This window comes from Stegostoma tigrinum, chromosome 13 (genome assembly GCF_030684315.1).
Source record: "Stegostoma tigrinum isolate sSteTig4 chromosome 13, sSteTig4.hap1, whole genome shotgun sequence".
NCBI lineage: Eukaryota > Metazoa > Chordata > Chondrichthyes > Orectolobiformes > Stegostomatidae > Stegostoma > Stegostoma tigrinum.
Genome location: NC_081366.1, coordinates 47713598 through 47857776, shown reverse-complemented (window position 1 = coordinate 47857776; position 144179 = coordinate 47713598). Strand labels below are relative to the sequence as shown.

The following is a 144179-nucleotide window of genomic DNA, read 5'->3' as shown; positions in this document are numbered from 1 at the left end:
TGAATACAATGCACAGGTGAAATGCTGCCCTTGTCCTTCTAGATGGTGCTGCTTGTTAGTTTGGAATGTGCTGTCTAAGGATCCTGTGTGAATTTCTACACTGTATCTTTTAGATGATACACACTGCTGCCATTGTGTGTCACTGATGGAGGGAGCGAATGTTTGTGGATGTGGTGCCAATCAAGTGGGCTGTTTTGTCTTAGATCATGTCAACTGTTGTTGGAACTTCATTCATCCAGGAAAGTGGGGAGCATTCCATTGTGCTTTTGACTTGTGCCTTGTAGATGATGGAAGGCTTTAGGGCATCAGGAGGTGAGTTACTTTTTGCTGGATTCCCAGCCTACTCTTTAAGCCACAGTGTCAAAAGGTTAGTCCAATTCAGTATCTTTTGGTCCAAATATCAGATATCCCAGATAAATCTAGTCCCTTTGCCAGCATTTGGCCCATATCCCTCTAAAGCCTACCTCTTCATATATTTTTAAATGTTGTAATTGTACCAGCCACTGCCACATCTTCTGGCAGCTCATTCCATAAACGCACCACCCTCTGTGTGACAGTTTGCCCCTTAGGTCCCCCTTAAATTTTTCCCCTCTCACCTTAAACCTATGCTCTCTAGTTCTAGACTTCACCACCCCAGGGAAAAAATCTTGCCTATTTAACCTATGCAAGCCCCTCGTTAATTTTATGAGCCTCTATAAGGTCACCCCTCAGCTTCCGACACTCCAAGGAAAATAGCCCCAGCCTATTCTGGCTCTTCTTATTGCTCAAACCCTCTAACTCTGGCAACATCCTTGTAAATCTTTTCTGAACTCTTTCAAGTTTCACAACACATTGCATATAGCAAGGAAACCAGAATTAAATGAATATTCTGAAAGTGGCCTAACCAATGTCCTGTATATGCAACACAACCTCCCAACTCCTATACTAAATACACCGACTAATAAAGACAAACACACCAAACTCTATCTTCTCTATCCTATCTACCTGTGGTTCCACTATCAAAGAAATATGAAGCTGCACTCTGAGGTGTGTTCGTTCAACAACACTCTCCAGAACATTACCATTAAGTGTATATGTCCTGCCCTGATTTGCCTTTCCAAACTGCAGCACATCATATTTATCTAAATTAAACTCCATCTTCTGCCCACTGGCCCATCTGATCAAGATACCATTGTACTTTAATGTAACCTTCTTCATTGTCCACTACACCTCTAATTTTGATGTCATCTGCAAACTAACTAACCATATCTCCTTTATCCACATCCAAATCATTTATATAAATGACAAAAAGCAGTGGATCCAGCACTGATCCTTGTGGCACACAGCTGGTCACAGGCCTCCAGTCTGAAAAGCAATATTCTACCACCACCCTCTGTCTTCTGCCTTCGAGCTAGTTTGTATCCAAATGGCTAGTTCTCCCTGTATTCCATCTGCTCTAACCTACTTTTGTTGCAATTTCTAAAATGATCAAAGTGATTTGTTTCCTTTTAATTAGCCACATAAGAGTACTGTCTGCTGCATCATTCCTCGGGCTACACAAGAAGTCCATAAACAACAATTAATATTCACATATAGCTATGTCTGATCTCTAAAATCTAAAACCCTTGTAACCAACATTATTCTGAAATTCGAATCTTCCTGGATTTTTGATTACTCCCCAGTAAAACAGGCAGATTTCTTTGAGGAGTAGTTAAGACATGGTCAGCGGCAGATTTTATAACTTCGTGTTTAACTTAGACCTAAGGTTGTGAATTAGAACACCACATGGACCAGCAGAAAAAAGAATATTGTACTTAAGAGTTTATGAGATTGCAAGTACATTTCTGAATTTATTACACAAATGATATAAAATAATAGGGTCCATGTGATTTCCTGTACTTTTTCTCCAATAGAACAAAATTATAATGGCCATGGGAGTCAATTGAAGCTGTTCTTATCGAGGAAGGTTACGCATGATAGTAACTCTGCGATGGATATGAATGCATGAATCAATGAATAAACAAGCAAACAGCTGCTTCTCTGTTCTGTGAGTTGTTTCCAGATCTCTTGGGAGCAAAATGTTCATTCTTAGGATACTTTTGGTTTAGAGAGAGCTGGATTTCAAATAATTTCAAAGTAATTTCAAGTAATTTCTGTGTTACTTTTAGTTTTAATGTAGGATGGCACAAAGGCATCAGTCAAATTAGTTTGCAACATCTCAAAGGAGGCCTCTCTAAAAATGAAACGCATTAAACATATGCTATTAAGCTTACTGTTGTTTTTTAAATGTTTAATTCCATTTTCATTGTCATGTTTAGTAATTCTGAGCATTCATGGAAAATCCGTTAGATATTAAAAATTATACACATAACATCACTACATAATATGCGAGGAACTATACAAAAACAGACAGGGATGTGTTGATTTGCAAGGCAAACCAGTACAATGGAAACATATTCTCTGGATTATATGCTGTATAATTGGAAGTTCCACAAGAACAACAAAAACATCAGGATTATACATGTCAAAATTAAATGTGCTTGGCAATTCTATTTAACCTCAGAGACAACGGTATATCTGCAGTCACAGGGACTATTTCCTAGGATATTGGCATACAGTCATAGAAGCAAGCAGCACAGAAAAGGTCCTTTGGTCCATTGAGTATACACTGACCTAAATACACTTATCCTACCTTCCAGGACTTATCCAATAGCCTTGAATGCTATGGCATTTCAAGTGCTCATCCGCGTCCGTTTTAAAGTTTGTGAGATCCCGTCCCTCTTTAACCCTCCCAGGTTCTCTATTCCTGATTCCCAGTGACCTCTGGATGATTTTTTAGTCCCCCCTGAAATCCCCTCTAAACCTCCTGGACTGTGAAATAACTCCAGAGAGGCTTGTAACCCATCACCAAGTAACCCTTTATTTACATGTGTAGTGTCCTTGACACTAGTCCAACTTCTGTCAGAGCGAGCTCTCAGAGTCTCAGAATGTCTGACACTCCTCTTTTTATCTGTCAGCCAGGGGTCCCTGATTGGACCAGATTAACAGCCCCAGTCAGGGAACTCATGTTCTATGAAGTCCCCCAGCAGACCGCACTACAATTAATACCAACGTCATGTACCTATCCTAAAGCCTAACTCTACCTGCATCTATCACTTCCTCCGGCAGCTTACTCCACAAAAGAACCCTACTTTGAATGAAAAAGTTGCCACTCAGATCCCTTCAAATTTTTTCTCATTTCATCTTAAAAATATGCCCCTTAGTTTTGAATTCGTTCACCCTAGGGAAAAGACCTTTGCTCGTCACCTTATCTCTGCCCCTCATGATTTAGTAAACCTCTATAAGATCAGTCCTCAACTTGTTATGCTCCAGTGAAAAAGGTCTCAGCTTATCCAGCCTCTTCTTTTAAGAGGTAAATATTTGTAATGGGATGATTCCTAAAATGATTAAGAGTGGGATGAATTGTAATATAATGGATAAAAGGTCATAGTAAATAAATTAGGTAAAGGTGGTGGGTCAGCAGGAAGAGGTCTTGTGAGATTTTGGTCTCAAAATTTGAAATCTGTTGTTTGTCGTAAATTCTATAAAATCTAAACGTTTAATTTAGGGTATTAAGCTGTAGAGATTTTATTCCAGCCTATTATGAGACATTTTACAGCAAGTAATGTGCTATTTGTGTTTTCTGTCCAAGATGGCACTTTCAATAGTCTGATTTTGACCTATAGAAAGTCACAGAAATGATGCTGCGTCAAGAGGACTTAATAGAGATACTATCACTAGGCACCAGGGTGAGGTCAGGAAACAGTAAAAATTCTAGCCAAAGACTGCAAATATACGCTATGAAAATTAATGCATCCAGATTTCTTAACACAACAAGGAATGCCAGGATGTGTTGAATAAGGTTGGAAGTAGAGTGAAGACTGAAGTTACCAAGTAATAGGAAAAAGGAATCCTTGCACAATAAAACAAGTGGCTACAATAAACATTCAAAAGATTTTGTTCTGAATAATTTCTTGCCTTTACTGTTACTATTCTCAAACTTGCTGACATCTGGTTGGTTGTTTAAAATGAGGTGTTATGAGGAAACCAGTTTGTGCATGAAATTACTACATGATCAATTCGCCATATACACTGCACACATCCAAAATGAAACATTCTCTAGCCTTATTAGTAAAGCATTGGTGAGCTATGAGGACTATGAGTTATGAGTTTATTGCTCCAGAGGCTGTTTGTCAGTCACCAGAGTGGGTGGGTCAGGCTGAGTAGCAGGAATGACCAGTGTCCAACCTTCAGTAGGGTCTACTAGGAGGAAGAAGTTAGGAGGCTTGTAAATGGCAGCAAGTAGGTACACTGTGATTTTAAAATTCCTCCTCAGTCCAAAATACAGCAAGCAAACTTGTTTTGAACAGTATCCTTTTGGGGCTGCAGCTTCAGTTGCTGGAAGTCTAAACATGCTGGCTGCACATTCTGCAGTTATTTACAGTTCAAATAGACAAAGTGGCCTGAAAAATGCAGTAAGTGCCAATTTACATGTGCTATGGATTCAACTCTACTTGCCAGCACATGACTTGTCCTAGTATTGAGCATCCCCAAAATAGCTCCACGGAGACCAGTATCGCATCACCAAGACACCATTTATTTACACATGAGGACTCCTTGGCTTCAGTACATGTCAGCTAGGTCTCCCAAATTGGACCAGATTAACAGCCTCAATCAGAGAAGTCATATTCTATGAGGCTGGCTGACCTCATTTCAATCACTACAGCCCCAATGACGATAACATGCATTTTGCTTGAAGTATTAAACACATAAGTGCCCCAAACTGCTTTTGGAGCATTGACATATACCAGTATATCTACAGAGCACTTTTTCTAGGTTTTTGGAAGAATTTTGGGTATTAATGATAGAGAGGTAACCATTTTGCAGATTTATGAGCACCCGCTCATTGTTCTCCCACAGTTAGCACAGACATGCACATCTGAGAGATATCTGGGTTAAAAGTAACACAAGGAAATTCACACAGCATAAGTGAACAGGTACAAGATGCAAGCAGGATGAAAAGTCAATTCAAAGATAGACAATTATGCAAATTTGGATTGTAGTCCTGCTGAAAGTGACAGAGCTGCAGGCTTTCAGGGCAATACTATGAAAAGGAAAGGTTTTCTATTGGACGTTGATCTAGAAGCAATATCAATTAGCAGATCAAGCTTCAGGAACCAAAGGCCCACACTTGCTATTAATTCACATTTTTGTATTTTCCTTTGCAGTCAGTTAGGAAGTTAAGGAAGAAACTATGTGGCCAGAAATAAATATGCTGCAACAGGAGAAGGCACATTTACATCTGCTGCATATGCAAAACAGTTAAAAGAAGCAGGAAGTTGAAGAAGAAGTTGGGCCAGATATTATGAATTGAAAAAGTTTATTGCTGCTATTTCAGTTCAGCCTGAACCAACCAGGCCATTTAATGGGATTTATTGAAGTGGTAAGATAAAGGAGCCTCTGAGGAATCGATGACATCAAATTTATTAGAAACTTAATTAAGGAGTATAGGCACCTATGTGCTGTGTAGAGATGGTAACTTTAGGGTTGGGAGCACTTAGATGGTGCATGGTTGTCAGTGAACGTAACTCGAGGGCCCATTTACTTGTGTTGGGAAATGAGAAAGGCTAAGTTACAGAATTTTGGAATTGCATGTGATGGCACATGCCTATGGAAGTGATGCTGGTGTTCTTGTTTGTGTAAGATATCTTTGATCTGTTAGCTTTTAAAACGTAATTCACTTTGTTACTGCCTATTAATTTGGCATGGTTTCTAATTCATGCTAAAATAGAAGTTACAAAAAGCGAAATCTTGTTGGTAACTTTCTTTTCATTTGGTGGTTGTAAGATAAATTTGGTTAATTTTGTTTACAGTTCACTAGCTGTGACAAATATTGTATATAATCTAAGTGAATCCACATGAAGGTAAGACATTGATCAGTTGAATTGCTTTTAATGTGCTATTGTTAAAAGCTTTGGCTGCAGGCGGGCTTGGGCTCTTTAACAGCCTGAAATCTTTGTTAGTCATTGAGAGTCATTTGTTAATCATCTACTGGTATCTCCATGTGAACTTTCTACTGGACTGAGCATTTTCAGAACATGCAGCAGCACATGCAAATCACTGTGATATAGATCATTCTCACCGTGTCACAAATAACATATTCAATTGATGCTCTGAAATTCTGCTCAAAGTGGGCTGCAGTTGACAGATGTGTTTGCAGTGCAGTTTGGCCAGCAACTATGAACCTCTGAGATAAGCCACATTTCAGGAATAGTTTTCATGCTAAAGAATCCAGCTATCCCATCAACTGTGATCCTATCCCCCAATGTCCATGCCTATGCAGGGGCAAAGAATTAGCTAAATGGTTGGTTGATGCAAGATTGAAATGTTATTACAACTGTCAGGGAAGTACACACAGACCTGGTGTAAGCCTGGCCACCACATGGTCACAGTTAGTGGATTGGAAGTCCTTGCAATTCATCAAAGTGATCATCTCAAGGAGCTTGGACGTCACAGGTGGCACTCTTGGTTTAAGGAATATCTGCAATTTGTGTCAACCTTTACTTTTCCTGGCTCTGAGTGTTGTACTTAGTAGAAACTGTTTTCTTCTTCACACTTCATATCAATCATTTGCTTATTTCTAGCACAGACTGCAAACTGTCAATGATATATTCTATTGCAGACTTAAGGGAGCCAGAGATAACAAAGTAGATTAAAAGTAAAGAAAGGAAATGTTAATGGAATAAACTATCAGAATTAAAATAGCTAAGTCTCCAAGGGCTGATTGATTCCATCTGAGAGCGTGAGAGGAAGTTAAATAACAAAGTTTAGAATCAAAATCAATTTTGTGGGATAGATTCATAACCAGGAAACCTAAAATAGCCTTTAAATCCCAAACAGAGAATAGAAAAATGGCGCTAGCATGCCAGTTACACCTTCAAGTTCAGTGATCATAAAATCCACAATCCACTTGACAGTAATTGTTTCTTACTAAAGTCTGGAAAAATGTTTCAAATAATTACTGATACAAATCTAAGTTAAAATCAATATGGAATTCAACCATATTTTCTTTTATTATCATTTGTGGATTTACTAAGCATTCTTTTCATTGCTGACAAAACTGACATCTGTTATTAAGGTCCAATGAAATGTGGTTAAGTCTCCTTGGCCTTACTATATTCCACAAAATCATATAATTAAATTAATTTACTGCGAATTTCAGACTCCAAAATCCAATAAAATTATTTTGATTATTTAAAAACTTGATTTATTTTTCAAGACTCAGCAACGAAATGTTTGTAAATTGATGCAATTGTATTTTTGAAAAATATAATCAGGTATTATTGTGATCAATTGAATGGTTACTGAATAACTCAACGTTTTGTATGGCATCACCAAACAAAGAGCCCTTGAGATGCAGTGGTAGTGTCCTTATCTCTGAGTCAGGAGATCTGGGCTCAAGTCCACTTGCTCCAGAGGTATGTCATAACAAGCCTTAATGGGATAATTAGAAAATATTTTCTTCCACAAAACTGATAGTGGAGTAAATTTCAAAAAAAATCACTAATTGGTAGTCTGAACAAAAAGGTCAACCATAATTACTCATAAGATATTCAGGTGATTTTTGCAAAGGGGCTCCTCTGATTCAATGATTGTGTCCCTACATTTGGGCCAGAAAGAATTAGTTCAAGTTGTTCCTGAGGTGTGTCATAACATATTGATTAAAATTTATTTTTAATGTGATTTCTGGTAAAATGAAGAAAAAACAGAGGGCATTGGTGCCAAGAACAAATATCTTTGATTAATGAGCGGGGATTTGGTAGAAGGTCTTTCTTGTTAAGACAAGTAAGTACTATACGAAGCATCAATTGTGCAGAAGAACAGAAGGATTCTCTTCAGCAAATTATGAGGGAAAAATATTCTTCACAACAGCTTTGAAAACTAAGCAAAATGCCAAATTGTCATTACCAATGTTATTCTCTGAGTTTAAGCTCCAATCATTCTTCTATTCATGCTTTCAGTCCTGTCAAAAAGTTGGAAAAGATTTAAGTTTGATTATTATTGTTCTTCAAACATATCCAGTGTGTGAAAATAATATTAGTTATTCAAATCAAATACTCCTATAGCCATAGAGTCATGAAGATGCACAGCACAGAAAAGAGCTCTTTGGTCCAACTTGTACATGCCAGCCAGATATCCGAAATTAATCTAGTCCCATTAATCTAGTCCCTGCATTTGGCCCATATCCCTATAAACATGTCCGATTCATGTACCCATCCAGATGCCTTTAAATGTTGGAACTATACCAACCTCCGCCACTTCCTTTGGCAGCTCATTCCATACATGCACCACCCTCCGTGTGAAGAAGTTGTCCATTAGGTCCCATTTATATCTTTCTCCTCTCACCTTAAACCTATGTTGAGATTGTTGAGGTTGGTTGGTTCGCTGAGCTGGTTTCTTGTTTTGCAGGCGTTTTGTTACAGTGCTGGGTACATCCTCAGTGCGGCCTCTGATGAAGCATTGGTGTGCTTTCTCGCCTGGTTTTTAAACTCTGGGGCCCATTGAGATGGATTGCCTCACTTCCGGTTTTCCTTCCTAGTGGAATGAATATGGGGGCGGGTTCAATGCGTTTATTAATCGCATGCTTCGTGGAGTGTCATGTTTCTAGGAATTCTCGTGCCTGTCTCTGTCGAGCCTGTCCTAGGATCTTGGTGTTGTCCCAGTCGCAGTCGTGGTTCTCCTTGTCCATGTGGATTGAGATGAGTGAGTATTGGTCATGTCTTTTTGTAAAACTACTTTTTAAACCTATGTCCTCTACTTTTGGATTCCCCTACCCTGGGGAAAACAGGACATTTATGATTAATTCAATGGGACAATTCTTTAGTCATGTCTGACTTCAAGGAGTGAAACTTCCTGTGAGGCTAGATGAGTTTTCTTGTGCATTTTATCAAACTGGGGTGCCAATTTACCTTTAGAAATCAAATATGGTGGGCTTAGGGTTTATTTCACAAAAGAGTCAAAACACAGAATAATTGATTTGCTACTTCATTCACACACAAAAGCATATAATGCCAAAAGAAAGCAAAGCTAAAATTCATGAATATCAAAGATGTTTGTGTTAGTTTATGTCATAGCGGCCATATCATTTTCTTTTTCTGTATTTTTGATTGTAGAATAAAGTGGGGAAAGGACTATTTTATAGCAAAGGACCAAGGAAGGAATTGCTCTACTTTTAAATAGCTACTCACTGAAGCCCATTGTAAGTTGTGTTTATAGTGCTGTTTTGTTCAAGCAGAAAGTTTGACTTGCAGAAATTTCTGGATGGTACAATCTATTTCCAGGGATTGAAGCAGCTATCATTATGATGCTGGCAATGCAGATCGTTTGTTTTTAATAAATGATCTTTTTGATGGTTACTGAGTATTAAAAGAACATTTTACTTTGCTTTATACCTTATTTATGTGACAACTGTAAAATAATATTTTCACTATACTCTCATCAGTCTTTTTTAACTAAAACACTGCCAATTATTTCCAACTGTACGTGCATGCATATGTACATTAATATGAAGATGATTTTTGATAACTAAAATAAAAGTTCTCTTTTGTTTCATACTTTATTTATGTGACTTGATATACTGTTTCATTAAAATAATATTATGAATTGGTATTTGTAAATTTTGCAAATGTATTTAAAGCGAATGTCATTGATAACGCACATACTTTATGGTATTAGCAAGCAAATCCTTGAAAAAAAATTAAACAGAAGAATGATAGAATCGCAAGGGTGTTGCATCACAGAAGGAAATTAACCAGCTTATTGTAACATGAGAGGATATATTTTTAGAAAACAAGAAAATTACAATTTCTCTTCATATCATTTGGCCATTATAGAGGCATAAACACGAATAAACAGACAAATCAGGTTTAACAAATATGTCGATGCTGCAGTCTAAAATGTTTATGTGAAACTAGTTTGGCATTTTTAGATTTATTCCCATATGTTGCTGTCTAAATTTTGACTCTGGTACTTCTTGGCTCAACTATCAAGGTCATAATGTAAGTTGGCAATGGGACATACATCTGAAGTGTTTTCAAGAGATGCTCTTTCTCAGGCTCGTAGAATGATCAATCAGCCGTTGAAGCTGTCTACTAGCTGTGCTAAAACAAGACTGAGCTCATTTGTGCATAGTATTGCAGTTCCGAATGGTGTATTTATGTGAAAAAGGAAACAGAGATCATTTTAACTTTGAGCTATGAGGTAACATAGGGATGATAGCCATCCTCTGCATTGGTTCCAATCAGACAGGCAGCATAATGTGTTATACAATTGTTGTACAAAATCTAAGCTTTAACAAATCACATACAAGTGCATTTCTGAGCCAAAATTGAGACTATTCTAATTTATACTTCTAAAAATAATGTCACAGCCAGCGCAAGCATGAAGAATCCACAACTTGCAAAACTCTGTTTCAAGAAGTTGTTTAAATGACCGCAGCATTTAATGTGACTTTTGGCACCATCAGTTGCAGATAAACCTGAAGCTCAAGCGAATACATAACTAACCATGGACAATAATAGTCAATTATCAAATTCACACCTTCTTTATTTGTTAAGGATGGACACTCAACAAAAAGGACTAAAGCATGCCAACTGACTTGTCTTTCTGTTACAATAAATTAATCACAGCTCATTAGGTGTGAGACAAATATAAAATAGATCTCACCAATTTTTCATTAAGTTGTGAAGATTCCCAAACATAATGACCTTGACCACCTCAAAATCTCTGAGCATGAAAAGTGAAGGAGGCATATCAGCCTAAATTACTACATTATTGGAAACTTTGGACTTGTAAGACGTCCCAGGGTTAGGCAGCCATGACTGTTACCTGCTTTTAAAAAATTACAGCAGAAATTATTCTGAGCCAGAGCGACCATAAATATCCCTAGTCAGCTGCAAAACAATTACACTTCCAGGGCAATACACAGCTAAATATTGAAAGCAGGACAAGGAACTTCCCATCAGAGATAATGGGAACTGCAGATGCTGGCGAATCCGAGATAACAAAGTGTGGAGCTGGATGAACACAGCTGGCCAAGCAGCATCCCAGTAGCACAAAAGCTGATGTTTCGGGCCTAGACCCTTCATCAGAGAGGGGGATGGGGAGAGGGTTCTGAAATAAATAGGGAGAGAGGGGGAAGTAGACCGAAGAAGGATAGAGGAGAAGATAGGTGGAGAGGAGAGTATAGGTGGGGAAGTGGGGAGGGGATAGGTCAGTCTGGGGAATACAGACAGGTCAAGGAGGCGGGATGAGCTTGGTAGGTGGGAAATGGAGGTGCGGCTTGAGGGGGTGGAGAGGATAGGTGAGAGGAAGAACAGGTTAGGGAGGCGGGATCATGCTGGGCTGGTTTTGGGATGCTCTGATCACTAACTGAGAACCTCTGCTTAGAGGACTCAAACTTCAGCTAAAGCAGCAAGCCATCTAAGAAAACCCGTGGCTGCTATAAAAGGAAATGAAATTATATAAAAATCTAATCATATCTTTGCTTCATTGATATCTATTCTTAGCCTGTGCATGAGACAGCATGTTTTAAACCTCCAGAACAAGTGTATAATAAATAAACAATCCTTATTTTTTAAATTCACTGAAGCTGTTTCTTTTACTGAAATCTTGAGCAGGTCTAATGCTGACTATTGTTGATGGTCATAAATACCCATTTGGTTCCCTAATGTCCTTTACGAAAGGGAAACTATCATTCTTATCTGATGAGACCTACATGTGCTTCCAGACCCACAGCCTTGTGATTGATTCTAACCACCCTCTGGGAAATTAGTGATAATAAATAACTGAAAGCTAGCATGTAAAGCACACATCCCATGAACAAGTACATTTTCCAAACTTTGCTGGATTCTGGAAAGTTTCCATCGCACTGAAATGTGATAAATACATCCCTCTATTCAAGAAGGGAGGGAGGCAGAAAACAAGAAACTGTCGGCCACTTAGCTTCACCTGTGTGATGGGGAAAGTGATAGAAGTGATTATATGGTATTTATAGTTGGCTACTTCAAAACCCAATGAAACCAGAAAGAGACAGCCTGGTTTTGTGAAAATGAAACAATGTTTAACCAATTGAACCAAGTGCTTTGAAGGAATAATATGCACTCTGGATAAAGGGAAGCCTGTTAACAGACTGAACTTGGATTTCAAGAAAGCACTTGACAAGTTGCCACATAAAAATTATTGTAACCTTTAGAAGCATTAGGTGAAGGGGCAACTTACTACTATTAATAGTAGATTTTCTGGCTGGCTGGGAGAAAACAGAAAGTATGCATAAATGAGATCACAAGGTGTAGAGCTGGATGAACACAGCAGGCCAGGCAGCATCAGAAAAGCAGGAAAGCTGACGTTTTAGATCTGGACCATTCTTTTGAAAATCCTCCACTAAACTGCAAATACTATTCAAGATTTGGCCTCACCAAGACCCTGTATAACTGAAGTATAGTATCCTTTCTTATATGTTCAATTCCACTCAAAAGAAGGATAGCATTCCATTAATGCCCAATTCTGAAGATTTTCTGAAGAATGCTCCAGACCTGAAACGTCAGCCTTCTTGCTCCTCTGATGCTGTCTGGCCTGCTGTGTTCATCCAGCTCTACGTTTTGTTATCTCAGATTCTCCAGCATTGGCAGTTACTACTATCTCTGTATGCATAAATGTGTCTCTTTCTGATTGGCATGACATGATGAGCAGAGTCCTGCAATGGTCTGTGCTGGGTTTTAAACATTTTGCAATATGTATTGGTGACTTTGATGAATGGAGTCAAAGCATGGTTGCAGATGACACAAAGGTAGATAGGCAAGCGTATTATGAAAATGACCTAAGGGGGTCCAGACCAATATAGGTAAATTGAGTGAGTGGGCAAAAATGTGGCAGGTAGAGTATAATGTAGGGAAGTGTGAGACTGTTTACTTTGGCAGGAGAATGAAGAAGCAGGGTATTAACTAAATGGAGAATGACTGCAGAATTCTGAAATGCAAAGGGATTCTAATTCAAGCATCACAAAATGTTTGTATGCAGATCCAATAAGTAATTAAAAAGATTAATGGAATCCTATCCTCCTTTAGAGAGGAATTGAACATATGAGAAAGGATACTATACTTCAGTTATACAGGGTCTTGGTGAGGCCAAATCTTGAATAGCATTTGCAGTTTAGTGTAGGATGGAAATGCATTTGGAGGAGATTTATTAGATTACCTGTAATGAATGGATAATCTGATGAGAAAAAGTTGGCTGGATTGGACTTGTTTTCATTGCAGTTAGAAGAATGAGGGATGACTTGATTGAAGTGTATAAGATTTGAACAGTCTCATCAAGGTGTATGTGGAAATTATATTTCCTCCAATGTGTGTATCCAGAATGAGGGAGCACTGCTTAAAAAATAAGGGTCACTTTTTTACAGCAGAGGTGAGGAGAAATTTCTTCACCCAGGAAGTGATGAGCCTATGTAATTCTCTGCCACAGAAAGCAACAGAGACCAAAACACTGAAAGTTTTCAAGGAGAAGTTAGATATAGTTCTTTGGGCCAAGGGATCAAAAGAAGAAGGGAGAAAGTGGGAAAAGAGTGCTGAGTTGGATAATCAGCTATGATCATGAGAATGGAGAAGTAAGTTTAAAGTGGTATTTGGCCTACTCTTGCTCATATTCTTTATGTTTCTATCCAAGAAAAACGTTTTGTAAAGCAAAGATTGCAACTGAAATTTCAATAACAAACCAAGATTATTTCATATCGCATTACAGAATAATACTATCTCCTAAATATTTGTCATATAACTACACTGCCATATTTGCCTGAAGTCGAATGAATAACATTAAATTATGCTAGTGTGTGCTTCTGTATAAAATCTACAGCTGACATTTTACTTAAACAGAATACACACTGAATGGAAGCTTGTATCGACATTGTCATAACTCACCCCTGAGTAGGATGTGCAACATTTAAAGAATCTTTTTCTGAAACAATTGCTGCTCAATGTATGCCATTGTTGCAACAACATGCAATATGTTTGGTGTTGTGCATTTTTGGTATGTTTAATACCTACAACTGGATTATCTTAAGAGAAGTTAGTAGGTAATATGCCCTCTGTGTTTTTCTCCAACTTATCCACTGTAGCGTATAACACTGAGCATGAAGTCAATGCTGACTACTTCAAAAAAAATTCATTAAATCAGTGGCAGTATCAGAAATTCCTGAAAAAGTAAGGGCAAAATATTCTTTTTGAGGCAAATATTTATTGATATCAGCTTTAATGAAGCAATTTCAAGTTTTGGCTATTTATTTATTCTAAATATTTAATTGGGAATATGTGTAATTTATATTTGAAGGGAATTAAAATACTATTAATGTAATGTGACACTTCCTGCAGTTAAAATATGTGGCTGGAGATACATAAAAACAATAGATAATTGCAGCTTGACAGTTATTCCTTTACACTTAAATAAACATTGATTTCATGTGTTGGTTCAGACCTAATTTTACTCATACCTTGAACCTTAGTTAAAACGCATCAATATCTATGTTTTGACAATCTTCCTATCTGTCACTTTTCAGACCTAGTAAGTATATTTAGTTCATTCAGAAATGTTTCAAGATGAAAACTTCATTCTTCATACCAGCTGTAAACAATTCAGAATTTAATTTTAAGCATGCAGCATACTTTATTTATAACTTTTGAACAGTAAAAGGAATCTAAAGTTGACATTTTCTGAAAGGCTACAGAGGAATACGGTCAGCATTAATCTAATAACTCAATGAATGCTATGAAGAAATTTCTTTGCATCAAAGCTCAAACTTGTGTCAATAAGTCAAAGCATAGTTGAAAATATACAGTTTATGATGTCTTTCCGGTTTATTGTTCAATTTTATGTATCAGTAAAATAGAACTTTTATTAATAGGGTTATCCTAGTTTGAAAAAAGAAGTGCTTTTCTCCTTGGAAAACTCTGTCTACAACATTGAGACGCAAAGTGCAAAAAAAAACTTTGATTGTTTGCCACCATGTTTTCAACATGCAGTTTGGGTACAGCCTCAAAGGAGTGGTCATCTGGGAAAATTCCACATGGTGTCAGTTGAATGGGTCACACCAGATAAGGTAATGGACCCACAATAACACTACCAAGAATAAATTCCTGCATGCAGAATATCTGCAGGAACAAAGATTCTCCAGTGGTAAAGTGACCCACAAATCGGAACCAGGTCAATAGGCCTCAAGCAAGAGAGCTGAGTCCTAAGTAAGTAAATTCTAACAAAAGTGTAAAAGGTCCAGACCTCCTGCATTCCAGGAGTCAGAGGCTGGGAGAAGATGGATCGTTGTACGTGTAATTATATTTATGACTATATTTGGTCAACTATATGGAAAAAATGCTTGGGTGAGATGGTTTATAAGATGTAATGGAAAATCTGATGAGAAAAGGCTGGCTGGATTAGGCCACCACAGTTGAGAAGAGTGAGGGATGATGACTGAAGTGTATAAAATCCTGAACCGTCTCGATAAGGTGAATGTGGAAATGATGTTTCCTCCAATGTGTATATCCATAAAGAAGGAGCACTGTTTAAAAATTAAGGATTACTTTTTTAGGATAGAGATGAGGAGAAATGTCATCACCAGGAAAGTGGTGAGCCTATGAAATTCTCAGCCACAGAAGTCAATGGTTCTGAGGGAGTTAATGGTCATGTTACATTGGCTAAACTGATATCACCACATAGTCTGTGAGAGGAGATAAGTTCTATTTGAGCTTTCAGAGAGAGCTTAAGTATTTGTGTCAGTTCCTCAGCAGTTATGCCTAAGCAAACATTATCGTACTCATTCCTATCTTGCTATAAACCTTCTTATGATCTGAAAACTGTGTCTCTTCTTCAGATACTCCATGGTTGTAAATCCTCCACCACTAATCACCAGATAGGGCCAAGACAAAACAAAGAAGAATTGGTGATTAAAAAGCTTAAGGTGCCACAAGTGGTCCTCTGAGAAAATACCACAAGGAGCCTCACCATTTGTGGGCATCATCAACTACTACTGGTTGATATCCTCTTGCTGTTGTTTCAATTCTACAAACAGTGGTTTTGTTTAAAGTGATAAAATTCAACAGGGAGTGATGTGACTGATGCTGACAGCGTTATTGATGACTTCAAAGCTTCTGCCAAAGTCAGTGTTTCTTGGACATGGGTGCACCAGTAGGCATTCTATTTGTAATACAATAGAAGGAAGCCATAACTGCTTTGGGAGTTTAAGATGTAATTTTCTTCCAAACTTCAGCAAGTCATAACATTTAAGACATTGATGCTTCACTAGGGATGTCCTCACTGAAATCATAGCATGGACACAATCTTAGATGAGAGTGAGAATTGGATTGTCAGTGATTATGAAGATTAATTTGACATAAACCTTTATATCTGCATCTTTCCAGTAACAAACTGGAGGCATTTACAACACCTTCCAGTTTGTTGTCAACTGTTGCCACAGAAGGCTTGTTGCAGTCTGACATTTTAATTACATTTCACCTCTCACGCCAAAGAGAAACAGGATAACAAAGTGTGAAGCTGGATGAACACAGCAGGCCAAGCAGCATCTCAAAGAGAAACGTAGTGAGTTTGCACTTTCAGGAATTCAGGATTCCCATTGGCACAGGGTGTCATTGACTGTGTGAGTGTTATACATCAACTCTGACACATGCTGGAACCAAAACAACTATCAGTCCCTCAACATCCTATTGGTGTGAGCAAATGTAGATAATCTTGCAGGTAAATAACAAGTATCCCAACAATAGTTATGATAGCTTTTTTTTGTGTGCCAGTCCACCACACTACCTACATTTGAGCCTTCATGGCAAACTAAAGGTGGCTGCTGGGTGACAAGGGCTCATCAATGAACTCAGGTCTCCGCTACACGATGTTCCAGAATAAAATCTCATCAATCCTGGTATATATTTAAGAATGGATTGATGGGCTGCTGTGATACCCTCCAAAGCTCTCTGATGACTGTAATCCACAACCATGAGGGCAAGAGTCTGCATTTCTATTGGAATACCCAGGCATCAGTGGGCTATTGCTTGCCCTGCAATGGTAGAGAGACATCAACCATCAGATGCTGCACCATGATTGGTTGCTCAAGTGTACAAATTGAGATGTCCACAACTCCCATGCTGGAAAGAATGATCTCAAATGTCTGTACAAAGCTAAGTTGCTAAACATCTCCATGTCACATGACATTGTCACATGACATTATCACATGCTTTCTGGCAGAATTTACAATACTTCAAATATTTTGGTGTGTGTGATCAGCATTCTTCCATAAACTGCCTCATCAAGGGGCACATTTGAGACCTCTGCTGTAGAATTCCTGTATGACCTCACACCCAGCAAGCTGGCAGCTTTGCTATTTTAGCCTCCCACCTGCTCTGCAGGCCCTAGACAACCAGTATTTCAACAAATATAAATCCCTCATTTATGTTTTGTTCTAAGTTACATGCAATGTCACTATTTAAAATGTGAGTTTAATTCATTATCATTGTCTTCTTGCTGCTGCTGTACTATCTGAGAACCTCATGTGGTAACCAAGATGGATGACATATTCCATGCTTCATATTTAAGACATTTAATACTTAAAAACAACTTCAGCTTTGCATTTTACTTTCATTAATTGAATTTCATTGTTATTGAGATTGAGGATGCTTGTGGAGCCTACATCTTCCATTTGTTTGTCCATCACAATCATGTCTGCCTTTGGCAATACTGCAGAGATAAGATCTGAACTATTGGTTGTGGTGTTGGGATCACTTAGCTCTGTTCGTAGCACGCTACTTCCATTGATAAGAATGTCTACCCAGTTTTGAGCTACAGATCTGTTTATCTATCCCTTTTAGCATGTTGCATGCATCATACATTATGATGGAGGGTGCCCTCATTGTAAGGATGAAGCCTTGTCTCCACAAGAACTGCAGGGTGCTGCAGTAATGAATGTTTTTTTTGTCCAGTGTCAATTCAGTCATGGATGGATATATTGATTGGTTTATGTGAGGTTAAGTAGGCTTTAGCCTCTTGCCGATTCTCCAATCACCGACTAATAGATCATTTTGGCAGATATACACTTCAGAAATTAGTAAACTTGCTGAGTAAGGACACTACCAAGCCACGCTTGGTGTGGACATTAACGCACTTCACCCAGCATCTTTGTGACCTTGTTACCTTCAGACTTTCTTCCAACAGATTTCAAATATGGTGGAATATGTACTCTTTAGTTTAAACAGGGCAGTGACATGATAATCAGCAGAAGGTTGCTTTTTCTATGTTTGAACTGATGCAGCAAAACTTTATACTGTCTGGTGTCAATGTGAATGCTCAGGGCTAGACCCTACCACTGTACAACCACCCGCAGGAACAGCAACTCATATTCCGCTCGGGAACCCTGCAGCCCAATGGTATCAATGTGGACTTCACAAGCTTCAAAATCTCCCCTTCCCCCACCGCATCCCAAAACCAGCCCAGTTCGTCCCCTCCTCCCACTGCACCACACAACCAGCCCAGCTCTTCCCCTCCATCCACTGCATCCCAAAACCAGTCCAACCTGCCTCTGCCTCCCTAACCTGTTCTTCCTCTCACCCATCCCTTCCTCCCACCCCAAGCCTCACCTCCATCTCCTACCTACTAACCTCATTCCACCTCCTTGACCTGTCCGTCTTCCCTGGACTGACCTATCCCCTCCCTACCTCCCCACCTATACCCTCCTCTCCACCTATCTTCTTTTCTCTCCATCTTTGGTCCGCCTCCCCCTCTCTCCCTATTTATTCCAGAACCCTCACCCCATCCCCCTCTCTGATGAAGAGTCTAGGCCCGAAACGTCAGCTTTTGTGCTCCTGGGATGCTGCTGGGCCTGCCAGGCCTCATCCAGCCTCACATTTTATTATCTTGGATTCTCCAGCATCTGCAGTTCCCATTATCACCTCCTGTCATGGTCTGCCTGTGAGACAGGAAATAACTAGGGATGGTAATAAATGAGATAACACAGTGTGGAGCTGAAAGAACACAGTGGGCCAGGCAACATCAGAGGAGCAGGAAAGTTGACATTTCGAGTTGGGACACTTTTTCAGAAATGGGGAGGGGTTAGGGAGCTCAGAAATAAATAGAGAGGCGTGTGGGGATGGGGAAGGTAGGTGGGATGGTGATAGGTGAGTGCAGGTAGGCAGTGGTGGGGTTTGGTCAGTAGGATGGGAGGGGGCGGATAGGTGGGGGAGGAGACGGACAGATTGTGTCAGGTCAAGGAGGCAGGGATGAGAGGGAGGGTTGGACATGGGATTAGGCCGGGGATGGAGATAATTTAAAACTGGTGAATTCCACGTTTAGGCTATTCGGCTGTAGGGTACTGAGGCAGAATATGAGGTGCTACTCCTTCAGTTTGCGGGTGGTGTCATTGTGACACTGGAGGAGGCCTAAGATGGATATGTCACCCACAGAGTGGGATGGGGAGTTAAAATGGTTAGCAACTGGAGGGTGTTATTGTTTGTCGCGTGCAGAGTGCAGATGCTCTACAAAACAATCTCCGAATCAATGCTTAGTCTCATTGCTGTAGAGGCTACATTGGGAGCAGTAGACACAGTTGACTAAATTGACAGATGTTTAGGTGAAATCCTGTCTAATACAGAAGGTTTGTTTTATGCCTTGAATGGAGGTGAGGTGGGTGGTATGGGGCAGGTGTAGTACTTCCTGTGGTTGCAGAGAAAGGTGCTGGGGGTATTGGGGCTAGTGGGGAGTGTGGAGTGGATGAGGGAGTCACAGAGACAGCAGTCCCCATGAAAGGCAAATATGGGTGGGGAGGGAAGTTTATCTCATTGTGGGGTCAGAATGTAGGTGGTGGAAGTGGCAGAGAATGAAACTTTGGATGCGGAGGTTGGTGGGCTGATATATAAAGGAGCCTGGAACACTAGCTGAAAAGGATGATTGTTTGAACTTGTGAGCGTTAGGTTGTTGTTTGATTGGCCTGCATGTAGGTTTCCCAAATTTGGCAGAACTCCCCAGATGTCAGCTAGAAGGATTTTACAGACTTGTCAGGCCCTTGTTGTGTTCAAATTTAGTGACTTGTTTGGTCTGTCTTATTTTATTCTAACTGTTAATTTTCATAGTGGTATGGTACATCTTGGTGATTTGCTTGGCTAGTTCAAAGTGTAGTGGAGAGTCAACCACATTTCTATGGATTTGGCATCACAGATAAGCAGATTGAGTCAGGACTGTGGATTGGCTTCACTGAATGATGTTAATGAACTGGATGGATTTTAATTACAACATGTAGATTCATGGCTACCATTATTGACAACATCTACTTATTTCCTACTTTTTAAATTAAATGAATTAAAATTCTTACCTAATGTGTTTAATGTATCCAGATTGATAGTCCATACCCCTAAACTACTTGTCAGGTAAAGTAGTCATTATGCTAATACATCCCTCAATCCTGGTAGATATTGTACAGAGGTGATTGGTAGGAATATGCTGAATTGAGGAGTTTTGGAGACTAATGATGCAGTTGGGAGGACATGGCATTTGTAGATACATCCACTGACTTTCCAACTCACATGAGGTCATTCATCTCCATCTGCTGCTGCATGTACATCCTTGACACTTGACTCCTGGCATTTTTCTTTATCCTTAGCTGCTTCAACTGCCTTCTGAACATGGACCTGAATGGTTTTCCACTCACTGGTGGATACAGATATCTTTCCTTTTTCCAACTCCTCCAGCAAACATCCAGTGAAGCATTTATGTACCTTGGAGCCTATGCTCTCCCCTATTATGTCCATCTTCACTCATTCCCATGTTATGGCCACTTCCTGCATGACTGCCAATATATTTTATTTAAGACGCACAGGCTAGCTTTAAGCAGTGAAGGATAGCTTTAGATAACGTTAGCTATTCATGGGTCCACCAATCAATGACACATGACTGGATATTGAAGCCATTAAAATTTGCAAGCCTTATGAAGTTGGCACGCTGCCAGCATTGCTAATGGCAGTACAGATTAATTTAGCACCTCAATCCTCCTATCATTTTCAGAGGCTATTTCATGGCTCTTTCACAAGATTGCAGTTTCTACTGAAAGACAAAGTAGTCGATCATTTGAATTGACTGTTTATAAGCCTCATGTGAAATATGATCAAGCTTGTTATACCACATGGTGTCACTGCAAATTGTAAACCTGAGCAACTTGGCCAGTTTTACAAAAATGTGGTCAAAACTTACTTTCACTTAAATGTTACAGTCAAAATATTTATGATCAATACAAATTAATCTTATTATTATTGGCAGCTACCTCTATCGGTAACATTATAATCAATCAATCAAAACACGTTTATAGTTGAAGTTGCTTATTTTCAGTATCCAAGAGTGGCCAAAAAATTAGAACTTAGCAATATTTAAAGTAAAAGTAAATGAAGAATCTTCACAATATGTACTTCCTCACAAAATGTGGTCCATTGGCACCCGTTATCGTAGACACCTTGAAATTCTCATTTGTCTATCCTGTTCCATATACAGTTCTGCATACTCTTTCAAACCTACACAAACAGTAAGTTGAAGTATGTTTCAGAGATAGTAGGAACTGCAGATGCTAGAGAATCTGAGATAACAAGGTGTACAGCTGTATGAACACAGCAGGCCAAGCAGCATCAGAGGAGCAGGAAGACTGACATTTCGGAAGGGTCTAGGCCCAAAACATTAGCCTTCCTGCTCCTCTGATGTTGCTTGGCCTGCTGTGTTCATCCAGTTCTACACCTTGTTATCTAAGTAAGTTGAAACATATTTGGTATTCAGTAAAAAAAAGTCTGGTGGATGAATTTTTAGTTTAATTGCATTTTTGCTGTAGTTACTTGTGCACCTAATTCTCCATCCCTCAGCAAGAAAGTAAAAATAGTATATATATTTCAAATTCCCCTTTGTAAGCAGAATACTTTGAAGTAATTGCGCATACAGCGTTAAGGAAATCTATACTAGAAAATGGTGCAACTACAGTGAACTTTTTTTTTACACCATTGCTGGTACATATTGTTAATAGACCTTTATTTACACTTAACAATTATAATAGAAGACCTGGAAAATTAATCTAAATTAGACAGAATACTCATAAGGCAAAGAAAAAAATCTGCATTGGCAACTAAATGCTTTGAGACAAATAAATAATTCTCTTTCACCATGAGAGTGAATAAATATTTTAAGTTCTTTCAGGAATTGCATCGTATTATGTTTACAATATCTGGAAAGATTGATACTCAATTCCCATGTCCAGCAGTAGATTCATTTACAGCCAGGCGTTGAGAAATTGGAATGAGGAAGATCCTTTGTTTGAGCCTTATTCTGAGTTGAACTAATTCATGTCAACTGAGCAGGTCCTGCAGATAATCCAATTCTACTCAAACCTAGCAGGAGAAAATTTAATATAAAATATCAGCACCGAAAGATTGACCAGAAGTTAGCTTGAGTTGTTCCTTGGGTGTAAGGTTCTCATTCTGTGCCGTGCTCATGCCAGATCTAAGAGAATTAGGCAGCACATAATGTGGCACTGTCATATTATTTCTATGATTATATTGTAGGGTTTAAATTCTTTTGTACCTTGGCCAAAACAAAGGGAAAAGATATTGTTTTAAACCAATAACCTGTTGCAGAGACACTGAAAAGGTGAATCTTCAATCAGTGAATAAAAGGTTGAAAATCAGTGTTTGCACAACTTTGTGTGCGCTCATCAAAGAGCGGAAGGAATTGAAGACCAGTGAAGCAAAACAACACACTGACATCTGTCATCCTGACTAATCTCGGAACAGTCCTTATTTGATTTTTTTGTTCCTTCCCATCATAATATTGAAGTGCTGTGTCATCTTTTTGTGCCTGCCTTGTCTGTGCATGGGAATTTTTAAGAGGGGCAGAGTTATTGACTATAAGATAGCAAGGTGTAGAGCTGGATGAACACAACAGGCCAGGCAGCATCAGTAGAGCAGGAAAGCTGACGTTTCAGATCTGGACCTTTCTTCAGAAATGGGGGATGGGAAGGCAATTCTGAAATAGAGAGAGGGGGAAGAGATGATGGAAGGTGGATAGAGGAGCAGATTGGTGGAGAGAAGACAGACAAGTCAAAGAGGTGGAGATGAAGCCAGTAAAGGTGAATGTAGGTAGGGAGTTGGGATGGGGGTTGGTCAGTTGGGAGGGAGGGGCAGGTAGGTGGGAGGGAAGACGGACAGGTCAAAGAGGCAGGGATGAGGCTTGTAGGTAGGAAGTAGGGGTGGGGGTTGGTCATTGAAGTGGGAGGAATGGATAGGTGAGAGAAAAGGCAGACAAGTCAAGGAGGCGGGGACGAGCTGGGCTAGTCTTGGGATGAGGTCGGAGGTGGGGAGATTTTGAAGCTTGTGAAGTCCACATTGAAACCATTGGGATGCAGGGTTTCCAAGCAGAACTTAAGATGTTCCTACTATCTCTGATAGAGTTTTAGAGTTATCAGGTTACAAGGACATGCATAGGAGCTTTTCATCGTTCAATGAAAATAAGTGTTTATTGCAATGAAGCACTTTGAACCAGTAATTCATTTCAGTTTTAGTAATTCATGTTTATTTCTTGCCACTGGTTCAAAGTGTTTCATTGCAATAAATACTTATTTTCATTGAACGATGAAAAGCTCCTATGCATGTCCTTGTAACCTGGATAAGACAGGGAAAATTGGGCAACTCAGGGGTTAAAACAAACTTTCAGATCAGTGGCAGCTTCAGGAATGGAGGGTTTTTACTTCCAACACATTACCCCAGGAGGTCATAATAAGGGGTAAACATCTGCCTCAACATTGGCTGTTTTTTGATTTAGTAGGGACCTGTGCAGCATTCGCTAATGACACATCATATAGCCAATAGTGTGTTCTTAAAAGAACTCAGTCCTACTTAAAGGGAAGGTCTAAATGTTAGAAACCAGAGAACCGAAAGAACCCCTTCCTCGGGAAGGGTTATTCGACCTGAAAGGTTAACTCTGATTTCTTTCCACAGATGCTGCCAGATCTGCCGAGCTTTTCCAGCAATTTGTATTTTCAATAGAAACCAGGGTTTGAGTTGACGGAAAGATCTAAATAATTTAGGACTAAGCTAAGGACAAATCTCTTCACCCAGAGAGTTGTGAGTCTATAGAATTCACTACCACAGAAGCTAGTCAAGCCCTAAACATTATAAGATTTCAAGAAATGCTTAGATATAGCACCCAAGCACATTAAATTCCATCTGCCAGATTTTGGCCCAATCAATATCCACCTGTAAACATTTTATTTCCTCACCACAGCCAGCTTTCCCACCTATTTAGTATCATCTGCAAATTTTGCTACGTTACACTCTGACCCTGCATGCCAAGAACTGAACTTTGCAGCACCCCACCAGTTACAGTTCACTGTCCCAAGAGGGGCCCATTTTTCTCGACCGTCTACTTTCTTCAGTCAGCCAATCCTCTACCCAAGCCAATAACCTACCTTTAACCACCTGGGATCTAACCATTTCTGAAGATGGGTCGCGACCCGAAACATCAACTTTCCTGCTCCTCTGATGCTGCCTGGCCTGCTCTATTCTTCCAGCTCCACTCTGAGTTATCGCTGACTCCAGCATCTGTAGTTCCTACTATTTCTAACCTTCTGGATCAGTCTTTTGTGCAGTGCTGTGTCAAATGCTTTCCGCAAGTCTAGAAATATTACATCCACCAAATCCCCATTATCCACCTCATATTCCATCTTTGAGGATGCTAGTTACATCCTCAAAGAACTCCAGAAAGTTTGTCAAGCATGACTTTTCCTTTGAGAAACCATACTGACACTGGCGAGTTGAGTTTTCTTCTTCCAAGGCATACACTGCCAATTGCTCCTGCAGACTCTGGAGTCATACTCAGGCTCATAACTCGAGCAAGCCACACCCAAGATGACATACCTCCACCTCAGTTGCACCACCACACCTTTCAGTGCAGAATTCATAGAGTGCAACCATACTGTTGTCTCTCACCATTGCCTTTCAGTGCCCTTGTTATTAAATTTCGCCCCAAACACCTCCCCACAGCCCATGGCACCTTTCCCTGTAACCGGCGAAGATGCAACACCTGCCCATTTACATCCTTCCACCCTGGTATCGAAGGGCCCAAACATACCTTCCAGATGAAGCAACACTTCACCTGCACTTCTCATAATCTAGTCTACCGCATTCGCTGCTCACAACGTGGTCCCCTCTATATGGGTCTCCCCTACCTTGGCGACTGCGTCGCAGAATATCTACGTCCTTCACGCAAAAAAGACCCTGAACTACCCGTTGCCTGCCACTTCAATGTACCACCCTGTTCCCTGGCCAACATCTTTGTCTCTGGCTTGCTACAGTGTTCCAGTGAAGCCCAACGCAAGCTGGAGGAATAACACCTCATTTTCCACTTGGGGACGTTACGGCCCTCCGGACTCAATATTGAGTTCAATAATTTTAGGGCCTAAACTCTCCCATGTCCCAGCCCTCCAGCCGACACACCAGGCCTAGTTACCACATAGCCTGCCATTACACACTCCTGTTGTTATTCACTAACAGTCCCCATTAACAACTGCTAACCCTCCCAGCCTGATCGTTAGTAACTACTTTGTCTGTCCAACCGTCTGTCTCTCTCATTGGGCTCTATCCGATCATTTACTCCCTACCCCACCACCTCCCTACTTTCTGCATATAAACTGACGTTTTCCCAGCCATCATCAGTTCTGAGGAAGGGTCACCGGACCCGAAACGTTAACTCTGTTTTCTCCTTCATAGATACTGAGCTTTTCCAGCAACTTTGTTTTTGTTGTATTAAATTGAGGCACCTCCTCTGTCAAATACTAGACTACCTTTAGAGTGACTGAGACAGCACAATCATTGTTTCAGAAATCTGAGACTTCCTCACAGGAGCACGCTGTCATTGTATAAGTTGTAGTGGTTGCGTTATGCAGTGAATTCATCATCTCGAAAAACATGTGGAGTGGTAGATGTGGTTAAGCATCATCTGACAGACAAGTGCTTGAAAATACCTCCAGATCATAAGACAATCATGTTGATACAAGACGAATTGGAGTACTGAGGATTGTTGTATCTGAATTGACCTTCTATTAGTGAATCCGTTCAAGGTAGCTATAACAGTTGCATCCACCTGATAATGTGACAAATTTCCCATGTATTCTAATGCAAAAAAATGAATAAATAATGTGTACACCTGCGTAAAATTTCATCTCCAATACTCAGTAACACTTGATTTTAAAGTGTAAAAGAAAACATAAATTATTTCCCTGTTTATCATTTTTAAATGGTGTTTTCAGTGTTTTTTACTTCAATCCCTTGCTATTGATTTTCCAAGATAAGCAATTAATGTTTGAGTAGAAGTGAAAGAATGAAGGTAACAGTTAATTTCACACTCAGCTCTTACATTAATTATTATAAATGCATTGTTATCAGAATAGAGTTTAATTTTCCATAAACATTACATACAATTAGAAGTTAATCTAAGTCAGCTTGATAGACATAATGGAGTAGTATGAAATCAAATAATTTTCTGGAAAAGATAAATAATTCCTGATAATTAATATTTACTTTTCATGAAGTTTGAACATTCGTTGGATGATATCAAAAATTAATGAATTCAACTTACTCATTTACAATTGTAAATTAGACAATTAAGTTGATATCATGATTTCTTCCAATGGCCAAATATCATTATTGATTTATGCTTCTGCTTATTATGCATATTGCTGTTTAAAAGGGAATAAAGATACTGTGGCACCTTGCATTCAATTATTTGACTAGTAAACAAGCTAATGTTGGAAATGTAAGATTACTTAAGAGACAAGAGCTCTCCAGCCAGCTACTGAAGCTAATTTGATGTATGCTAATTTAGTAAGCCAATTTCAACAGCTCTTTCTGAATAATAGGTATTACATTCTTTTTATAGCTACAGCTATGAGCATTCTGGAATGCTTCAAATTCCCTTGTATCCTGCACAAATGGTTGTTGTGTAGTTAAAATAGCTGTGCAATGACTTTTTGTCCTTATCCTATCCACACTGATTCTCACAGGGCCCTTTTCAAGTGCCCATGACACTCCCCCTGATTCATTAATATGGCCAAACTGAAGCCCTAATCCTAACCTGGGGAATAGTCTCAATTCTCCTCACATGCCCCTCCTCCACTCTGTGGTTTACCTTGGTAACGTATATGGCATTTGGTGGCACAATTTTGACCTGTCTGAATCTGCCCGGCGGTCATTTTCTGCAGAGAGGACAGTTGGCTAGTCATGCGCAGAAGAAGTCCAGCAATCAAAGTTGTCCAAGAACCAAACCAATATCAGGAGGTGGATTTTATTTATTCATTTGTGAAATGTGGGCATTGTTGGCTGGACCAGCATTTTATTTCCCATCCCTAAATACCCTTGAGAAGGTTGTAGTGTAGGATTCTGATTCGCATTCAGTAATTTGCTGATTTTACATGGTTTGAATCACTCCCAGATCCCTGGTTCTAAACACTGGATTTATTTAGGGAGTGTGAAATGAAGAAGGCAGTAGACAAGGGGTTCAGGGCAAAGCAATCTCTGTTTATTTACAATACAAAATGCTAGTATAAAACAAGAAATAAAGGCAAATGCAAAAAACAGTGAAAATAACACCGTCAATTATATAGGAGACATTAAGTAAATATATGATTAAATTAAACAGATTAAACACTATTTGAACCGAAAATAACAGTTTTAATCACCGAAACTAATCATGCTTCCTCACCTTGGGGTCCTATGCACTGTCACCACCCACCTTCCCTTCCCTCTTAGCTAGCTCAGAACTTTGGGATCTCGGGAGTTTCAGCTCATCACTGAGGAAAGCATCGTTTTAAAGTGTATCCAGTTGCTGAGGTTCGGTTGGTTTGCAACAGGCCCACGTCTGGAAGCTTGTTGTGGAAGAAGCTGTCTGCTCAGGTCAGATCAGAGCTAACAGTTACACAGACTGTGTGACTCATTATCTCCCCTCAAATCTGTATGGTCTATTGTGTTTCTGATCTTTCCTTCTGAAGTCAGTTGGTTTTCTGATGGTTAAGAATATGTGTACATGGATTTTGATTGAATGTTCGGTACCTGTGGAGGCTTCATGCTGTCTGTGCTTGATAGCCTGAGGTGTAAAAGTTAGTTTTAGTCTAGAATATTCCGTTTCATTGATTGTTCTCTCAGATTGGAGGTGTAAATTGGAATTCAAGGCCAAACAGTGGCTCTAGGCAGCCCAACTGTCGCCTTTACGTTTAAAAGTTTTGAAAAATCCAGCGTCTTGACCAGTATTTTAGATGTTGGGGATTTTTGCTCAATCCTACCATATTGAGCTGCCTTCCTGAACCATTGCAGTCCATGTACTGTAGGTAGACCCATAATGCCATGAAGGAGGGAAGTCAAGAAATTTTGACACAGAGACACTGAAGAAATGGTGACATCTTTTCATGTCAGTTTCAGGATTGGTTCAGAGGAGAACTTGCAAGTGGTTGTGTTCCTATGCATCTCTTGCCCTTGTCCTTCTAAATGCAAATGGTCATGGGTTTAGAAGGTGCCAGGAGCTTTGGTGAAGTTCTGCAGTGAACCTTATAGATAGTATATACTACTGCTACTGAGCATTGGTGGCGGAGGGAGTGCATGCTTGTGGATGTCTTGCCGATCAAGTGGGCTGTTTTGTCCTGGATAGTTTCTAGATTCTTGAGTGTTGCGGGAGCTGCACCCATCCAGGCAAATGGGGAGCATTCTATCACACTGCTGCATTGTGCTTTGTAGATGTTGGACAGGCTTTGGGGATTCGGAAGTTGAGTTATTTGCACCAGTATTCCTCGCCTCTAAGCTGCTCTTGTAACCATTGTGTTTGTACGATGAATCCACTTGGGTTTCTGGTCAATGGCAAACTCCAGGATGTTGATAATTGGAGATGGTCATTGCCTTGCATTTGTGTGGTGCAAATGCCATTGTAACACTCAACAATTTCCACATCTACTCCCATTTAAAATTGTATACTTGGGTGGAATTTTTGCTTTAGATGCTAAGTACAGCTGAGTCCTAAAAACAGGAGGGTGACTTTGCTACCATAACTGCATTATGACATGATTTAAATTATAGATTATCATGTATGAAGCATTTTTGCATGATGAGAAAGAGCACTATAATTTGTTAGTGGTTACAGGATGTGTGGGAACACGGAACCTAAGATTGTTTGAATTTTCGTTGAGGTAGCTGATTTTATTTACTGATTTTTTTTATTATGTAGAACTTGTGGAAATAGGGTAATGTGCATTGCAGTCTCTTTTCTCTTCCACTTCCTCCTTCTTACATCCTTCCCTTACACTTCCTCCTCCACCATCTACACCTTCTCTAAAGTCTCCTTGTGCTCCTGCTCCTCAACTACTAGCCTGACTGGTGATAGCAAATAAAAACAAAAAATGCTGAAAATATTAAGCAGATCTTACAGCATCTTTCGAGAGGGAACCATCTTCAATATTTTATATCCATTATGAGATTTCTTCTAAACTGATAACTGGTGGCAAAGGCAGTTTGCTTATAACAACCAGTTTGTGAAATGTGCAGCATACTACCACATGTCTTGAGGCCCATCCGCCAGCTAAGCATTGCACAGTTTTTCCAAAGTGGTTCAGCAGGTCAATGTGTCTTTGAAAATGTTGATGATTTTCTCTTGTATATTCTTTGCGACAGCAAGGCCCTCATTGGGCACGGCCACATGTCTGTGAGTTCCAGACTGGAGTCATGAGCCATAGTACGAGTGAATAACCCCTGTTATGCAACAGGCACCCTGACTTGATATAGTAGTTCTAATGCAGTTTGAAAAGAAGACTGCCACAAAATGAGCAAATCGCCTTTGCTGCCATGATAACAGACCTTCATTACTTTTGGTCGGCCATTAGCTGAACATTAGTGGGCTGGAATCCCTTCTGGTATAGCAAGATAGCAAAGTTGACACGTGGAGAGTGCAAAATGACATGTGTGCTTAATGGTACGCTGTAGCTCTGGAAACCCTATAAAACATTCAAATCCTTGTGTTCACTCCTCCTAGGGAATAATGAATGTAACTTGAATGTCTCTCTTTGTAGACTCTGAATTACCTTCCTTATTTTCGAGGATACTTACAGGATATTGCCTGTATCTTCAACAGCAGCCTGGTAGGAGCCAAATGCTATGACTGCAATAGACGACAATTTCTTCCATGACCTGCTAAAGTGGGGAGAAGATGTCTCACATATTGGTTGACATGGAATTTGAATTGCTTCCTATCCTCTGTGGATATGTTCTCTCACTTCTGCCCACCATCCCCATACAAATTTCTTCCAGCAACTTGCCCTACAGCATGCACCCCCTTTTCACTCTCCCAACGCCGTTCAACTCCAAGAGGGATATCTAATAGATGTCTATGTCTTCAAGCAATTGATTTCTGTAGCGTTGAAGTCAGCAAAATCATTGGTAGCTCATGAGACAAATTAATGTTGTACATTGAGTGATGTCCTGAACTGTTTGCTCTGCGTGATTTTGATGATCAATAGATGTCTGCTTGCAAATCCTTTACCAATATGGCATTGGTGCAGTTCCTGATGGATGTCACACGTCACAGACACCATCTTCCAACTTTAGGAGGTCTTTTTGCACTGGAAAGTACAGACCCTAATATCCCCACTATACTTTCCTAGAAGAAATTGCCTTTTTCTCTAAGCCTCTTGTGGTAACTAAGCCTTTTAAAGGAGGCAACAAATCAATAGCTATTCTTGGAACACATTCCAGTACTTCAGCATCACTTACCATATGAAGGGACCTAAATGCAGTCTTATCAATTTACAATAACTCTATTGTTTTTTTTATTCATACACAATCATTCTGACAATGAAAGTAAAAGCAGTATTTATTTTTGTAATAGTTTCCTGGCACTGAGTGTGGAATTACAAAAATACATTTACTATTTTAAAAAGCTCTTTCTCCTGCTGGACAAGCTTTGAACATGTAACTGAATGTATTGATTAGTGCAGACCTGGCCTATATAGAAAACACTATTGGTGGAATTCAATGCCCTCCCTTGAGGTGGTTTTAGAGATGGGTGGCAGTTAATCGGGTGGGACAATGGTGGATGAGCTTCCCACTGACTTCCCAACTCTGCCCCAATTAAGTTTACATCAGGAAGACTCATGTCTACCCATGCAGTTTTTTTTCTTTATTCATTCATGGGATGAGGGTGTCACTGGCAAGGCAATGTTTATTGCTCATCCCTAATTGTCCAGAGGGCAGTTAAAGTCAAGAACATGGCTGTGGGTCTGGAGTCACGTGTATGTGAGACCAGGTAAGGATGGCAGTTCCGTCCATAAAGGACATTAGAGTCACCATGCACGAATGTATACTGCTCCAACATGTTCAGGCACAGAGGTTGTTTGAGGGGCCTGGATTCAGAAAGTTGCAGGTGTGGAGGTTGGGGTCTTTGATTTATTGAAAGGTGGTATGGAACTCCTGCCAGATCTCTATCCAGCAAGTGAACCTTCTGTTATCTGCTTTAAAAGCTGCCACTTATCTGTTTTAAGTGTGTCTGGAAGGAGCTGAAAGAATTAATATTTGATTGAGAGCAATAAGTTCATCCATGAAAACTTGGTGGGAGTATAAAGTAGGATCTCATGGGAGACAGAGCCATGGCTAGGTCTTCCCAACGGTCTTTGTAGTAATGTACAGCCTATTCTTATAACTTGTAAATAGTTTAACAGAAACAATAAACCTCATCTTGTTTACTCTGCCTCATTCTTCTCATTAGACCAGAAGGCAGCCACCTCCAATCACACTGGGCCATGCAAGCCTCTAAAGAACCAATATACTTGAAAGATATGGATGGCAGTACACATAGCCATATCTTTATGAACTAACATCTTCCCAAGCAGATCTTTAATTCTCTGTAGCTATTCAAATGCTCATATATTTGTATTGTTCATGAAATACACCCAGTTTCCTAGGTACCATTATCTAGGTCAGTGATAAAAGTGATAAAGTACAATGATCCTAACACTGTTGCCTGTAGAAGTCTATTGATAGTTTGTTCTACACAGAAAGTTCAGTATATCAAAATGCAGTTGTAAGCTATATTTTGTATTGTATTAATTGTATTGTATTGTGTTAATCATTTTGAATCATGTAATTGTTCTTTTCTTTAATATTAATTAATGTAAACAAGTTGTGCAAGAATGCTATGTGCTACATAGTGAAATGGAACTTTGAAAGGAAAATTAGTGCTCTGATTGAAGGATTGCAGAGTGGGTGTGAGAATAGAAAGACAAGATGGGAAATGCAATCAAGAAACATATTTACTAAAGTCTGCAAAATGATTTTTAAACTCTGCTGGAACTTTAAAAGAAGTCTGGTCTCATTGTTAGTGTGAGCATAAAAATGTATCCTTCATTTCAGTAATTGCGACCGTTCAGGGTTTTTGAACATCCATACAGCTGTTTTATCTATTTAAGCATTACTTTGTAATTGAGGCCTAGAGAGTACAGCTTTGGACAGCTTTAAAACACAATTAAATGGACCACCAAGGATCACCTGAGACAGTGTAGGATTTGTGGGACTTCAAAGCAGACAGTGTCATTGTGAGCATGTGCTATTGCTTAGTGGTTTAACAAAGGTGTACAACATTTACAGGAATAGTATCCAGGCTGTTATGTGCTAATGATAGTTCGGCCAAAGTTATGTGGGTCAGATCAAATAAAGGTGAGCCAGCCAGGTGGTCTTGAAGCTAAAGAAATGGCAACACTTTCTATGATGGATTATTCACAAATTATGTGGCAGGGAAATTGCCTAATAGACTGAGTTGGTTCAGGTTGTTCTTGAAGGGATTGATACGGGCGAGGGTTGTGCCAGACATAGATAAACCAGGACCTGAAACGGAACTGTGGATGGAAGGATCCACTTTCAAACTTGTCCAAATAAGAAATGCAGAATGAAATTTAGAAAGGAGTAGAGAATAGTTCATAGGAATAAATTGGAAGCACCTCAGTAACGTAAGATGCTGCTGAAAAATATACGCAAGGGAGACAGATTTGTGTATAAATCTTGTCTTCTTAGGTTTGTTTTTTGTCTAAGCCCGACTTATGTTGAGATCTATCAAGTGTGGTCTCCCGCCATATCTTACTAAAAATGCTTAGTAACTACCTACCTAGTTCTTATGATATCCCTCAGAGTCAATTCTGGTCCCATTTTACCAAAACAACTGACCACTCAGCAGAAATTCTGGAATACGCCAACCACCTCCCCCCCTCACATCTGCACCATCTTTAAAAGCCCATTGTGCATCTGGACAAGTACTACCAGCCCAGAGCTGCCCTGCACAGTTCCTGGCACTTATCCCAGACTTGACAGAGAGGGAGAAATCAGATCTTACTGAGTGGGCAAGGCTTGATGTGGTGAAGAGATGGGACTTCCTCTTCCCCAGGACCTCAAGTGGAGGCCATGTCACCAGACCATGCCTAATCAATTTAGGTAGATGATGAATGACATTCTCCAATCCACCAGCATAAGGTCCAGCATCTTTTCTCTAATATCACATACTCATTCCATCTCTGCCACTATCGGCACTTCTCACCAACATTCATACTTTACCACTCCAACTAATGTCTACAACATCTTTTTTGATTTACTGTCACCACCCTACACTACAAACCTGACGCTCTCTGTGCTACCTAAACACTGTCTCAGAACACCTCCTCACCATCACCAAAAACAAATTGTGCCACTCATTTTCATCTACTGCTACAGCTGCCTCTCTCTTATTCTAAGAGGAAAACAACCTACAATAAGATTCAGGATGGGTGGTGGGCTGCCTGACATTCAGCTCCTCACTCCTTACGTAGAAAGCATCCTGTCTTTGACATGCCAAGTGGCTAAAAGACTGCTTCCAAGCCCTCAAACTGATATTGAAGGCTGCCTTTGACTTACTATGCCTGGAATCCAGTGTGAAAGATAGCTCCCTTGATGTGACTAAGACTAGCTAACAATCATGACCAGCTTTTTTCCCTTCTGACTGCGCTAAATGGCAAAGCAAGACGGATGTAAAATGAGTTTACTATCTTTGGCCGAGAGGTCAAAGCACAAAAAGGGAGGGGACGGCAAGGCAAGGTAATTCAAGGCAAGAATAATTGGAGCATCCAGGTAGTCTCAGATTTTGAAACTATGACAATCTGCGAAGAATCTGGAGTTGCTGCCTGTCCAGTCCATGAGCTGGTGCATAGTGCCCTTTCTGCAGTATTAAAATGACAAGCACGTTGCATTTCCAGTTTATCAATAACTCTTCAATGTATTATTGGTGTCTTAATGTCATTTTCTGCAGCGAAGATAGATGTGAAAAATCCATTTTCCATTTCTGTCATGTCCTGCTGTTTACATGAAACTTCCTTGGAGAAATACATCAATGGGCATGTACAGTGTTAATGGTTGTCTGAATCCTACTATATAAAAAAAGACCTTGCCATTACCACCCCATTATGCAGTATCTTCTTTGACTCTTTGATAGTGATATTCATCGTCAATATTTCTCACAGAAACTATTTTCTTTAATCCAAAAATCACATTTCAATTTAGGTTTGATTTGTTTTTGAATATGGTGTATTAACTATTCTAAACATATTTTATCAATTTTTCTCTTTAAAAAATAGCAGGATGCAATTGTGTTCTTGAATATTATCATTTTTTTCAATGTTGCAAATGTACACACAGAAATTTTATATTTAAATATGTGTATATTGTACGATTGATATTAGTATTCATGGCTTTTTGTTGCAACACTTTTGTTTTGCTGAAATTGCTATGCAATTATATTGTACCTATAACTTCTATTGTTGAAGCAGTAGAAGTACTCTTATTTTCAAATAACACTGAATTAAAGCTGATTCTATCAACTTCACTGTTGAAAAAAACAGCAGGTAAAAAAGCAGTAATGCATAAGCACTTGAAGTACATTTAGCTGTGCTAGCTCAGGTATAATTTGAGTTGATAGGCTATAGCATAGTTTTATCTCAACCTGCGTGCTGATCTCCATTAAAGGGCACAAATACAACATATATGGATTAAAACATTTACCATACAGCTCAGTGCCATTTAACTTGTTTTCATTGCCTTTGGAGTGACTTTGTTACAAATTAATTATCCACTTGAAAATGATACAAAAGAATTGCAGAAATAAATATAAGACACGCATATTAGACAACAAAGGTCAAAGTCAAATATCTGAAAAAGTTGACGTTTCTTTCTTTACTGAATCGTCACTGAAATGCGACTTTTTTTTTGAAACAACTTGACATTCAGCATTGATGCTATGCTGCTAATGGAACAAAAGTAAAATAATATGATTTAGAAAACTACCATAAAAAGCTTATTTTAAAAATACAATTGAGCTTAAAGTTCTGTGAAATATGAAACAGTTTACTTATATGCATCATGACCAGGAGAGTAGGGAGTTCATTTTATTCAATTAGATGTTATGCCGTGCCCTTGGAAAAGATTCATGCTAATTGGTTGACATTACCCTGAGAAATAAACAGAGAATGGCTGTCGCCTCAAGACCAAGTGAGTTTTCTTGCCATTCTTTGACCAAAAACACCTCAATTAACTACCTGCCCCATCCCATGGTGTCCCTCAAGTCCAGTTCCATCTTCCATCTTACCACACGCCTCCCCCACTCAGAAGATATTTCAAAATTCACCAGGATTCCTTTGTCCTGCGCAATCTTGGAAACACCACTGTACACCCAGACAAACACTGTCAGATTGGAGCTGTTCTGCTTGGCTCCTGACATCTGCCTGAAAATGGCAAACAAGGGGGAAAATTGGCACTGGAGGTCCTTCTGGGCAGCAGGTTGCCTACATGGGAATTCCTCAACCCCAGGTCCAGCATTGTAGGCCACATCACTAGATCATGCCAACCTGGTCTGAGGTTGCCACCTAGGTTAAAGCAGTATCACCTATCGAGAGGAATGCCCAGCAGCACAGGAAGAAGGCCAATGCCCAGTCAGTTAGAGTAAGTGACATCAACATCCCCCTGGACTGCCTACTTCCTCGCTCAGGAGATGTCTCCGTCTGTATGAAAGTAAACATGTGCCAATTACTTTTGTCTTCTTTAATGCCAGACTGTCACACATTCCAGGAGGAAAACAGCCTAAAATAGGCAGAAAGTATCAGGTTGGATTACGTGCTGCCTTTCGATATTGATTACAAGCTTAATTTTGCCTATTTCATTTTTTTAAGCCATTTTATTGAATAGGACAAGGAATACAGTCTGTTTCACTAATTAGTGTCTTAGAGGCATAGAGTCCTACAGCATGGAGACAGGCCTTTCAACCCAAACTGGTCCATGCCAAACAAAATGTCGATTCACGCTAATCCCATTCCCCTGCACTTGGCCCACATCTGTCCAGACCTTTCCTATCCATCTATTCATCCATTTAAATGTCTTTTAAATATTGTTAATGTACCCGCCTCAACTACTTCCGCTGGCAGCTCATTCCATATGCCTCTGTATAAAAAAGCTGCCCCTCTAGTTTCTACGCATTCTTTCCCCTCTTACCTCAAACTGATGACCTCTAGTCCTCGATTTACCAATCCTGACTGAGTGCATTCACCCCATCCATGCCTCTCATGATTTTATACACTTCTATATGATCCTCCCTTAGTGTCCTATGCTCTAAAACAAATAGTCCCAATTTGTCCATCCTCTCTCGATAACTCAGTCCCTTGAGTCCTTGCAGCATCCTTGTAAATTTCTTCTGCACTCTTTCCAGTTTAATAACATCCTTCCTATAGCAAGGTAACCAAAAATGAGCACAATACTCCATGTGTATCTTCACAGGTGAGGTACCAGAAGACTGGAGGTTGGCTAACGTCATGCCACTATTTAAGAAAGGTGGTTAGGAAAAGCCAGTGAATTATACACTGGTGCACCTGGCATCAGTAGTGGGCAAGTTGTTGGCAAAGATCATGAGGGGTGAGATTTACACATGTTTGGAAAGGCAAGGACGGATTAGGAATAGTCAGCATGGCTTTGTGCATGGGAAATCATGTCTCACCAACTTGATTGAGCTTTTTGATGAAGTAATGAAGAGGATTGATGAGGGCAGAGTGGTGGTGATCTATATGAACTTCAGTCAGACCTTCAACAGGTTACTCATGGTATACTGGTTAGCAAGGTTCAGTCACATGGAATACAGCAAGAACATGCCATTTGGATACAGAACTGGTCCAAAGGTAGAAAACAGGTAGAGGATTGCCTTTCAGATTGGAGGCCTGTGACCAGCAGTGTGGTGCTGGGTCCACTGATTTTAATCATTTATATCAATATAACTGAATGCGAACAAAAGAGGCATGGTCAGTAAGTTTGCAGATGACACCAAAATTGGAGGTGTAGTGAACAGCGAAGAAGGTTACCTCAGAGTACAATGGGATCTTGATTACATGGGCCAATGGGATGAGGAGTGATGGATGGAGTTTAATTTAGATAAATGTGAAGTTTTGCATTTTGGAAAGGCAAGTCAGGGCAGAATTAATGCACTTTAAGATTCTAGGGTTTGATGCTGAACAACAAAAGCACGGAGTGAAGGTTCATAGTTCCTTGTGAGTAGATAGGATAATGAAGAAGGCATTTGGTATGCTTGCCTTTATTGATCAACGCATTGTGTATTGGAATTGGGAGGTCATGTTGCAGTTGAACAGGACGTTGGTTAGGATTCTGCATTCAATTCTGGTCTCCCCATTATGGGAAGGATGTTGTGAAACTTGAAATGGTTTAGAAAAGATTTACAAGGATATTGCCAGGGTGGGAGGGTTTGAGCTATTGGGAGAACCTGAATAGGGTGAGGCTATTTTCAGTGGAGTGTCAGAGGCTGAGGGGTGACCTTATTGAGGTTTATAAAATCATGAGAGGCATGAATAGAGTGCAAACCAAAATCCTTTCCCTGGGGTGCAGGGATCCAAAACTAGAGGATATAGATTTAAGATGAAAGGGGAAAGTTTAAAAGGGCTCTAACGGGCAACTTTTTTTCATGCGGAGGGTGGTGCGTGTATGGGATGAGCTGCCGGAGGAAGTGGCGAATGCTGGTACAATAGAACATAGAACATAGAACACTACACACAGTACAGGCCCTTCAGCCCTCGATGTTGTGCCGACCTGTGAAACCAATTTGAAGCCCATCTAACCTATACTATTTCCTTATCATCCACATGTTTATCCAATGACCATTTAAATGCCCCTGAAGTTTTCGAGTCTACTACTCTTGCAGGCAGGGCATTCCACGCCCTTACTACTCTCTGAGTAAAGAACCTACCTCTGATATCTATCTTATACCTATACAACATTTACAAGGCATCTGGATGGGTATATGAATAAGAAGGGTTTAGAGGGATATGGGCCTTATGCTGGCATAGGGGCTAGATTAAATTAGGATATCTGGTCGGCATGGACGAGTCAGACCAAAGGGTTTGTTAACTCTATGACTCAGTGGGATTATGGCATCTTTACCTTTCATCTACTCATTATGGATTTTTAGAATTAACTTTAGACATGTTATGACATACCTGTGGAATAGATGTTACTTGACCTTAGGCTCCTGGTCCAGAAGTAAGGGCATTACTACTGTGGCACAATGGCTTTCTCTACTCATTAGATGCTGAAGCTAAGTCAGATGAAATAATTCATGTAAAGCACCCACTCAAATTTCTAGTGCAATAATTATTTTGCCATTGCCCTGCGTTGATCTAATTAATGTAAATTTCTACTTTCTATTGCTAAGTAATGACAAGCTCTGTTATTTACTGCATAAAGCTTAAAATATTAAGTATTTTACAGGGTAAAGTTGATTTAATTAAGATGTTCAGCTTTTTGTGTTTCAAGGCACACATTTGAATTGTTTTTGATAACTCCATACTGGAAAGATTCATGATTTCAAATTATTTATGGAAAAATAATTCACAAGAAATTATTAATCATAGAATTTATTTTGCATTCATAACTTGGATAAGATAACAGGATATATTTAGCATTTTCTAAATCATGAACATTATTGTAATTATTTATTGTATGTAGTGTCATGATGTTGGAATTTGTGGACTATTCAAATTTCATTCCTTTGAAAGAGTTTCTATCTGGGATTTTCATTTGACAGAAAAGATGAGCCAGTGCACTCTGCTGTAAAATGGTGCGCATATCAGTTGAATCAAGAAGGTGTCCAAGTTTCTAAAACCTGTGAAACTGATCATCTGGAAACGTTAGGGCACATTTCTCTGCAGAACCTCCCATCTGCCATTGTTTGAACCTTCTGAAAGAAAAGCTAATGGATATTAAGCTTTAGATATCTTGAGTCCGGATCCTGACAGAGACAAAGGAGGTCAACCAAAACGTATTATTCAATAAGAGGTGCTAAAGACTCCCCCATCTGTTTCAATGGTATCTTGCTCGCTTTGACAGTAGAAGATTGAAATAATTTGATTAATATCGATTGTTTGCCAACAGCCGACATTGATCAGAACCTGATCAAAGCCTGTTTGTTATAATAACATTAAGAAGGCCTATGGTAAGGAACAGTAGTACCCAGGAGTGTCTGCAGACTGCCACATCAAAGAGAGCTCCTTGTATATAATGTAATAGCATCTCTCTCTCATACTACAAATAAAGTCTGATACCCGATGTCTGTTATGACTTGGAAAATACCACAGAGATAGAGAATTTTAATTTAAGGAACTTGAAAAGCCATAGCACACATTCTGGAAAATGATAGATTGCAGCTTAAAAGAAACTGTGTTTCCTGAAGTATAACCAGCTTATATTCATTGTAATTTCATTTGAAATTCAAGAAGAGCAAAGGAATATTGGAACATATAATTGTTTTCATGAAATAACGAGTTTCAAGGGTGGAATTTTCCCATTCTCTGAATGATGTAGGCAATGGAGAGTTAATGGTTAAAAGATACAGTTTACAGCAATTGATTGCACAGAGAGGACAGCTCCTCCCTCTCCAAATATTGATGACTCTTGGCTGAAACATTTATACCCACAAGCTGTTCAGCTACCTGGGAGCTAGTTACATTGCTGTTGGTGATCAGCCTTTTGTTGGAAACCATGGGTCCTTCAGTGAATTCCCATTACTCCAAACCCATTGATTCCTCATCATCAACAATTAGACTATATTCCAATGCTTGAACAAAAAACAGTGTAAGTATCACTCACAATGACTGTGACATAATTTGAGTTAAGAAGTGCAGTAATCCTTGATTTTTAGTGAAGCATTTTTCAGTCCACAATCAAAAGTAAAGAAAAATATGAAGAGGTGGTCATTACAGCGTGTGTTGTGGGGTTCAGGGTGGTTTTTACTTTTTAAATTAGTACTTGATTTCGTACTTGAGTCTGTTTTGCAATGAAACTAACTCCTCATTTCTGTAAATTCGGTAGATCTGTCTGGCTTATTCCTTTCTATAATTTACATGGTCACATACATAGTGAATACTTCAAATTCAGTCTGAATCATACTTCTGTTTTGGAGAATAATTTGTTTTTTTGATATCAGGGAATAACACTCAAGGAAATCAGAACTGAAAATAAAATGCTATTTCAAAGAATATTGTTATAATGCTACATTTTAATGGGGGCAGGAACCTTTGGATATTAAAGGCTGTTAACGTGGTGTTATAGTTATATATATATAGGGCTGGAACATGTTTTGTGGAAGAAATGGTGAATGAATTGTTTAAGATTAAATTGGACAGCAAAACCCAGTGACCACACATGGAAAAAATTAAGGTTTATTCATTCCAGTTAAATTAAGTGGCACAATAAAATGATGAGTCTTAATTACTGTCATACAAATTCTGTCACAATAAATGTTAGCCTTGACAAGATAGAGTTTAGGTCATTCAGATTTTAATTACCGTAGGAGAATTAAAAAAAGACACTACTTTCTGTCAACAACCCCTTTGTCAACCTAACGTTTTCTGTCTGTCTATCTGCCTGTCTCTCTCTCTCTCTGTCTGGGCTCCTTCTCCACATGTGTGTTCATTCCCTTCCAAAACCAACCATCGCCCTGTCAGCAGCATAATACCACCATTTCCAAGATACTATTAGTTCTGAAGGCAGATCACCAGATGTGAAATGTTAGCTCTGTTTCTCTTTCCATGGATGTTGCCAGGCCTGTTGAGTCTGTCCTGCATTTGTTGTTTGTTTCAAATTTCTAGCATCTGCAGTATTTTGCTTTTATTATACATAGTTTCTTGCCTAATGATTTGCAAAGCTTATCCAACTTCAATATATGACATTACCATGTATTATCAAAGGTCTGAAGACAATTGATCAGTTGCTTTTGATCTCAGTTGGATTGGTGGGAGATATATTGTGCGGAATCTCATTTGAACAGCATGGACAACTGTGAAATTTATGACAGAATTGCACAAAAGGTTGGTAAGGCCCGTCTTAACATCAATTGCAACTTGCTGCATTTTTGTGCATTTGCTGAATAATGAGTCAGGTTTCTCATTAGGCAGTGGCAAGTTGTCGGTTAAGGGGGATGTTGACTTGTTAAACACTTTATTGACACTACAAATCACCTCGTTAATATGCAGCTTCCTATCTTACCCGCTGCATTAAACAAGTTACATGTTGAGAATTCTCAAAATGCAAATCTGAGCAGGTAACTGGAGACTGCAGTTTACTGCTTGTTTCAAAGAGTGTCTATGTTGGGCACCACGTACCAAGATGTCAGGGCTCACTCCATGGACATTGTGTCCTATATCCATGAATAACGGCATGTGAGCCATGTCAGTATCTGAAGCCTTCATGGCAATGCCTCTGATCCACTTACAGAATGCATCTGTACTTCAGTGCTGTGCCTTGGACTGCACCAACAATTAACATTGCAATGCAGCAGCAAAGACATTGCGTGCTCAGTGACATACCCAATTCACAGACTGGACCAGGCTGCATCTCCAGCCTGAGAACTTACCTTCGTAGTGCTTACTCACCTGAAGCCTATCTGAATGCTCACAGCAGCCTTGCCTCACATTTCCTTCCTTTGTCTTTTTGCACTTTTCCCCCTCAGCTAGGGATATGAGGCTCACACTACTGCTGCAGTGCTTTGTTGTTTACTGTAGATGCAAAGGCATGAAGCTTGTCAAATTTGTCAGCAGGCTTCAGTCCAGTTAAGGGAGATAGCTTTCACTCAGGGGGCCCTGGCACATTAAGTCAAGGGCAGCCTTTGATAAGTGTCCATGATGCTTGGACATGATCAGTCAGTTGCTCGGGCCAGTCAGAATCAGGCTGCTCGCCTCATAGGGGGTGACGAGCTGAATGTCGGGTAGCCCATCAACAATCTTGAGTCTTTCTACCCTATAGTGGTCTGTTTTCCTCCTGGAATGAGACAGAGGTTGGTATTATAGAAAATGAAAGTGGGTAATACAGCTATTACTTTTGGAGCAAGTGGGGAGATGTCCCAAGTGAATAAGTCAGTAGGGCAGAGGACATACAGGGTTAGTGGTTTTGGGGCATGGCATGGGTGACAGTGAGGAAAAATGTTGAAAGCAATAGTGTCTTAGTGAGAGGTAGGTGCGGTAATAGAGATAGGGTGTGAGGTATTGGAGAAAAGATGGTGGCTCTTTTACTAGCAGGGTTAGGCAAGACATTGACCTTCTTCCTACATTTGCATTGCTGTGCATTCCTCCAAAAGCTGAGACTGCTCTAACCTGGGTGGCAGCTTTGGACCAGATTGGCATGGTCTGTGCCACGGCTCCAAAGCCAGTGCTAGTGGAAGAGGACATCCCACATCAGCACCAACACATTCTGTAGGACCTCCATAACTCTTTCTGTAAGTAAAGGTGGCTAATATCCCCTTGTCTGTGACATCCATTGAGAATATTAGGAATCAGCAGCTTCAGATTGCCCAGCTGCACAACGGCCATTTAAAGATGGTATCAGTGTTAGGGCTGCCAGTCAATTCTAGGATTTCTGGTGAGTGGCGAGTTGTTCTGGGAATGGTGCATGGCAGGTTGGAAGTAGAATCAGTCACGAGCGTCAGTGCAGGTAATTAAAGAGGCTAATTTGATAAGATACGGTGAGAAAACCCACTAACCGTCATGGCAAAATTCCCTCAGGAATGTTTGGCACAGCACGCACATAGCCAGAAAAATGTAAGATGCAGCCATAGAGTTATAGTCATATGCAGGGAAACAGACCTTTTGGCCCAACTAGCCCACACTGAGCTATTCCCAAACCAAACTAGTCCCACTTGCCTGCATTTGGCCCATGCTACTCCAAACCTTTCCTTTTTGTGTACTTATCCAAATGTCTTTCGAATGTTGCAACTGTACTTGCATCCATCACTTCTTCTGATTGCAAATTGCAAATCTGTAAGTCCATTGCAAATTACGAACCACTGTCTGCAAAAAAATGTTGCCCGCATGTCCTTTTTAAATCTTTCTCCTCTCGCCTTGAAATATAGCCCCCACCCCCAGTTTTGATTCCCCTACCCTCGGGAAAAGACTCTTGCTATTCCCCTTATCTGTGCCCCTCATGAGTTTTATAAAGTTTTGTAAGGTAACCCTTCAACCTTCTATGCTCCGGTGAAGAAAGTCTCAGTCTATCTAGCCTATCTTTGTAACGCAAACCTTCTATTCCTGGCAACACCCTGGTAATTCTTTTTGGAACCCTCTCCAGCTTAATAATATCCTTCCTAAACCCACAGAGTTCATAGATTTTCACAACATTTTATGATGATTAGATTCAAAAGACCTCTGTTCATTTTAAACTAAACTGCCCACAGAGATCACAAAGTTGGCACTGGCATAATGATCTTGAAATAACATATGAGTGGCTTTCAAAAAATGTAATATAAAACATCAGTGATTAATTAACCTTATAAAGAAAATAAAATATAACTCAATGTTTAAAGATAGAAGGTATGTAAACCATTGGGCTGAATTTTCCCAGGCCCTGAATAATAAAGGTAATGGTGGGTGAGGTACGAAAAACATTGTGAGAACATAAAAATGAAATTCTCACATCAAGAAGAAAAAGAACAATTTTCCATTCAAACAGCTAGATGAGAAGCTCATTACTGAGCAGCAAGGGGCCGTTTTGCCTGCATCTCTTTGCTATCTAACGTCATCTAATTTATCTGCATTTTGTTGTATTCCAAGGTAGTGGAGAGAATTTGGATGATAAAAATTCTCTTTGTAAATGTTTGAATGGGTGTCTGATGGTTGCAACTGACCAACATCTTCTCTGGGTCTCCAACTTGGCCACCAATGACAACCTAATTGGTAGGGTAGTGGACAGTAAAGAAGGTTATTTCAAAGTACAATGGGACCTTAATCAGATGGCCAGTGGCTGAGGAGTGCGAGATGGAGTTTAATTTAGATAAATATGAGGGGTGGCATTTTGGTAGGGCAATTCAGGGCAGGACATATAAACTTAATGGTGGGGTGCTGCCACACACAGAGACCTTGGGGTATAGGCTTATAGTTCCTTGAAAGTGGAGTCGCAGACAGATGGGTAATGAAGAAGGCATCTGGTACACTTGCCTTCATTGGTCAGTGCATTGAGTGTAGGAGTTAGGATGTTGTACAGGAAATTGGTGAGGCCACTTTTGGAATATTGTGCTCAGTTCTAGTCTGCCTGCTATAGGAAAGATGCTGTTAAAATTGAAAGGGTGCAGAAAAGATTCACAAGCATGTTGTTGAGGTTGGAGGGTTTGAGCTATAGTAAGGGGCTGAATAGGTTGGGGCTATTTTCCCTGGAGCATTAGAGATTGATGGGTGACCCTAGAGACGTTTATAAAATCATGAGGGGCATGGATAGGTGAATAGGACTTTCCCAGGGTAGGGGAGTCTAAAACTAGATGGCATAGGTTTAAGGAAAGAGGGAAAAGATATAATAGGGATTTAAGGAGATAATGGGAACTGCAGATGCTGGAGAATCTGAGATAACAAAATGTGAAGCTGGGTGAACACAGCAGGCCAAGCAGCATCTTAGGAGCAGGAAAGCTTGCGTTTTGGGCCTAGACCCTTCATTAGAGAGGGGGATGGGGAGAGGGTTCTGAAATAAATAGGGAGAGAGGGGGAGGCGGACCAAAGATGGATAGAGGAGAAGATAGGCGGAGAGGAGAGTGTAGGTGGGGAGGTAGGGAGGGGTAGGTCAGTCTGGGGAAGACGGGCAGCTCAAGGGGGCGGAATGAGGTTAGTAGGTAGCAAATGGAGGTGCGGCTTGACGTGGGAGGAGGGGATAGGTGAGAGGAAACACAGGTTAGGGGGGCAGGGATGAGCTGTGCTGGTTTTGGGATGCACGGTGGGGAGGGGACGAACTGGGCTGGTTTTGGGATGCAGTGGGGGACGGGGAGATTTTGAAGCTTGTGAAGTCCACAGTGATACCATTGGGCTGCAGGGTTCCCAAGCGGAATATGAGTTGCTGTTCCTGTAACCTTCAGGTGGCATCATTATGACACTGCAGGAGGCCCAGGATGGACACGTTGTCTAAGGAATGGGAGGGGGAGTTAAAATGGTTTGCAACTGGAAGGTGCAGTTATTTATTGTGAACTGAGCGGAGGTGTTCTGCAAAGCGGTCCCCACGCCTCCACTTGGTTTCCCCAATGTAGAGGAAGCCACATCGGGTACAGTGGATACAGTATACCACATTGGCAGATGTGCAGGTGAACATCTGCTTGATATGGAACGTCATCTTGGGGCCTGGGATGGGGGTGAGGGAGGAGGTATGGGGGCAAGTGTAGCACTTCCTGCGGTTGCAGGGGAAGGTGCCGGGTGTGGTGAGGTTGGAGGGGAGTGTGGAGGGGACAAGGGAGTCACGGAGAGAGTGGTCTCTCCGGGAGGCAGACAAGGGTGGGGATGGAAAAATGTCTTGGGTGGTGGGGTCGGATTGTAGATGGCAGAAGTGTCGGAGGATGATGCGTTATATCCGGAGGTTGGTGGGGTGGTATGTGAGGACTAGAGGGATTCTCTTTGGGCGGTTATTGCAGGGGCAGGGTGTGAGGGATGTATTGCGGGAGACACGGTTGAGGGTGTTCTCGACCACTGCGGGGGGGATGTTGCGGTCCTTGAAGAATGCGGACATCTGGGATGTGCGTGAGTGGAATGTCTCATCTTGGGAGCAGATGCGGTGGAGGCGAAGGAATTGGGAATAGGCGACGGAATTTTTGCAGGAGGGTGGGTGGGAGGAAGGTGTATTCTAGGTAGCTGTGGGAGTCAGTGGGCTTGAAATGGACATCAGTAACAAGCTGGTTGCCTGAGATGGAGACAGAGAGGTCCAGGATGGTGAGGGATGTGTTGGAGATGGCCCAGGTGAACTTGAGGTTGGGGTGGAAGGTGTTGTTGAAGTGGATGAACTGTTTGAGCTCCTCTTGGGAGCAAGAGGTGGCGCCGATACAGTCATCAATGTAACGGAGGAAGAGGTGAGGTTTGGGGCCAGTGTAGGTACAGAAGAGGGACTGTTCCACATAACCTACAAAGAGGCAGGCATAGCTTGGGCCCATGCGGGTACCCATGGCCACCCCGTTTGTCTGTAGGAAGTGGGAGGAATCAAAAGAGTAGTTGAGGGTGAGGACGAGTTTGGCGAGGCGGAGGAGGGTGTCAGTGGAGGGGGACTGGTCGGGCCTGCGGGAAAGGAAGAAGCGGATTTAAGGGGCAACTTTTTCACACAGAGTGTGGTGTGTATATGGAATAAGCTGCCAGAGGGAGTGGTGGAGGGTGGTACAAATACAGCATGTAACAGGATCTGGATATGTACATGAAAAGGAAGGGTTTAGAGGGTTATAGGCCAAATGATGGCAAAAGGGACTAGATTAATCTAGGGTATCTGGTCAACATGGATGAGTTAGACCTTGTTTCTGTGCTGTACATCTCTATGACTCTGTGGCATTAGCATTCCCAACACCCCAGGGCACACACTATGGGACACCAACCACCTGCATCCCCCATCCATGGAGGGTGGCTCAGCAAAGCATCAACCTCACCATATCAACATTTGGGACTCATGTTTAATATAGCTCTGCATATATATAGCTATAATCCTGAACTTTAGGGCTTAGTGACATTGTAATGCTACTTCAAAGATGCTTTGCACACACATGCGGACACTCAGCTCTTGTATCGGACTAGGGTGCAGCTTAGAGCTCTGAGCTTGCTTTCTTAGTTCTCGCTCAGTTTGCACATATTGAACACTCACAACCTTAGCTTGTCTTTTAGTGCAGACAGAAAGCTGGCTGCTTATCACATTTAGCAGCAATGAATAGTTAAAGGAAGCTATGGTCAGTCAGGACTAGGTGCTTTGTCAGTCAGCAAAGTGAGTAGGATGTGCAACGGGTGGGAAAGTACCTATAGTTTGGGGAGACAAAGAAGGTGTTGCATCATTGAGAAAAGATGCTGCATGCAATATGAGCCTTGTTGTGAGATTGGTGTAATTATAGAATTAAAGCGGGTGTATCTCAATAAATATTAAATGGTAGTATCTGCAAGTGTTATATTGGTCAGTTGTCAATGTATAGACTGCAACACCTAGGAGCATAATAACTTCTTGAAACTGGTCCAATTTCTAACAGGGCAGCAATATCCAACTGTCCTTGAGACTCACTGTCACTTGCACAGAATACTTGTAGCTCAATTGCTTCCTGTCAGCACAGCTAAAAAATAGCACTGTGAACGTGAAGGCTTCACTCTGTCTCCTTCACAGAACTTTGGTTTCGAGCTGCCTCCTTTGAACTCCGCTTCTGTGAGCTATTAAAACCAGACAATAAGCTCTTATCTTCTATTGTGGAGAGAAAGCAGAGTTAACATTCTGAAGAAGGGACACTGAAACCAAATTTTTAACTCTTTTTTTCTACACAAAGGCTGCTGAGTCTCTCCAACAGTTTCTGCTTTTATTTCAGATTTCCTGCACCCACAGTTCTTTGTTTTATTTTAACACTTGAAACTGAGGGCGCCCCAAATGTTACCAGTTATAAATTGCTAGCTTATTCAGCATAAAGAAGAGATACAGCCACAGGATTTCATTACAACAATTGCTTGAAAAATATGACCTAAGAACTTACTATCAGGCTTTCAGAACTCACATTTCTCATTTAAAGTTACACTTACTTCCTGTAAAGCCTTTGATACTGTTCTTACTCTTTTATTGTACTCAGTTTTTGTTAAGTCATAAATTAGAACGTCTTTACTGTGACCGATGATGCTTTCTAATCCCTCCAACATTTTGTCATTGGCCTATGAAATACTTGAACTGCAGAAATTATGCCAACAGATAAATGGTTAAAGTAATATTGTTGTAAAAGTATAATAAATGTCGCTAAGAGTTTTGATTCTTCATTCAGTGGTGATTGGCAGGATCCACTATTAGATTTGTACTTGGTGAATGTGATGTTCTTTGCTAACTTCACTGACATTTCATCCATTAATGTCACAGGGTAGATGTCGGTCCTACAGCATTACTTAGTTGCATAAGCTCCATGCAAATTATTAGTTTTAAAACTGATACCTTGACAGAACACCTAGTCATTAGCTTGGACTCTGGTAAAATAACTGCTTGGTGATGCATTGTCTTAATTGGTTCCCTTACTGTTTCAAGACCTTCCTAGGTTTTAGGAGGCAAATTGGCTTTGTGAGTGCAGCTAACTGGCTAAGAGTTATGTGGTATGATGACATTAGGTTTGACAGGACACTAAATAGTTTTGGGAATTCAGTTCTGAATCTATTTCTGTTTCTTTTATATTAATTTGATCAAGCTTGAAATTAAGTTTCAGTTTTTGCACGCTTTTCTGCTCAGTGAAGTGCTCTCCTGATTTTGGATCTTATATAACATCCTGAAGATTGCCTTATCGTTCAACCGCAGTCTTGCAGTTAGCTGCCCTTTTAGTTTGATGTCCTTCAAATTGAATTGTGGATGACTGGAGTGTTTCTTCATTCAGCCATCCTACTGTATCAGAGAAGATGATATACCAGCCTCAGTGTCATGTTTAAAATTCATTTGGTGTCCACTTTTTTTTATCGGTACTTTGGTACTAACGTTCTTGTTGTTTTATTTCCTTTAAAGAATGTGGTTTCAGTGCTATCTGGCCCACAATTTCCTGAATGCTGCTCTTTTTCAGTGTTTATTCTTTCAGTTACAAGGTTAATTTTATTTAACTTGGCAAATTGTTATAAATAGGCCGGGCTTTTCACAGGTATGGCACTCTGCAGTTTTGGCAGGGCAACCTTTGTACTAATGTAGTCTCTTCCTGCCACACTAAGAATAATTTATCATGCACCCATCACTGTTTCTTCCGGCTTCCCAAGCTTAAGATGTGAAGCACTTTCAGTTTTGTCACGATGTATTGCACAGCCCTGAATGTTTCTTTTCTTTTCCAGAAAAATGCTATTGCTTCAAGTGACTCTATTGTTTCCTTATTTCAGATTAGATGCCGAACAGCACTGCTTTTGTTAATTAAGACTTCCTTGGATTGTAAGAAATTGAAGAGGGTTTCCTCGAAGATTCCTCCATCCAAATTCTAACCATATCATCTTTTGATTTCCTGTGTTTGTCCTGTCTGCTTAATGTTATGAGTCATTGATAAAATATTATAGGTTTTCTTCTAGCTTTTGTTTCCCCTTCGTTAACTTTGGTCTCATACTGAATATGTTGCATTGAACATTAACATATGTATTGACAGTAGGATAATCTCACTGCAAGCGGCTGTCTTTTTAATGCCCTTAACTTGATAAAATAGCATCTGCAATGCTGTCAATTAAGTTAGATACCGAACTGGTCTTTATTTGCCTTTGCTGCAAGCACTCAGGTGTTCTGTTTTGAACAAATTGTCTGCACCAGCTCTGCCATTTCTCAAGTTGGAATGGGTCTTCCTTTTGCTCAAAAAATTCTGATAGTCGTATGATCCGTTCCATAGCTTATACTTATCAGAGCTTGCTTCCTGCACTGTTTTGTCACCAGCCGCTGTGTTGCTGGCAGCCTCTCAGCTGTCTGGCTGTTCAAGTTGTGATTTCCTGATGCTCTGTCTTTGTTCCTGGCATTGTCTTGTCTCTCACTGCTCTGTCCTTGCCTCTCTATGTGTTTTTCTTTAACTGTTCATGAGATTTAGGCATTGATGACGAGGTCAACATTTATTATCTATCCATAACTATTCTTGAGAAGTTGACGGTGGACTCCCTCCTTAAACTGTAGTAGCCCTTGGGGTGTTGTGCTATTAGGAAGAGATCAGGGATATTGACTCATATTGAAGGAATAGCAACACAGTTTGTAGTCAGGATGGCTTGAGACTTGGAAAGATATCTGTAGTTGTGTTATTTCTCTACATCCAGTACCCTTGTTCTTCTATGTATTAAAGGCCATGGATTTGAGAGATGCTGTCAAAGGATCTTTGGTGAGTTTCCACAGCGCCTGTTGTAAACAGTACATAATGCTGTTAATGGGTGCCGGTGGTGAAGATGTTGACTTTTGAAGGTGGTGGATGTGGTGGCAGTCAGGAGAGCTTCCTAATGCTGGATTGTTCAGGTTTCTTGAGTACTGCTGGAGCTGCACCTTGTAGGTAAGTGGGGAGTATTCCATCACCCTTCTGGCTCGTACCCTGTTGATAGTAGACAGGCTTTGGGAAATCGAGAAGTGAGTTACTCGTCACAGAATCCCACCCAGAGCTTTCTCCACATGCACACAACCTGCTTCAGAATCCAAAGTGATTTGACCCTTTCTCCAATCTTTCTGCTTGCTGTTGAGTCTTTCAGCAGCTGTCATCATATGTTTTTGTGTATGGAGACGTACAGGAGGTCCAGAGAATTACTTTACCAAGGATTGTTTTTTAATCTAAGGTCTTTTCAAAGTACCTGTTTATTCACATTCTAACAATGGCGTACACAAGATTTAGCAACATCTTTAACTGTTGCTTCTAATTGTTTCTCAGAGTATCTCTATCGTCATATTTATGGGATGTGTTGCATCATCACTGACATAGCTTTCTTATTTACATAGTCAAGTGTTAACCTTTTACGGTATCTCATTCTGTCTTTGCTGGTATTTAAAGGATCTGAAGGGCTATATATTCACGTGGGCAACCCCGATAGGTATATCAAAGAAAGCATGTCTACAGACTGGAGTGGGCAGGGCTCCCATTCTATTTGGACAGCCGATGTCCAATGGATGGACCCAACTGATAAAGGACAATCAATGATGAGGACACTCATTTTTTCCTGAAAGCTTAACGCATCACCCCAGTATCAGGGAGTCCCTGACTGACCTGACATGGCCATTTTATCTCCCTTCACTCCAGGCTTCAAGGACCATGCTAAAATAAAACACAACTGTGGATGCTGGAGTTCTGAAACATTAACAGAAATTACTGGTGAAACTCAGCAGGCCCAGCAACATCAATGGGAAGAGATTAGAGTTAACTTTTCAAGTCCAGTGACTATAGATCAGAAGTTCTTTGCTTTCTTTCCACAGATGGTGCCAGACCAGTTGAGTTTCTCCAGCAATTTCTATCTTTGTTCCAAGGATCTCCTGCAGCTCTGGAAGTGGCCACTATTCCTAGAACAGTTCTGGAAAGCTACTGACCCCTAGTTTATTCATAACTCTATAAGGTGGAACACTCATCCTTACTTGAACCAGGGGCCTGAAGTCAACCAGTTAATGCCTGATTAACCCTAATTTGGGTCAAGGGACACTCAAAATGACAATAGTAAGGCTGCCACCATTCCTCCATAAATAGATGGACCTACAGCTGAGGGCACAAAATTTGTCTCGCTGTAGTTAGCAATTGTTGCATTATGATAGTTCAGTAAAACATTCTTTCTTTAATTTTGCATAGAGTTTTGCAAAGTTTAAAGTAGTTCTTCTTATGCAATCTTCAGAGTTCTGACAAAGATTGTGCTCAGTTCTATGCTCAAAATTTATAAACATTTGCCAACATTAGTCAGTTCCTCACTTGTAAATTATTGGACATGGAATGGTTGAGCACATTTCAGACCCACTACTATGTATTTCAGAGATATTTGCAAGTGGTGCTTAAATATTTAGCTTTGTGACTCCTTATAAAAATTGACAAAATTCTTTACCAAGTTATCATCAGTTGGCATGTAGAAAGAATTGCCAATCTTGCCATTTTACTCCAAATGGCAGTCCATTAAATTGGCACTGATGTGGCAGTGTGCCTTAATGCAGCCAGATTAGAATCCAGGATTCTGTCAGATCACAAATGAACAGAATAAATTTGATCCATCTCATACAATGGCCTCAAACCATTTTGAACTTGCATAATATAGAAAGAAATATATTGCCATTGTTTTTCTAATGCTCTGGCGGATAAGATTGTCCTTTCAGGCTGAAAACACCAAAGCACAGGTTGGTGGGTAAAGTGATTATAATCTGTGGATAAATTCACCTTCCATTTTCAAGGGCATTTTTGATTGTTCTTAAATTACAGGCCATCAAGTCTTGATAATTGCAAAACCCTAATGAAAATCTAATCAGTTTCTGGCAGCACAGTAAAATGAATAATGAACAGCACAGGTGGAGGGACTTTATCCATGAGCCTTGCCATTTTTAATGCTTAGAAATTCTCAAGGAATGATACTTACCTCTGCTGGGATGTTCATACCAAAAAGGTACTTAACTGTAGCACCTGTACCCACAAGTGGTGTCAACAAAAAATATACGAAACTTCATTGGTTAAGAACATGATGGAGGAGGTCTTGTCATATAGGAAATGTCCTGAATGATTTCCCAGGACAAATTTTGAGCACTTAAGTAACCTTGCTGGCTCTACCTTAGTCAATATTTTGAAACTTGACTCCAATAGTAAAATTCTTCCAGAATTATTGATCTAATTCAGCAGTGTGATTTATGGTTTAGGATGTGCCTCTCATCTAATTGCCATCTCCAGGCTCTAATGAAGGTGTTGGTTAAAAAAAAATCACTACATAGAATTGCTTGAAAATAAAGCACAAAAGCAGGCCATCCAGATTAACAGGTTAATGTCAGTGTTATACTTCATTCAAACTGTCTCCTATATATAATATTAGTATAATGCTCACTTTCCTTGTCCCTCATAGGTTATGTAGCTTTCCTTAAATGCATCTGTACTTCCTTAACATTATTTTCTGGGTAGCTATCATCATTTCAATTCCCTTTTCTATTTCCTATCCTCTACATTGAGAGCAGGTCAGTTTTTTTTATTGATGATTACACCTATTATAAATAATATAGAAGCTTACATGTTATCCATTATATATAGGAAAGACAATAGAATATCTTAATTGATTCAGAAATAGTAGGAACTGCAGATTCTGGAGAATCTGAGATGACAAGGTGTAGAGCTGGATGAACACAGCAGGCCAGGCAGCTTCAGAGAAGCAAGAAAGCTGACGTTTCGGGTCTAGATCCTTCTTCAGAGATCATTTCTGAAGAATGGTCTAGACCCGAAACGTCAGCTTTCTTGCTCCTCTGATGCTGCGTGGCCTTCTGTGTTCATCCAGCTCTACACCTTGTTCTTTCAGAATATCTTAATTGCTTTCCTGAATGCATTTTGCCAGGTTTGATGTAACTAATTGAGCAGAGAGTTGGAACAGAATGTAAAACAGTTAGATAGGGAGTGTGGCTGGATGAGTAAAGATGTTCAAACTAAACTTTAGCAATGGCTAAATGAAAATTCAGGCCAGGAAGTCAAAAAGAGCATGGTGAAAAACACAAATTATCTTTCTGACATGTTGGCAAAATACAGGAGAGAGCAAACATTTCAGTCAGTGATAAATGGAAATTCAATAGAGGCCTGACCAGAAATGCACAAATAACAATTATAATAAAGATCAATTTTGGCACCATTAAATGTAAAACATTATATTTTAGTAATCGTACTGTCATGATCCATTGCATACAATTAAAAAATTAGGATACCTTGAATCACCTCAAACTCGCCTTAATGCAGACAATGCCATTGGACTGTTCTCTTTAGAATGGCATCAAAGTCTGGTGCCATTAGTTTTCCTTCTCCACAAATGTTGCAGATCTTGCTGCATATTTCCAACTTCTTATGCCTTCATTTTAGAGTTTGAATATCCAGTTTTTGATTTTGTCATACCAATAGAAACACTTCTTTGCTGGAATCTACAATATGACAGTGCAGGAAATACCAAGGAAGAAATTATAAAGAAGAATCAAAGAAAACATGGATAGGTCAAAAAGCACCCAGAGGCAATCTCCATACTTAGTAGTGATGAATACACTAATCTGCATCCTGGAGCAGGGGTGTAATAGCCCTTAAAAGAACATCTATCAAGACCATCTATAATTAGTCTCACATCTGTCTAGAAGCATGTTCCGAATTTTTTAAAAACATAAATTCTTAATCTAAAACAACAAACTCCACAGTTTTTATTTGAGTAATCATCCTTCTTCTAAAATCTAACCCATAGCTGCACTTCTGGCAGGAACACAAAATGTTTTCCCACTCTAACTTGGAGTGCATAAACAAACTTAGATTGTTAGTCAGTCTCCCAAGTAAGACATATCCTGGGATTCACTACAGGTATCAACGTTGATGTTTTGATGCTCCTAATTGTATGTCAGTTTTTGCTGGGTCTGCAAATCTGCTGCCCCCAGATTCTTTTGCCAATTACCTGAAATCTGAGTCCTCTGGTTGTTTGACCCCACCATCAATGAAAACCTCATTTACTTCATGAACGTTCTTCAAGATTTTTAACAGCCCTGTTAAAGCTACCCTTAACTTTCTCTGTTCTGACAAGAACAACCCCACCATACCTCTTCTCTTTCCTTACCTGTGATCCAGATCTTCAGTGCAATTGTAAATGTGGCTATGGTAATTTATAATTCAAAATAATAACAGGAACTACAGGCAGGTGCAAAGCTTTAAAAAAAAGAGATTATTGAAATGAACCATTCTAATAGGTAAAGGCACCCTTCAGTGTAGTGCTATGCCATTGCAGACCTGAAGGTTCCAGTTTAAGACTTAAATATAAGCTAAGCTGAAGCTTTGAAATTACAGTGTACTTGCTTTCAAACCCAGAAAGCAAATCGAGGCAGCAATAACTGGATGCCATGAAGACTCGTGGAATCAGGTTAAACATGCTCAAAGAAACCTTTTGCCGTTACCCCACCTCTTCTCTCGGCAGATTAATCAGTATTTTCACCATGTTGAATGCCACTACGTAGAAGCACTGAGTGTTGCAGGAGAACAGAATGTAGTCTGGGTGGAGACATCCTGCCTTCACATTAGAATACCCTCTATTGTCTTGTATGGCACTATCACCATGTTAAATAAGATAAATTTCAAACAAACTTAGCACCTAAAAACTGGGCCCCCATGAGGCTCTGTGGGCCACCAGCAGCAGAGAGAGTTGTACTCATGTGCAATCTGCAAACTCATAGCCTGGCATATCCCTACTCTATCATTGCTATCAAACCAGGGGATTAACCCTGATTTAGTGAAGAGTACAGGAGGGCATCTGAGGAACTGCACCAGTATACCTTAAAAATGACATCTCAACACGGTGAAGCTATAACGCAGGACTGCTTGCGTGCCAAACATCATAAGTTCCCACAAGATTTGATAACAAGATTTAGCTATTAGATTCAGAGTTCTGCTGCATTCAGTCAGGAATTCTAGTGGATATTTAAACAACTAACAGGTGGAAGAGACTCCATAGGTATCTCTATTCTCCGTAATGGTTTGGAATCAGGAGATCAGTGTAAAAAAATGAGGCTGAAGTTTTTTGCATCAATCTCTAGCCAGAAGCGTGGAGTGAATGATCACTCACAGCCTTCTGCAGAGTTCCCCATCACAGATGCCAAACTTCAGCAAATTTTATTCACTCTACATGAGAGCAAGAAATGGCGAAAGGCACTGTTTACTGCAAAGACTGCGAGCCCTGACAATATTCCAGCAATATTACTGAAGACTTGCGCTCTGTGATTGAACCGTTCCAATATACCTTCAGCATTAGCATCTCCCCGACAATGTCAAAAATTGGCATGTCTTTTACGCAAAAATCAGAATAACTCTAATCCAGTCGATTACTGTGCCATAAGTTTAAGGTCAATCATCAGAAAGTTGATGCAAGGAGTCATCAACAATGCTGTTAAGCAGCACTTGCTTAGCAATAACCTGATCGTTAAAACTCAGTTTGTGTAATGCCAGGGTCACTCAGTTCCTGATTTTATTATGGTCTTAGTTCAAACATGGACAGAAAAGCTGACCTCCAGAGGGGATGTGAGAATGATTGCCTTGACATCAAGGCCTCATTTCACCAAGTATGTCATCATTATACCCTAGAGTTAATGGGAATTAGGAGGGAAATTTCCAGAGATTGGAGTCAAACTGAGCATCGGGGAGGTGATTGTTGAAGATGAGTCTTCTCAGTTCCAGGACATCTCTGCAGGAATTCCTCAGTACAGTGTCTGAGGCCAAACATCTTTTGCTGCTTCATCAACGACCATCCCTCCATCATAAGGCCAGAACGGGGATGTTCGCTGATGATTGCACAATGTTCAGCACTACTTGTGATTCCTCTAATACTGTTGCGATTCATGGCGATTTGCAGCATGACATGGACAATATCCAGGTTTAGGCTGGCAAATGTCAAGTAACATTTGTGCTGCACAAATGCCAGGTAATGACAATCTCTAAAAAGTGAAAAGGCAAAATCCTCCAGCACTGACATCCAGTAGCAGCACTTCAGAAGTGTACAAAGTGATCTTAGATTGCACCTTCCAAAACCATTATCTCTGCCACTTAGAAGAACTAGGGCAGAAGGTACATGGGAAAATAAGCAACCTGCAGTTTCCTCTCCAAGCCACTTCTCATCCTGATTTGAAAATATATAACCATTCCTGCAGTGTGACTTCTTCAAAATCCTGAACCTCTCTCCCTACTGACACTGTGGGTGGGCCTACATTCTTGGACTGCAGTCGTTCAGGAAGGCACCTCATTACTGCCTTCTCAAGGGCAATTAGCAATAGTCAATAGATAGTGGCCCTGCCAAAGCGGTCCTTATCACATGAATGACAAAAAAGTAATGTAATATTTATACCTATAATGTCTTGTTTTTTGCGGTTTTTCCTCTTGTGTTCACCCTATTAAGGTGGGGGTTACTTACTGACAAAAGCCTACTTCTGGTCTCTGTTCATAAGCAACTCTATTGGGTATGGAAGTACTACCATTGGTCTGAAAGAACTCCATTGATGCTCTCTAGGATCAGTATTTAATTTCATGGTTCCTGACAAAGATTGGTCAGGCACCAGGAACAGTTCTGAAAGCACTGTGTTGTACCACTGTGGGCGAAATCAGAAGCTCCCACAGGCTGGATGTGGCCCCTAAACTGTAATTTATTCATGTCTGTTATAGCACCAATGTGATTCCCAGAGAGCCTTTGTGAACTCATTGATTATAATACAATAGCACAGGCATACTGTCATAGGTAAGAGATAATGGGAACTGCAGATGCTGGAGAATCCAAGTTAACAAAGTGTGAAGCTGGATGAACACAGCAGGCCAAGCAGCATCTCAGGAGCACAAAAGCTTTTGTGCTCCTGAGATGCTGTTTGGCCTGCTGTGTTCATCCAGCTTCACACTTTGTTATACTGTCGTAGATTTCAGCTTTCTTAAAAACAGTATCAACAGATTTAACTTACAAATAATTCATCACACTTGCCCATAAAGTTTTTACAATATGATTCAAATGGGTGTCAGGTGCTCTCAGATGCTTTCTATGACAGTGTTGACACTGAATGTTGGATGGCTGATCACAGTACAGTAGAGTATAATCTAAGGAGAATCTAGGCTAACCCGTAATAACGTTAGGAGAACCTGGTTGTCCGTCTGTCTCTGCTCAGAGTAGTGAACTATCTTCGTGATGTTCAATGTTCCACAGACAGCTGCCCTCACCACATCATGATATCCGCACTCAGTGCCATGCAGGTCATATGCACATACTGGACCTCTCTCTCCAAAAGCATCACAACACACTGGCTCAGGGCAGCACCATTCTACAGTTCCAGTTCATCCTCCAGCTCATTCACTTTTTCTTTTCCTTTCAGGCATCAAGGCCCACAGATGCAACAACTCAAAAGATACCCGTGGCTCTCTCCTCTCCTTTCCTCTGACTCCATCCCCTCTCCCAACCGCACCTTCTGCCAGGTATTCACCATCCCTCCAAACCTTCCGCTCTCCGATGCTGAACCTTCTGTACTCAGCATTGGTCTCAGCTTTATTCCTCTGCATCCCCACCTTAACGAATTTCGGGCATAACATGACGTCAAATTCTACTTCTGCTGTCTTTGCATCCATGCCCATTTCTTTGGACAAGAGTCCTCTCCCCGTCCCACAGACCCTTTCGCCCAGTTCCAACACTCTCCCTTCACCTGGACCCCTCCCTCTTGCCTTTTACCTGCACTCCATCTGTATATTGAGAACTGTCGACGTGACATTGGTTGCCTCAATTTCTTTGTCCCCCCTCATCAAATCCAACCTATCTCCCTCTAAACTGACTGCACCCTGTGCACTTAGATCTAAACTTATTAAGCTTGCTAATAAGGGTGGTGCTGTAATAGTGTGGCGTACTGCCCTTTACCTTGCAGAGGTTAAGTGCCAGCTCTCAGATGCCTCCTCCTACCTTCCCCTGGACCACGACCCCACTATGGTACATCAGGCCATTGTATCAATTACAGTAACTGATCTCACTTCATCTGGTGATCTCCCTCCCACTGCTTCCAAGCTGATAAGCCCAAGGCCTGCACAGCTCTCTACCTCCTTCCAAGAATCCACAAACAGGACTGTCTGGGCAGACCCATTGTTTCAGCCTGCTCCTTACCCACAGAACACATCTCTTCCTACCTTGACTCAGTCTTCTCTCTCCTGTTCTAATCCCCTACCCACATACATCAGTGATTCCTCTGATGATTTACGCCGGTTTCAAAATTTTAAGTTTGCAGGTTCCAGCCGCTTCCTCTTTACTATGGATGTGCAATCCCTCTACACATCCATTCCCCACCAGGAGGGTCTCAGGGCTGTCTGATTCTTCCTGGAGCAAAGGCCTGAACTGTCTCCACCCACAACCACCCTCCTCTGCTTGGCCAAGCTCGTCCTCGCCCTCAATAACTACTCTTTTAACTCCTCTCATTTTCTTCAGGTCAGAGGGGTGGCCTTGGGTACCTGCATGGGCCTTAGTTATACCTGTCTCTTCGTGGGGAACATGGAACATTCCTTGTTCCTGTCCTATTCCACACCCACCCACAACTCTTTCTCCAATACATCGATGATATTGTCGGTGCTGTTTCCCACTCTTGTCTGGAATTGGAAAAGTTCATTGATTTCGCTTCCAATTTCCACCCTGCTCTCGTTTCACCTGGTTTATCTCTGACTCCTCCTCTTCCTTCTTCAACATCTCTGTTTCCATTTCTGAGGATAGACTGGCCACTCATATCCAATATAAACTTACTGATTCTCACAGCTAACTGGATTGTACAACCTCGTACCCTGCTTCCTGTAAAGTCTCCATCCCATTCTCTCAGTTCCTCCATCTCTGTTTCATATGTTTAGATGAGGCCAACTTCAACAAAGGAGCCTCCGAAATGTCCTCCTTCTTCCTCGACCGAGGATTTCCCTGGACCATTGTTGGCAGGGCCTTCAACCTGATCTAACTTCCAGACTTCCGCCCTCACCCTTTCCCTAGGGTTCCCCATGTCCTTACCTACCATCCCACCAGCAGCCACATCCAGAAGATCATCAGTGCCACCCCAGGCACATCTCCCTTGTCTAATGTCCGCAGAGACTGTTCTCTCTGGGACATCCTGGCCCACTCTTCTGTCACCCCCAACATCCCCACCTCCCCCCACAGCCCACAGCACCTTCTCTGCAACTTGCAAAGGTGCAACACCTGCCCATTGACTTCCATCCTCCCCACTATCCAAGGGCTTCCAGGTGAAGCAACATTTCACTTGCACTTCCCAGAATCTTGACTCCTGCTCACAATGTGTTCTCCTTGGCAATGGGGAAACAAAGCGCAGACTGGGTGACCGCTTCACAGAACATTTATGTTGTGCTTGCGAAAAAGCCCCTGAGCTACCTGTTGCCCGCTACTTTAACACAGCACCCTGCTCCCTGGCCAACACCTCTGTCTCTGGCTTGCTGTAGCATTCCGGTGGAGCTCAGTGCAAACTGGAAGAACTACATTTCATTTTCCGCTTGGGGACTCTGCAGTCCTTTAGACTCAATATCCAGTTCAATAAGTTTAGGGTCTAAACTCTCTCATGTCCTTGCCCGCTACTCCACACTCCATGCCTTGTTATCACATAGCCTGCTATTACACACTGCCTATTGTTAGCCACTAACAGTCCCAATTAACAGCTATTCACCCTCCTAGCCAGATCGTTATCAACGCCTTTGTCTACCCAACTGCCCTTCTCTCTCTTCGGGCTCTATCTTATAAATTACACCTTACCCCATCTCCATCCCTATTTTCTGTATATAAATCAATGTATTCCCATCTACCATCAGTTCTGCGGAAGGGTCCCCGGTCCTGAAACATTAGCTCTGTTTTTTCCTTCACAGATGCTGCCAGACCTGCTGACCTTTTCCAGCAACTTCTGTTTTTATTCCTAATTTACAGCATGCACAGTTCTTTTGGTTTTTATTTAGTAAACTAGTAAAACTGGGTACTGTTCTTAGCCTCCTCAATGTCCATCCAACTTCACATGTGTAACAATGCAACATTTCACCAACCTGAACAAATACCTAAACATATGGAAGACAATGTATAAATTCTTGACCTGGGAAAAATATGAGGATGATAAGCTCACTTGCATGATAATTAAATGTTTCTCCTAGAGTCAAACACAAAAGGAAGCATAATTTCATTTGACTCTGAATGGAAGATAAAGACAGTAGATGATCTAAAAGTTGTACAGCATTGGCTCCTAGTCACGCTGAACTCTGCTGTGCCTCAAGCCTTCATTCCTTTTCTGACTATACTGATGATTAAAATAACATTTGACTTACTGCATGAATAGAAAAAGGAGAAAGTGTATTGGCTGGAAAAGAAAGTAAATTAATAAGAGGGAGATAAGAAAGAAACTTTGCCCAGATTAACCAGAGGGTGAAAAATTTGCAAACAGAGCTGCAGATAAGCAATGGAAAATATTTCAATGGAGATGGAAAGAACATAAGTCTGTTCCATTAGGAAAAGAAAGGAGTATGTGTGAACAGCTGAAAAGGGTGGATAAGTTTTTTTAAAAAGTTAGCCAGTATATAAAGGATATAAAAAATATGAAAGGAGTTTAACAAGATTAAGAGAAAATTTGTGAATAAAAGCAACAACATAAAGGGAACTAAAAAGGTTTTCAATAAGAATTATTAAAGACCGTTAAAGATAATTTAAAATAATGGATGGGCTGCTGACAGCTAATATAGACAAGACAGGTAGGTAAAGAAAGAATCGCAGAGATACTGGTTGTGACGTTAAGTCATTCAAAATCCATCTACTTAAACAGATAAAATCAAGCCTATTAAATATTTCCTTTTATATAGACCAAGTGGGTATTGAGATTGGACAATCATCAGAGGTGTGCATACTATTGTTGAAAGGAAAATTATACTAACTAGGTTTTACTTCCATTTTGGATTATTGATCAGAAGGATTTGTGGTGTGCTTTCAAAAAGCTAGGGAAGAACCACTCGAGATTCTGAGTACAATTTTCCATCTTTTCCTAAAAGCAAAATCTATGGCAGTAAACAGCAGTCACAAATATGAAGCCCTCTCACAAAACAAAAGTCATAGGAATAAGTCAAGATATGATACAACCATTTCTTTTACCTCAATGGATACTAACATATTACAATATCAGATAAAATCTGGGTGAAACATTAGTTAATCAGGGTCCAGCAATACTTAAAAGGATGGGTGTTCTGATGAAAGGTAACAAGCTCAAACTGTTAACTCTCTACAGATTCCGTGAAACCTGTGAAGAATTTCCAGGATTTTCTAGTTTTGTGGTAAGAAGGTTCTTGTTTGAGCATGTTACAAAGCAGAAGATGTCACCACTCTACAATTAAAACTGAAACATCCAGAGAAGCTCACCTCACCTTGTAATCTGTTAAAGAAAATGTGAAAAGTAATATAACCTGCCTCTCACCTCCCAATCTGTTATAAAGGAGAATGAAAGAAAATGAACTCCTGACAGTCACTTCATAATCAACAATTTACTTATCCAACTCTAACATTTAACAAATTAACAGAACTACTGTACTAAAAAACTGAAAATTCCCTCTTAACTACTAACCATTCCTGAATACAACCAAATTTTAATGGTATGCTGTTCCAGTAGCTATAACTCCCACCTGTATAAACCAAATTAATAAAAAAAAGTTAAAACTTCATCTCTAGAAACTACTGTCAGGATAAATCTTCTGGAATGTCCTTTGTCTTCTCCACAGCCCTCCAGTCAGGAATGCCTTCCTCCATCAAATTCCTGTGTCAGGAATGTTAGCTAGGAGTGCCATGCTACTTTTATTTAAATAGTGCTTACTCAGAGAGCTTAGAGATTTCAGTGAGAGCCAATGAGTTTCTCTTCAGATGGCAGTTTGCTCTCACACCAATTTTCAAATAATTTCTTCTTTTATATCCTTGATGACCTATCAATTTATTACAACAGGTTTTTAGGTCCTAGGTTGTCAAAAAACATCAGATTTAAATTTAATTGGTTTTTAGTCTCTAAGTGCTTGGTTTAAATTAATTGGTTGATATTCAAACTGGTTGCCTTACTAATAAAATATGACTGTGCCTTTTTTTTCTAACCATACAGCCTTAAATAGAAATGTTTCAATTTCGACAATTCTCCGTCCATCTGCATTTTTAAAATCTCCAAGCCAAGAAAAGCACATCATCTTTTAAAGGGACCATACACTTTTCCTGCTATCATTTTACAAACATCAAACCCTAACGTCTTGATTTCCAATCCACAAGTACCAAACTAACTTCACAACACCTGCCGCCATAGAAAAAAAATGAACCTTCATTATGAAAAGATGTCTTCATTTTTATTCTAAATCTTAACACTGTTATTATTAGAAATATCGGTTATTAATCTGGAGTTATGCATTTCATACCAATTCTCTGTACATATATACAACATAGAACACTACTATGTCTATCTTATATACACATTTTCCTTTTAAACCACAATAACACATCCACAATAACATTTTCATGACCCGCAACATGTACAATCTGTAAATGAAATGCTTGTGACATAAGAATCCAACAAAATAATCTGGTGTTCTTGTCCTTAAATCTTTCTAAAAATGTTAAAGGGTTGTGATCAGTGCACACAGCCATCTCTGATGCATTGTTTGCACTATAAACATTAAATTGTTGTAAGGCTAATACCAAATTCAACACCTCCTTTTTTAACAGTTGAACATTTGGATTTGGATATTGAGTTTCTTTGATAAATAACTGATTGGCCTTTCAATTTCACAGTTATCCTCCTGTAACAGTACTGGTTACAACTCTGGTTTCCTCCTACAGGCCAAAGATGTGCTAGCTAAGTGAATTGGCCATGCTAAGTTACCTATATTGTTCAGGGGTGTGTAGATTAGGTGGGTTGCAGGGGATGGGTCTGGGCGAGATGCTCGGAGAATCATGTGGACTTGTTGTGCCAAGGGATCTGTTTCCACACTGGAAGGATTCTATGAACTTCCATTTCTGGATGTTAAGGTAGAACAACTGACAAACGGGGAGTTCCAAACCTCAGCATACAGAAAAGCAACCCATACAGGTCAAATCCTCAACTTACACAGCAACCACCCCAACATCCACAAACAAAGCTGCATTAGGACACCATTTATACAGACCAGGACAGACTGCAACACTTCAGAATTATGCAGGGAAGAAGAACACTTATACTAGTTCCTCGCTTTAAACGAATATCTCCACAACTTCATCTGCAGATGCCCACATAACAGACAACAACAGGAGGACACAGTACTTACTAACACAAGATAATAAAATGTGAGGCTGGATGAACACAGCAGGCCCAGCAGCATCTCAGGAGCACAAAAGCTGACGTTTTGGGCCTAGACCCTTCATCAGAGAGGGGGATGGGGTGAGGGTTCTGGAATAAATAGGGAGAGAGGGGGAGGCGGACCGAAGATGGAGAGAAAAGAAGACAGGTGGAGTGGAGAGTATAGGTGGGGAGGTAGGGGGGGATAGGTCAGTCCAGGGAAGACGGACAGGTCAAGGAGGTGGGATGAGGTTAGTAGATAGGAGATGGAGGTGCGGCTTAGAGTGGGAGGAAGGGATGGGTGAGAGGAAGAACAGGTTAGGGAGGCAGAGACAGGCTGGACTGGTTTTGGGATGCAGTGGGTGGAGGTGAAGAGCTGGGCTGGTTGTGTGGTGCAGTGGGGGGAGGGGACAAACTGGGCTGGTTTTGGGATGTGGTAGGGGAAGGGGAGATTTTGAAGCTGGTGAAGTCCACATTGATACCATTGGGCTGCAGGGTTCACAAGCGGAATATGAGTTGCTGTTCCTGCAACCTGCGGGTGGCATCTTTGTGGCATTGCAGGAGGCCCATGATGGACATGTTATCTAAAGAAAGGGAGGGGGAGTGGAAATGGTTTGCGACTGGGAGGTGCAGTTGCTTATTGCTAACCAACTCCAGTACTTACTAACATACTTACTACACATTCCTACATCAGGAACATATCAGAACTGACAACAAGACTTGTAAGACCAGTAGGAAACATGGTGGCCCACAAGCCCATTACCACTCTATGACAAACACTTACCAGGATTAAAGACCTGATTCTCACAACATGCAGAATGAATGTGGTTTACAAAGTACCATGCAATGACTCCCACACACATTACATCGGACAGACAGGAAGGAAACTAGTCATCACAATATATGAACATTAGCTAGCAGCAAAACGACATGATGAGCTGTCCTTAATATTTGCACATTTAGACAATGAAGGCCATCTGTAACCATAGCAGCCCAAGCCAAATATAGACATGCATGGGAATTACTAGAGGCATGGTTCTCCATCAACTTCAATCAACAAACATATAGGTTTGGACCCCATATATAAACCCATACAGATCAAAACCGGAAATGACAGTACTCACCATAACGGATGGACAATATAAATTCCAAGTTGAGTAGAATAACATCGCTTCATCGGAGGCTCTGCTGATGATGTCACTTTGTATGGTGATGAAACGTCTGAACAAAAACAAGCCAGCTCAGCGAGCAAGTCAACAATCACAATATTGAGTTAATTGTAGAAATAACACAAGACAAGATAAAGTTTGTGATTTTTACAAGTTTTCTAAAAACAATTCATACAGTGTCATCCAGTTATTTATGACAAACAAATGGTCATGGAATTAAATGGCATGTTGCCAAATCGCTGGAAAGATAGATAACAAAATGAAGCAATACTAAGTAATTTATCAGAGTGGGAAGCTACAAAGATCAATGCGTCATAGATAATAAAATGTGAGGCTGGATGAACACAGCAGGCCCAGCAGCATCTCAGGAGCACAAAAGCTGACGTTTCGGGCCTAGGCGCTTCCGTCAGCTTTTGTGCTCCTGAGATGCTGCTGGGCCTGCTGTGTTCATCCAGCCTCACATTTTATTATCTTGGATTCTCCAGCATCTGCAGTTCCCATTATCACAAGATCAATGCGTCATGTTGTTCTGAATTGGAATTGTTCTTATTTGCACAATGTATATCAATAAGTTACAGTAATGTTGAAATTTGTTCCTCATGGTGATAATAGTCCTTCTGCTATTCATCTGGAACAATACTTGCTCCCCAGTACATGTGCCTGGAGCCATTTTTTTTGTTCCTATGGTAACTCCTTGATCGATCTAACATGACTTGCCAACCAATCTGCACCCATTCTTTATCCGAGATACATTGCTCCTCCTTTTGAAATTTGGCATTTTTGAGACTGCCCTGATGAGTAAAAGATGAAAACTTCTGACAGCTGTCTCTTTTTCAATGAGACTTAATATGCCATGACAATTGACTATTTAAATTGCAATTAGGAATTGAGGGAATATTTCCTGCATTGCAACAGTGTCATTTTTAAAATATTATTTTATTAGCTTACATTTTTTGGCATACTGAAATTGTGTAAGGCACTATATAAATACAAACCTTCTAAATGTTATTGATTTCATCAAAATTTAGAGAATATATTAAATGATGACAGGGATTATAAAAGTCTGTAGGAAGACAATAATGTAACGTAAAGAATTGTCTCCTCTTGTATCTGTTGTCCATTTTTAACTTGACATAATTTACATGCTGAATGTCAAATAAAATTGAAATCATTCAGACATTGACAAGTTAGCATGGATCCTTATTGGGATGAAACATCCAATTCAAGGAATATATGGAGTGAATAATAGATCTAATAACAAATGCATTTGGTGCAGCTCAATCATATGTAAAGCAAATGCAATTCAGACAAACAGAGCATAACACATTGTTAATGCTTCTTATAAGAAGGAATGGAATAGAGGCTGACTATCAGAAAAAGCTATCAAGTTTTGTAGATGCACAGAACCCTCAAATAACATAAATTAAATAAGGATTTAATGCATTATTTTAAATAGAAGCTGATATGTTCTGCGTAGGGTCATTCTGACTTTAAAGACGTTCATTGAGTAACTTATTGTCTTTCTGCTGATTTTGTGTGACTAACATGTTTGTAACAAACTAGTAAATAAAGTGCACAATTTTAGCATAAACAAAATCTGCAAAGTTTGCAGTTACAATTTCTGCAGCATCTTTAATTCATTGAATTTATTTAACAAGTTGAAATACTTATTCAAAATCAGCAAAGTCATTATCCTAAGTAAAAAAACAAAGAAAAACTGTGGATGCTGTAAATCAGGAATAAAAACAGTAATTGCTGGAAAAGCTCTGCAGGTCTGGCAGCATCTTTGGAAAGAAATCGCAGTTAACATTTCAGGTCCAGTGACCCTTCTGAGAGTCCTGGTGGAAAAATTTCCACAAAATCATTATCATTTTTGACAATTCAAACAAAAGTTTATTTAGAACTTTCCTCTCTTTGTCAAGCGAAGTAACCTTGAATTTTCATAATGTGCTCAAATGTTCAGTCTCAGATTCCTAGAAAATTGACAATGGTGTTGTGGACAATGAAGAAAGTTATCTCAGAGTACAATGGGGCATTGATCAGATGGACCTATAGGCTGGGGTGTGGCAGATGGAATTTAATTTGGTGAGGTGTAGCATTTTGGTAGGGCAAATGAGGGTAGCACTTATGCAATTAATGGTAGGGCCTTCGGGAGTATTGCCGAACAAAAGGATCCAGGGGCATAGGTGCATAGTTACTTGAAAGTGGAGTTGCATGAAGACAGGGTAGTGAAGAAGGCATTTGGCATTCTTGCCTTCATTGGTCAGTGCATTGAGCATAGGAGTTAGGATGTCATGCTGCGGTTGTGTATGACTTAGGTTATGCCACATCTAGAATACTATGTTCAATTCTGGTCTCCCTGTCATAGGAAACGTTATTAAACTTGAAAGAGTTCAAAAAACATTTATGAGAATGTTGCCCAGATTGGAGGGTTTGAGCTACAGGGAGAGGCTAATAGGTGGGGCTTTTTCTACTGAAGCTTCAGAGACTGAGGGGTGACAATAACAATGAGGTACAGAAGTGGCATGAAAAGGGTGAATAGCCAAGTCTTTTTTTCCCCGGGTAGGTGAGTCTAAAACTATAGGACATAGTTTTAAGGTGAGAGAGGAAAGATCTAAAAGCACCTGAGGGTCAACGTTTTCACACGGCACCTGGTACATGTATGAAATGAGCTGTCAGAAGAAGTGCTCAAGGCTGGCTCAGTTACACCATTTAAAAGGCATCTAGATGTAAGGGTTTAGAGGGATATGGGACAAATGCTGGGAAATAGGACAAGATCAGTTTAGGATATCTGGTCAACATAGACAAGTTGGACTGAAGGACCTGTTTCTGTGTTGTATAACTCTCTGACTCTATGGCTCTTTAATGCTTCTTCTGCTCTTATTCCAACCACAAGCCACTTGATCTAAATGGATAAGATCCTAAGAGTACAGACACTGAATTGCCTCTTAGTTATAGAGTGAGAAGGGTTGACCTGCAGTTTCCAAATTTTGATTGTACGATTAAATAAATGCAACTGCATTATGTTATTCAATGATTAATGTATTTGTTTTATATAGTTCACAGTGTGCTTTTTTAAATTACATAAGTTAACAACTTGAATTAGAAGATATTCAAACATGAACTGTTCAGGCCATATCACTGGCTACTAGTGAAAGTTACAATATTTCTTCATAACTGTTATGTCTTAAACACTCCTCTATTATCAAAGAAACAACCTAAACCTTCAACCTCACTAGGTCAGCCTAAGGATCACACTTCTTCATTGAGGAGAGACCCAAGCAATTCCCATCCACCACCATTGCATCCTAGATAATAAAATGTGAGGCTGGATGAACACAGCAGGCCAAGCAGCATCCCAGGAGCACAAAAGCTGACGTTTCGGGCCTAGACCCTTCATCAGAGAGGGGGATGGGGGGAGGGAACTGGAATAAATAGGGAGAGAGGGGGAGGCGGACCGAAGATGGAGAGCAAAGAAGATAGGTGGAGAGGGTGTAGGTGGGGAGGTAGGGAGGGGATAGGTCAGTCCAGGGAAGACGGACAGGTCAAGGAGGTGGGATGAGGTGGGATCCCACCTCCTTGACCTGTCCGTCTTCCCTGGACTGACCTATCCCCTCCCTACCTCCCCACCTACACCCTCTCCACCTATCTTCTTTGCTCTCCATCTTCGGTCCGCCTCCCCCTCTCTCCCTATTTATTCCAGTTCCCTCCCCCCATCCCCCTCTCTGATGAAGGGTCTAGGCCCGAAACGTCAGCTTTTGTGCTCCTGGGATGCTGCTTGGCCTGCTGTGTTCATCCAGCCTCACATTTTATTATCTTGGAGTCTCCAGCATCTGCAGTTCCCGTTATCTCTGATACCATTGCATCCTATCTGGCTGGACATATTCTCAAACTTCTCCTTTGACAGCACTCACTTACTTAAAAAACAGACTTATTAATGGGAATCCATATAGGCTCTAGCCATGCCTGCATTTTTCAAGGATATATAGAACATTTTTTGCTCCAGTCCCACACGAGTGCCCTTCATCACCTCTTTTCTTGATGATTACTATCTTGTTGTCATTTATTGCTTTCACGTCAAACTGAAGCATTTAATCAAAATTCCTTCAATTTCCATGTTTCCCTTGCCTTTATGTGGTCATCTCCAACTCTTCCATTCCCTTCTTTTCCTTGACTTCTCCATTGCCATTCTGTCTTTTTTCTTAATCCTCAACCAAGTATTTTTTTCCCACTGTGGCTAACAAGGCCCTCAAAAGTGTTGACCCATTTCTTACACCTGTCTTTCATTGCCTCTCAGATAAAAAATAGGGAATCCCTCGTTCTCAAATTTCACCAATCCAGTTTCCATAACCAATAGATTATTCTCTGCCATTTTTCCAAATTTACCTCATCCTTCTCTTCCCTTTCATCATTTCAAAGGGACCACTCCCTTCTCCACACATTTCTTCAGTCACCTCCACTAAATGATTCCCTTCTTGGGCACCTTTCAATGCTAATGCATGACATAGAATGCACTTTTGCTTATGCTTTCTCACTGTCCAGTGGTCCAAATGCTCCTTCTATATAAGACAGTGATTTGTTGGTAATTTAGTTTGGTACAAGGTAGTTGCTTTTGATGGTGCGGGATTCTTACATTGGTCAGACTAAATGGAATTGAATGATAATGTTGTGGAATATCTCCTTAAGTCTGTAAATGTGACCCTGAAATTCTCATCACCAGTCATCTTAATTCTCCACACAGCATGAACTTTAACATCACTGCCCTTTAGCTTCTATATTATTCTCTAAAGCTCAACATAAGCTTAAGGAATAACATCTCATTTTTTGATAGGGTGCCTTAGGCCTTCTGAAGTGGAGCTTGAATTAACAATCTTTTGACTATAATCACTAATCTCAATTTTTTTCAAATAGCAAATATTGGTAATCATGCTCCTACTATAAATTACTTTGTCAAAGACCCATTTTGATTTACTTATTTGTCTATCACTATCATCTCCTCTTGTGTTCATCACGATTCCTCTCGTCACTTATTTTACCTGATCCTTCAGCCTATGACAGACATACTCCTCCTTTTTCCTCTTTCCACTTCTCCTTTTTACCCATTTTATCTGCCTCTGTACTTGCTTAATACCTGTTAAATCTTCACCAATATTCAATGCAGTCAGTTGATGTTAGTGACATGACACTGTGTGTCATAAAGTCTCATTAAAACTGCATCTTCTTAACAAAGCAATTCTAATTACTCACTTTTGAAGATCCAGCCTGGGAGCACCATCAAAGCATTTCTGATTCAGATTAAAATAATGAGGGGTATAGATAGAGTTAATGGTCATTGTCTTTTCCCTAGGATGGAGGATTTTAAGACTAGGGGGCATATTTTTAAAGGTGAGAGAAAAAAAAGTAAAAAAGACATGAGAGGCAAATGTCTTACACAGAGGGTGGTTCGCATGTGGAATAAACTTCCTGAGGAAGTGGCGAACGTAGGTACAATTACAATAGAACATAGAACATTACAGCACAGTACAGGCCCTTCGGCCCTCGATGTTGTACCTACCTGTCATACCGATCTCAAGCCCATCTAACCTACACTATTCCACGTACGTCCATATGCTTGTCCAATGACGACTTAAATGTACCTAAAGTTGGCGAATCTACTACCGTTGCAGGCAAAGCGTTCCATTCCCTTACTACTCTCTGAGTAAAGAAACTACCTCTGACATCTGTCCTATATCTTTCACCCCTCAATTTAAAGCTATGCCCCCTCGTGCTCGCCGTCACCATCCTAGGAAAAAGGCTCTCCCTATCCACCCTATCTAACCCTCTGATTATTTTACATGTTTCAATTAAGTCACTTCTCAACCTTCTTCTCTCTAATGAAAACAGCCTTAAGTCCCTCAGCCTTTCCTCGTAAGATCTTCCCTCCATACCAGGCAACATCCTAGTAAATCTCCTCTGCACCCTTTCCAAAGCTTCCACATCCTTCTTATAATGCGGTGACCAGAACTGTACACAATACTCCAAGTGCGGCCGCACCGGAGATTTGTACAGCTTCACCATAACCTCTTGGTTCCGGAACTCGATCCCTCTATTAATAAAAGCTAAAACACTGTATGCCTTCTTAACAGCCCTGTCAACCTGGGTGGCAACTTTCAAGGATCTGTGTACGTAGACACTGAGATCTCTCTGCTCATCTACACTACTAAGAATCTTACCCTTAGCTCTATACTTTGCCTTCCAGTTACTCCTACCAAAGTGCATCACCTCACACTTGTCTGCATTAAACTCCATTTGCCACCTCTCAGCCCAGTTCTGCAGCTTATCTATGTCTCTCTGCAACCTATAGCATCCTTCGTCACTATCCACAACTCCACCGACCTTAGTGTCATCTGCAAATTTACTAACCCATCCTTCTAGGCCCTCATCCAGGTCATTTATAAAAATGACAAACAGCAGTGGCCCCAACACCGACCCTTGCGGTACACCACTAGTAACTGCTCTCCAGGATGAACATTTCCCATCAACTACCACCCTCTGTCTTCTTTCAGCAAGCCAATTTCCAATCCAAACTGCTACATCTCCCACAATCCCATTCCTCCGCATTTTGTACAATAGCCTATTGTGCCAGTTTCAACAATGTTGAAAAGATATTTGGATAAGCACTTGAATTGCAAAGGTTTGGAGGGGTATGGGCCAGGAGCAGGTAGGTGGCACTAGTTTAGTTTGGGGTTATACTTGGCACAGGCTGGTTGGACTGAAGGGTCTGTTTCTGTGCTGCATGACTTTATGACCCAATGACTGCTCTTGGCGGTTTAATCTCTTCACCTGATACCAAGTTTGCAAGAACTGCTGAGACTGTTCATAAGAGTCTAATTATTGACATAATTTCTGCTAGGAGGGTCAGTATCTGTAGGGGGAGAGGAAGGAGTCTGGATCTTTGGGGGTTGTTGGGCTTGACGGCATGGGCATTCCTGCAGCAGTATGAAGGGTCTAGAGGAGGTGTAAGGTGATGTCTGTGGTTAGGTATGGTGTCTTTTCTTTAGCTACTCAGAAGTTAGAGCCTGTATTTAATAGTCTAGCAGATCCTGAATAACCAGCTTGCTTAATCAAAATGAATAATATTGGAGGGATCCCAACATGGATGAATTGCCCCGCAATTCAAAAATGCACTCTCTGGGCAATTCCTTCAGAATATACTACAGTGTGAATTTTGAAGGAGACCCATGCACAACTTCTATTTACACTGGAATATCAAGTGCCTGGCACCAGAAAATCTGTCCTATGTGAAAGGTTCAGAAGAGATTTACAAGGATGTTGCCAGGATCGGATGGCTGGAGCTATAACCTGAATAAGCTGGGACCTTTTTTTCCCTGGAGCATCAAAGGCTGACGGTCTGTTTTCATGCTGTATAACTCTATGACTCTATGACCCTACGTCTGTAGCTCAACCATCTGTCTGATACTTCTGATCCTACCTTTCCAGCTAATAACCTCTTAAAGCAGCATGACTCGAATCTTTTTAGGTATGTCAGAGTTTCGCGTGCTTCAATTGCAATTATTCCAGTGTCCACAGTAAAACTTTCATTCATGGAACTAAAAGGCACATTCTAACTAGATTCATGGACCATGGACTAGATATTTGCAACACAACAGAGAGCAATGGGAGTGGGTATTTTGCATTTAAACATTGATTTAAATATTACACAGGAATTTCTTTGCGTGTTCAAAAGTAAAAACTTGATTGCTGTGAACCTTATATTTAAAATATGAGCAAAGTAGTGTGATATCTTGACTAAGTGATTATGATTTGGCAATAGGTTAGCAACATCAAGAAAACAGAAGACTGCATCTGGAATTTCTACTTTAATAAACTGTGCAAATGATAGTTGCATTGTACCATATGAGGAGGAATTTAGTTCCAGCCCAAGAGACTAATTTGGACATAATGAGGCATTAATACAAATGCCTCTGCTGACCAGTGGAAGATATGATGCTCAACATGTTTTGAACCTAAAAGCAAAACCTTTTCAGTGATAATAGGAACTGCAGATGCTGGAGAATCTGAGATAACAAGGTGTAGAACTGAGTGACACAGCAGGCCAAGCAGCATCAGAGGAGCAGGAAGGCTGACATTTTGGGCCTAGACCATTCTTCAAGGGAAAGACAGGCCCTGGACAGATTAAAGAAGGACAAGAATATCACAATACAACCCGCAGACAAAGGGCACATGACAGTGATACTGGCTAAAAGGGTCTACATCTCCACGGCACAAGCACTGCTTGCCGACGAGAACACATACTGGTCAGTACAAACTGACTTAAACTGCAACTAGGCAACAAAACACTCTACACACTACAAAGAATTAAACAACCAGGACAGGTCAACAAAACATACTTCTTAAGAATGAAACCCGAAGGAACCAACACACCCTGATTCTATGGACTCCCTAAAGTGCACAAGCCAGAACTCCCCCTCAGACCCTTAGTCTCCCTAACATACACTCCATCACACAGATTAGTCAAAGAACTACAAAGAAGACTCAGGCACCTAGAGAACAAGTCACCCCACTCTATGCACTCAGCCGAAGAATTTCTGAGCTCCATCGGAGACATAAGGATAGACGATGAAGAGGCCACAATATCGTTTGATGTCACTGCCCTTTTTACACCAATGGACATACCATGAGCAAGGGAAACAATGACAACACTACTGGAGCAACAGCAAGACCCCAGTGAAACCATCTCTAAGGACAACATGCTGAAACTATTGGACCTATGCCTCACCACACACTTAACTTTCAGCGACTAAACACATGAGGAAATCAACAGGACACCCATGGGATCACCCATCTCTGGGCTCATAGCGGAAGTAGTGATGCAAAGACTAGAAAGGGCTGCAGTTCCGCAAATCCAACCAAAACTGTGGATACGCTACATGGGCGACACTTTTGCCATCATTAAACAGATGAAATTAGAGGGGACACACAAACTTAAAAACAACACCCTCACTGGAATAAGATTCACCAGAGAGGAGAAGAACAAACAGCTCCCATTCCTGAGTGCCATGGTGGAGTGCAAGACAAATGGGGAACTGTAAATAAAAGTACACCGTAAAACCGCACACACAGACCAGCTACTGAACTTCAACAGTAATCATCCCAGCACACACAAATGAAGATGTGTGTGAACACTATTTAAAAGGGCAACAACACACTGCAGCAACACAGAACTATGCCGAGGGAAAGGAGAATACCTCTTCCAGGTTTTCAAGGATAATGGATATCCAAAAAACTGGGTCAGAAGATGCCTACACAAACAACATCAGGAAAAGACTATATGCCCCAACACACCCACCACACTACTCTATTTCAGGAACATGTTGGAACTCACCATTAGACCCCCATGGCCACTGGGCATCAGAGTGGCACACAAGCCCATGTCAACCCGACGACAACTGCACACCTGAACTAAAGACCCATTCCCCACCATGGACAGGACCAATATCATCTACAAGATTCCCTGCAGAGACTGTGAGAAAGATTACATCGGACAAATAGGAAGGAAACTAACAACAAGGGGACATGAACACTGACTGGCTACAAAAAGACATGACCAATACTCACTCATCTCAATCCACACAGATAAGGAGTACCACCACTTCGACTAGGACAACATCGAGATTCTGGGACAGACTAGGCAGAAACAAGCATGAGATTCCTGGAAGCATGGCACTCCACGAAGCAGGCTATTAATAAACAGACCGAACTCGACCCCATATACATTTCACTATGAAGGAAAACCGGAGGTGAGGCAATCCATCTCAATAGAGCCCAGAGTTTAAAAACCAGGCGGGAAAACACATTGGCAATCGGAGGCTGCACTGAGGACGTTACCCAGCATGGTAATAAAATGTCTGTGAAACAAGAAACTAGTCTGGCGAGCCAACCTCAAGAATTTTGCAACGGATGGAGAGGAAATGTTCTGCATAACTTGTAGGGATTTCTATCATCAAGAGCAATTTTCTCTTTACAGAGAAGCTTACACTTTACTGTTATATTCCTCTGAACTCTACGCTTGCCAGATAAATGCAGAATGCTTTTCGTACAGTGATCTGCCTCAGCTAACCTTATCCCTCCCATGGAGAACTTATGACAATGTTTATATTTTGAAGATCCACATTGATCATACCTTTCAAGCAGCAACAAGGCATCTGTCAATTCCATGAATATGGTATCTGATGTTCCAGCATGCTAATCGCAGCATTGACATTTTCATTCTTTTTAAATGCTTAGTTGGTAGTCCAGAGCTTGGCAGCTGCTGAAAAGGGACCCATTTTATTGAAACCTTTCATCTTGCCCTCATCAGAACAATTTGCAAGAATACTGATTAATGATGAAAACAGAAGTTGCTGGAAAAGCTCAACAGATCTGGCAACATCTGTGAAGAAAAAAATCAAAGTTAACGTTTCTAAGGAAGGGTCACCACACCTGAAACATTAACTCTGATTCTTTTCTTCACAGATGCTGCCAGACCTGTTGACCCTTTCCAGCAACTTCTGTTTTTGTTCCTGATTTACAGCATCTTCAGTTCTTTCAATTTTTACTGATTAAGGACTGGTTGACTGGCAAGTGGACTGTGATCAATAGATGTCTAGTCTAGTGACATTACTGCTGTGCCTCTATCTCCATGACACACTGGCATATAGTACTGCTACTGAGTACTGGTGAAGGGAGTAAATGTTTGTGGACAATGTGCCAATCAAGCAGGTTCATCTGTCCTGGTTGGCTCAGTTGGCTGGATGGCTAGTTTGCAATTCAGGGTGACATCAACAGGAACAGTTCAATTCCTGTACTAGCTGAGGGCGCTGTGAAATTTACCTTCTTAACCTCACCCTTGCCTGAGGCATGATAACCATTGGGTTAAACGAAGGAAAGAGCAGCTCTATGGTCCTCTGGGACTGTGGCAACTTTCACTTTGTACTGGATGATGTCAAGCTTCTTGAGTGCAATCGATACTGCAGTGAAATATTCCATCATGCTTCTATCTTGGATGGCGGTCAGGCTTTGAGAAGTCGCAAGATGACTTACTCACTACAGGATTCAAAGTCTCTGACCTGCTATCATACACATTTACTTATTAGTCTAGTCAAGTTTAATTTCTGGTCAATGGTAATCCCCCAGATGTTGATAATGGGGGATTCGGTGATGGTAATGTCATGGAATTTCAAGACTTGAAGGTTAAATTGTCTCTTGTTGGAGATGGTCATTATTATTTGGCATGCAAATAGCCCTGTTTGGTAGCTTCACTAGGTTGACACCTTATTTTTAAGTATACCTGATGTATCTTCTGGCATGTTCTCCTGCACCCTTTATGGAACAAGGATTGATCTCCTGGCTTGATGGTAATGATACAGTGATAAATGCCAAGTCATGAGATTGTAGAATTGTACTGGATTACAATTTGGTGATGCTGTTGGTGCATCGCATCATGGAAGTCCAGTGTTGAGCTACCAGATTTGTTCAAAGTCTATTTCATTTAGCAAAGGCATAGTGCCACACAACACGATTGGTAAAATCTCAATGTGAAGAAGAGACTTTATCTTCACATGGACTGTGTAGTGATCGGTTTTATCAATACTACCATGCACAGATGCAACTGTGGCAGGCAGATTGGTGGCAATGATGATGGCAAAGTGTACTGTTTCCTTTTGTTGATTCCCTCACCACCTGTCACAGAATTAGTCCAGTAGCTTTGTCCTTTAGTTCTCAATCAGGCAGGCAGTTAGTGATGTTGCTAATGAAGTTCCCTACTCAGACAGCATTCTGTGCCCTTGCCATCCTCAGTGCTTCCTCCAAGTGCTGTTCAAAGTGCATTGATTCTTCAGATGGGGAGAGGTAGTGTGTGGGTGAATGGTACAGATGTAGGTGAGAAGCGGTAGGTGGTAATCAGTAGCTGGTTCTCTTGCTCGTGTTTCTTCTGATGCCATGGGTTTTCGACAGATCTGGAGTCAATATTGAGCACTCCTGGTGCAACTCCCTCCTGGTTGTATACTACTGTGCCATCTGGTGGACCTGTCTCTCTAATAAGACAGCATATCCCCAGAGTGGTGATAGTGTAGTCTGGTCTCTGGGAAGTATTGTGTGCGATTCTGTGAGAATGACTATGTCAAAACTGTTTCTTAACTGATCTTTAGGGCAGCTCTCCCAATTTTGGCATTAGCGTCCAGTAAGGAGGACTTTGCAGGGTTGATAGAGCTATTTTTGCCATGTTGTTCCCAGTGTCTCAGTTAATGCCAGATGGTTCTTCCAATTTCATTACTTTCTTTTTCCTTTCTAGTGGTCAATGCATCTTACTGCCTTGCTCTATATCTCAGAGGGCAGTTAAGATTTGATCATATTGTTGTCGGTCTGTGATCACATATAGGCCAGACCAGATACGGATGGCAGTTTACTAGTGAACGGGGTTGGTGGAAGGAATAGACCACCACTCTACAAAGTTTATAATGGCCATGGCTAGAGAATGGAGAATCTTCTTCCTGAGTTCATCATCCCCTTAAGAACATCTGTCATGATTGCCCTTATTGCTGCAGAACCTTATGGAGCAAATACAATTCGCATGCTTTGTGGAAAGCCTTTCAAAGTTGTAAAACTAGTCTACCAGACATTTGCTGAAATTCAGCTCCTTGCTAAGGATAATGAAATGTGAGGCTGGATGAACACAGCAGGCCCAGCAGCATCTCAGGAGCACAAAAGCTGACGTTTCGGGCCTAGACCCTTCATCAGAGAGGGGGATGGGGTGAGGGTTCTGGAATAAATAGGGAGAGAGGGGGAGGCGGACCGAAGATGGAGAGAAAAGAAGATAGGTGGAGAGGAGAGTACAGGTGGGGAGATAGGGAGGGGATAGGTCAGTCCAGGGAAGACGGACAGGTCAAGGAGGTGGGATGAGGTTAGTAGGTAGGAGATGGAGGTGCGGCTTGGGGTGGGAGGAAGGGATGGGTGAGAGGAAGAACAGGTTAGGGAGGCAGAGGCAGGTTGGACTGGTTTTGGGATGCAGTGGGTGGAGGGGAAGAGCTGGGCTGGTTGTGTGGTGCAGTGGGGGGAGGGGACGAACTGGGCTGGTTTAGGGATGCGGTGGGGGAAGGGGAGATTTTGAAGCTGGTGAAGTCCACATTGATACCATTGGGCTGCAGGGTTCCCAGGCGGAATATGAGTTGCTGTTCCTGCAACCTTCGGGTGGCATCATTGTGGCACTGCAGGAGGCCCATGATGGACATATCATCTAAAGAATGGGAGGGGGAGTGGAAATGGTTTGCGACTGGGAGGTGCAGTTGTTTATTGCGAACCGAGCGGAGGTGTTCTGCAAAGCGGTCCCCAAGCCTCCGCTTGGTTTCTCCAATATAGAGGAAGCCACACCGGGTACAGTGGATGCAGTATACCACATTGGCAGATGTGCAGGTGAACCTCTGCTTAATGTGGAAAGTCATCTTGGGGCCTGGGATAGGGGTGAGGGAGGAGGTGTGGGGGCAAGTGTAGCAATTCCTGCGGTTGCAGGGGAAGGTGCCGGGTGTAGTGGGGTTGGAGGGCAGCGTGGAGCGAACAAGGGAGTCACAGAGAGAGTGGTCTCTCCGGAAAGCAGACAGGGGTGGGGATGGAAAAATGTCTTGGGTGATGGGGTCGGATTGTAGATGGCGGAAGTGTCAGAGGATGATGCGTTGTATCCTGAGGTTGGTGGGGTGGTGTGTGAGAACGAGGGGGATCCACTTTGGGCGGGTGTGGCGGGGGCAGGGTGTGAGGGATGTGTTGCGGGAAATGCGGGAGACGCGGTCAAGGGCGTTCTCGACCACTGTGGGGGGAAAGTTGCAGTCCTTGAAGAACTTGGACATCTGGGATGTGCGGGAGTGGAATGCCTCATCGTGGGAGCAGATGCGGCGGAGGCGGAGGAATTGGGAATAGGGAATGGAATTTTTGCAGGAGGGTGGGTGGGAGGAGGTGTAGTCTAGGTAGCTGTGGGAGTCGTTGGGCTTGAAATGGACATCAGTTACAAGCTGGTTGCCTGAGATGGAGACTGAGAGGTCCAGGAAGGTGAGGGATGTGCTGGAGATGGACCAGTCCAACCTGTCTCTGCCTCCCTAACCTGTTCTTCCTCTCACCCATCCCTTCCTCCCACCCCAAGCCGCACCTCCATCTCCTACCTACTAACCTCATCCCACCTCCTTGACCTGTCCGTCTTCCCTGGACTGACCTATCCCCTCCCTACCTCCCCACCTATACTCTCCTCTCCGCCTATCTTCTTTTCTCTCCATCTTCGGTCCGCCTGCCCCTCTCTCCCTATTTATTCCAGAACCCTCACTCCATCCCCCTCTCTGATGAAGGGTCTAGGCCCGAAACGTCAGCTTTTGTGCTCCTGGGATGCTGCTTGGCCTGCTGTGTTCATCCAGCCTCACATTTCATCATCTTGGATTCTCCAGCATCTGCAGTTCCCATTATCACTGATACAATTTTAATATCCTTGCTGAGGAGTTAATTTCATTTCTTTATTACTAAAGTGTCGTCAGCAGTGTCATCCAAATTCAACTGGACAGAATTCAGAACACAAACCTAACTAAAAATGAGGATCATTGTGGTTTTGTTCCTCAGATACAACTCATGGTAGGAAAGTAACGACTTGTAATCTAAAATAAAAGTAGAAAAAGTTGGAAATTCTCAAGAGGCCCAATAGCATCTGTGGACACGAAAGCAGACTTACTATTATAGCCGATAAACCATTCATGGGTCATCAACTAGAAATATTAACTGTTTCTCTCTGCAGATGCTGCCAAGTTTTTTCAGCATATTTTATCTTTATTTCAGATTTTCACCATCCATGTGGGTACTTTTCCTTTGTTGTAGCAATATCTCACCTGTAAAGTGACAACATTCTTTTGTAGGATCCATCCCTCTTAGACCATTTCTAATCAAGATGGATGTCTCTTAGCCTACCTCTAACCATGACATATTAATCTTAATGCTGGATTGATTTTTGTTTTTGAAAAACAGTAATAACAGTGATTTTCACATATAAACATTCCCCTATTTATGAATGTGGTTGCAAAGTGAGATAACTGCACCTTCTTTTAAGAATTTACATTTGAATTCCCTTGGTTATTCTTGTAATACATACATGACTGTGCATAACTTATACCTGGACTGGCCAATGGTTCACCTTTCAACATTTTTACTAAATTATTCCATGAAGCACTGTGTATGAATTTCAAACAGAAGTCATTAATTTCCTCAACACATTTTGAACATTGTGTCAAAGCAAATACTACCATTTCTTTAAACATTGTTACAGTCTTTTAAATTGTTGATTACTGAGGTTTGAACTAAAGGATGCCTGAACTCTAATAGCGATATAAATTTAATTCTCTTGTCCTAATGTTTAAATAATCTTATTAAAAAGACATATCATCTATTTATAACTTACATTTTTCTGCTAAACTGAAAATTATAACAAGACCATGTATGTTTTATCAAGGATATTCACAAGTATGCAAATTTTCCTTCAGTTTTAGCAAAGCTTGTTACAAGAATTCTGGACTGAAAGAAACCTGCTTACATTGCACTATGCAACATTGCAATTTCAGATGCATTGCAGGAAGCCATAATATTGGTTAAAAGTGGTTGCACTGTTATTCATGTCACTCAAACAAGAACATACGGAGCTGCATGTGTGCATATGTATTACTGTAATGTGCCAAGCTCTACTCATAGACACTGACTGACAATAAAATTGAGTAAGTTACAAAGCAGCTGATAAAATAGTTGGCTCGGCAGCAGGAAAGTTGACGTTTTGGGTCAGGACCTTTCTTCAAAGAAACATCCCAACTTGAAATGTCAACTTACCTGCTCTCTGATGTTGCCTGGCCTGCTGTGCTCATCCAGCTCCATACTGTTGTTATTTCTGACTCTAGCATCAGCAGTTCTTACGATCTCTGATAAAATAGTCAGCATCTTTTTGTGATTGGAAATGTAAAGACAGTAGAGCTGCAAGCTGGCATTCTTTCAAACATTTTCTTGTACAAACTAATTGAAATTCCAGTGCAGCCACGCTCATCCATAGGCATTCAATGGATCATGACATCAGGAAGTTGGTCAATTGAGCCCATGCAGATGGTGAGAAACCAACTCAAGGACCTAACAATCATTTATTGCCCTTCATTCTTTGATGAGATGTGTGTTTCACTGGCAAGGGCATTGCTTGTTGCCCAACTCTAATTGACTCTAAACATTTTATGAAAGGGTCACTGCACCTGAAACATTAACCTGATTTCTCTCCACAGATGCTGCTAGACTTGCTGAGTTTTTCCAACAATTTCTATTCTTGTTTCTAACTGCCATTGAACTGAGTGGCTTATTCACTGCTATGAATCTGAAGCCACATGTAAGTCAGACCAAATGGCAACTTGCTTCCTTAAAGGGCATAAGTAAACCTGATCAGTTTTACAACAATCAACAGCGGTCACATAGTCACCACCAGATTAGCTTTCAATTCCAGTTAAACTAATTGAATTCAAATTTCACCATCCACCATTGTGGAATACAAACCTTTCTCTGCAGAACACTGACCTGGGATTACTATCCGCTGATATTGTCACTTTACTGGCATTTCATGCCAGTACAGAACTTTAGATTTGAAGAAAATTTCCTTCAAGCATTTTGTATCAAAACTATGTTATTTATAAAAACATCCATTTGCCCAGTTTTATTCTCCTCTGCTGCTGAGAATTGCAGAAGCCCTGGGAAAGGAGCCGAGGAAGGTCATGCATTTGCTGTGGGATTTAAATGTCATTTTATAAAAATAAATGCTGCAAATATTAAAATGCAGTTGAGTGTATCCCTTCATGCATACAAGAGATACGTGAGATGCTGCATGTGCCTTACAGCCACTAGTCTTCTGGAACTTAATAAACATCATGGGTCTGACATAGTTTCTCAGAATTCTTTGCTCTGCCAGAATTAGCAGAATTTTTTTTCTTAGATCTTGTTTCTCGCTTTTCCCATGGATACATAACGTTTGGCGGGTGCCAGTATTGGGGATTAAGATATTGCATTACAATGTAAATTCCATTCCAGAGATTCCAGCGCAAAATAAAACCTAGGCTGTCACTCCCAGTGCATTAACGAAAGGGGTACAGTATCAAAGGCATCACCCCGTGAGTGTGCTGTTAAACCGAAGTCCTATCTGCCTTCCGAGGTGAGCAGTTTGTTCGGCGCCAGAATATCCGACATTACTTTCAACACTTGTACCTTGATTTCTTAAATTTCTAAAAGGCAGAAGTTGAAATATGACGAGTAAGCTTCCCAGTGATTATTTTAGTTCAAACCTAAAATGGCATTATGTTATTATTTAGAACCAAAATAACGCCAAATGGTTTCTCCTTGGTGTCCTGGCCAAAAAGTTATCCCTCCTGCTGCCTAACGTTGGTAGTCACATTTCCTACCACAGCAAGTGACCACATTTCAAAAAGTTCTTCATTGACTGTAAAGCACTTTAATGTATAAATGCAATTTTTTCCCTTACAATGGGGGACCGTTTTTGGACTTGTTGACCGTTTTCCTGTTCATCTTTTGGTTTAATCTGCTGGTATAAATTTCTTAGTTACCACACAGAAAGGAAGTTTGCACCTTTTCATTCAACTGTCAACCCTTAAACGTATAGTACCAATATGGCATAAAACCAAAACTAAAATAACCTCTGATTAAACTCACCCAGATTAAATTTGCCTTTTTTAATATTAGAAAAGTGGGGAATGGTGGGTTTGCTTATGAAACAACTTGGCGCCGCGATAACTCCAAATGAAACGATCCTTGTAACGCTCTAGAAAGAGAGAACGGGGCTTGAAGAAATTACATTTCGATTACAGAATCCTATGTTGACTCAAAGAATGTCAAAGGCCGTTTCAAGTTAAACAACGACTTGGCCAGCATGCAGGTGGGTATAGTGGAAACATCAGCTGCTAGCAGCGTTGTGAGCAAGTTCACACATTCCGAGTGGTTCAGAAGTAAAATGCAGCGCATTAGAACGTTCAAAGGAATATATCACTCACACAGCAGTAAGTGGAGACAGAGAGAAGCCAATGTTAGTCAGATCGGCTTGGAAGATCAGCTGGGATCACGACAGGCCAATGATTGTTTCAAGGTTTTGATGTATCTGTACATCAAAGTATCTTTCTAGTGACGTCCTCAACTAACGTAAAAGAAAACATGTTGCAGATAAATACAGAAAGTCCTACAATTCAGATGATTAACCCACCAATGGTATTATATTCGCCTGTTACATACTTGCGATCGTGCTGCTACTGAATTTCACTCATACGTAGGGCTAGTCCCACGTGAACGAAAAACAAACAGCATCCTTTCGATAAATCTTTGTACGAGCACAAGGACAAGTCCAGCCACCCTGTTTGACCAGCGCACATGCGTGGAGCTGCTATCAGCGCTGCCCTGAGGGAGGGTAAATGTTTGAAGGCTCAGTCTCTGAAAGTTACCGAGAGGTTGCAGCGGGCGGCTACGCAGGGAAACACCGTTTGCCAAGCGGCACCTTTGTTCGTTTCTGCAATTCGAACAGAACATTTCCTGCAAGCTGGGGCACTTTTCGAAGCCATCAACAGTAACCAATTCAGGTAACCTATCCCGCGGGCAATCTCTTCTACGGATCACATTCTGCACTGTTCTCCCAGCCCTGAGTCGCTTAATCGGGTTGTTTCAGGAGATGTAGTTGAATGTGTACGAGATAATTGACAGTCCCCGTATTTGTACGGACAACCAGGTTTTGTAGGTGTCAGTCCCGTTTCATTTCTCATTGCCGCTTGCATTCAGCCTGGATCTTCTTTAGGCGAGACAGAATCTTTCACATTCAGCCCATCTTTTCACCAAAACTTTTATTTTTAAATTAAGGTGAACTGTGCCTTAAAGAGACACCTGGAAAAGGACGGTTAGGGGAGTTGGGTAGGGGAAAGATTATTTTAAAAAAGTTTCTTTGTTCACCGAGAAAGTTTACCAAGAAATGTTACTGATGACGAGATACGTATGATACATTTTGGACGTTCGTTGATATATTTAGTTCAAGGTCCAGTTGAGTGAATCATATCAGTCAGCACCAAAGATTCTTTATCCATGAAGTGATCGAGGGTTAGGGATGCTTTTTCGGGGTGTTTAGTAGAGTTTCACGCCTAGCTAGGGTGGAATACATGAGGTTGGATTCAATGAAGAAATCATCCAAAAAACCTACTGAAACGATCTCAGAGTGTGGATTCAAATCCCACCAGATACTGAAGATGGTAGAATTTAAATGAATAAACCTAGGATGTTTCTTTAGGGAAAGAAACCTGCCGTCCTCTCCTACATGTCACTCCAGACTCACAAGAAAGTGCTTGACTTTTAACGGCTCTCTAACATGGCCTAGTAACTTTTGGTTCAGGGACATTTTGGGTCATGCATTCTCGCGGGCCTTGCCCCGTCAATGAATACAGTTATTGAGACTGTCATGTTTTCAACTTTTTGACACTGGCCAGTAGCCAGAGAGGATGAGATCCTGGCTCCCAGCTCTGTCTGGCTCTCTCCCAGTATGCCCAGAATATGCTGACATGTTACAAGAATCGCGGAATGTGATCTTGATCCACAATTTCAAAGAGCATTGCTTGAGCAGCTGGAGAAAGAAGAGCTGTTCAGCCTGAACTGTAGAAGCAAGGATCCATGCCGGAACTCTTAATGTTGTCCAGCTGAGATTACAACACTCTGCTGATGGGGAGGTTGCACACCTTCAGCCATCTGGTGAGAAAGACTCCAAGCAGCTACTCCATCTCCACATCACACAACAGCAGCGGCTTATGACACTAACAGACCTTTATGCTTTTATTAGCCTCTGAAAACCACCCCCAAGCCAGGACCAAAAGAAGAAGAGGTTTTGCCCATAAGCCCACACTGCTAGCATCGTGCAGCACCTCTGAGGAGGAACAGTTGTGAGCCTTTGAAGATACACCATTAAGGCCTTCCTCCCCACTCTTCCCCAGTGTAGGGAAATTCACTGCAGTAGATGGAAAACTGCCAATTTGGAGTCCCAGAACAGAAGATGAGTCTCTGGGCCCAACCATTAAGGAGCTGAAGGACAATGTGGGGGACTAATTAGGGAGATGTTTTCAAAGGTATGGGAGACGATGCACACACTGATGCAAAGTATAGAGGACTCTGCCCAATGCCATTTAGTTATATGCAGGTACATGGCAACTGTTGTGACCAGCTGGCAGCTACAGTGGAGAGCCAGGTCCAGTAGAGCAATTTGTTTTGACCAGATATGCAGAAGGACCTTCCCTCCACCTTTCAAGCTATGGTTATATTCGTTCATTGGCTAAGCAAAAGGAGGCTGAGGGATCTTGACCTCCCTGCAGTTGCCCCAAACTCTCAAAGCATGAGATGTGCGGCTGTGCACCAGCAGGGAGAAGTAATGGCCATGCCCCCAAGGTTTGTTGACACAGAAGACTGCAGAACTGTCCAGCTATATCACCTCCTCTTTGCCAGGGACCAAACACCTCCATCAGAGCAATCCAAGAAAGTTACATCTACACTTGCATGTGATACCCAAGCAGGTTAGAGCAATTGAGACCCCAGCTAATGTGAAAACACGTTCCAAAGCCTTTGAGGCAAGGTGGCAAAACAGTCAGCAGGCTTCCTCAAAATCAATTGCAGCCAAGCTGGCGCCATGATGTAGCAGAAAACAAAGGAAGGTGAAAGAACATTGAAGTCACTTTGGGTGCATGGGCTTCAGCCTTCTGTGCAACATTACACTTGAAACAGATGCAGCACTTTGTATCACAGTCTAGTGGTCTCTTTCGATCTGTTCACATTTCTGACCATTCATATTTTGTCTGTAGACAGTTTGAGGGAAGAACATCACCCAATACAATAATAGGTGTGTCATGTGGACCAGTGCAAAGAGTGCTGAGACTATCACTCACTGCTGTTCTCTGGGAGCAACTTAGCCTCTGGAAAATGGGTACTTAAACTAGGTAGTTAAAGTTTTTGAGTTAATGGCAGAGTTTAGCCTCTCTCAGTGATAGGTGAAAGTCCCTCACAAATGAAGGTTTGAGTCACATAAGTTCAAACCTGATTAAATTCTGCCTATCTCCTTCATGATTCTGAACAGGAGGTTATTGATGCAAAGGGAACAACTAACTTACAATTTATGTGAAACGATGTAGTTTAATATTTTAAAGTTATAAACTGAGAATTCCTTTGAGGGCGGGAACATCTCTGTGCCATAATTGGCTCACAGTTCCGTGTCCACATATTAGTGTGAAGTCATTTGCTCTCTAATTAGCTACCAACAGGTTCTTTTGAGCTTGATGTTCTCTTCTCTATGCTGCCCTGGCTTCCTTAACATCCTCATCAGCAGAGTCAGTTCCCTCAGCATCTCTATCAGACTCCCTTCTTCCTCCTCTGAGGAGACAGATGGCTGAGCCATCTCCCACTCTTCTATATTGTGCAGCAAGCAAACACTGTTATGAACAGCCTGCCATGTGATCATTGTAGTGTTCGTCCTGAGTGGTCCAGGCAGCTTCAGAAGATCAGTTGACTGTTCAATGATGGCTTTAGTCGTTACATGAACAGCATTGAAACACTGTTTGGCTTTAGTCTGAGGGTTGTGTGCTGGAGGCATTGGCGTTGTCTTCTGGGGGTATCCCTTACCAGCCATGAGCCAGCCCTGGAGATATTGCGGAGGAGTGAACACTTAAGGAACATGGGAGTTATGGACGATGTCACTGGCTTTAAAACCTGCTGGGCACATGGCTTCAGAAATTCTTCCTTGTGGCAGATATGAGCTGAATATTGATGGATTGAAATCCCTTTCAGTTCAAGAATCAAGCTGGATTTTGCATCTCACCATCTATAGCTGGTGGTAGGGTAGGTTCTAACCAATACATGAACAACCTGATAATGGCACTGATAGTGAATGCCGCTATATACAAGAAGTTGTATCCTTGGTCTATTTGTTACTTTCCATGAATGAGGCAACTTAGTCTGATTGTTGGTGACCTACATTATACCCTGCGATATAGCCCTATAGAATTGCAGCCTAAATAACAGTTTCATCTTCAGGTCCTTACATTTCAAATACACGAACCAGTGAATTTTGCAGTGTGGCTGCATGTGGAGTCAGCACCATCATCACTGGTGATCTTTGGGTGTCCTTCTCATCAAATGTTAACAAATGATAGGAAATGGCTTGGATGCTGATGATTGGAATTTGTTGTGGGCAAGATTTAACACAATGCTCTTGCCCAATTCTTGTTACCCATCTGTAGGTAAATTGTGATCTAATTTTCCTTTCATTTTTAAACAATAATGGTTTATTCCTCAGCTCCTTCTCATGGCAGATTGTGACTCTGTAAGGATCACAATGACACTGTTGTAAAGGTAAACCATCTGAAGCACATTTTACTCCACATACTCATAGACATGGGTAATGTGTGTGTGCGTGCGCGTGTGCCTGTGTGTGTGTCTGTGTGTGTGCACGTGCTTGAAAGACTCTGTGTGTGTGTGTGTGTGTGTGTGTGTGTGTGTGTGTGCGCATGCGCATGTGTGCGAGGAGGGAGTTATCTAACATTTTTTGCTTTCGCAAAAAAATACATCATGAAAGTTAGAATCAAAAGGGCTAAAGAGTTAGTCAATTAGCAACAGCCAATCTATTACTTAAACAAGGTAGACCCATTTATCAATGTCCTTGATTTTAAGATGGAGTGCAAAAGTCCAAAGTTTGAATTAACAGCCTGGCATTCATTTGTGCGCGTGGGTCAGCAATTGCCGAGCAACAATTAGGGAACAGTCGGCAGTTTCTTCTAAAAACCAAAAGAACTGCGGATGCTGTAAATCAGGAACAAAAACAAATTTTCTGGAAAAGCTCAACAAGTCTGGCAGTATCCGTGGAGGAGAAAACAGTGCCAATGTTTCGGGTCTGGTGACCCTGCCTCAGAACTGATTGATACAACCTGATGAAGGATTCCCTGATTACATTTATTTCTGGCTGATGGTGAGATTTTATTCCCTGAGAGAGTTGTAGCTCCTTCTGTCCCTTAGAAAACTGAGCTGTAGGGCTCAGACTGACATGGGTTGTAGACTAGGTCCTCTAAGATAGTTACACTTGAACTGTTCTGGTGGCTGTTGGTAGAGTGGTTTATGGCAGTGTGTGGGTGATTGAACCTCAAGACAGTTAACTTGCCTTGTACTGTGACTTTGGACAAGTCTTGTCCAAAACCTGCCCTCACCCCCTCCTTTTCAGGAGTTTGTCTGGTCCCTGATGTACTGAACAGTACGTTTTTCAACCAAGTAAGGTGTCTCTCTCATTCTTGTCTTGCCCATTTGGGAGAAGATTCTAATCAGACCAACTTCTCACCTAACCACTGAGGTGATGGCCTTCTTCTCATCCACCTTTACCTTCCTGGTTTAAACCTGGTTTGAACTTTCTGCATCTCCAGTTTGTTTTGGAAAGAAAGGCTCTGGTAACCACCTTTTGAGTGCATCTCCATAAAATTCTGCCATTTCTGCCCTAGTACCCTGGCTGTTGTTTTGACTCCTTATGACTGTTTCCGGTCTGAGTTCAATCTTTTTACTTTCTGAGGGTTTAACTTGGGTTATCATTTTCTCTTGCCCAATGTTAGGTCATAGATCATTGTCCAGCTATCTGCTCTCATTCTGATGCTTCCACTGTCTTTTCCTGGGATCCGGGCAGAACCACTTTTGCTTAACAGGTCCTATTTGTTTCTATTCATTTCCAGTGGGTCCTCTTCTGATGCTGTTTGTGTTGGCAGATACTAGCTTGTCTTCCCTGAATTCTGATGGCTCCTCAGTCTTCCTGTTTGGCCTGGGTATTTTGGGGATATCATAACTTAATTACAGACCAGGAAATGACAACTGGCGACTCTATCCCTCCAACTGGGAGCTCCAGAATGATTCCAATGATAATGGGGCTGGAGACTAAATCACATTGTAAGTAAATTTGGTGGAATGGAACAGAAATGCACCTTCAACCCATTCTCCTAACTTGGGATTTCAGAGCAGTTGGTGGGTGGGAGTAAGTGAAGACATTAGAGATTACATAGTCTCACTGAGTACAGCAATAAACTTGCTTGCTTTCAGTGAAGTACATAGAGATACTGTTCCCAGGAGGACAAAACTCTTCTCAGGCATTTGCCTGGATGGACCACATAAACTGCAAACACTTCCCACTGGCTACATTTTGCAGCAAGGGTCCCTGTTTGTTCAACTGCACCCCAGCTGGGTTATCATTCCCAGCATTGATCAAGTGCATGCTCACTGTTCCTGTTTGCTTCCCTTTTAACCTTCAAACAGAAATGCTCTATATTATTGTGGTGGAACACACGAGTTTCTGGGGGCTATTCATTAGGGCTGAGGGTATAGTTTTCACAGCTTGGTTTGTACTCCCCTTCGCTCCCTGTTTATCCAGCTCTCCCCTGTTATCATCCCACTGACTTTGGAAGCAGTTCTGAAAGGGTCAACTTGAGTTGTAAGACCAAGAGTTGAGCTCATTGCTATCAGCAATGAATGTGACTTCTCCAGTGTGTGCTCATAACCAGTGAACAGTTCAGAGATCAGCATGGAATAGTGCATCTGTGTAAAAAAGACAGAATAAGCACAGACAAATAGCCGAAAGCTCCATGGTTCTGGCCATCCGATCCCACACTCAGCAGATTCACAGAGCAGCCTGGACATGACAAAACATTAATCAAACCATTTAACTTCACGCGTTAGTATTGCAAATGTGCTTAAGCACAGACTTCCTCGGGTCCTGATACATATCAGTGACCTAAATTGAATCAGGGCCTGTTCTGAATCTCCCGATTGAAAAGCAGAGGCTACAATGAAACAGAGATTTTTCAAGATCTGCTTCATAGATTAATCAAGAATCCAATGGCCAAATTTTCAAAAATCAGAAAAAAGGAAACTGCTTTGGGATCGAAGGAAGCATGGCGTAAATATACTGAACTAATTCCTAGTTTTTCTTTCATGCACCCATCCTTGACCAAGCTAGCTTTTGGGGATGCTTTTCCTTTAGAAAGGAGAAACATTTAACAGAAGCGCTTGTCAGTTGATCAGTTTAAGCTAATGAAAGAAAAGAAAAGACATGACCCTGCAATTCCATAACCAAGGCCCTGGTAGAGCTTGCTGTAGTAGGTGTGTTGAGAAAACCCGAAGAGTAAATGTGTATTTTGTGACAGCTTCGAGGACAGCTCTTGAATACTTTAGAGTTTTACATCGTAAATGTATTACCCTTATTGATATCACAGAGAGAAAACTGGCTGGGTTGTGTCTGTATTCCCCAAAATAGAATAAAAAAATTATGCTGAAAAAGCTACAAGTAAATACATTGAGGAACTTGCAATATATGCGTACATTTACACACAAGCGAAATACTGCTGATGTTGGAATACTGAAATGAAAATGGAAAATGCTGAAATGCTCAGCAGGTCAGACAGCCTGTGTGGAACCTTGGGTATTTTTAGCCTGGACTGAATAAGCATAATATGATTATTGTACATTTAAGTGAAATTTAAAACTCTAACCATGTACTTTCCAGACCTTAAAAAAGTGATTCTACCAGACTTTACTTTCCTGCAAACTACCAGGGGTTGGAGACATTCAGAAAATTAGATGATAACTGCAGAGAAACAGTTGACTTTCAAGTTAACTGAAAGGAAATAATGAAATCATCATATATTAATATAACATTAAAGCCTTTGAATTGAGGAGGGAATTTAGCTATAGTTGGTTTTGTGCAAAAGAATACAGTCGATTAACTGTTATGAAAAGAAAACTTAATTTTTTAGAAAGCGGAAACCTGTGGTAAGGAAAAAAGGTTTATGGATACTGGAAATCAGAAACAGAAACAAAAAACAACTGCTGGAATAACTCAACAGGCCTGGCAGCATCCATGGAGAGAAGTCAGAGTTAATATTTCAGGTCCAGTGACCCTTCTTCAGAACTGATAGTAGCTAGGAAAAAGTTGGTATTTATGCAGAAGATGGGGTGCTGAGTGGGGAGAGAGAAAACGATAGGTGGAGACAAGCTAAAGAGACAGAAAAAGAGTTGTACAGACAAAGGAATGATTAGAGGTCAGTCTGGGAGAATCAATAGCTGCTAATCGGGGATATTAGTCGCTGACAATGAGTTGTATGTGGTAGCAACCCATGCGATGATAAGACCTGGTGTGTTGGGGTTGGGATTAGGGTAAGGATATGGCCTGAAGCCCTAAAATTGTTGAACTTATTTGAACTCCAGAAGACTAAGAAGTTCCCAAGAGGAAAATGAGGTGCTGTTCTGAAACCTGTTGTCAGGTCCTAATAGCCCCCATTGGCAGATGTTTATTCCCCCAGACTGACCTTTAAGCACTCCATTGTCTGTCCACCAGTTTTCTTGTCTCTTTGGGTCTTACACTACCTATCGGTTACTCTGTCTCCTCAACCCACCCATCTTCTGCGTAGTACGAACATTTTCCCAGCTACCATCAGTTCTGAAGAAGGGTCACTGGACCCAAACCATTAACTCTAATTTCTCCCCACAGTTGTTGCCAGTCCTGTGAGTTTTTCTTGAGTTTAAGGATGCTGGTTATAGATTAATTCAAATGCTACTTGAATGCTGTCTTGTTAGGTAAATTGTAGGGAAGGTTTTCAATTTGCCACGCTAAGGTGGGCGGTAAAACTGTACTGCAGCATGTAAGGGTGCAGGTCCAAATTTCTGATGTCTCTGTGGTGGTTACAATTGTCCACAAAGAGTGTGAAGTCACACATTGGGTTATGGGTTGCCTGACACTATGGTTGACCAGAAACATTTAATAATTCAGTAAAAGTGTATGTTTAGTAGAAGGTTAACAGCAAGTTTTGTATTTTAGTTATTTTAATTATTTTTAGACAATACAATGACACTTATACTCGCAACCAGCTACAGGCAGTACGCTGAACTAATTTAACAGACAGACTGTCTATGACTTGAATATCTGTCTGCATCTCTAATACCACATTAGCTGCTGGTTTGTATCCAATATGAGGAACAATTTTTTATATAGTAAATTGTGTGAATTTGTATGCATTGCTGATACATGGTGCTGTATCTCGTACCTCTGTGTCCAGACCCTGAAAACCTAACATTGAAACTTAAAAACGACTGACACACTAGTTTGTTTTACCAGCAGTGACTCAGAATGCACATTACTGGAAAGAAAACCACACACCTAAATTAAACACTTCTTTAGAAACTTAAGAAAATAGAGATGAGTCGGATAGTACTGCTCTGAAAATAACAATGAAACTTTTAGTTAGCTGTATTTTCTTTGCCACATTTACATCTTCAATAACTGTTGTTCATTAATACATTGTTCTACACAAGTCTGCGTATACAGTATTTAACTTGACTGGAGACAATTAAAAAATGCTTAATGACTGTACAATTTGGATAATGAAACAGATTAAATAATAACTATAAGGATACTAATAAATGTAATGTTAGATATTGTATCTGATGTAGAATATGCCAAACAAATGTAACATTTTGTTATTAATTATCAAGCTTCATTCTCTGAGAAATAAAAGTTAGAGAGAATGACCTATTTACCGAAAGTAAGATGCTGATGCAATCAATTTTTAAAAAGACATTGTGGAAATTCTCAGCAAATCTGACCACGTCTTTGGAGAGAGAGAAACAGAGATACCATTTCACTTTGAAGATGTTTTATCAGAAATATTCAGCCAGATTTCTTGGATATTTCTGACATTTCCCATTTTTAATTTCAGATTTACAGCATGTGTAATATTTTGCTTTTGTAACAGTCCAATATGAGTTTGACATTTATCATGCCATTTTTATTGCAGCCTCTGCCTACTAACATTGCCACACACACAACTTGCCAAGACTGAATTTGTACCAACACACACAGGATGGATGGGATTGGCAAGTTATGTTCTTAGCACCTCCATGGACCTTCCAAGCATTGGTAAAACAAATATATATATGGCTGAGATGGTGAAGGTGATTTCAACTGGCCTATTAATATTTTCACAAATAATCACAGACTTGCCATCTGTGCAGACTTGAAATGTAAGTAATATTGAATCTTAAATACTCACTGTGACTCAACTTTATTGCACAGTGGAATTTATCGCCATTTTGACTATGATTTTCTAATTCCAATATCATGGAAGTGGAGGGGACCCAGAATGCCACAACTTCATCTGAGAACAGGACAGTATTCTCCACAGTCCTGATTGGACTGGTATTAGGAGTGATTGTAATAATAACCATCTTTGGGAATGTGCTGGTTTGCTTAGCAGTTGGATTGAACCGCAAACTCCAGAACCACACAAACTGTTTCATTGTGTCCCTGGCTGCGACAGATCTGCTGCTGGGTTTGCTAGTCCTGCCATTCTCAGCTATCTCAGAGCTGTTTAAATGGCCATTTGGGGACACCTTCTGCAACATTTACACCAGCTTGGATGTCATGCTGTGTACAGCTTCCATCCTCAATCTTTTCATGATCAGCCTGGACCGTTACTATGCTGTGACAGCTCCGCTGAGGTATACCGTGTTTATTACTCGCAACAGAGTTGTCATCTCCCTTGGTCTGATCTGGTGCATTTCAATCATGGTCTCCTTCCTGCCTATCAACTTAGGTTGGAATACCAAAGATTTATCAGTGCAAAGCTTAGCCAATACCAATCAATGCCACTTAGAGCTCAACAAAGTGTATGCCCTTGTAGATGCTTTCATCACCTTCTACATCCCTTTACCCATCATGTGCCTGACTTATTATCGAATATTCAAAATTGCAAGGGAACAAGCCAAACGAATCAACACCATCACTGGATGCACAGCACTGAACCAATCACTGCCAACTGTGAAGGAGCATAAAGCAACTGTAACATTAGCAGTAGTGATGGGCGTCTTCATCATTTGTTGGTTCCCTTATTTCACAGTATTTACCCATGAAGGAATTTCAGGCAGACAAGCCAACAAGACTGTCTTTGCTGTAGTCCTGTGGTTGGGTTATGTTAACTCAGCCCTGAACCCCATTCTTTATGCCACCCTCAACCGGGATTTCCGCAAGGCATACGAAAAGCTACTGTGCTGCAAGAAGAGGACCTCATACCATAAAGACCCACCTGTCAAACCTCTGAGCTGCCGGCCGCTACACAACGGGGTCCCGAGGAATGAACGGTGCCACCAACTAGGTCCAGATGTGGAAGAGAATGAGCTTACTTCAGAAGACAGGAATGGTGAAAATGTTGCTACCTACAAGGAGGATTCAGAAAGGTAACATTCTAATTTCCTTGTATTTTTAATTATGATCTAACTACTTGATTTCTTTGCAGTTTCCACTGCCCACAATATTTGCTAATGTAAAAGTATCACATCAATGTGTCAATTTCTGAAAGCCTCGTGTTATACAGAATGATACCATATCAGTGTAAAAGAGCCTTCCTTTTCACTTAGCCTATTTGTGTGACCATGGGATTGACTTCTCAAGATTGGGAAGGGTATTTGGTGGAGGGATTCAATTTCTCATAAACAAGCCTATCCATATAACAGTCAATCAAGCAGAATGCATATGCTAGCAATTGTCAAAATATTCAATTTACACCAGCTCTGACTTGCTCTCAATGTTCATTCCCACCTCAAAGATAAAATTATAGCTTCCATATTTGATCCTTTTCTAGTGTCAATGATGGGCATCATGTAGAGTATCATAAATGCCTTCAGTTAAAATGATTAAATGTGACATAGCAACTCAATTTCATTGAATCATATTCCTTTACCATGAGACCATAGGATATAGGAACAGATTTAGGCCATTTGACCCACTGAAGCTGCTCTGTCATTTGGGCATGGCTGACATTTCTCAACCCAATTTCTCCCCATAAGCCTTGATGCCCTTACCAGTCAAGAACCTATCTATCCCTGTGTTATATACAATCAATGACTTGGCCTCCACACCTTCTGTGACAGTGAGTTCCACAGATTCACCATCCTCTGGTTGAAGAAGTTCATGCTCACCTCAGTTCTCAAGAGTCATCTTTTCACTCTTAGGCTGTGCTCTCGGGTCTTAGCTTCCCCTGCTAGTGGAAACATCTTCCCCATGTCCTCTTCAATTCTCTCATTGTTCTGTTTCAATGAGATCCCTCCCCCAGCCTTGTAAACTCCATCAAGTTCAGACTGAGAGTCCTCAAATGCTCCTCATACAACAAGACTTCATCTCCAAGATCATTTTTGTAAAACTCCTCTGGACCCCCTCCAATACTAGCACAGAGCCCTATGCAGTCTTAGTGTTGCATCTCTGCTCTTGTATTCTTTCTCTCTTGAAATGGATGCTAATATTGTATTTGCCTTCCGAACTGCCAACGGAGTCTGCATGTTGACCCTAAAAGAATCAGGAACTAGGACTCCCAAATCCCGTTGTGCTTCAGACTTCTGAAGCCTTTCCCATTTAGAAAACAGTCTATGCCTCCATTCTTCTTACCAAAGTGCAAAACCGACCACTTTCCTACATTGTATTCCATCTGCCACTTTTCGCCCACTCCCCTAGCCTGTCCAAGTACTTCTGCAGCATCCTCAACACTACCTGCCTGTTCAACTATCTTTGTTTTATCTGAAAACTTAGCAATAATGCCCTCAGTGAACCACTGCAACTACAGTCAAATTAGGAAAGGGAAAAATAAGTTCATGGAATTCTTAGTGCTCCTAGAATTTCTTTTGCTGCTCCTAACATTAAATCTTTTCTGTAAACCACCTGTGTAACTTGCGTTTTCTCATTATTTTACATCAACTTTTCCCTCCTCTGCACTTTCCTCACTACAGACTGATGCAAGCACTGTAAGAAATAACATACTAATCAGTAAGCTTTGATGATTTTCATGCTTTTCTCATCGTGGTCTAAATTATCAATAAAGAGGGAATAAATGATCACTGATAATGGTACAATCTTACATGTGAAAGAGCATTATGTCCTGTTCCCCTGCTCATTTCTCAAAGCTCTGCAATTTGTGTTGTACGTAGATATTTATTTATTAAATGGTTCTATCGAATCTGTCTGCACCAACTTTTCAGAGGGCATTGCTGCATTTGAGAATCTCTTTGACTTGTTGCATCATCACTTCCTAATCTGTGGTTCTTCTACAATTTCTTACAGCAGGAATGGAGTTCCACTTTAGGAGGTACATTAGTTGGCGCAAGCCTCACACAAACCTGAACTCTCTGCTGAGCATGCAGTCAGTTAGTATTGCATTTAGTGCTAGGTTGCACAATGAAGATAAGCAGAGTGAAATTTGTGTGCTGGCTGTATCATTTCTAAGGTGTGGTGTAATCACACATGCAATCTCTGCACCCACTAATAGGCCAATAAAATGTTAGAACTTTTACTGTTTAATGTTTGCTATAAATTGCTTTCAAAGGGTTTAAATCTTCTTTGCTTATGGACAACTCAAATATGCCTCGCTCCACTTTAACCTATCTCTGAAATTTAATCAAAGTCTTGTCTATTCACAATCCATAGAATGAAAGAAAATGCTGAGTACAGATTTTGAAATTTAAATTCTCACTCTTCCATGCTCAAGTTAGTATTTCATTTGATTAACTTCACTGATTATTAAATATTTAGCATTTAAACATTTGCTGGTGTCCACCCTGTTAATCAGCTCCATTGGTAACGAGTTTAGGGAATAATTTTTAAAACAGAAATAGTGCACAATGACGAAAAAAAACTTAACCAAAGCCATTTGGCAGCATCCATTCCAGACAACACCTTGAGGTGGCATGTAGAAGGACTCAGATGGGTATGTTATGGTAAAATTGAGTCAGCATGGATTTAACTTTTTCTTCAGTACTTGATAATGTACATACAGGCATTTGGCAAGGATTTTAGTAGGCTGTCACAGAACCAGGTAGCCCACAAGACTGAAGCACACTGGAGAGGCAGTAAGCTTCTGAAGGCATTTGTAAAATGATTCATCTGGAAGAAAGGTGCTGTAATTTAACTGTATCCATTTGTTAAAGATAAACAATTTGTGTGTCTCAGGATCAGAGTGGGAATTGTAAATAATTGGGAAGGGACAACCAATTATGAGAAGAATTTTGGAAAATAGGTTAAAGGGTATAAAAATACAGGGTATATAAATCAAATGGCTCTAATTTACGGGACACAACACAGGATAAATATCTGGAGATAATGTTGGGCACCTCACTGAAATCAGTAAAAGCGTATGTAACTAGTATAATGTAGCAGGAAGAAAAAGGAACAGTATTTTAGAATGTACTGTATAGCTTGGGGAGGAGAACTCAAATCCCATTAGTAACTAGTTTTTACCAAACACTGATATATAGAGTGGTTTACACGCCTCTGATCAACATACTTCAGCTAGTTATCTTCAATTTTAGTGCTAACCAAGCTGATACCTAGTTTAAGGCATTTAAGCTATTAAACAAAAGGCTGCAGAGACTGAAAATTTTTACATGGAGAATTTCAGAGCTGGGATATACATTTCTGCTTGTGCACATGTGAAGCGTAGAACCACAGAAAAGTTACAGTAGAAAGAGGCCATTCAGCCAATCATGTCAGCGCATTAGCTGCCTAATCTATTTCATTTACCAGCACCTGAATATAGCCTTGTGGATTACAGCACTTAATGTGCAAAGCCAGTCATTTAATTGAGTTTTTTTACATGGAGAATTTCAGAGCTGAGATTATGAACTGAACGAAGTTTGAAAAACAGGGAAGAGACAAACCAAATACAAGAGAACTTGAATGGACTAGGAGGGTGGATGGTGTGTAGCAACACACTATTTAATGTAGATAAATTGAAGATAATGAGACTGAATAAGGTAGGGTTGTGGGGGCAAGTTAGGAGCAAGCATTGGCATTGCAAGAGCATGAAAATAAAAGGAACAAATATAACAGCGCATTCTCCTCTTTTCACTGATTAGATACCTTATGGATGACATATCCAAATTAATTGCAAGAGTTTTCACAGAAGTTTCTCCTCTGATCAAAAGATACAAAAGGAACAGATGGCAAAGCATAGAGAGGACCCCAGAGGATAATTGTCCACTTTTGTTTGAAGACCTGTAAAACAATGACAAGAGCAGAGACATTTTCCCTTTCGCTTATAGACATTAGATCTGCTGCAGCCCTCAGGTCTACAGAGCACAATTGCATTTAGTCTTTCCTCAGGAACAAATCTGAGGAGTTCTTATGAGGTCCTCCAGACTGGCATGTGGGTGATCAGACAGGAGAGAGGAATACCTGGGCCAATATGCCCATTGCCCATAGCCCCAATGAGTTCAGGCTGCATATTCGTACTGCAGAGAAATTTATTTTTTATTAAACTGGACAGGGGATTATTGGCGGCATCACCTCCATTTCCTTAATGAATCAGGGCTTTTCAAGTCATCACATAAGCTGGGACTGCAAAGCTCTGTCAGTAGAGTTAATTGTTTTAAAATCATGAGTGTGGAATTGCTGAGTTTGATGGTTGAGATGGAAACCCTCAACTCAATTAAATGACTGGCTTTGCACATTAAGTGCTGTAATCCACAAGGCTATATTCAGGTGCTGGTAAATGAAATAGATTAGGCAGCTAATGTGCTGACATGATTGGCTGAATGGCTTCTTTCTACTGTAACTTTTCTGTGGCTCTACGCTTCACGTGTGCTCAATCAGAAATGTATATATGTGGTCACTCAGAAAGGATGCACTCACTTTGTCCCTTTTGATTAGAAAATAATGAATCAATAGCTGGAACTTGTAAAATGACAAATGTTTTTTGCTGGAATTATACCAAATATTGGTCCTTTTTAACTGTGCCCCCAGCTAAAGAGTGGACAGAAAACATAAAAGCATCAAAACAAAAAACCAAAAACAAGAACCGATTAACCAGCATAAAACCAGTACAAATTGGGTAAACATGTGAAAAGTTATTTTGGATACGTTAAGAGAGCAAACTTCAGAAATTTGTATCTTTTTGGATGATGGAAAGACCAGTCTTGGAATACAAAAGTTATGTTAACATGACGTGTTGAATAACTAATGAAAAAGAACTGAATATCAAAAAAGATTGATTCCAGCAATTTCGCATCTGCAACATTCTTATTTGCAGGATCTGATTTTTTTTTACTTTTAACTGTTTTCCTTATGTCTCTCAGAATTTAATTTTGATTTATCTGACCTGGTGCTTTAATTGTTCCTATGCCTTAGCAAGTCCCAGCATTCAGTCATTTTATTCCAGCCTTAGATACGTCATTTGTTTCCCTTCCAAGTCCCACCCAATTCTCTGAATGTTATCATGTCTTGTGTTTGTTTTTCTCTCTTGAAAAACAGATTCTTTCTGGAATTTCTTCAGGAGCATTTTGGCTTCTTATTGCCCTTTGCTAGGGAGTGGAAACAGACCTTTTCAGGTTAGCCTCTGATTTGTCTGTGGTGTAGATTCCACAGTTGACATAGCATTCCATGTCTTTAACCACGATATTTTCTTCACTAATATTTTGGTTCCTCTTCCCCAAAAAGTTTTTAGCAGGAACAAAATTATAGCTAAAGTTCTTGGTTCAGTCCATAATGCACGCTAATCAGTAATAGTTTAAACAAAATAAATTCCAAAATATGATGAATGTTATGGAATAAAAATAAATTGAGTAACATATTTTGGCATCCTATCCAATACAGTCAATCTCTGTTCTTTTTTTGCCAACCACTGATAAGTCAGTTTGAGATGGGGAAATAGCATGAAAGCTTTGGTTGCTGACTCTAAAATACTGTTCAATGTTTGAACTGAAGTTTGACTTTGGAATATGACAAGAAGTAACTCTGCAAACTGGTGATAGTACAATTCACATGAAATATAATTTTCATCGTTCTCTTGAATTCCAATATGTGGAAGAAATTTATTTCAGTCAAATATGGTTGAGTCAGCTTAAATAGGTACGAAGATAGGATTGTATGGCGTCTTAAAGAAAAACATTGGTAACATTGATGTTTCTTCAGTTATTTAATTCTGCAAACATTAATCGGGTACCTGGCCATTAGGTTTCTATCAAAACATAAATTGCTGGAGAAACTCAGGTTTCAATTCAGGTTCTGAAGAAGGACTGCTAGACTCGAAATGTTAACTTTGTTTTGTCTTCTCAGATGTTGTCAAACCTGCTGAGTTTCTTCAACAATTCTGTTTTTTTATAATCTCTGGCATCCACACTTTGTTTCATTATATTAATAGGTTTCAATTTCTGGCAGTATGCAAAGATGTACAAAGGGAAAATTTATATCAGTGATTTACTTAAATATTATGACAAGATGTGAATAAGAGTGAAAATGCTGATGTAATATGCTGCAATTTCACTAAAGTGACTAATATGTTGCATCCTAGAAAAGTAGTAAATCAAATAAGCAGGCATGATACAATCAGAGTGCATTGAAAACTGACTGAAGGTTTCCTTTGTTCACTAGAATTAGGGCCATTGTAAATGTCATTGAAAGAATTGTTACTTCAAGCAAACTCACTAAAAATGTATGGTGTGTGTGTGTGTGTGTGTGTGTGTGTGTGTGTGTCTGTGTGTGTGTGTGTCTGTGTGTGAGTGAGAGAGAGAGAGAGAGAGAGACAGAGAAAGAGAGAGAGAGATAGATTGGGAATCCTGAAATTGAGTTGAGCTGCCATTTTAAAATGCCTCTGCATTCATTGCGACTCTGTGAAGATCCTGGCCTTTATCTCGGATAAGTAGTTCTGGGGTATATGTTTTAAAATTCATTTGCAGGCAGTAGACATTCCTATCAAGGCCAGCATTTATTGCCCATCCCTAAATGCCCAGTAGTCAATTAAGAGTCAACCACATTTCTGGGGCTCTGGAATCAGATGTAGGCCTGACCAGGCAAGGAATGCAGTCATCTCCCTGAAAGGACATTAGTGAAGCAAATAGACATTTTCAGTAAAAACAAACAGAAGTTGCTGGAAAAGCTCAGCAGGTCAGTCAGCATCTGTGAAGAGAAATCAGAGTTAATGTTTCGTGTTTGGTGACCCTTCCTCAAAACTTTTTTTGCCTCTGCAATGTAGAAGTCAGTACGCCAGACTACAATAGCACCGTCCTTATCAGCAAGCTTAATAACAAAGTCAGGGTTGGATCTAAGTACATGGAGTGCAGTCACTTCCAGGGAGATAGGTTAGATTGGGTGAGGGAGTAGAGAAATAGAAGCGACCAATATTATGTTGACAGTTCTCAATGAACAAGCCGAGTGCAGGTAAAAGGCTAGAGGGAGGGGTCCAAGTGGAGGGAGAGTGTCGGAGATGGGCAAAGGGGTCTGTGGGACAGGGAGAGGACTCTGGTCCAAAGAAATGGGCACAGAGGTGAGGATGATAGAAGAAAAATTCAAGGATGTCATGCCCAAAACTTGTAAAGGTAGGGACACAGAAGGACAAAACTGAGACCTTTGCTGAGTACAAGAATGTTCAGCATTGGAGAGCGGAAGCTTAGGAGGGAGGTGGGTTTGGAGTCAGAACGAGGGGGAGGAGAAGAAGATTCCAGAGGGCCATGGGTATCTTAGAAATTCTGACGAAGGGTCTCTGGAGCCAAAATGTTAACTCTGATTCCTCTTTACAGATGCTGCCAGATATACTGAGCTTTTCTGGCAACTTCTGCATTTTTTTCTAATTTACAGCATTCACAGTTCTTATTTAGACTTTTTCAACCATCAGCAATAGTTTCAAGTTCATCATTAGATTCTTAATTCCAGATTTTTATTGGATTTAAATTCCACAATTTGTTATTGAACCTAGGTCCTCAGAACAATATCTGGGTCTCTGGATTAATACTGTAGTGTTGATACCACAAGGCCATTGCCTTCTGTGGTTAATCTATTGAATTGTACTTTTAAGACTGATATCAAGAAACACTTATTCACACAAAATAGCCAATACATTGAGTGATTAAGGAAATAGAATAGTGGAGGCAATAACGGCAAACAGAGATACAATATGTGTGCTGACCCTGAAGATAGGACAGTTGTTCATTGTTTACTGATGGTTCATCCTGAGCCATTTCTCTTGATGATTTTCTGTTAATAAGATAAAAGGAAGAACTGCGGGTACTAAGAGATTTGAAACACAGGCAGAAGTCCTGGAAAACCTCAGCAGGTCTGATAGCATTTGTGGAAAGCAGTATACAATTAATCTTTCAAATCCAGTGACTCTTCATCTGGTTTTCTCTCCACTGATATTGCCAGACCTGCAGAGTAGATTGTCCAGCACTTTCTGTTTTTGTTAAAAATTTTTGTCGGTGTCATTTTGTCATTACCTTCCCTTCTCAGGTGTACTGTGAGAGGGCAGGCTCCAAGACTAACTCAGTCAAAACAGAAATTAAACCAGTACTTTGACATTATTCTGAACCATATGCTATGTACCTAAGCACCTTTTTAGGAAATAATAGTCTGCTGTATTTCATGACTTTAGGTTCCATTTGCAAGGACAAAACAAGTTAATCTGCTAAGAGAACTTTCCTTATTTGTAATTACCTTGTGATGAATATAAAGAAATTGTGCACATCAATTCTACACTTAACTGCATTGGATAGTCTTGAGGGCTATTAGTTGAATAATTGGATACCAGGAATTATAGAACAAATTATAGAGTTACTCAGATACACAATCAATATATTCCCCAGTAGGAAGTTTGATTTATTAGACATGTAAAGACCATAGCATTTTATTTTCTGTACTTTCGTTTGTGGATTAAAATGTAAAAAGGAACTGTGCTATAACCAAGAATTGTGAAGGGAATTGCTGCACTTTCAAAGACAAGTTATTGAAACACATTGTGAGTGAAGTTTGTGCTAATAGTTCTGTTCAATAGTGGGGGAAACTGTTTGTAGTCGGCTTGGTGTTCCAGTCTGTATGCCAAGTGAATTTTGGCTGGCAGCAAGTAGCTGATTGGTTTGTACAGTTGTACCCCATTGTGGATGCCAATAGTCATCAATCTGGCAACAGTGATCATTTTGATTCCTGGATAACTGAATAGTTTGTGGATATCAGCAATATAGTGAGAAGCCTTTGGATCTCTGTAAAGGGCAGGGGTTGTTTCTTTTTGCATTAAAAACAACTAAAGCCTAAGAAATCCAGTTATTTTCTTACATCAGTTGCTGCAGGTTGTTGTACATAACTAGTAGAAAAGAGACTTTTCAGTTAGTATACCATTTGCTCTATACCTCTTGCGAAGAAGTGAAGGAACCTAGACAAACCAGATTGAAGAACAGTAAATCCTGCAAGTCAAAAGGATCATTTCAGAAAAGCTTGTAGACTAGGTTCTCAGCTTTCTTTTATTCCCTGCACCCATTAAGTCAATGGATTCTATTTATCTGTGTCTATCTGAATGTGTGCATCGAGTTTGAAAAGGGGATTAGAGTTTTAACCATTAGAGCCACATGTGGATAGTTCAGAGCTGCTGACTTGTGATTAAAAATTACTTTCTGTTTTGTGTTCTCTGTTAACTTGATTTCAACAGATATATCAGAGAATTTTTGTGCTTAGGTTACATCATTAACTTTTGAGGCCCCCACAGGAGTAGTGGGGCCTGAGAACCAGTGCACATTCCCAAGTGGGTCATTACAGTTGACCTTTTGCCTCAATGACATATCAGTCTTCCAGATCAGCTTCTTTTTAAAAGTTGTAGTCAAGTTAGTATCCTTAATTTGTTCAGTGCTGAAGCTGACCAATTTGTCATCAGGCCTTGAAATTCTGTAAAAAGGTTTGAATGCCTTACTTTCTAAAACAAAATAAAATTTCTAGTTGTTTATTTTTAGTTAAGTGTGGTGCTTCAAGCAGTGTTTTATTTCCCCCATGGACTCACAGCTGCAAGTGGTAATCATTGGTTTACTGATGTGATAGCACGTGTGTATTTATCATGACCACAAAGCCACTCCTGCTTGAAGTAAAGCAAACTTCACAACCTCAGCTGCAATTTACAAAAATACATGTCACTAAGTTCACAATTGCCTGTAATTTCTGTCATTGACATTTTGATTTGATGGGATGTGAGCATTGGCTCTCAAAAATGAAACTTACACCCAGTTAAGATCATTGGTGACCCAAATTAAATGTAGAGTCTTGTTAAATGCCAAAATATACTTCAGCTTTTACCTCAGAAGATCAACTCTTGCTACAACAGAGGGCTGTACCCAGATCCTACATTAACTTTCTTTCTAAATATCTCTGAACAGTTTGTGGCAAATCATGGAGAAACCAAAGCTAGTAATGGCTACTTTGTGATTTGGTCTGATGGCTGGTTGAAAATATTTTCAAGATGCCCTAAACACAGTTATAGACTGGTCCAAGGAACTTGCAGAGCTGATTTTTTTGATTTGATCATGGGACGTGGTCATCACTGGCTGAGGCAGCATTTTATTGCTCATCCCTGAATTCCCTTGCAGAAAGTGGTGGTGACCTGCGTTTTTGAATTGCAGTAATAATTGGTGTATGGGTACTCTCTCTCAGTGCTAGTGGAAAGAGAGTCCCAAGATTTCAACTGTGACAGTGAAGAAATGGTGATATAGTTCCAAACCAAGATGATGTGTAGCTTGCAGGGAAATATATAGATGGTAATGTATCTGCTTCTTTTGCTCTTCTTTGTGGTAGAAGTTGCAGATTTGGCAGGTGATGTCAAAGGGTCTTTGGCGAGTAACTGAAATGTAACTTGGAGGAGGTGCACAGAGCTGCCACTGTGCATTAGTAATAAGGTAAGACAATGTTGGAAATGGTGCGTGGCATGCTATTCAGTGTGTTCCTTTGTCACGGGTGGTGTCAAGTTTCTTGAGTGCTGTTGGAGCTGCACCCATCCGGGTGAGTGGGGAGTATTCCACCATACTCCTGACTTGCACTAAGTAGGCGATGAACTGTCACAAGAGAGTCAGAAGATGAGTTAATCACAGCAAAATTCCTAATATGTGACCCACTATTGTAGCCATAGTATTTATGTCAATTTCTAATTCAGTCTCTAATTTACAATGGTCCCTCGGATGCTATTTGTGGGGGATTTAGCGATAGTATGCCATTGAATGTAATAGTTAGATTCTCTTTTGTCGGAGATCATGATTACCTGGATTTAGCATGGCTCAAATGTTATTTACGACTTATTAACCATAGCCTGGATGTTATCCAGGTCTTGTTGCATTTGGATACAGAATGCTTCAGCATCTGATGATGGGGATATCTGTGGATATCTGTGGATATCCTCCCCCCATTAATTTTTTAACTGTCCCTACTATTCACAACTGAATATGGCAGGGCAGCAGTGCTTAGATTTGATTCATTGGTTGTGGGAGCATTTAGCCCTGTTTATCACTTCCTGCTTATACTGTTCAGCGTGCAAGCAATCCTCTGTTATAGCTTCACCTGGGGCTCAACAAATTTTTAGTATGTCTAGTGCTGCTCCTTCACTCTTCATTGAATGAGGGTTGATCATGAAGCTTGATGGTAATGATAGAGTTGCAGGATGCGCCAGATGATAAGATACAGACTTTTATTCAATACAGTTGCTAGATCTGTTCAAAGACTGGAAGAACTGTGGATGCTGTACATCAGAAACAAAAACAAAAATTGCTGGAAAAACTCAGCAAGCCATGCAGTGCCTGTGGAGAGAAATCAGATTTAGGGTTTCAGGTCGAGTGAAACCGTCCTGAGGAAGGGTCACTTGACCTAAACTGTTAACTGATTTCTATCCACAGATGCTGCCAGACCCGTTGAGCTTTTCCAGCAGTTTTTGTTTGTTTCTGCTCAGACTGTTACATTGTCAAGTAGTGCCACAGAACACTTCAATGAGGACATTCTCAGTATGAAGACAGGCGTTTGTCTCCACAATAATTGTGTAGTGGTTGCTCCCACTAATACTGTAATCGGCAAACACTTCTGTGACAGGGTAGATTGGTGAGCACCAGGCCAAGTAGGATTTTCCTTTTGCTGATTTTCTCACTATCTTTCGCAGATCCATAACAATGTTCTCTAGGGCCTGGTAAGCTAGGTTAGAAGTAGGGTGTCATGGTGGCTCAGTGGTAAGCACTGCTGCCTCACAGTGCCAGGGACCTGGGTCCAATTCCACCTGTGGGTGACTGGCTGTGTGGAGTTTGCACATTTTTCCCATGTCTGCATGGGTTTTCTCCAGGTACTCTGGTTTCCTCCCACAGTCCTAAGATGTACAGGTTAGGTGACTTGGCTAAGTTAAATTGCCTATAGTGTCCAGGGTCTGTAGATTAGGTGGGTTATAGGGGGATGGGTCTGGTTGTGATGCGCCAAGGGTCAGTGTGGACTTGTTGGGCCGAAGGGCCTGTTTCCACACTGTAGGGATTCTATGATGCTTCTAGTGGCTACCAAGCACTCTTGGAAAAGGACATTAAGTGCCACACTTACAGTACATTCTTTGCCTTTACCATATTCAATAGTGTACAACAAGGAACATTGATTCATTAACCAAAGGGGCATGTAGGTGGTAATCAATAGGAGGTTTTGTTATCCATGTTTAACTTGATGATATGAGATTGCATGGCATTCAAAGTCAACATTGAGGACTCCCAGGATAACTCCCTCCTGACTTTATACCATTATGTTGCCACCTCTGCTGGAGCTGTCCTGTAACAAGGAAAGTGGGACAATGTCTGTAAGGACTGCTTCTGTGACAATGATCATAATAGAGCTAATTCTTAACTAGCATGAGCGACAGCTCTCCCACATTTGTCACATGGCCTCAGATGTTAGTAAGGAGGACTCTGCAGAGTCAACAAAGCTGTGTTTGCCATGGCCATTTCCAGTGCCAACATTGATGCCCTGTGTTCCATCATTTTCATTCCTTTCTTTTAGAGAAGCATATGGACGTACATGGAATAGTATAGTTTAGATGGGCTTCAGATCGGTATGACAGATCAGCACAACATCGAGGGCTGAAGGGCCTGTACTGTGCTGTAATGTTCTATAGATAGTAATGGTTTCATACAACTGAATTGTTTGTTGGACTATTTCATAGTCAACCACATTGCTGTAGATCTGAGATTGCATTAAAGGGCAGACCAGGTTACAAGAGCACATTCCCTTTCCTAAAGGACACTTGTGAAACCACATATGTTTTTCAATTATCATTGGTAACGTGATCACTTTACACTAGCTTTTTATTCCAGATTTTATTGAATTCTCATTTTACTGTTTATCTTAGTGGAATTCAAATCCCATGTCCCCGTTAATCCGTGACTCTGGATTGTTGGGCTCATAACATTACCACACTTCTGTTTCTTCTGCACATTGTCCCTGCATTTTCTATTGCAATTATCCTTTTCAAACCTTCATCCACATAATACTGCATCTCCAAACCACAAGCCACACCATATCAACATGACTGCTCTAGCACCTGCTCAACCAACACCTCAGCTTTAACACCTATACCAAGGACTACAATGCTTCAAGAAGGTAGCTGATCACTGTGTTCTCCTGGGCAGTTAAGGGTGGGCTTTAATAAATGCTGGCCTCCCAGAAATGCTCATGTCCAATAAATGAACAGGAAGAAAACTTTACAGAGGATGCTTTTACATTGACATAGAGATATGCATCTTATGACTCTTTGTTTACTTTCTTAATACTTAGTGACTGCAGCGCTAAGTTACAGGCTGTCAGTCACTTTGTGGTTTGCATGCTTTCTTAATGCACGAAGTCTTGAGTGCTCAGCTGCAGGCTGTCAGCTTCTGGGATTGCTTCTTAGAGCAGCTGGAGAGGCCGGCGGGGGTGGGGTGGGGGGGGGGGTGGTGCTTGTGACAGTGGGCTGCACTGAGGAATTAAGGTTTTAGGCATTCAGGGAGTGGATATTCCATTTATGGGTAAAATTTCCTTCAGTGAGGCAAAAGGAATGATTGAGTATGAAATGTAGAGGACAAGGAAGGTTTAGCAGCTCGTGAGAAAGAGGCAAATGGATATCATTGAGCAGACATGATTCATGCAGTAATGACAGCTGTGGTACTTCAGCATAGGTGTGGTGCATGTACAATGGTAGAGTTAGACTAAGTGATGGCCCTGTGAGTATGTAGGAGCAAAGAGAAGATGGTGACCCTTGTGTAACACACAAGATTTTGACCTTCCTGCAGCATTACAGGCTATCTTTTTTACCATAGGACGCAGCACTGATCTGGGCTGCGACTTCTTTCCAGCTGAAAGTTTGAAAGGAAGTTTTTGGGTTGAAGGGTCTGAATAGGTGTACAGCTGGGCTTTAAATAAGGCAGCAAAGGTTGGAAAGCAGAATGTCTCATTAGTGGTAAACAATTTCAACACACTTACCATACTGTACACAAGAAACACACTCTACAGCTCAGTTGCAATAATGAATGAGGTAAAAAGTGGAAGATCATGTAAGAAATTTCACCCTGGGCCATTGTGGCAGAGATACCATGAAACTCCCTCACCGTCATACTTTAACTGCAAATGGGAAAAATCAAACTTAATTGCTTGTATCCTGAACCATCACCTAACTTGTTGAGTTGAATCTGGTGCAGTGTGTGTACGAAACAAAAAGGACTCTAGATGCGGGAAATCAGAAACAGAAACAGAAAAATGCAGGGAAAACTCAGCAGGTTTGGCAGCGTCTATGGAGAGAAAACAGACTTCTGAAGAAGGGTCCCTGGACCTGAAACATTAGCTCTGTTTTCTGTCCACAGATACTACCAGACCTGCTGAGTTTCCCAGAAATTTCTCTTTTTGATGCAATGTGACATTTTTTATATGCCTAGATAATAGAATCCCTACAGTGTGGAAACAGGCCATTCGGCCTGATAAGTCCACACTGCCCCTCCGAAGAGCATCCCATCCTGAGTCATTCCACTATCCCTGCATCTCCCTATGTCTAACCCACCAGATCTACACATCCCTGAACACTACAGGCAATTTAACATGGCTAATCCACCTAGCCTGCACATCTTTGGACTGTGGGAGGAAAAGAATGTGTGTATGTTCTCTATGGCAATGCATTTACCAATCAGACTTTACTAACCATCCAATCAATGCTGACCTCTCATGCAGTATCAATGCTGGTTTTCCTCTTGAATTTGACTTTTTTTGTTAAGTATCCTGATGGGTTCCATTTGAAATAAACTGGAAAAGCCATGTGACTTCCAAATGGGACAGTGACCAGTCAATGAGAGGTAACCTGCAATTCATTTACTTAGTATTTATGTAAGTAATCAATCTAAGAAGTAGCATTCATTGTGCCTACATGAAAAGTTCTTAATTTCATTCTAATACTGTGTGGGTGACCTTGAAAATCAACTAGCAAAGAGAGGCAGAATGGAATGGCATGCAGCATAATGTGACCTCAATATATCGTATAGATTTCTTGTACAAATTATTATGCTGTTAAAAATGCATGTAAACATGTAAGCTGTTAATTTGACTAGTGGATTTTGTGTGGGGTTTGTACAATATGGAGGAAAAAGAAAGCTAGCATCATAATCTAACGTAGAAGCTGATAGGTGACATTGAAGTAGTTCAGCTAATTGTATGCCTCATTACCAACCATTGTGTTTTTATGTCTGAGAGAGGTTTGGCACTCAACCTTGCGTGGTTCACCTGGGTGAATTTTATTTGTTTTCACCCAGGTCACTAGATGGAATTGTACACAGTAGAGAGGTGTTCCTGGAAGGGGAGACTAATACATCCCAATAGAAATGTGCTTCCACTCAACTAATTGCAGAACTGCAACAAATCCTGGAAATTATGGACAAATTTTCATCCCAGACTACCCAACTGGAGGAAAGTACAAGGTGGTGAGTGTTAACAGAAGGACAAAGAGAATGAATTGTTGAAATAAATGATGATTTCCTTCATATATTTTATATCACAGGTGCTTTGTGCGATAGGGTAAAATAATAGTCCTGTTTCTTTTTAAAAAATTTTTTTTTTCTTCAACCTGTTGGAGGTTGCCCCTACAGTAACCTAACTTGACCAAATGCTATTCCACATGTGCTTATTTTCATTCACCGTGAGGTGTGGTTGCTGCTGGCTGGGCCAGCATTTGTTACCTGTTTTGAGTTGCTCTTGACAAGGTGGTGGTGAGCTGGTTTCTTGAAACTCTGCGGTCCATTTGGTATAGGTAGACCCACAATGCCATTGGAGCAGGTGTTCCAGGATTTGATGTAGTGGCACTGGAGGAACAATGAAATATTTATAAGTCAGGGTGGTGAGTATTTGGGGAATTTGCAAATGACGGTGTTTCCATGTACCTGCCACCTATGTCCTTTTAGGTGGTTGTGGCTATGGCTTTAAACTGTGTTGCCTAAAGATCCTTGTAGAATGTTTGCTATGTATTTTTTAGATAACACATATCAGGAAAAAAGTTAAAGGGAAGGAAAACTCAAGAGCAGTTAGTAATGGAGGGAATAGGACCCAAAAAGAAGGTGCAAAAACTGGCATAAGGGCACTTTATCTGAATGCTCGGAGCATTCGAAACAGGCTGGATGAGTTGACGGTGGATATCGTGGCAAATGGGTATGATTTACTGGCCGTTACAGAGACATAGTTACAGGATGGTCATGACTGGGAGTTTAATATCCAGGGGTATCAAATTGTTCAGAAGGACAGACAGCAAGGTAAGGAGGTGGTGTTGCTCTGATTTTTAAGGATGATATCAGGGCGGTAGTGAGAGATGATATAGGTTCTACGGAACAAAACGTTGAATCCATTTGGGTGGAAATTAGGATTGCCAGGTAGAAGAAGTCACTGATAGGTGTGGTCTATAGGCCACCAAATAATGACATCGTGGTGGGGCGGGCAATAAACATAGAAATAGCTAATGCATGTAAAATGGTACAGGAATTATCATGGGGGAGTTTAATTTACATATCGATTAGTCAAACCAAGTCGGTCAAGGCAGCCCTGAGGAGGGGTTCATAGAATGCATCTACAATAATTTCCTTGAACAATATGTAACGGAATCTACGAGGGAGCAAGCTAAACTAGATCTAGTCCTGTGGAATGAGACAGGAATAATTAATGATCTCACAGTTAGGGATCCTCTCGGAAGGAGCGATCACAGTATGGTCGAATTTAAAATACAAATAGAGCTTGAGAAGGTTAAATCCAGTACCTATGTCCTGTACTTAAACAAAGGAGACTATGAAGGAATGAGGGAGGAGTTAGCTAAGGTAGAATGGGAGCAAAAACTTTATGGTGGGTCAACTGAGGAACCGTGGAGGACTTTCAAAGCGTTTTTCACAGTGCTCTGCAGAAGCATATTCCAGTGATAAGGAAGAACTGTAGGAAAAGAGAGAGCCAGCCATGGATGTCTAAGGAAATAAAGGAACGTATCAGATTGAAAAAAACACATATGAAAAAGCAAAGACTATTGGGAAACTGGTAGACTGTGAAATCTTTAAGTCTAACAGAAAGCCACAAAAAAAGTTATAAAGAAAAGCAAGATAGATCATGAAAGTAAACTAGCTCAGAATATAAAAACAGGCAGCAAAAGTTTCTATAAATATGTAAATCGTAATAGAGTGGTGAAGGTAAACATTGGTCCTTTAGAGGATGAGAAGGCTAATTTAGAAACTGGGAATGAGGAAATAGCCGAGACACTAAACAGTTATTTTGTGTTGGTCTTCATTATGGAAGATACAAATAACATGCTGAAAACTAACAGCAAGAATGTTATAACAGGTGAAGACCTAGAAACTATGATAATCACTAAGGAGGCCGTGCTGGGCAAGCTAATGGGGCTAAAGGTAGACAAGTCTCCTGTCCCTGATGAAAAGCATCCCAGGGTACTAAAAGAGGTGTTGGGAGAAATAGCAAATGCACTAGTAATTATTTACCAAAATTCACTGGACTCTGGGGTGGTTCCCGCAGATTGGAAAACAGCCGATGTGATGCTACTGTTTAAAAAATGAAGTAGACAAAAAACAGGTAACCATAGTTCAGTTAGCTTAATTTCGGTAGTGGGGAAAATGCTTGTATCTATCATTAAAGAAGAAATAGCAAGATATCTGGATGTAAATTTTCCCATTGGGAATACCTGGCATGGGTTCATGAAGGGTAGGTCATGTTTAACTAATTTGGTGGAATTCTTTGAGGACATCACTTGCATGGGGAACCTGTGGATGTGGTGTATCTGGGTTTCCAGAAGGCTTTTGACGAGGTGCCACACCAAAGGCTGCTACATAAGATAAGCTTGCATGGTATTAAGGTAATGTATTGGCATGGATAGAGGATTGGTTGACCAGTAGAAAGCAAAGAGTAGGGTTAAATGGGTGTTTTTCTGGTTGGCTGTCAGTGGCTAATGGTGTGCCTCAGGGATCAGTGTTGGGACCTAAATTATTTACAATTTACATAGATGATTTGGAGTTGGGGACTAAGTGTGGTGTGTCAAGAATTTGCAGATGACACTAAGGTGAGTGGTAGAGCAAAGTGTGCAGAAGACACTGAAAGTCTGCAGAGGGATATGGATAGTCTAAGTGAGTGGGAAAAGGTCTGGCAGATGGAGTACAATGTTGATAAGTGTGAGGTCATTCATTTTGATAGGAATAACAGCAAAATGGACTATGTTTGAAATGGTAAAAAATTGTACCATGCTGCTGTGCAGAGCGGACTTGGGTGTCCTGGTGCATGAATCGCTGAAGGTGGGATTGCAGGTGCAGCAGGTAATTAAAAAGGCAAATGGAATTTTGTCTGCCATTGCTAGAGGGATGGAGTTTAAAAACAGTAAGGCAATGCTGCAGCTGTATTGGGTCCTGGTGAGGTCACACCTGGAGTACTTTGTGCAGTTTTGGTCTCCTTACTTGAAAGGGATATACCAGCACTGGAGGGGGTGCAGGGGAGATTCACTCGGTTGATTCCAGAGTTGAGAGGGTTGGATTATGAGGAGAGACTGAGTAGACTGGGATTATACTCATTGGAATTCAAAAGAATAAGAGGAGATCTTATAGAAACATACAAGATTATGAAGGGAATAGACAAGGTGGAGGCAGGGAGGTTGTTTCCGCTAGCAGGTGAAACTGGGACTAGAGGGCATCAGCTCAAACTAAAGGGAAGCAGATGTAGGACTGAGGTCAGGAGGAACTTCTTCACCCAAAGGGTTGGGAATCCGTGGAATTCCCTGCTCAGTGAAGCAGTTGAAGCTACCTCGCTGAATGTTTTTAAGGCAAGGCTCAGTAAATTTTTGAACAGCGATGGAATTAAGGGTTACGGTGAGTGGGCAGGTAAGTGGAGCTGAGTCTCAAAAAGATCAGCCATGATCTTTTTAAATGGCGGGGCAGGCTTGAGGGGCCAAGTGACCTACTCCTGCTCCTTTCTTCTGTTCTCATGTTATTGAGGTTAGTGAGCATTGTTAGTGGAAGGATTGCATGTTTGTGAATGTGGTGCCAGTCAACCAATCTGCTTTGTCTTGGATGGTGTCTTAAACTGCACTCATCCTGGTAAGTAAGGAGTATTCCGTCACGCCTGACTTGTACCTTGTAGATGCTGGAGATGTTTTGAGAAGTCAGGAGGTGAGTTACTCACTGCGGGATTCATAGCCTCTAATCTGCTCTTGTAGCCACAATGTTTATAACAGTTCAGTGTTTGGTTAATGATAACCTCCAGAATGTTGATCATGGAGGATTCAGTGATGATAATGCCAAGGAAAATCATGGACCAATGGTTAGCTTCTCTCTTGTCAGAGATGATCATTGCCTTGCGATGTGAATATTACTTACCAATTGTCAGGTCACACCTGGATATTGTCCAGGTCTTGCTGCATTTGGACATAGACTCCTTCAGTACCTGAGGAGTTGTGAATGAAGCTGAACATTGTGCAATCATTAGTGAATATCCCACATCCTACCTTCCACTGGAGGGAAGGATATTGATGAAGCAGCTGAAGATATGTAGGCATTAACAATGAGTTTTGACTGGATAATGAACAATCTACCCCAGTGTAGTTGAGTTCAAGTTTCACTCACTTGATATTCAGCATAGGCCATTCATTGATAAACAGTGAGAAGTGTGGACTCATTGTCTGTCTGCTGCACTTTATTGGAGATATGAATATTTTCACGATCTCGCCTCTTTTAAAGTTCTTTTTTAGTTAGCTTTCAATGTATTAAGAGAGGTGACAAGAAGACCACTGATCTGGGGAGTTGGCATGGGGGGGGGTGCAGTGGGTTATCTGCTGAGGGGAAGTAGAAGTTTAGTGGTTGCTCTGTGGCTCTCATCAAAAAGCCTTCAATTAACATTCCAAAGAAGAATCTCCACAGATGTTGCCAGACCGACTGAATTCCTCCATTTTCTGTTTTTACTTCTTTAAGGCAGTGTTGGGAAGGTTGCCAAGGCAATACAAAATTTCTTCAAAACTATTGATCTGCAGCATTTTCAAAGTGGTCTTTGCTGTTTGGGCTTTGCAACTAATGCAGTGACTGTTTGAACACGAAAATCACATCAGGGACCATGAGCATTGTAGGACCTTGATTTGCATAAGTTAAGAGGCTTTTGCTTGCTCCATAGGGATGACCAAATGATTATTTCCAAGGTTGTCCTGATATCATCATAGCATAGAGCTTGATGGGAATGAGAATGTCAATACCGAGCAATGTTTTTGGCCCCAAATGTACATGCTCCAATGAAACATAGCAATAACAGTGAGACAAATATAAACTTTCTAATGGTAACAGAGTATTTTTATAACCATACATTATAACATTTAAAAAGCAGGACATTTTTGTCATGAAGACTGTATGCAGAATTGTAAAGCTGCCGAACAACTTGTTCTAAGGCAAAATATCTGGCAGCAAGGGTGACTAGACCAATGTTGCTTTCAAGATCATCTTGCTCCTTTTTTTAACTTTTTACTGGCATCATGGCAAGATTTGCATCAAGGAGTGGTGCAATGCAAATTGACAAGGATTAGCATTTGTTAAACACCTTGTTAATGTCATGACTCACCTCCTTAATATTCAGATTCCAATTTTACTAAACTCACAAAACAAGCTAGACATCCAATAAGAGATAGTAAGAACTGCCAATGCTGGAGTCTGAGTTAACACAGTGTGGAGCTGGAGGAACACAGCAAGCAAGGCAGCATCAGAGAAGCAGGAAAGTTAATGTTTTGGGTCAGGACCCTTCTTGAAGGCACCAACATCCCAGGGCACACTTGATGGACACCAGCCATTTGCACCCATGTTCGCATACTTTGGCACTGACATGTTGTATCCTCTAAGAACCATAATGGCATATATCTGATTCACTTCTGGACATCACCATGGGCTACTCTGGCGACCATTATTGTAATGCTGCGCCCAGGACTGAGTTCTCAGTGACATGCACCCAGCACATGGAACTAAACCTGGATGCCTCTTTGATCTGTCAACTGCTGTCATGGTATTCACTCATTCTAAACATACCTAAAAAGCCACAGCACCTCTACCTTGCATTGCCTTCCTTTTATTTTTGTGCCTTGCTCCCTCAGCCAGGAATACCAGGAATTTTCTCCTGGAATTAGTCAGAGGCAGGTATTACAGGAGATGAATATGGATGGTACAGCTGCTACTTCTGCTGCAGATGGAGAGGTGGCCTGAGCTAGTGAGTGGGTAGTGCAGAGGGCATTTAGGATTAGTGGTGTTGAGAGTTGGAGTGGGTGGCAGTGAATGAGGACAGACGTTGCAGGCAATAGTGAGAGTGGTAGAGTATGAGCCTCGTTGGGAGGTGGATGCAATAGCACAGATAGAGTGTGGGGTATCAGAGAGTGGCAGTTATGCTGGTGAAGTGGAGAAGATCATTGACTGTTTAAGTTCTTCTTGTACCACGAACCAGAGTGTGAGATAGAGAGAATATAAAATGGCCTAATCTTTATTTAGAGAGTTTGCTGTTATGTGCTTCTGAGCTAAAAGTCAAGCTGGAACTTTCTCTTTTCTCTCTCTTCTTTTTATACCAGGCTATACCAGATACAAAGTACTACAGTTATCAGATCCTGAATATCATCAATAGAGGTTGTTTTTTAATTGTAATTCTTTAACAACTAGCATCTGTGTCTCTTAAAGAGTTTGTTTGTCCTTTCGGGGCATATACATAAGTAACTGTTAGAACCATTAACCATGATACGATTAAGTTTCTTTCATGCAATTATGTTTCCCTGATACAAATAAGTTTCTTTTAACTCTTTCCTGCCCTGTGGGTTTCTGCTGAACCCCTCAACTACCCCCTTTGATTCTGTCACAACTGCTGACAGAAGCACAAAGTAAAAGGCTAAATGTATGAGCCCAACAGTTTTGGAGATGATTTTAAAGGCCGTTCATTAACAGGCATTTGTAGCGATTGCTGAATACATGCAGAGGAGCATTGCAAGCAAATATATAGAGCAAAGATAATTGCTAAAAAAAAATGCCTTGAACAATGCCAGTGCCCAGTCAATTTCTCTATCACCCACTCCTACTCGTACGTTTCAGCCATCACTTTGTTCGTTTAAGGCTGCACACAGAGGGGCCAACAGGGAGGGGGCGATTGGTCTAATTTTTTGTGAGATCCATCAGCTGTTTCAGCTGATGGTTGGAGCAGTCTTTAACTCGTTCCAGGAACGTCGCCTGATCCCTCACTGTTAGGGAATTCCAACTGGAAGGGTTTTGGGCAAGGGAGCCACCTTTCAGGTGTCTACCCTTCTTTCTGCAGATCTTCCCCCAGTGGCATCACAGCCGCAATTTAAAACAGCATCTGGGGCATTTATCAGAAATACCCTCAGGATTGGGGAAGGGGCTGCCACTTGCATAACCCACAATTTAGATTCTTTATCCCTTTCCAAACGACTGGCTTCATCAATCAGGAAGGCTGAATCATGTCTGGACTCATATTCCCAATCCCTGCGTTGTAGTCTCAGCATTTTGCTGAGTTCAGGCTTCAAGCCAGCGACAAAGGCTGCTTTGAGGGGACAGTGGTTTGCCCCTCTATTCCCTCAGGGATGTCTTTGTGGGCCAAGCTGAAAGTTCAGTCCAAGTGCCATAAACCTTTCAGCAAAATCCCTCATGTCCTCTGAGCCTTTTTGTTGGCGAGATGATATTTTTGTCCTTTCAATTTTAGGGGGACTGTATTCATTAACTAATCACAGAGAGCTTCCTATCCCTTATCCACATCCTGGTCACTTTGTCCCAGCCTGTCCTTTACTTTCCCAAACAATCATGCTCCAGCTGTGAAAGCTACCATGGCTGTAAGAATTTGGACCTAATCTAATGGATGGAGACAGTAAATATTTTTGAGTTTCTCCAATTCTGGCCAGGCCTTGACTCCTCCCTTTTTCAGCGGAGACAGTTCTTCGGACCATCGCTCAACCAATTTGGGGTCAGGAGATTCATGGAGAACCCATTTCCTAAAATCATATTAGGTTCTGCCCATAAGATTGCCGTCTGCAAGTTTCCTTATGCCTTTAGTCTGCTCATTTTGGACCAGTCACATCTGGGCTGGAAGCTGCTGTTTTTCTTCCTCTTTGGGGTCAGAATCTGAGACAGGGCCTTACAGGGAATTGGGTCTGCTTGGGGAGTGATTATAGGGCAGAGGTCTGTAAATAGGGCCAGGATATGGTCCTCTGCCTGATCTAAGGTGTTCAATTTGTTTCAGTGCCTTTGTCAGTCCTTCTTTGGTAGTTTTTAATTCACTACAGATATTGAACAATTGATCTTTAAGGCTATTATTTTATCTGTCATGATTTTACTTATTGATCATTTCCTGCCTTTGTCTTAGTTGTTGTATGACACACAGGGACCAAGGGATTTGTTTTTTTATCCCTGAGTTGGGATGTTTTTCCCCAGACTCATTTTATATTGTCCAGAGATCATTGTCCCATGGAGGTTCCATATTTCTTTGAGATTTCCTTTAAGGTTGAAGAGAGTTTGAATTGTTGTTTGAGATATTCTTTTTGTTTCTGATGTATCTGGTGGTGCCTACCTGCCTTTTACTGTAGTTCATAGTTTCTTGGCCATTACTACCACTCTCTTACATCACTTGGCTATGAACTGTTTCAGATGATTTTATCAAATTACTGACAGGGACGTGTCCCTTTAAGTCAAGTTCACTGGGAATAAATTCACATTCTGTTTCTGATCATGTTGGATGGGACTTTCCAAACAAAAAAGAGTCTGACCTTTGCCTGCAGACTTTTAGGAAGGAGGAGACCTTACCTCACTGTGGAGTGAAGTGACTGTGGAAAGCAGACCCGTTCCTGTTATCTTGTTAACTATGCCAAGTTGTTGGTGTTCTTCTTATAATGTGAACTGGAGTGAGAAACAGAGAGATGGTAAAATGTCTTCAGTAGTCTTTGTTGAGAGAGCTCTGAGTTTAAGCTTGAGCTGGAATTTTTCTCCCTCTTACAGACAGTAGATGTGGCTTCTTTTTATACCAGATTGTACCAGATACAAAGTACCACAGTTATCAGATCCTTGATATGACCAATAGAAGATTTTTTTTCAGGGCATTCTTATTGTAATTCTTTAACCGTTAGCATCTATTACTCTTAAGGGGTTTGTTTGTCCCACCGGGGCAAGTACTTGGAAATGACCTGAAAGTAACTGCAAGAAACTTTAACCCTGATACAATTAAGCTTCTTTGATACAATTAGGTTTCTCTGATGCAATTAAGTTTCTTTTAGCTCTGTCCTGCCCTGTGGGTTTCTTCTGAATCCCACATTGACTTCTGACAGTGACATGCATTCTTCCAAATGACTGAGACTGCTTGAGTCTAGAGAACAATGTCAGAACAAGCTGGCATGCTCTGGCATAACACAGTGTGGAGCTGGAGGAACACAGCAGGCCAGGCAGCACCAGAGGAGCTGCTCCTCTGATGTTACCTGGCCTGCCGTGTTCCTCCAGCTCCACACTATGCTATTTCAGACTCCAGCATCGGCAGCCCTTACTATCTCTGGTATGTTCTGGTGTTGTGGTCTTGACCGCTGGTCCCATCTCTGCACTCTTCTGCTCAGCAGGACCTCCATGACTCTGCCTTAAAAGCTAGATGCGAATTTTATCCCGTTTACAATGTGTGGAGCAAATGTCAGGAACCATGTAGGGCACCGCCAGACTGGCGGTGCTTGTCTAGAATCACGATGGGCTTCTAATGACCACATGCGCACAAGGTATGATAGTTAATTCTGGGCTTTTCACTGAGTGGTGAGTCGATCAGGGACTAGCACTTGGTTAAATAAGGCAGAAATCGGATGTGAGGGATGCCATAGGGAAGTGGCAGGTTATTAATGAGGTGAGCTTGGTAAAACAGGGGGAGCAAACCCATTAGGTCTCATGGCACAAAACCCTCCAAAAAACTCAATGCAACTCAGTCTTAGCCACAATGAAAATATTCAGTCTTGTGTTACTGTTTTTCCCCAGGAATCATCTATACTAATATCACTTATATATTGATGCCCATAATCCTCTGAATATATAACTTTTTAAAAAAAAAATCTTAATATCAAAACTACTTATAGACTTTGCTGTTCTCTCAGAAGTTAGAGAATTTCTCATTTTAATTTTGTTACTCAAAAAATTTAAACCCTAATCATCCTCTCACAATTATGATAAATGCCTACCTTTTTGTTAATAACCTGATGAGTTCAAACAATCTATCACTAGTAAAAGCAAAATAGCATGAGGCTTGAAATTGCAAACAAACACAGAGAATGCTGGAGAAACTCAGCAGGTCTGGTCCTATCTGTTGAGAGAGAGAGAAAAAGATGTTGATATTTTGAGTCTGGTATGACTTTGTCAGAACTGAAAAGCATTGACAATTTTTTTTATGTACTTTTAACAGAGGTGGAGGTGGAGCATGGGCTCCTTGTGGAGAGGATTTGTGCTAAAGGCAAAGGGCTTGTTATTGGTGAAGGAGAAAAAAGATGTAAAATGGGTGTAAGGTAAGGTGTCAATGGACACAAAACACAAGAAATGAGACACAAACAAGGCTATTGAAACTGACCACACAATGTTTTTCCTACATTCTCCTTCCACCAACAGCCTTATCTTGTGCGTGTGTCGTATTTTCTTTACTGTAAGTAGAGAGGACCCGTTCTCTCCCTTTCACATGTTTCACGCCAATGATTGCACAGTGTTCAGCACCATTCGTGCCTCCACAGATACTGAAGCAGTCCATATTTAAATACAACAAGGTTTGGACAATATCCAGGCTTGGGTTAACAAGTAGCAAGTAACATGCATAGCACACAAATGTCAGGGAATGACTATCTGCAATAAGAAACAATATAACCACGGCCTCTTGAGTTTCAGTGTTGTTGCCATCACTCAATCACCTACCACTACTGTGGGTCGCTACTGACCAGAAACACATTTGGACTTACTGCATAAATACAATGACTGCAAGAGCAGGTCAGAGGCTAGGAATACTACAGTGGGTAATTCACCTCCTGACTCCCCAAAGCCCATCCACCATCTACAGGGCACAAGTCAGGAGAGTGATGGAATGCTCCCGTTTGTCATGTGCAGCTCCAACAACACTCATGCAGCTTGGCACAATCCAGGACAAGGCAGCCCGATTGATTGGCACCACATGCACAACATCCACTGCCTCCAGCATCAATACTCAGTAGCAGCGGTGTGCACTATCAGTAAGATGCATTACGGAAGTTCACCAAAGCTCCTTAGAGAGTGCCTTCCAGACCCATGACCACTTCCATCTGGAATGACAAGGCCAGCAGATACATTGGAACACCAACAGCTACAGGTTCCCCTGCAAGCCACTCACCATCCTGACTTGGAAGCATATTTGCCATTCCTTCAGGGTCAAAGATGTGGGGGTGCCACTTGAAGTCAACTGACAAAGGAGCAGTGCTCTGAAAGCATGTGATTGCAAATAAACTTGCTAGACTATAATCCAGAGTCATGTGACTTCTGAGTTCAGTGTCAAAGGCTCAAAATCCTGGAATTCCAAAAATAGGGGCATTGTGGATTGCCCTACAACACATGGACTGCAGCAATTTAAGAAGGAAGCTCAGCACCTCCTTCTCAAGGGCAAATCAAGATGGACAATAAATGCTGGCCACCCAGCAATACCCATGAGTGAATAGAAAAAAAAATGCCCATTTTACATTGTGTTTTCTATTTCACCACCATTAACAATGTCTTTGACTGCTGCACTGAGCTTCTACATGAGCAGCCCTTGTTCCACTTTCACTTTTATCAAAAGTTGATTAAAAAATCTTTCAGTAACTTCCAGTTTTTGCAGAAATGTGACACTGGACTCGAAATATAAGTCTGCTTCTCTGCACAGATGCTGCCAGACATGCTGAAATTCTCACTACTTAAACTAATCGGGCAAAGTGAATCACTATAAGACCATTAGAAACAGGATTGAAGTAGGCCACTCGGCCCCTTGGTCCTGCTACACCACTCAATAGGATCATGACTAATCCGATATTCCTCACATCCAGTTTCCTGTCCTTTCCCCATAACCCTTGATTCCCCTCGTGATCAAGCATCTGCCTATCTCATCCTTAAAAATAGGCAAGGACTCTTCTACCACAGTTTTCTGTGAAGTGGAGCTTTAAATATTTACAACCGTCTGAGGAAAGAAACTTCTTCTCATCTCTGTCTTAAATCGGTGACCCTTAAGTCTGAGACTATGCCCTCCGGTCCTAGATTCTCCCATGATGGGAAACATCATCCCACCATTTACCCTGTCAAGCCCCTTCAAAAGCATATCATTTCAATGAGATCACCTCTCATTCGTTTAAATTCCAATGAGCCCAAACCTGTATAACATTTGTTCATAAGACAGTCCCTCCATACAGAGGGTCATCCTCGTGAACCTTTTCACAATTGGCTCCATTTGGGACTGGTAATCTTAGAACTGAACTAAATTGACTAAAAATAGCTAGGTTTTAAAATGAATGGTAATTTGCAATACCAGATTGCTGACTAACAGTCAATACAAAACAAAAGTCTGTAGCTTAGGTTGGTGATAATGGGAACTGCAGATGCTGGAGAATCCAAGATAATGAAATGTGAGGCTGGATGAACACAGCACGCCCAGCAGCATCTCAGGAGCACAAAAGCTGACGTTTCGGGCCTAGACCCTTCATCAGAGAGGGGGATGGGGTGAGGGTTCTGGAATAAATAGGGAGAGAGGGGGAGGCGGACCGAAGATGGAGAGAAAAGAAGATAGGTGGAGAGGAAAGTATAGGTGGGGAGGTAGGGAGGGGAAAGGTCAGTCCAGGGAAGACGGACAGGTCAAGGAGGTGGGATGAGGTTAGTAGGTAGGAGATGGAGGTGCGGCTTGGGGTGGGAGGAAGGGATGGGTGAGAGGAAGAACAGGTTAGGGAGGCAGAGGCAGGTTGGACTGGTTTTGGGATGCAGTGGGTGGAGGGGAAGAGCTGGGCTGGTTGTGTGGTGCAGTGGGGGGAGGGGACGAACTGGGCTGGTTTTGGGATACGGTGGGGGAAGGGGAGATTTTGAAGCTGGTGAAGTCCACATTGATACCATTGGGCTGCAGGGTTCCCAAGCGGAATATGAGTTGCTGTTGCTGCAAAATTCGGGTGGCATCATTGTGGCACTGCAGGAGGCCCATGATGGACATGTCATCTAAAGAATGGGAGGGAGAGTGGAAATAGTTTGTGACTGGGAGGTGCAGTTGTTTATTGTGAACCGAGCTGAGGTGTTCTGCAAAGCGGTCCCCAAGCCTCTGCTTGGTTTCCCCAATGTAGAGGAAGCCACACCGGGTACAGTGGATGCATTACACCACATTGGCAGATGTGCAGGTGAACCTCTGCATAATGTGGAAAGCCATCTTGGGGCCTGGGATAGGGGTGAGGGAGGAGGTGTGGGGGCAAGTGTAGCATTTCCTGCGGTTGCAGGGGAAGGTGCCGGGTGTGGTGGGGTTGGGGGGCAGTGTGGAGCGAACAAGGGAGTCACAGAGAGAGTGGTCTCCGGAAACCAGACAGGGGTGGGGATGGAAAAATGCCTTGGGTGGTGGGGTCGGATTGTAGATGGCGGAAGTGTCGGAGGATGATGCGTTGTATCCGGAGGTGGTGGGGTGGTGTGTGAGAACGAGGGGAATCCTCTTTGGGCAGTTGTGGCGGGGGCGGGGTGTGAGGGATGTGTTGTGGGAAATGCGGGAGACGCGGTCAAGGGCGTTCTCGACCACTGTGGGGGGAAAGTTGCGGTCCTTGAAGAACTTGGACATCTGGGATGTGCGGGAGTGGAATGCCTCATCCTGGGAGCAGATGCGGCAGAGGTGGAGGAATTGGGAATAGGGGATGGAATTTTTGCAGGAGAGTGGGTGGGAGGAGGTGTATTCTAGGTAGCTGTGGGAGTCGGTGGTGCAGGAGGGGGTGGGCCCTGCCCCACCGAACTCATCTCCACCTATCTGGACTCCATTTTCTCCCCTTTGGCCCAGGAACTCCCTACCTACATCCGTGACACCACCCACGCCCTCCACCTCCTCCAGGACTTCCAATTCCCTGGCCCCCAACACCTCATTTTCACCATGGACGTCCAGTCCCTATACACCTGTATTCCGCATGCAGATGGCCTCAAGGCCCTCTGCTTCTTCCTGTCCCGCAGGCCCGACCAGTTCCCCTCCACCGACACCTTCATCCGCCTAGCCGAACTCGTCCTCACCCTCAACAACTTCTCTTTCGATTCCTCCCACTTCCTACAGACTAAGGGGGTGGCCATGGGTACCCGCATGGGCCCCAGCTATGCCTGCCTCTTTGTAGATTACGTGGAACAGTCCCTCTTCCGCACATAGACAGGCCCCAAACCCCATCTCTTCCTCCATTACATTGATGACTGTATCGGCGCCGCCTCTTGCTCCCCAGAGGAGCTCAAACAGTTCATCCACTTCGCCAACACTTTACACCCCAACCTTCAGTTCACCTGGGCCATCTCCAGCACATCCCTCACCTTCCTGGACCTCTCAGTCTCCATCTCAGGCAACTAGCTTGTAACTGATGTCCATTTCAAGCCCACCGACTCCCACAGCTACCTAGAATACACCCACCCTCCTCCCACCCACCCTCCTGCAAAAATTCCATCCCCTATTCCCAATTCCTCCGCCTCCGCCGCATCTGCTCCCAGGATGAGGCATTCCACTCCCGCACATCCCAGATGTCCAAGTTCTTCAAGGACCGCAACTTTCCCCCCACAGTGGTCGAGAACGCCCTTGACCGCATCTCCCACATTTCCCACAACACATCCCTCACACCCCGCCCCGCCACAACTGCCCAAAGAGGATCCCCCTCGTTCTCACACACCACCCCACCACCTCCGGATACAACGCATCATCCTCCGACACTTCCGCCATCTACAATCCGACCCCACCACCCAAGACATTTTTCCATCCCCACCCCTGTCTGGTTTCCGGAGAGACCACTCTCTCCGTGACTCCCTTGTTCGCTCCACACTGCCCCCCCAACCCCACCACACCCGGCACCTTCCCCTGCAACCGCAGGAAATGCTACACTTGCCCCCACACCTCCTCCCTCACCCCTATCCCAGGCCCCAAGATGACTTTCCACATTAAGCAGAGGTTCACCTGCACATCTGCCAATGTTGTATACTGCATCCACTGTACCCGGTGTGGCTTTCTCTACATTGGGGAAACCAAGCGGAGGCTTGGGGACCGCTTTGCAGAACACCTCAGCTCGGTTCGCAATAAACAACTGCACCTCCCAGTCGCAAACCATTTCCACTCCCCCTCCCATTCTTTCGGTGACATGTCCATCATGGGCCTCCTGCAGTGTCACAATGATGCCACCCGAAGGTTGCAGGAGCAGCAACTCATATTCCGCTTGGGAACCCTGCAGCCCAATGGTATCAATGTGGACTTCACCAGCTTCAAAATCTCCCCTTCCCCCACCGTATCCCAAAACCAGCCCAGTTTGCCCCCTCCCCCGACTGCACCTCACAACCAGCCCAGCTCTTCCCCTCCACCCACTGCATCCCAAAACCAGCCCAACCTGTCTCTGCCTCCCTAACCCGTTCTTCCTCTCACCCATCTCTTCCTCCCACCCCAAGCCGCACCTCCATCTCCTACCTACTAACCTCATCCCACCTCCTTGACCTGTCCGCCTTCCCTGGACTGACCTATCCCCCCCCACCTCCCCACCTATACTCTCCTCTCCACCTATCTTCTTTTGTCTCCATCTTCGGTCCGCCTCCCCCTCTCTCCATATTTATTCCAGTACCCCCACCCCATCCCCCTCTCTGATGAAGGATATAGGCCCAAAACGTCAGCTTTTGTGCTCCTGAGATGCTGCTGGGCGTGCTGTGTTCATCCAGCCTCACATTTCATTATCTGTAGCTTTGGTTGCTATTTCAATAGCATGCAGAAGGAGTGCTGCATTATCAGTACTGTCACTGCTCAGATGCTAAAAGAAGGTTTCATCTGCTTGTTCAGATAAAAGATCCCAGAGCTATATTAAATAATGAGCAGGTGAGTTTGTCTTATGACCTTGCTAATAACCTATGTTGTAGCCAACACCACTAAAACAAGTTTATAGGTTTTTCATCTCATTATTTGTGATCAGACTAGTGCTCAAATTGGTGACGCTGTGTCTAATTGCATTGAATATATTTCAGACATTTAGTTGGCTTTGAAATTTTTATTTTTCGCATGTTTTGGAATTATAAAAGGAGTTTATGTCTGTAGGGTATTTTTTCTCTTCATTACCTCAAAGACTATTTAGTAGATCAAAACTGAGTCTTACTAGCCTCAATTAAAGGCAAGTCTTAAATTTTAAAAAATCTCATTATAAGTGTAATTCTTCCAGAGGCATCCTGGGAACTTATGAAATAGATTTCTATTGTTTGTAGATTTCTAGAAAGCTGTACAAAAGAAATTTTTCAACTTCCTTTTGTATTATATCAATACAAAGTACAGCATGAGTAAAGCAAGATAGTCCACTTTAGAGCAATGCTTAATTTGCAAATATGTAAAATAATAATGGAAAAATATGCATTTCAAGAGTACTGGATGCAAATCTAGATCATTAATGCATGAAAATAATAGTGAAGTATTACATAAAAACATACAAAATTTGGAGCTGGAGTAAGCCATTCACTACTTCAAGCATGCTCCACCAATCAATAAGAGGGTATAGGTTTAAGGCGAGAGGGGAAGATTTAAAAGGGGCCTTAGGAGCAACTTTCTCATGTAGATGGTGGTATCTCTATGGAATGAGCTGCTAGAGGAAGTGATGGGAGCTGGTACAATTATAACATTTAAAAAGCATCTGGATCGATACATGAATAGGAAGAGTTTAGAGTGAAATGGGTCAAATCATGGCAAATGGAACTAGATTAATTTAGGATATCTGGTTGGCATGGGAAAGTTGGACAAAAGGATCTGTTTCCATGCTGTAACGCTCTTTGACTCATTTGATCTCCCCATTTTTTTCCCCTGAGTTCATCCACTATCGTTTTCTGCTTGTCACTGCTTTGAAACATTACTTGTACGCTTTTCAGTGAAGTTACATGTTAAATATCGGTTTGTACTCTCATTTTCCATTATTAATATTCCAGGCCCACTTTCTATAGGAACAACACTCAGTTTTCCACTTTTGAAAATGCTTAGAAACTCATTTTATCTGTTCTTATATTTCTGGCTAGTTTTCTCTCAAGCTCTATGTTTTTCCTTCTTATTAATTCACTGGTAATACTTTGTTGTTCTTACTTTCTGTCCAATTCTCTGACCTGCTCCCTGTCTTTGTGTAAACAAATGCTTTTTCTTTAAGATTGATGTTAACATTTTTAGTTAACCAAATTTGGTTGGTCCATCCCATGGAACTTCCCTATCTTATTGGAATGGTTCTATTCAGAAATATTCAGAAATATTCTCTTGTATGTCTGCCCCTACATCCCTACTGGCCTATTCTTCAATGCAGTTTCCTCATTCACCTTAGCCACCTCTGCTTTCAGGCCCTTAGTTAAATTTTAACAAAATAGCCTCAGACACACTTCTCTCTCCTTCAATCTGAAAGTAAAATTTAATCATGCCATGGTCTCTGCTACCATGCAGCACCTTCACTGAGATCATTAATTAATCTTATCTCATTACACAATACAGTTGAATATTCCCTGCTTTCTGGTTAGGTCCAGAATGCGCTGTTCTAAGAGGTTATTCTGAAAACATTCCATGAATTCTTTAGATAACAAGGTGTAGAGCTGGATGAACACAGCAGGCCAAACAGCATCACAGGAGCAGGAAAGCTGTTGTTTCAGGCCTAGAGCCTCTGAAGAAGGGTCTAGGCTCAAAACGTCAAGCTTTCCTGCTCCCGTGATGCTGCTTCGCCTGCTGTGTTCATCCAGCTCTACACCTTGTTATCTCGTATTCTCCAGCAACTGCAGTTCCTACTATCCATGAATTCCTTACCTAGCCAACCTTTGCCCATTTGATTTTTCCAAATGATGTGTGGGTTAAAATCTCTTATGATTATCTGACTGATTTAATGACAAGATTTCATACCTTAGGTCACCCCTTTTCATTGAGCAAATACCATTATTAACTAACAGAGCTGCCCCACCACCTTTTCTTATTTACGTGTCATTCATAAACATCATGTACTCCTCAAGATTCAGGTCCCAGTCTGCCATCCTGCAACCATCACTCTAATCGCTATCAGGCCGTACTTCTATTTGCACTCTCAGGCCATCCGTTTGGTTTCAAAAGCCATGTTTGTTCACTGACAGAATGTTTAGTTACATCTCTTCATTCTCAATTTCAAGTCTGACCTGTTGGTTGACTCTTCAATTCTTATCACATCCCTTTCTGTCAAAGGCTATTTATCAGTTCCTGCATTAATTTTTCTTTTTTTCCTGTTTCTATTAACCTGTCCTGGCCCACTGTATTTGATTTTCCAAATCTGCCAAATTTGATCCTTTGCCATCATTAATAAATGTAAAATCCTCTCCACTTTCCTAGTTCTGTGCTTGGCAAGAGCATTGACCCAAGCATAATTCAGATAGAAACAATCCCATCATTACATGTACTGCTTTCTCTAATACTGGTGCTAATGCCCCACAAACTATAACCCCAACACCTCACACACCAGACATTATAATCTTTGAGTTTCTGCATCTTAATTTGGCCTCCATCTCCTCATGCTTACAATGGAGAACTTACCTCTTGGTCTTGTCCATGATGTTAGTGCCTGCATGACAATTGAATCCTCACATTTCTGCTCCAAACTCCTCTCCAGTTATCCTGAACCCTGCATAGGGCAGGCAGCATTGTCATTTGGACGCTGCAGAGCATTATACTGATCAGTAACATCTTATCGGGTAAGTGAGGAAGTCGCAATGTTCCTTCTGAACAGTTGTTCTTTTGCATTCACAATACTAAGGACAAAACACCAAGGATAGTCATGATTATTCCCCCATTATACTGATCTCTACTACCACTACATTCCTTCTTATTTCCCTTTCTTGAGTGGCTTCCTGTACCATGATGCCTTAATCAGCTCATTCCTACTTCAGGCATTACTCTCATCCAGATAAGCTGAATGAATCTCAAACCTGTCAGACAATTGCAAAGCCTGAGGCTGCTTTGCCATATGTGTCCCCTTGTTAACCTCACTCAAAGTCACCCAAATTCATCACTGAACACTCACCAGATCGGATAATCAATCCTAAGAGGTGTGACAGCCTCCTGGTACAAAAAGGTCTACGTAACGTGGATGTTTATAAATTGGACAGCAACCAAAATTGTAGCTGAGTGGCTCTCATAAGAAGGTAATGCTTGTTGTTGGTGTGGAATTGTTTTCTGCATTATAAGCAGACCTCTGTACTATTCAGGCCAGTAACCCCATTTTGTAAATATTTCAATGCTGTTTCCTTTTAATATGTTTCTACTGTTAATTAGATTATCAAGACTTCTTGGGGTTATTTTGACTTTGGGAAAAGTAAATGAATTTAAAATCAAGGCAGATGTATGTATTGATATCACTTGTTTTAAACTATCTAAAATCATGATTATCCCTGGTGTTTTGTCCTTAGTATAGTGATTGCAAAAGAACAATTGTTCACAAGGAACATAGTGACTTCCTCACTTACCTGAATAAGATGTTACTGCTAAAAATTTAAAGGACAAACCAGAATGCAAAACTACATCTCTTGCACTGTTTTCCATCTATTCTGGATATTCTCTAGATACTATATTGCAAAGTTCAATATCCAGTCTCCTTTAAGTGAACCAATTGCAGTCAGAACCCAAGTAGAGGCATTAGAGCTGGCCTCAATGTTTACAGCTTGGGTTAAGAAAAAATCTGAGCTTTCTCCTCATGATTATGAAATTGCATGTCCATATAATTTAGCTAGGATGAGTTGGAGACAGTTTAAATTTAAGAATTTAGCCCCAAGGAAATTTGTTTACTTATAATGTATCTTAATTGTTGCAGGTTTCACTAGTTGAAAGTTATGCTATTTTTGAACAGAGTATATTGTATTTGGTTATGACTTTAAAATTTGTTTTCTTTTTAAGACATTTGATCATAATTTATTTAGATGCTGAAATAACCAAAAATGTATTCATATAAATTAGTTAAGTTAAATACATTTCAAATTATTTGCACAGCAACTATAAATTATGCAATGAATCTGAGACATGGACCAGATTTTCAATATGGGGTCAGAAACCACATAGTTGAATAAATTCCTGTCCTGTCAACTATCACAAAATGATTTTTAAAGTTGAACGAACTAAGTGGTCAGGAGACAGATTTGTAACCAATTAGAGATTCTGACCAGTGTAGGAAGTGGGAACTGCCTATCACGGTAGGCCCAAAACGTCAGGTTCCTGCTCCTCTGATGCTGCTCGGCCTGCTGTACACCTTGTTATCTAAGGTAAGGCTAATATTGGTTACACTGCTACGTTTTGTATTCACTCATGGGATGTCAGTGTCTCTGGTTAGACCAACATTTATTGCCCATCCATAGTTGTCCTTGAGAAAGTGTGGTGAGCTTCCTTCTTGAATGGCTGCAATACATGTGTGGTAGTTAGGCCCATAATGTATTTAAGGAGCAAATTCAAGGATTTTGTCCCTAGAATAGCAAAGGAATGGTGATATTTTTCCAAGTCAGAATGGCGAGCAGCTTGGAGGCAAGCTTGCAGTTGTAGTGTTCTCATGTATCTGCAGCCCTCATCTTCCAAGATGGAAATGGCAGTCAGTTTAGAAGGTGCTGTCTAGGAGTTTAGGTGAAGCTCTGCAGTGTATCTTGCAGGTAGCATACCCTGCTGCTACTGAGAATTGATGGTGAAGGTACTGGATGTTTGTGAATGTGGTGCCAATCAGTTGGGCTGCATTTTTTGATCTTATCCCAGATGACGTCAAGTTTACTGAGTATTGTCAGAACTACACCCATCCAGGCAAGTATGCTCCACAGTTTTGTTTCAAAGACCAATGCAGATACAGTTCATCGGATCCTGAGATGAAACTGATAGCTGTGCACTCACGTCCATTAGATTGATTGAGTCCACCTGAAAAAAAATTAAAAATTCCATTTCACTTCACATCAGGATTGTAACAAACTGCTCGAAGAGCTGAAGGGGCTGTTAATTTACATTATATGATTATTCTGATTCTTTCCCCCAACTGATCCTCCAAAACTCTGAAACTGTTCTGGAAGCATCAAGATCCCAGGTTGACCTGCTGGATCATGATTTTCAAACTTTTTTAGATTAGATTTGATTCCCTACAGTGTGGAAACAGGCCCTTTGGCTCAACAAGTCCAAACTACCCCTTGAAGCATCCCACCCAGACCCATCCCCCTATAACCCACACGCCCCTGAACACTATCGGCAATTTAACATGGCCAATCCACCTAGCCTGCACATCCTTGGACTGTGGGAGGAAACCAGAGCCCTGGAAGAAACCCATGCAGACACAGAGAGAACATGCAAACTCCACACGAAAAGTTGCCTGAGTCTGGAATCGAATCCGGGTCCCTGGTGCTGTGAGGCTGCAGTGCTAACCACTGAGCCACCATGCCACCCCACATCAAATAAAATCAGATAGCGCTGGAGAAACTCAATAGTTCTGACAGCATTTAGGAAGGGATAAGCAGAAGTAAGATTTTGGATTCAGTTTTTTGGATTCATGTTTCAACTTCAGATACTCAAAGCCCAACCACACCCATTCCTGTCCCTTCCTGCTGTTGAAAATCTGGCTCCTTATGGTTGAACTTGTACTGTTTCTAATTTGTGGTCATAGTGCTGATAATATACGGCAATTTTGGATAACAGACCAAGCTGTTCCCTCTGAAATAATCTAAACAGAAACTAGACCCTGAGAAAAGCACTGGACTATTTTTGTTAGGCTGCCACCGAATGATATACTGTCACTGTGGGGCAGTATTGATATTATTTCACTTTGTAATTGAATATAAACAAGATTGCACTTTCCAGCAGCTTTCTTGAACACTTTCAGTTTGCACTCATATAACTCTTAAGTGGTTTAAATATGAAGACCCAAAATGGGCCAAAGTTTACTTCCTAAATAATGGTAAGGCTAAAGGTGTTCACTGATAATTATGGGTAAATAATTCAGCATTTTTAGATAGGGGGAAGATGCACAGTAATTTTGAATTTTAAATGTTCTGATTTGTCCTGCCTTGCCCTGCTGTAATATTATGAGGAAAAGTTTTCATTACCTGTCTCACCCACTGTATGTACTAACTAAAAGGAACTTCTTGTCTTTGAGTATTAGTTATGAAACAAATTGACTGCATATATTTAGGGTTATTAATTAATGTTGTGAATATATATTTATGATGTGTTAATTGTTAATTATTGCCAATTAATAACGCTGAAAATTAACTATTACAAGTATGGCATTTCATTCCTTCTGATTTTACGTTTGCAGGAAGATTTTAAAAATGTCACTTTTTAAAATTTAGATATTTTTCCTTCTTATTTCATCTGTCTTTAAATCAAATTTCTCTTGTCATTTTTCCTTGTACGCCTGGTGTATCATTGGGTTTATTGCCTTTTTAGATTCTTTCTCAATCCTGCTGAGCATTTCTCCTTCCATTTATGCAATAGAAAAGAGCAAGAAGAGATTGACCTACATTTTAAAAGCAATGTGAAGGTATTGGTGGACCCTTATTTTAAATAGAGACCAGAGAGTGGACAGCTTCTTTTTGTAAAGGGTACAGAGAGAATGAATCCTCATTTTAAAAAGAAATGTGCAGAAAGTGATGGACATTTGTTCTAAAAAGAGAGGGGCTGGATTTCCATTTTAAATAGAAGGCAGAGGTGGGTGGCAACTGGGCTACAATGACCTTCTGTGAGAAATCAGTGTGACATCACAGGGAAATAGGTCTGGTTTGATTGGTAACAATGTTTTTCCAATTGTTTATTATAAGATAATGTAATTTGTTAGCATTTGTAGGATTTCACTTCTAGTTTTAGGCTTTGCTGCCATGATGAGTATGGTTTATTTAAAAAAAAGACAAAATTAAAGGAACTATCATTTAATAAAAATGTCAAATGAAGTGATTTGTGGGGGGTGGCCCTCACAGTGTCACCCACAGTGAGTAACTGTGATTTGAGGATTGTCCTGCTCAGTTAGTGAGCTGGACGCTGAGCTACAGACACTGAGATGCACCAGGGAAGGGAAGGTGACCTGGATACTTTGTTCCATGAGGGCATTACTGCAAGTGAAGCAGGTATGGAACTGAGAACATAAAATGGAGGAGTCTCAGTCCTTGCAGTTGATCGATAGCTATTGTTATAAACTAGTTCAATAGTCTTGCAGCATGTATGCGCATAATGAGATTTGCATATATAGACATTCCAAAGATCATGAAGCAGGGATTTTTTAATTTCATTCGCAACAGTTAACTACAAACATGAAAGGAAATTAATGTTAAATGTGGAAGACGTGGTGTATACATGGAATTATGTCTGTGGTTAACATCTGGTCCAGGAAATCCTTTGCCTGATCCTTCTTTCCATGAGGCCTCCCCTTCTCCACAGAGGTCCCTTTCGTTCCAGAATGGGTTGGTTTGAATGTCTTAGCTGCCATGCCCAGTGTCCTACTCCACTATCACCACCTACTGTCAGAGGCCCTAGTACAATTGCTTTAGCTGCCCTCCCTTAACATTGTTACCTGCTGTTGAGTTTCCCTTACAAATGGAAGATAACGGTGTCTCCAAAGTGGATGAACATACTGACCTTAGCACCACGACATAAGAAGCCATTCAAAATTGAGTAAGGCTGGGGGGAATGTTGTGGTAGAAGGAGTTGTATTGTTATGGGAAAGAGACAGTTTGTCGCAGTTGAGAGCATGAATCTAGAAAGTTAGACTCAGCCCAGTACCACTGTTCAAAACATTCATTGTAGGCAGGAGAGGAGCTTGTAGTGGGAGGTGCAAGATCAAATTGTCGCATGTAAGAGATTCTGTTTCATGATTATGACGTCTGAATTGTTACCTGATCCACCACCAATTTGATATCAGATAAACAAGACTGGAGAGATGAAGACAGAAGAAAGAAGGAAGAATGCAGTAAGGGCCCTCTTAGCACCAGGGACCCGTTTTCAATTCTATCCTTGGGCAACTGCCTATCTGGAGTTTGCACATTCTCTTGTGTCTGCATGGGTTTCTTCCAGAAGTTCTGGTTTCCTCCCACAGTCTAAAGTGTGCAGGTTAGGTGGATCAGCCTTGGGAAATACAAGGTTGCAGGTTAGTGTAAGGTGGTAGATCTGGGTGGGATGCTCCTTGGAATGTCAGTTTGGACTCGATGGGCCAAATGGCCTGCTTCCAAGCTGTAGAATTTCAATGATTCTATGAATAAAACCTGCAGATAAGGTAAAAGAATGGAAGAATGATAAAAAAAAGACATTTAAAGGATCTGTATCTGAATGTGCACAGCATTGGTAACAAAATGAATGAATCGAAAGCATTGATAAAAATAAAAATATATGAACACATAGTCATAACAACGATACAGAGTGACCAATGCTTGGATCTGAACATTGGTGGGTATTTGACTGTTTGAAGATGTAGACAATGAGATAGCGCTGTTAGGTAGGATGTCTCAATTGCTTTAAACGTTGAGGAGATACAAGATTGATCAAAGAGGTATGCTTCATCTCATTCCTCTTTGTGGGACCTTATTTTGTGCATTGTACTTTCCAACATTATTACAGTAGCCAGACTTTGAAACTGAAGTGGGGTTTTGGAGTGCAGTGGGGATTGGAATTGTGGGTGAGATTTTCACATTGGGGCCCTACCCATCATTTGAAGGTCTCTGGACTTGGCCCAATTTTGTGAAAAATCATTAACTCATCTTCAGTCAACAATCTTTTAGAGCAATTTTCAGAATATATTTCTAACATAAACCCCTTAAGCTAAAGATTGCCTTTATGCTCCATGTCAAAACAGTGAACCCACTTTAAAATGAATAAATTATCAAGTAGAATTGAACAGGTTTAAACAGAACAATTTGAAAAAAAAACAGCTTTTCCAACATTTATTTGACTGTATACTTGCTGGGCAGTTTTAATAAGCAGTAATCAGCTAATTCCTGATGACAATATAGCAAACATTCTGAACAAATGATGAGATGTACCATTCAAATGTGAGAAAAAAAACACCAAAAGCATAGAACACTCCCAGTAGGTCAAAACAATTAAAAAGCAGAGTATAGAATCTTATAAAACCTAAGCAATATGAGCTAGGGCGAGATGTATGGTAGAATTGCTGACAAATGTGGTGAGGCCCATTTTGATGTTGAGCGCAATCTTGAGCCATCTTTTCTGCTTTCCACTAGAAAACTCTGTGATTCACTTCGAAGACACTTCTGCAACTCAGGCTGCACCAGCAGTTATCATTGTAATACTGCAGCAAGGACATGATATGCTCATGGACATGCACCCAGCTCATGGACTAGGCCAGGCTGCTTTTCTGGGATCTCCACCTGCTGTCATAATGCTCACTCACTTTGAGCTGCTTGTCACAATTTTCAACAGGCCTCAGACAAGAGGCTTAGCCTTCAGCCAGAGAGCCCTGACACAGAAGGTCAAGTTACCTCTGTTATCGGTTCAGGGTTATCAGAGTCAGGGGTTCTTCCAGATAAGGGTTGAGGTGCAACATCTGTCTTGACTCTTTCTGCCCAGAATGAGAGAGCGGCTGGAATTAAAGGCAATGAAAGTGGGGAACACAGCCAATACTGTTGGTACAGGTGGGGAGATATCTTGAGTGAGTGAGTTGGAAATGCAGATTCGCAGGGATAATGGCGTTAGAAGTTGGTGATGGGTTATAGTGAGTGAGGGAAGGTATTGCAGTTGCTAGAGAGATTTGTGGAGCCTTGGTGGCCAGTGGGTACAGGATCAAAGATTGAACGAAAGGAAGATATTGGAGAGAAGATGATGACACTTACACGGGTAGAGTGGAGAAGGTCACTGACCTGTTTCCTGTAGAGTTGAGCATTCATACAGAGGGCTGAGACTGCTGCAACCCAGGTGGCAAACTCAGTCCGGGATGGCAAAGTCTGGCATTATGGTCTCCACTGGGTGAAGAGAGAGTCAGGATGTAATGTGACTTGGAGAGGAACTTGTAGATGGTGATGTTCCCATGTAAGATGCTGTCTTTGCCCTTCTAAGTGACTGTAGGTTTGGAAGGTACTACTGAAGGAAGCTGAGTTGCTGCATGCTTCTTGCAGATTGTACACACTGCTGCCACTGTGTGTTGGAACAGTAAATGTTTAAGGTGGTGGGTGGGGTGCCAGTCAAGTGTGTTACTTTGTCCTGGATGCTTTCAAGATTCTTGAACCATCCAGATAAATGGAAAATATTCTATCATACTCCTGACTTGTAGATAGTAGACAGACAAGTTTTGGGCAGTTATGAGATGAGCCACTGCAGGGAGGTGTTGGCCAAGTGGTATTATTGCTGGACTGTTAATCCAGAGATCCAGGTAATGATCTGGGGACCTGAGTTCAAATCCAACTATGGCAGATGATGGAATTTGAAATCAATAAATATCTGGAATTAAGAGTCTAGCAATGACCACAAAACCATTGCTGATTGTTGGGAAAAGCCCATCAGGTTCCCCAACAAAGGAAACTGCCATCCTTACCTGGTCTGGCCTACATGTGACTCCAGACCCACAGCAATGTGGTTGACATGTAACTGCTCTGTGGGCATTAAGGGATGGGCAATAAATACTGGCCTAGCCAGTGACACCCTTATCCCACGAATGCATAAACAAGAAAAGAAACACTAATTGCAGAATTCCCAACTTTTAACCCAATCTGACAATATTACTATTTAAATGGTTGGTTTATTTCAGTTTTTGGTGTGAGGTCTAAAATTGGCTCATTGCGGGTAGGCAGCAAAGGCTGCTTTTGTGATTAGAAGTTTGTTTCCAGTTTGTTCAGTAATACATCCTGTCATTTGTGTGGTTTATCTCAATTAGTTAAAGTTAAATTAGGAAAATAGAACTTGTACTGAGAGGCTCGATAAGGTTCCACATGGCAGGCTGGTTAGGAAGGTTAGATCACATAGGATCCAGGGGAGCGAGCTAATTGGATACAAAATTGGCTTGAAGCTGGTGACAGAGGGTTGCTTTTTGGACCAAAGTCTTGAGACCAGCAATATGCAACAAAGATCAGTGCTGGGTCCATAGTTTTTTGTCATTTATATAAAGTATTTGGATGCGGATATAGGAGGAGGTATGTTTAATAAGTTTGCAAGTGACACCAAAATTGTTAGTGCAGTGGGCAGTGAGGAAGATTATCTCAGACTACAATGGGTCCTTCATTAGATGGGCCAAACGGACGAGGGGTGGCAGATGGAGTTTAATTTAGAATAGTGTGAGGTGTTGAATTTTGGTAAGGCCAACCAGAGCAGGATTTATAGTTACAGGTAGGGACTGGGGAGTGTTGCTGAATAAAGAGACTTAGATGAAGAGAAACCACAGAGAGAGACCACATAGTTCCTTGAAAGTAGAATCAGAGATGGACGGGGTGGTGAAGAAGATGTTTGGCACACTTGCCTTCATTGGTCAGAGCGTTGAGTATCAGGAGTTGGGATGTCATGTTGGGGCTATACTGGATATTGGTGAGGCCACTTTTAAAATATTGCACACAGTTCTGGTCATCTTTTTCAATGAAGCATGTTATTAAGCTTGAGAAGGTGCAGAAAAGATTTATAAAGATGTTGCCGGGACTGGAGGGCTTGAGTTACAGGCTGGGGCTTTCTTCAGTGGAGCATTGGAGACTGAGGGTGACCTTACAGAGGGTTATAAGATCATGAGAGGCATGGATAGGGTGATTAGCCAAGGTCTTTTTCTGAGACGGGGGTGTCTAAATCTAGAGGGCACAGGTTTAAAGTGAAAGGGGCAAGATTTAAAAAGGACCTGAAGGGCAACATTTTCATGCATATGGTGGTGTGTGCATGGAACAAACTGCTGGAGGAAGTGGTGGAGGCAGGTACAATTACAACATTTAAAAGGTATCTGAATGGGTATATGAATAGGAAGGTTCCAGAGGGATATGGGCCAAATGTTGGCAAATGGGACGACGTCAGATTGGGATGTCTGGTCGTTGCGGACAAGTTGAACCAAAAGATCTGTTTCCATGCTGTATAACTCTATGATTCTCAAGTGTGAAGTAACAAATGCATTTTAGAAGAGCATATGACTAAAGGAATACACAATAAATGGAAAGAATACGGAGAAATTTAGAAGAACAGAGGAACCTTGGAGTAAATGTCAATTGAATCTTGAAGCAGTACAAATGGATATATTGGCTAAGGAAAGATCTGTGATTCTCCTTTATTAGCTGAGGTATAGAATGTAAGAACAAGGAGGATATGCTAGATGTGTATAAAATTGAGAGGCTATGTTTAGAATATTGCATACAGTTCTAGTCATCACAACATAGAAAGAATATGTATGTAGTAGAGAAGGTACAGAAGACATTTATGAGAATTTTGCCAAGACCACAAAATTATGAGAAAAGAATGCAAAAGCTGTTTTCTATGAGCAAAAGAGCCTGAGGGAAAATTTAATTGAGGTGTATGACTTCGTGAAAACCCTAGATAGAGTGGTGGGAAAGACATAGCTCACTTGCACAGAGGTGATTAATTAAGGGTACAGATGTAATGTAATTGATAGAGGATTAAAGAGAAGTTGAGAAGTAATATTTTCACCCAGATGGTGTATTAATTTTGAACTCGGTAGTGATAGTAGTCATGATTGCATTTGTAGAATAAGTAGATATGCACTTGAGGTGCCATAACCAGCATGGTTAACAACTAAGAGCTAAAAGCAAAGATGAGGCTGGATAGCTATTTATTTGGTAGGCAGAGTCAGGATAGGATGAATGCTGTCCTTCTGTGCCATGAACATTTCTGATTCTGTTAGCCACTTGGCTCCCAGTTGACAATGGCAAGCCTAGCTAGGCATTAGAAATAGAAAGGCAATCCCCTCTGTAAGTGTGGTTCGAACAGTCAATACTCATGATTATTTTGAATTAATAGACTGAAACAACCTTTCATTTATCACAAGAAGAGCTATTTAATGAATACAATTTACAAGTGCTGTCTGGATATAAACACTAAAACTTTTCTTGTACAAAATACACATATACCATAGGTTCTCCAGAAATTCCTGGTAAAATAGCTGCTTCATACAGGAAAATATTAAAATATCACACTTTCTATGGATTCAAAACATTGTTAGTCACTGTAAATCTTTCTTCAGATATAATAATTGGAATAAAATGATCTGCATTAAAACATTATTTTCCAGCCTTTCCTATAATACAACACATTACTCGTTAATTGTATTACACATAAGCCACTGGTGAAGTCTAGAAAGAGGTATACGACAAAACAAAATAAATAGCTAACTTATTAGTGCAATTCATACAAATCTGACACTGAAATTGTTTCAAAAGAATGTTACCAAGTTTCCAACTAGTGATGAAAAATGCTGCATTTACACAGACAAAATGAACTGAAATAGCCACAAAAGTTAGCATTGCTATTTAGTGACACATGGCCTCTTTTAATACAAGATCCATGGTTCCACAATATTATTCAACCTTAGAGACTCAGAAAGGCAGCAATTGATGATGAATCTCATTCCCTTGGGTAGAGAATTATTCCTAGACTTCATAACATTTTTAATTTTAATGTTTGTTTTCCTATTTTTTCTTTTTCTTATTTTCCTTCTTCTTACCTTCTGTTTATTTCTCTTTGTGCTTCCAGTTTATCCAATTCATTCTATTTCTTTCCCTGGGATTCATTCTATTTCTTTAGCGCCCTTATTTTGTACTGGGACTTAAGGAGATAGACTGTTAGTTTGTCATTTATGAAAGTCCTACATGCTCTTGTGCCCTTGCTGCTCTGTTATTAACATGCATTCCCAGCTGTTTGTGGTGAATTTATGTTCCAGCTAAACTATGAGGTAAAATTGTAACTGATCATACTCCAGCAATGTCTAATCCAATGTAATTAACTTTGAATGAGGGGTTTGGCAAACATGAAGCATAAATCACTTTTGCTGCAATTTTCTGCACTTTCAATGGCACAATATTGATGTATAGCCACGGATGCATAGTGAGACGATGCAATTTTGCAAGAAATTCCAAAACACATTATTTTTGAACCAGCAAGTAAAATGTCAATATCATCTTGTGAGTTTGTGAAATTTGCTGTTACTGTTTCATTGTTATTCAGGCACACCAGAAAGATATATTCCATCTTTTATGATTTCACCCCTTTTGTTCCTTTAGAAATCTTGTCACTTCTTGTGGAAGGTCAGCAGGGATGATCTCTTACTGCAGAGACTTATGGGTGACAAAGGTCCGATTGATGAAAAACCTGTGGGTTCCTGAATTTGGAGAGACTGAAGTAGAACCGATGAAACCCGAAAGGATTTTTGCACCTTGAGCACTGAACTACCTAGTCTTCAATTTACACTGTTACCAAACAGGCAATGAATGTGCAATATTGATTAGTCTGCTGAAAACTACCTTCATGTGATTCTCATGTCAAGACTCATATAAGTGTTTTAGAGTTTATTTTAAAGAAATTTCGTAGTTTATATGTGAATCTGAGAGTTAGTTCTTAAACTTGCTCTCATATTATAAGTTGAATTTCTGATGTTGATATTTCTAAGTCATTATGAATAACATATGTAAGGCATTAGATAAATGGGAATAAATCATACACCCTGAGCAGTATTAGTGTCTTGATCTAATTATGCAATAAAACAGAAGTTGTTTTTCTGTATGCGGTAAAGGCATGAACCCATGTTGGAAAGTCCAAGATTTGCATACTTCTCTTTTTCTGCATCTGTATTAGTGGACCCAGTTAAGCAATACTGTAATGAATGAGTCATGAGTGAATCAATAACTCTGTGAGCCAGATTATTTGGTAATAACACAGCAGCTATACTGCAATGCTGAAATTAAACTAATAATAACTGTCAATGTGTTCCTTGTTCACAGACACTATTTAGCTTATAATATGGGTAACCACACAAGTTCAGGATCCAGTAGAAGAAAGCTTGAAATGAAATACCAACCTCATCTGATACAGTGTGCAAAAATAAGAACAGGTAAATGTCATGGTGAAACCTTTAAAGCAAGATATTATACAATGTGGACCATTCCAGCCATTAAGAAGACTAATAGTGGGATTAGGCACTTTGCCAAAAGGTCAGGAAAACAACCAGTAAGTTATTGCACACCACTCTTAAACCTACCTAAAGATCAACCTCAAGTTGAACAGATTGGTGGATGGTTAATGCATGGTCTTAAGGAGATAAAAAGTTGATTTGTTTTCTATTAAAGTCCTACATGGCCTTGTGACCTTGCTGCTCTGTATTTTTGGGGGGGTTGGATGGAAATGTTTACCAGATAGATGCTCTTCGGATGAGGGGTTGGTTAGCTCTGTTGGTTGATGGCAGGTTTACTATGCATTGCGACACCAATAGTATGGATTCAGCAGCTGCTGAAATTGCTACAAAGTGCTCTCCATGCCTGTAGTGTTACGGCCTTCAGGTTAAACCACCATCTGTCTCGAATGGAAGAGCAGTTTGGTGGTCCACTAGGGCTATAGTGACTTTACTTTTACTTCTGATAAGACACAACTTGTTGAAAATTCAGATTTAGCATACAATTTTGGGCCTGATTGTTGATTACTATTATCTGAATTTCCCCATAGCCTCTAAAACCTCAAAATGGCTGCAGTGCTGCTGATCAGAAGCAATTTTCATGTAGGAGGCTGTGTGAATTCCACAAATCTATTTCCTGTCACAGTCCAGAGAGACTGGTTAACACACAATAACCAGGAATTTGGTTTGGCTTTGGGATTGTGAACGAGGTAGTGCTGCATGAGGTCTGGAGGCAGAGCTGCGGAATGAGACCCTCTCCTCTGTACCAGCTGATTCTACTCAATCTGATTGAAACAAGGTACTGCGATGATGTCCTAAAATATACTCTTATCATTATTAAAATAAATTGCTCAAGATGACAAGATAAGGCTTCCTCTTACTGATAAAGTGTGATCTCAAGCAAGCTGTCCAAGACAAGGCCTACTCTTTCTTTGTGGGGGAGATAATGTTGGAAATGTGATATGTAAGCCCTGATTGCTAGCAATAAATGGTAGGTGACTAAGTAAAGTGTCGCACATTGAACAGTAAGAGTTTGTTAGTGTAGTTTATGGGATATGGTGTTTGAAAATACATCTATCGATCTCAATGCTCCTGTGGGGTCAGAGATGTTTTGTGCAACTGCACCCATTTCCTCAAGTCTCGACTATAAGCATTGACCAACACAGCTAGTCCCACTGCTTTCTGTGAGTGCAGATATTGGAAATTTTGGAGCACTCTCTCATTCTTTTGTTTTTGTTCCAGGTTAGAATCAGTTCTAGCACCAAGCAAAATACACCTTTCTTCAAAGAGGCTGGAATTAACAAATGACTTTAAAGCCCCCCCTTGGTCCTGCAACCACTCAACAGCACTAATATTTCTGGCTTCACACTGCAATCTTGATAATTTGAAGACAGAACAAAGATAGCAGGCTGCCAGAACCAGGAACAAGTAGAGGGGCAAATTCCACATTTTGAACCGAGCATTAGTTTGGGGAGTTTTGAATTTTACCTCCAATATATGAATAGGAAAGCAAATAATTTCCCCTGACCTATATAAAGCTGAAACAACTGCAGATGCTGTAAATCAGGAACAAAACAGAAATTGCTGGAAAAATTCAGTAGGTCTGGCAGCATCTGTGAAGAGAAAATCTTATGACAACCTTTTCCATTCACACCGCTATGATAATAGATAGTGACAGTGCCCAACCCAGTGAATGAAAAGCACTGAAAGTAAAACTTGGCAGCAGAGGACATGGGCATGAATTTTACCTGTGATACAATTTGTTTACCTCTGTTAGATAGTGCAATATTAGACAAACTAAAATTGTAACATCTAACTTAATATTTGTTCTATTAAATTAACCATGGTCTCTTAAAAAACAGAAAGATTTGAGCAAAATAAACTTGACTATTATAATGCCAATCAACAATGCAGACTAATGCATAGAACTCCCTTTGAAAGATCTCTTTATCAATCCATAGGAAAAAAAAGCTTGAAAATTAATTGATAGAATAATGACTGTAAGCATAATCAAATTAAATTGGGTAGATTTTAACTGTTGGTTTTTGACTGGCAGGGTGTAACCATTGCTTATCCATTATTACATTGAAAAGACCAGGCCCACTTTGAGACATCAGCATCGTTTACATATATCTGGACTATGCCTGACATAGTTACGCAATGTAAGTCTGAAGTGAGAGGTCATGATCATGATTTTTTTTTTGGACTCGGAGTATTGGTTTTGTCTTGTCCTCACTAGCCTCTGCATTCAAAGGATCGTTCTCTGCCATTTCCACCACCAATCTTCCCCTCCCCTCCCATCAGCATCGTACAAGGATTGTTCGCTCCGTAACACTTGAGTCCACTCTTCCTTCACTCCTACCATCTCTTGGATGGAGGTGGTTGCACAGAAAGGGAGGGATGAGGCAATACAGGATAAAGATGACAGTGACAGACCAGTCAATTTGCAATTCTGTGTGTGCTTTATTTTTGCTGACCAGCAGTTACAGTAAATTGCCACTTGCATTGGGTACGTACAAAAATTTAAGAGGAATTATTTTGTTTCTGTTGTTACGATATAGTTTTCACAATCATGGTGATATCTCCACTACTGGCCTGCAGCATTTGGAAACAGTTATCCTTTCATCAATTACTTTGTGATTTTCAGTGCTCAATTTTATACATCAGCAAGCACAGAAATAATATATTTGATTCAAATAAGAATTCACTATAATAATTTTGTTAGTCTGTATAGAATTCAGAATTTGTAAAGAAATTGCAGATTTTTTTGTCTTTTTAGCCTCCAAAAGCAGACTTTGTCCTTTATCTGTAAAAAAAATTAAATGTGGCAATACAAATCTTGCTGCCTTAAAACAACACCCCACTGTCTGCCTTACCAGTTGAATGTATGAGAATTGTTTTGACATGCCATAATACATGATAAATACAAACTAAATTCATCACAAAAAAAGTCTTGTCGATTCCAGTCTAAGTGCTCTTTTAATGATCAATATGTGGTAACACAGGTAGTCGATATTTTTTATTGTGAAAATGTTGCAACCGTGGTCACTTGTTCTAAATGATGTAAATTTTATATATATATATTTAAAAACTTTACTTGCTATGTCTTCTATCTTAATGCAAACTTTCTTTGTATTTCTATTTTTGTTCCTGTACTGGAGTTAACAATGAATTCATTCTTTTTGATTTACATTTCCTTCTCTATCCTTATTGTG

The 144179-nt window shown here is 41.0% G+C and overlaps 1 protein-coding gene across 3 annotated transcripts; it reads left to right on the top strand.

The window, feature by feature from the left end:
• The first annotated feature begins 83763 nt into the window (after positions 1-83763).
• On the top strand, positions 83764-141220 carry LOC125458143 (histamine H2 receptor-like). Of its 3 annotated transcripts, none has more exons than XR_007248779.2 (4): positions 83764-83964; positions 93220-94657; positions 109988-110155; positions 140081-140192. XR_007248779.2 is itself a non-coding variant. In XM_059650728.1 (4 exons), the coding sequence occupies exons 2-4, from the start codon at positions 93543-93545 to the stop codon at positions 140813-140815; spliced, it is 1203 nt and encodes a 400-aa protein (XP_059506711.1). In that variant the 5' UTR covers positions 83764-83964; positions 93220-93542; the 3' UTR covers positions 140816-141220. The 3 variants fall into 3 exon arrangements, 2 of the variants coding, with proteins under 2 accessions (XP_059506711.1, XP_048399014.1); XM_059650728.1 differs by lacking the exon at positions 109988-110155 and adding an exon at positions 140798-141220 and having other exon boundaries at positions 140081-140150; XM_048543057.1 differs by lacking the exon at positions 109988-110155 and having other exon boundaries at positions 140081-140779.
• The last annotated feature ends 2959 nt before the right edge of the window (positions 141221-144179 follow it).

Coding starts and splice junctions, on each gene's coding strand:
- LOC125458143 (XM_048543057.1), top strand. CDS start 93,543: ATGGAAGTGGAGGGGACCCAGAATGCCACAACTTCATCTGAGAACAGG. Junction 94,658..140,080: donor TACAAGGAGGATTCAGAAAG/GTAACATTCTAA, acceptor TTGTTCCTTTAG/AAATCTTGTCACTTCTTGTG.